Raw genomic sequence first — 144,179 nt, forward strand, 5'->3', positions numbered from 1 at the left:
TCCTCCAGAGGAGGTCCCTATCAAAATCGAGCGCCAGGTGGCACTACGCACCTGCAGGAAAAACCTGTTTTTTCCTTGAAAAATTGAAAATTGCCAAAAAGTTTTCCAAATTTCTTGAAATTTGGCATGATTTATCTGCATCAAGTACTATGCTAGGCTAACGAAGCTTCAACCAAGATATTTAACTTATCTTTCTCTTTCTTGCTCCTCAAATTTTTCCTTAACTTGGCTTTTAGGCTCCTTATCCTTGCTTTGCAAATCTTATTTCGTGCCAAATAGTGATATGCCATGTGCCGCAACATCTTTTTCTCCTGATTGTCTTTCTCAAGCAGCTTCTCCAAGTGCATATTTTCCCTCTCTAGCCAAGATTCCTGATCAACATCAATCTCTTGCTCAAGCGGTGTCAATTTGAATTTTCTCCTTTTTGCTGCTTGCTTGTTTTCCCTTATGGTTTGTAGCTCCATGATTGTCTACTTATCCTCCAACTGCTTGTTCCAATGCTCAAGGTAATTAATGATCCACTTAGCTCTTTCAAGGTTAAGAGATAAGGCATGGATGTTAGCTTCTTTTTCTTTGATGATCTCCTTGAGTTTTGAGCTTTGGGAGCCCAAATCAGTATCCTCATCCTGAATCAAAATCGAATCTCTTTCCTAACCTTTAGAAGGCCCTTCATCATGCAATGGTTGTTTTCCTTTATCATATACCTTCTTTGTTGAAGAAGAAGGAAAATCCCCTTTCAACCCACGTGAAGATAGCATTTTATTATGGTCTAATGAAGGAAACGAGACCCCTTCCACCCCAGGTGGAGATAGTACTCGTTTGGCAGCTGCAAATAATCTCCTTGTGCCTTTTTCATAAGTGAAAAATACTGGCACACCTATAGTTTGAGTATCATGAACCTCTTACTGATTTGAATGCCCTCCTTCCTCTTGAAGTACTGATGGTGTCACTTGAGGGCTTTTGAAAACCTCATGTGAAATGAAAGCATCCCATGAAACATTCAATAAGCTAAGCTAATGCAAAACAACAATCTTGATCAATGAAAAGTGATAAATGTTGTTGAACTGTTGATGAAGAGGTTTTCATTGGACCAATGTGGCCATTTTCTCAATATTTCTGCATATGAAATAGGGGAGGTTCATCATCCTCACTCTAGTGAAATGCATCAATAATCTAACATGATAAATGTACAAGTGAGAAAATATCCCTTCACAACTGAAGTATTTGATAATGAGCTTCATGAGTGGAGCATAAGTGTCCTGTAGGTATCTGAAAGGAAAGACCCTACTGATTTGCTTTTGATAACTAGCCTTGATATAAGGCTCATAATGCTCTTTACCCACATGTTGTCCCTTGTTCCACTATTCACCTACATTTGGAATACCTATTGCTTCAGCTATAGTTTCAGGTGTCAAAGTGGAGGAAACACCTGCTAAGTTGACCTAGCCATTGTGAAGATGAAGAAAAAATAGTCTAGCAAGTTCATGGTGATATTTCACCCTTTCCACCATCTCACAAAACTGGTAGTAAGACTGATGTTTAAAGCATGTTACTGCAAGAGGGCAAGCTAGTAACTCTATGAGTGTAGTGGGCTCCTCCCGGATGTGTTTTCCTCCCTTATCTGGTTTTCTTGGTGCATGAATCTCTTTGGAGGAATCACTCACAGTTTCCTCATCCCTTTCATAAGCTAAATCTATTTCCATATTTGCTACTGTATGGTGTAAAATGATGAGTATGAAGAGATTTTATTTCAAGAATAGGTGACTGTTGTTTGATGAGTGTGATTGATGAGTGGAGGATCTTGATGCTGGTTGTAGGGTTATTAGGGAGTGATAGGGTTTTGGGAATCAGAATTAGGGTTTGGGGAATAGTGAGAATTAGGTGTTAGGGTTTGGGGATAGAGAGTTGGATGAGTGTAAATGAGAGAGGGAAAGGGAAATAAAAATTAGGGAAATTTCAGTGGAGAGGGATGGGATATGGGAGAATTATGTAGGGGAGTAAAAACAACAAGAATGACAAATTACAAAATCCTAGACAGTTTTGTAATGCAACTGTGAAGCAAACTAGGGTTTGATTTTTCACCCATCAAAACACCATCAAGGATGATAAAATTTCTTGCAATGGAAAAATGGGAGGTTTTACTTACTTGAGGAATGATATTTGCAAGATTTTGGAGCTTAAGAAGGTCGTTTGAATGAAATTTTGGCTTGGCAAACTGGTACACCGTGCCAACACCCAGGTGCGCCGCGCTTAGCAGGTGCACCGTGCCTATGCCCAGGTGCGTTGCACCAAGAAAAATTTCAAAACTTTGCTGCGATTTCCCTTTATTCACCTCAAATCATGATTTTCTCCTTGTTTTCTCACTTTAGCACAAAAAATGAAGTCTTCAATACAAGGAGCACTTTATATACAAGTGAATTTAATTTTTCATTTAAAAAACCCACTTTCTAAAGTTTTCTTTTTCACTTTGTTCTTTAAAAACTCTGTTTGCAATTTGGCTCTCTATTTTGTCATTTGATGGACTAATGCTTGGATTTTCTTGTCTCTTTGTAGTAGCTGGAGTGCTGGAGTTTGGCAAGGTGACCCAGGGCTGCAGATGATGCTTTATTACATATGAAAACAATAAAATTACATAAAATTTGTACATGAAATGGAAAAACCCTGTTTTCACCTCAAAACAGAGTTTTGAGGTAAAAACCCTTTATGGAGCAAATCATGAGTAGAATTTGTGATTTTATGAATTTATTAAACATCCTCATGTGCCTGTTGACCTCTTATTGAGCTTTTTGAAGATCATGGTGGCAAACCCTAGACCTAATAAGACTTGAAAACCCTAAAATGACTTCTGCAAATGAAATGAAATAAAAATGACAGCAGATGACCTGTACATGTGAAAATAGGCTAGCAGATGAAAGTCATGAGGGAAATTGACAAAGAACCACTACCATCAGATGATCCATGACCTAATGGAGTGCAGCTGATCGGATGAGACACCTAATATGCATGCAAAAAGAGAAATTTTGATCACTGATGGAGGGATGAAGATACCGACACTAACATTGGCTCCAATGGGGATGGTAGCTCTTGGGAGGTGCCAAGAACCATAGATCTCTGGAAAGCAGATCAATGCCTTCTTCCATTGGGAAATGGAGTCAATAACTTCCGCAAACTAAAACCAATATGCTGACTCAAAACTAAATCAACTATAAAGACTGAAAACTGACTCGAAACAGACCCAAACTGACTTGAAATTGACTCAATACTAAAACACAACTGACAATCTGGAAAATATGCTCAAAATGGAGCTTATTCAATACAACCTACTCTAGTTGTTCCATTCATCACCTGATCAAGTGAAGTGAAACAACCAATCCCACCAAGTAAGTATTCTGGTTGCTGTTTGAATTCTTCGCAAGTGCTTGCTTATGAACAACAAGAGAGAACTATTGAAAGGAAACTCCCATGAAAACTTGTAAACATATATGTTGAATAATATGGATTCTCTATCCGCCTCCAAAAATACTGCATAAGAATCTTGAAATTCATGCACACTAAGATTGAGCTCATCCAATGGATTACTTTTCTTCTCCTCATACCATGAATGAAAAATTTCATCTGAGCATTGTGACGAGACTCCTGCTGAAAATGACAAAGAAACTGGTTGCCAGATCAAGTTTGTATCAGTGCACACTTCAAGCTCACAGGTAGCTAATGGAGAAGGACTTCGACTGCAGACATCATCCAACACATCAGCTATTGGATCATGAAAAACTTGAAAAGACTGTTGCAACCCATTTTCTATTGGTTCTGATGAGATTGCATGATTTTCTACAGTCTGCTCATTTGAAGATATACGATGTAGTTTTCCCTTCAGAAACTGAAATGATTCAAAACAAAAAGGCACGGAATCATCTTGCATCATTTGATCATATGGTCCAACTTCCAAGTCTTCATCTGCAACTTGAAAATCAATGGGATTTGGGGGCTACAACTCTGGATATGAAAAGTCTTGAACAAGGTTTTCATTGCTCTCAAGATGGTCTAGATCAAGACTTGTCGACGATTGACTTTTGATTGCATGAAAGTTGTCTTTTATGAACTAAAAAAAGCAAAACAAAAAGGCAAATATCCTTCACTTACTTCAAAATTTGTTGCACTTTCCTCATCATTTCCATAGATGATATGTGATGGCTGAACATTGTATTCGAGCTACTGAAAATGAACTTCCTCCTTACACAAACTAGTTGCTGATTTGTATGCAAGATTAACTTCTGTTTGGAGAACATAATCATCATCATACTGATCAAACTGAGGCAAATCGTCGGTAAAAAATACATCATCAAGCATACATGTCATATCAACAGATCTCTCTTCACCAAGATGATTTATTAAATAATCATTATCAGATCTATGACAACTGGGATAAGAAAGAAGATGTTTTGGATCAGCAACTTGTTCTTCTTCAATCAACAAGCCATGGTCTTGAACATAATACTCATTCCTTGTAGTGATCTTCTACATCATCTCTTCCACTGCACTTACCAAAATGTCAAGCTTTACCTCTAAAGATGTCAATTCCTCTGGATATATGTTCTTCATCTCTTCTTCCTTCAGCTTTGCCCTTCTGATCAGCAGATTAGCCTCTACATCTACTGCACTATTTTGCATCTTTTCAAGTGTTGCAAGGTTCCTTTCTCTCAGCTGAAACTCCATTTCCAGATCAAAGGCTTCCTGGTAGTGCAAGAAAGCGGATCCAGGAGGAGGTCTTATATTAACCGACATCAAAAAATAGACTTTGTTAAATCTAGTAGAAAACTGTTGTAATGTCTCCCTTGGCAGTCTTTTCAGTTGTTTATACTCTTCTACAATCAAGAAAGGGTTATGTCTAATCATCCACTTGTCGAGGAAAACTTTGATGAACTGTTGGAAATATAAGATGCTCGCATCAGGTAAGGTCTTGAACCAACTCTTGACTTTGCCTTGCAAAGAAATAGCAAAAAGCCTAATACTGACATCCTCTTCATTAACTTCAAAAAGGTCAAGAAAGGATTCAAAATTCAATACATGTCTTTTAGTAGTGATGTTGTTGCATTCACCATCAAATCTTGGTAGATATGGGTCATGATTTTTAGGGAAAGCATGGGATATAGGAGGTAAAATCAGAGGCTTGTATCGATCTGGAATTTTACAAGGTATAGGGGTATGTACAGAAGGCATAGAATCAGTCTTGGTCTCTTGAGGCTCATCAGTTTGAAGACAGTCATCACAAGCTTCAAAAAAAGGGTCTTGATCAAGCTCAAAGGCATGCAAAGTTTTGGTATTCACAATCTTCAAAGGGAAATAATCAAATGCAGGCCGAGGATCTTTTCTCAAATACAATATATTTTGCAAATCCTTCTTGACATTCTCGGGAAAAGAGAAGAAATAATTTATAACAAAGAACAAAATGTCTTGGATGAAATTCCAACTTGAATACCTGATCTTTCCATATTGTCCTTTCATGTTTCTGTTGGTCAGGTTCATCCTCCAATGGAGTCCTTGGATCTGATCTCGAAACTAATTTGAAGTCGCTAGGTGAATGATTTCAGCCTCGTTGTTTCTGCTCATTGTTCACCATCAACAATCAAATCTGAACTTGATTACATTTTGCTAAGGAACATAAAACTACGTTTGGAAACCAGATGTTCAGTTCATAAACTAAACTGGAGATTTACTGAAGCAACGTTCATCTACTATGCACTTTCAGAGCAAGAGTAGTTCGAAGGCTACCTAGCTAACTTCAAGTTCCATCTATAGTTTATAAAGCAAACAATAATAACAAACAAACAAAATTTTCTTCCCCAATTGAGTTTCTAATATGTTATGGCCTAGATCTACCTCAGGCTGAGAAAGGAAGGTCTAGGGTAACATCAAACCACGCTTAACCTGGTAGCTAGCCCTACCAGGTCAGGAGAGGGTTCTCTCCTTATCAATCTCAGGAAAATATGGCCAATAAAGCTTGAGATGACTGATATAAAGACTAATTTTAGGCTAGGTATGTGCTCAGAGGAGTTTGATTTAGTTTTATGATGGTTTGCTGGATCAGATGTGAACGACAATTTTGGGTCTGGGGAAAGAGCTCAGTTTTGCAGAGGTTTTTGTGGGGCGAGGTAGGCAAGTGCTTTAGTACCTTGAATTAAGTGAAATGGAGGGTCTTAATACTAATGAGAAGTTTTAGAGGGCATGTAAGTGCTATGAGTCCTCTTCAAATAGTAGAAAATATGTAAAGTTAAACAAACCCTAAGGTAGAGCACTACAACATCAATGATTTCCACCTTTTATACTTCATTTAGTTAAGCTGAAAAAGAGAGAGATAATGGCACACATAAACACATGATAACTTGAATTACAAAAGGTGAAACAATACTAAGTCACCTTGCCACAAGAATCCCACAAAATGTTGCAAACCCTAGTCTATTTCCTTGCCAAACTGCAGAGATGATGTACAATAGTGCTTAAAGCATTCACAAGAGTCCAACCTTTACAAATGACTGAAAAAACACATGATAAAGACCTCCAAACCACATGTTCTATCCATCAAGGGTCTAATCCATGAGAAGAGGGGTGGTTTCAACCATATCTAAACTAGGAACAAAAAAATAGGCAGTGGAACAACTTGCCTCTAAAACCTAGGAAACTGATTCATTCAACTTTAAACCACGTACAACTAATGTATCTACCTTATCAAGTCTATTTTTATCATTTTTACATCATATTACATCAATTTACATCATGTAAGATCATGAATTTTACCATAAGAGAGAAAAATTCAAACTAGAAGAAAACTAGGCGAAAAACTAAGCAAACAGGCAAAATTGGCACTTTTTCATCCTGTGCGTAGTGCCACTTATTTTGTGCGTAGCGCTTTTTCCCATATGAATTTGGAGGCCTTCCCCTTCACCAAATTTTCTCCAAGTTGGCTTGTTGTAAATTTCTATCTATCTACCTTCTAGGACAAGTGGAATTTTTGAATTTGGTGTCCATTTGTCCCTCCAAAAATCAGTCCTCCCAACACTGCTTCCTGTGTGGCCAAAAAGTGGCAGAGAGGGCATTTTTAAGGTGTTTTTTACCCTTTTGGAGGCCCAAAACTTGTCAAAGTTTCCTAGTAATTTCTGGGCATGCATAATTTTTCACAAGGAATTCAAAAAATCAAAGTTTTCCTCTAGATGAGGTCCCTATCAAAAGTGAGCACCAGGTGGCGCTACGCACCTACTGGAAAAACCTGTTTTTTCCTTGAAAATTTGAAAATTGCCAAAAAGTTTGCCAAATTTCTTGAAATTTGGCATGAGTGATCTGCATCAAGTACTATGCTGGGAAAATGAAGCTTTATCCAAGATCTTGAGCTTATCTTGCTCTTTCTTTCTCCTCAAAGTTTTCCTTAACTTGGCGTTTAGGCTCCTTATCCTTGCTTTTCAAATCTTGCTTCATGCCAAATAGTGATAAGCCATGTGCCACAACATATTTTTCTCCTTATTGGCTTTCTCAAGCAGCTTCTCCAAGTGCATATTTTCCCTCTCTAGCCAATATTCCCGGTCAGCATCAATCTCTTGCTCAAACGGTGTCAATTTGACTTTCCTCCTTTTTGTTGCTTGCTTGTTTTCCCTTATGGTTTGTAGCTCCATGATTGTCTTCTTATCCTCCAACTGCTTGTTCCACTGCTCAAGGTAATTTGATCCACTTAGCTCTTTCAAGGTTAAGAGATAAGGCATGGGTTTCAACTTCTTTTTCTTTGATGATCTCCTTGAGTTTTGAGCTTTGGGAACCCAAATCAGTATCCTCATCTGAATCAAAATGAAATCTCTTTCCTGACCTTCAGAAGGCCCTTCATCATGCAATGGTTGTTTCAATTTATTCTGTACCTGCTTTGTTGAAGAAGAAGACAAAGCCCCTTTCACCCCAGGTGAAGATAGCATTTTCCTATGGTCTAATGAAGGAAATGAGACCCCTTCCACCCTAGGTGGAGATAGTACTCATTTGGTAGTTGCAAATAATCTCCTTGTGCCTTTTTCATAAGTGAAAAATACTGGCACATCTGTAGTTTAAGTCTCATGAACCTCTTGCTGATTTGAAGACCCTCCTTCCTCTTGAAATACTGATGGGGTCACTTTAGGGCTTTTGAAAACCTCATGTGAAATGAAAGCATCCCATGAAACATTCAACAAGCTCAGCTGATGCAAAAAAACAATCTTGATCAATGAAAAGTGATAAATGCTGTTGAATTGTTGATGAAGAGGTTTTCTTTGCACCAATGTGGCCATTTTCTCAATATTCTACATATGAAATAGGGAAATTTCATCATCCTCACTCTAGTGAAATGCATCAATAATCTAACATGATAAGTGTACAAGCGAGAAAATCTCCCTTCACAGCTGATGTATTCAATAATGAGCTTCATGAGTGGAGCATAAGTTTCTTGTAGGTATCTGAAAGGAAAGACCCTACTGATTTGCTTTTGATAACTAGCCTTGATATAAGGTTCATAATGCTCTTTTCCCACAAGTTGTCCTTTGTTCCACTATTCACCTACATTTGGAATACCTATTTCTTTAGCTATATTTTCAGGTGTCGAAGTGAAGGAAACACCTGCTAAGTTGATATAGCCATTGTGAAGATGAAGAACAAATAACCTAGCAAGTTCATGGTGATATTTCACTCTTTCCACCATCTCACAAAACTGGTAGCATGATTGATGCTTAAAGCATGTTATTGCAAGAGGGCAAGCTAGTAACTCTGTGAGTGTAGTGGGCTCCTCTCGGATGTGTTTTCCTCCCTTATGTCGTTTTCTTGGTGCATGAATCTCTTGGGAGGAATCACTCACAATTTCCTCATCCCTTTCCTAAGCTAAATCTGTTTCCATATTTGCTACTGTATGGTGTAAAATGATGAGTATGAAGAGACTTTATTTCAAGAATAGGCGATTGTTGTTTGATGAGTGGAGGATTTTGATGCTAATTGTAGGGTTAATAGGGAGTGATAGGGTTTTGGGAATGAGGATTAGGGTTTGGGGAATAATGAGAATTAGGTGTTAGGGTTTTAGGGTTTGGGGATAGAGAGTTGGATGAGTGTAAATGAGAGAGGGAAAGGGAAATAAAAATTAGGGAAATTTCAGTGGAGAGGGATGGGATATGGGAGAATTATGTACGGGAGTAAAAACAACAAGAATGACAAATTACAAAACCCTAGATAGTTTTGCAATGCAACTGTGAAGCAATCTAGGGTTTGATTTTTCACCTATCAAAACACCATCAAGGATGATAAAATGTCTTGCAATGGAAAAATGGGAGGTTTTACTTAGTTGAGGAATGATATTTGCAAGATTTTGGAGCTTGAGAAGGTCATTTGAATGAAATTTTGGCTTGGTAGACTGGTGCGCCATGCTTGGCAGGTGCTCCACGCCAGTTCAAAACTGTATGTAAATTCTATGCCCGGTGCACTGCGCCTATGCCCAGGTGCATTGTGCCAAGAAGAATTTCAAAACTTTGCTGCAATTTCCCTTTCTTCACCTCAAATCTCGATTTTCTCCTTGTTCTCTCACTTTAGCACAAAAAATGAAGTCTTCAATACAAGGATCACTTTATATATAAGTGAGTTTAATTTTTCATTTAGAAAACCCTCTTTCTAAAGTTTTCTTTTTCACTTTGTTTTTTAAAAACTTTGTTTTGCAATTTGGCTCTCTATTTTGTCATTTGTTGGACTAATGCTAGGATTTTCTTGTCTCTTTGTAGTAGCTGGAGCGCTGGAGTTTGGCAAGGTGACCCAGGGCTGTAGATGATGCTTTATTACATATGAAAACAATAAAATTACATAAAATTTGTACATGAAATGGAAAAACCCTGTTTTCACCTCAAAACAGGGTTTTGAGGTAAAAACCCTTTATGGAGCAAATCATCAGTAGAATTTGTGATTTTATGAATTTATTAAACATCCTCATGTGCCTGCTAACCTCTTATTAAGATTTTTGAAGACCATGGTGGCAAACCCTAGACCTAATGAGACCTGAAAACCCTAAAATGACTTCTGCAAATGAAATGAAATAAAAATGATAGTAGATGACCTGTACATGTGAAAATAGGCCAGCAGATGAAAGGCATGAGGGAAATTGACAAAGAACCACTACCATCAGATGATCCATGACCTAATGGAGTGTAGCTGATCGGACGAGACACCTAATAAGCATGCAAAAATAGATATTTTGATCACTAATGGAGGGATGAAGATACTGACACTAACAAAGGGGATAGCATGTGCTCACACTATAAGTTCATCCTTTGGACGAATCCGATGTAGTAATTTTAACAAGCCCTAGGAAGGGGAAGCTCACGTTCGTCATGGTGATGAATCCAATGCCACTTGATGTTTCAACGAGTCTAACAAAGGGGTAACTTGGTATATTTTTCATGTTTAAAGAGTTTGAAAAAGATACGGAAAAGAAAACTCCACATGGTACCTTTTCGTAAATTTGTGTCTCTCAAGCCCGAAGAGGTAGAAAATGATACTCGAGAGAACTGCTTGACCATTTCAGTCAAGGAGTACCTTTTTTGTAAATAGTGCATCCCAGCCCGAAAAAGGGGTAAATGTATACTAGGCGCATGACATTTCGCAGCCTTTAACAAGTTCAAAATGATAAGAGCTCAACAATCTTTTCGTGTTTAAAGAGTCGGAAAAGAGCTTGAAAGTAGACCCCCCATTTTATTCTCTTTTACGAGTCAAAAAGGGAAAATACTCGATGATCTTCTCATTGGATATTTAGGAGTTGAGAAAAGTTGAAACATGACTCCAATACCATCGTCGACAATACATCACCCATCGCTACACAAGAAAAGGTAAAGGAATTATCCAATTTTGAGGCAAAATAGGTTCTAAAATACTCAAAAACCCTAAATATTTCATGAAAAAATGAATAAAATGGAGCAAAAGTAATTATTTTTTACCATTTACCATTTTACCTTTATGTGAAGAGTTTTTACACACTTGTGCCCTAATTATTTCGGGGGAGATTGCAGGATACCTGGGAGGTCATTTGCTGAGCTGTCAATTGCAGGTAAGAGCCAAGACCTTAAGCTCCATTTTCATATTGTTTTTCCTTATTTTAAGCCATTTTTCTGGTTTCATGGGGAGATTTTGGCAAAAAAGAAAATCCCTCAGTTAGCGCGATTTTCGGGCACGGAATCATGGCAATCGAGGGTGGTTAACACTGCCAACTGCACTGTTAGTGCCACTATTTTTAAAATAGTCACGTCGGCGCCGTGAGCAAAAAATTTACATGTTTCTTGCTCAATTCAGTCGTTTAAACCCAAATGTTTCCAACCAAGGATGATCATTGACTTGATTACATGGTTTTTGTAGGAAGAAATCATGAAAAAATGGTAGATTGTAAAGAACGTGAGCATGAGGATATCGATACTCAAGCAATAGTTGATCCAAATTGTTTGGAGGCTTTGAGGAACTATGGGCTCCTCAAATTCTTTCTTACACCAGGTATATGGGCCCAACCTGAGCTGTTACGGTACCTCATTAGTCTTTAGGACATAAATCAAAAAAAATTCATCATCGGTGACCAAGAGCTAGTGTTGGAGACTTCAGACATTTATTTCATCATAGGACTATCTCGGAGAGGGGAACTAGCCAACCTATATGGGTCGAGGCCAATTCGGGAAAGCATGACTATGCTTCTTGCCGAACATTTCCTAGAAGCTCTCAAATCCAAAAGTGGTAAGATCAAGATCATGAAGGTTCGAGATCTTGTGTTGAGAGTGCTACTATTGACCATCAATAGAGTGGTTGGATCCCAAGCGTCGCATGATACCAACAAGTCAAAGTTATAGTATGCTATTGACTGCACGACGCTCACCATATTTAATTAGGTGGAAGCAATGAAAATCAACATGAAGCACCAACTTTCAAAAGTTAATGCGGGACACCTAAAGCAGTTTTGCTTTGGATCTGTGCTAGTGACCTTCTTCCTAGAACGGGTTCTGTTGTTCCAATACCAGCTGACTAAGGTAGATCCATCAATGCCTCGAGACCCGCAGATGGTCCATTGGAGTGAGTTGATGCCCAGGGTCATGGGGGGCCAACAGATGTCCTACAAGCCTACCTTTTTCTCGTGGCTACAATGACAGCTGATCATAGTGGAGGATTGGTCTTACAATGGTACTGACTTCCACAGAGATCCAGATATTCCACTCCCAGAAGGGGGGGATTTTGATGATGGAGGTAAAAACAAACAATTTTAGTTTTTTTTTTTATGTTTTTTATTGCTTTTTAAAATATATTTGTTCTTGACACTTCGATTTTATGAATGCAAATGTTGGACCAAAACACCCTGTCAGGATGTCCCCGCTTGCTCGGCGTGTTTCTCAACAGTTTGATGTCACTCCTTGTCAAGAGGGAAGCTACAACGATGAGGATATTGTGCAGAAACTCGAGGGTTTGACCCATGGGATCCCAGAGTATGCTCAAATGGGTGGTGTCTCGAGCCAGTACCAGAGGCATATGGTGGGGGTGTCAAATCAGATCCGCTGACTGCTGACTTGCGTAGTACGAGTAGTTACATGCTATCATGGGCATCATGTTGTTTAGTGCATAGGTCTAGTATTCCATATTTTTGAGGCCTGTGAGCCACGAATGTATAAGGCCTGCGAGCCACCAATGTATTTCGAACACACATATTATTTTTTTAGATTTTGATGTATGAAAAACATAACCAGCACACATATATATATGTTGTACTTATTTTCTTACTATGGTACAAATGTTTTTGTTTTTGAGTTGTTACATGTTTCGCAAATGTCTATCCAGCACATAATTAGCTATTGCATATGTTAATGTATTCATGTGTCAAGGAATATGATGATATGTAATGTAATCAAAATTTCTCTCTAGTAGACGAATACGTAGATACATTCTCAATATTTGAGGGTTTCTAACAGAATATTGCCCATTGAGTTAAAGAACAACGAGTTGTGAATCAAGGTTGACAACCAATTCTTGGATGCAAAGAGCAATAGCTTCTGACAATAATTCTATAACGACGCTATAATCAATGATGTTATTAGTTTTTCAAACTATATAGATACCTTGAAGATCAATTAACACACCATGAGGTTCATAGATGGTCCATGCCTCGGAATTACCATAAGCACCATCAACAAAACTGACATTTGCAAAGCAGGCAAAAACATAATAAGCAGAGAAGCTTCTTGCAAAATAACACACCAAACCACACTGTACAAAAATGAATGACACACTAGTGTACAAAAGTAACCATGAAAGATGACCTAAGCATAGAACTTTGTGAGAGAGTCCATTCTCGGACACGGGTAATCAATCAACCCAGATGAACACCAGAGTTTTACCATTTACATGATGAGTAAGCATCAACTTGACCAAATAATAGAGTAGAACTCATATAAGGATTTTCCCCCATGCCCTCTAGGTGAGGGAGGGTTACGAGTCAGATGAAAACCCCATTGCAATAATGGGAAAATGGTAAAAACTCGGGGAGGGAGAAAAAACATGAATCCATGAGTGGATAAAGGCGCCCTCAATTGAAAGAACTTGACAATGGCAGGCAAAACTAACATGTCAATAGACAGTGGAGAAGAGAACTTCTCAAGACACATAGACATGACTCTCGACCCAGTACTAAGCCATGGGGATTGAGAAAACACGTCAAGAGATGAACTCGAAATAGGATGATCAGAGGATACAGAATTTGAGGCAAAAACAATTTCCACATAATTCATTTCGGTCAGACTTAGCGGCATAACCTCGCCCCATGTATCAACAAGATCCGGTGAAGGTATGAACCAAGGATCAAATTTGACCGAGATCATGTTGATAGAGGCAACATGAGGAGGTGGGAGTGGAAAAATTCCCATCAAGGAAAGATATTTAAAAATCCCTGCCCCCACACTCTCATAAGGAGCACTAGTGTGGTTGACATACAGAACATTGCCATCTGAGGAGGAAGAGGCAAAGAAGGATAATTGGTCGACTGTGACTATCTTCCCTTGATGGGGAAAACGAATCACACGAAACATGGAGGAGGCTACATCATGCATGGCATGGGTCCAACTCTATCTGAGTAGAAGATTATAATTGAGTGTTGGCTTGTATGGGCTTGACCCAGGTTCAGAGGTGATTTCGCCAAGCAAATCCTGGTACCACTGGCCCTTTCGGCAACAGTCCACGGAGCGTGGATTGAGGTATCACCCTAAGTAGTATGGGAGGGTGCTAGAACCAGGTTTCCACACCCTTTGGATGTCTGATGGGCTTCTGGAGGTCCGCAGTTCGACCTGTCGCTACACGCACATACGATCCCTTTGAAACCTGCGGTGTGGCTTCCACGCAGCCCTACTCGGGGTGTGACCCGTATAATACCCAATATCCTTGCTAATTAACCGATTAATTAACTGGTGTGTGTAAGATTTATGGTTATTTTAACATATTCAAAAATCATATCAGTGCGTGCAATACATAAACAAATACAAACATAAAGAATATAATGCACATCAAATACACAGAATTAGGAATCAACTTCTCTTTTATTAATCCTCAAGCTTGCTTACAAACTTAACACCTCCCTGCGCACTTAGCTGCAGGGGTACGTGCACTCAGCTGTGGACTCTACTAGGCCTCTACGCACTTATCTGCAAAGCCTCTTCCTACTACTACAACCCAAGACACTTAGAATCCTACTCTAAGCTTGAACCATTCATGCGCTACTCACTCTATCTTCTACCCCCTTTACAACTTAGAGCCTCACTCTATTTATATAATCCCATGGTCCGCGGACCATGGGTAGGCTGACATGACTTTACATTACATTTCATTATGGCAGACAACCCTACGACTTAACCTCTACTCCACGCTCCATGCCCGCAATTCGTGGAGTCTTACAAAATCCTTGACCAAAACTTGGGCTTTGAGCCCAAAAACTTGCTATGGGGGGATTCCATGCCCAATAGGCCCCCAACACAATGATCGTGACTCATCTTGAGTCACTCTATTGGTGTGGCGATCTTGGCACAAAGCCCCTCCAACTGATCTTGTGTTGCGCAGAGGTCCGCAGCGCACTATTCTGCAGTCTACTAGATCTACTCCACTCTTTCGGTCGAAGTCTCATTGTCAGGGGAAAATCCCTGTCTTAAAGCATGCATCACCTTCATCTGCGCAAACTTTCCTTCGATGTCTATAGTGATGAGGAAGGCCTCATCAATGCAAGGCTAGACGTGTGCATTAAGGACTGCCTCTTTCTGTCGCGTGACATCCACCTGTTCCTTCAACGCATTTTCCTGTTGTAGCTTCGCAAGTCACTGGGTTAGGACAACTATCTATGCCATTCCACACACACTGTCATACTGTACTTGAAGCTCCCACGCCTCCATTTCCAGGCACTCTATGTTGGGATCCTCCTGTAATGAAGTGAGGACCGCAAAGGATTCTTCCAACATAGTGGTGTAGTTCTGTACTGCTTGGCTTATTTCCTCCAGCCCTTTTGAATAGCACCGATGCATTGTTCCCTAACTTCTGAGGGTGTAGAGGAATATGCCTTTAATTGCAGCTCGACAATCTAAAGGTTGAGGTCCAGCTGTACCCTTGTTGCTTCCTCCTTTGCCTCGTGGAATCCACTGGCTATTTGTGGATTCGCACTCCAACTAGTAGGCCTGTTGCGATTTCTTGCTCTGGAATGCGGCAACATGCTTCCTCTACCATTTGCTCCAACTGCTGATTCTATGCAAGCACTTCATCATGCTATAGAATAAGCTGCTCAATGTTGATTCTCTGTTCGCTGAGCATCTGTACTATGCATCCTTCCCTAGTGTGGAGTTCTGTTATCATTCCATCCTACAGCTGATATATGTATCCTGTGGGAGGGTAGCCAAGTTTAGGCCAAAGCCATTGATCCTACCTACCGTGGCTCTGTCCTCCTCACTTTCTACTATTAGCACTCCTTCCGGCAACACTATGGTGTTGGCCATCTTTATGCATAGTAGCTGCTCTGCTACTGATGTACTTACAGCACTGTAGGCAGCTATTGTTAGTTCCTGTGGGGGCTACACCTGAAGTTCCTATAGCTGTGCCTTGAGGGCCCCCAACACATTCTGTTGCTCCGTCATTGCTTCCTGGAGCGCTTCCTAGGTGACCTCACGAACTGTGTTGCCGATGTCATAGAGGTCACCCTCTGTCAATGTAATTGGCTCGATGTCTAATTTAGAAGCCTTGGCCTTCTTTTGTGGTCCTGATTGCTTCATGACATGCGACCGTTTCAGTTGGGTGGACGTCATGCTTGGGTTTGTGCCTTTTGCTATATTTGGTTCCTATCTTGTGGACACGTTCTGGTCCCCTTCCTCCTACGTCATGGTGGCCCCTATTGCTTGTGCTATTGCTTCTCTTTCGGCGGCCTTTGCCTATTCTGCACTGCTTTTGCTGCTTCATGGGTGGCCCTTACCTCCGTGGCCACTTGTTCATTGTACCTCTGCTGGGCCAACTTCGTGATACACAACTTGGTTGCCTCCTTATGCTTCTATGCTACTGTTCTATCCCTTTCTGCTAGATCCGAGGTGTGCCACTTGGGAGGCCATGATTCAAGCATGGAGAATATGACATCATCAATTGCAATGAAAGGAAGTTTGGTCCAGTTCTACGCCGGATCCTTACGCGCCTTGATATACACATTGTGCATATTCACCTTGAAATCTACAAAGCTCCGCAGACTATTGTACACTGTGGGGGATAGGCGCAACCTCCTATTAATCCACATCTAGATGCTCGCCTCCATGAGCACCCAGAAGATTTTAGTCTCGTGGATCCACATGGCATCCTTCGTAGCCCAGAGCGATGCATATTTTGCCGCCTTTGGCAAGTCCTATTCAATATGAGGGAACTGACTATCCTCAAGCAATTTCCCTATCACCAATAAAATGGACAAGATCAACCATGCATAGTGGAAGGTCTTTCCCTTCTCTTGAGCTTCCTTACAGTTGGTTAGGAATCCTTCACTGAGGAATTTGACCCAGTTGAATTGGACCCCCTCCGTGCATTGTTCTGCTAGCGCAATGACCGATGCTGGTACGTCGTCTCCTTAGCATTTTCTCATCACCTTCCCGGCCAGAAATTGGGTGGCAACGTGCACCAGTTTGTCTTTAATGCTACTGATTGTGTAGCCTCTCTTCTTTTTTTCCAATTTATACTTCTTCTTCATGGCCTCTACGAGCGCTAAATCTGCGCTTTTCCAGCTATCTCCACGGGGTCCTGTCCCTTATAGGGAAGCGGGGAAATCCTATGGATAAGCTCCGCCATGATGGGAATAGGCTCCTCTAGCCATAAGTACCCATCATGCACCATGAAAAGTAGCTCCTGATGACAAAGATCGTGATCAATGCACGGTGAAAGTGGGGAATCCATAATAGGTGGAGTAGCCCGACCTTCTCCACACCACGCAACTATTTCTACGGCTCTAGTGCTGTAACTAACCCCTCCTTTCTCTGTTTTATGAGGTTCTTAGTCTCCAAATGTGGGAACTTTTCGCTATCCACGAGGTCCTAGTCTTCAAATTTCATCATGGGCATGCGGCCTAGGACTGAGCCTTCAAATAGAATTCCAACTGGGAGGAGCGGGGTTTGGAGCGTGCTCTTACCAACCTCCAAATACTTGGGTACTTTAGCTTTCCCTTTCTATGGAGGAACATACTCGGGTAGTTTTGCTACAGAGTGCACCAACTGGATGTCTTCTTCCATTTCTTCATCTGCCTTTATCTTGTCTACAAGAGTCTAGAGGTCCTCCTCCTCATCATTTGTCTCAAGGTTGACATCCTTGCCCTTTTCTTCCATGGAAATTTTACCAAACCATGGATTTCGCAGGGACATGTGGACTAGTCCAACTGCCTGTTTATCATTCTTAGGCCTCGGTGTCTGAGGTGATTTCAAAATTTTCGGTGCATCCCCCACCTACACCGTAGGGCTCTGCGCAGCTTCCTCGGCAGTACTCTCTACAAAACCGACACCTCTCCTAGTAGTTGTCATCTTGTTTGAATTGTCTGTGGTGGTTCGCAAACTTGGGGGCTCAAATATTGCTTGGCGCTCAACACTCTGTGCTATTTGTAATAGCTCAAATCTCAAACGAAAAATTGTTGTCTCATGGCTAGCCTTGGGAGTTTTATAGTGTCTTTTGAATTTGAATTTGACGGTTCCCCCCATTTCTGAGTCATTAATGCATTCTTGGCAGCAGATCATCCCAAATCTAGCCCTTAATTCGTGTCTTAATTGCTCACCTTCTCCCTTTTGCCTTAAATTGGAAATCTTGTCATGAACAATGATGCCAATGGTTACTTCCCAGTTTACCTGCGCGGCTGCACAACCTCCCATGCACGGGTGTGAACCTTGTACCATGCTGATTCTACGCACACCTCCTTCACTATGCAGTTCCCAAACAAACTCATTTAGAGTCCTGCGCTCTCTTTCAACTGTCTGGAGCGCTGAGACTGTGCTCCCTATGGCTAGTCAAGTGGTCGCATCATCTGTGCGAGACTTCAATTCGCCTTCCAGGATAGTTCATGGACACTCTTTAATTGCCCTCGCCACAGCCGGTGCCGTGTGTTTTATCTTATGTGGTTTGCTCCCCTTGTTATTGCGTTTGGTAAGGTGCAGTCTTAGCCATGGTAGTAGAGTCATAAATTCTCAGTGACAATATTCTAATGTAGTGGTATGACCATCCGTATCCTGCCTTGTCATCCTTGGTTTATCGATGATACATGCTTATGTGACCTCGTTTTCCATTCTTTTGATCTCAGCATCCATCAACATGCTTTTCTTCCTCAACCGTGCCCGATCTTCTTTGAGTTTAGGAAGTCTAAGGTTCCCTCGTCGAATGGCTTTTAGAATCCTTATATGGTCATCCTCGCGTAGCTGTGTGATTCCATCGTTTTGGTCTTTGTGCGTTGCCATAACTGTAGGGGCTATTACGTGTGGAGTCCTTTTGGTATTCCCTTCAGAACTTTCGGTCTCTACTCTGTTTCGCAGCTTTGGAATCATCTCCGCACTCAGGTTTTTGCACATGGTCCTATAGGCCCATCGAACCGCTAGCACACGTAGGTCCCAATCAGTTCGTCTCTTCTAGTGAACCTTGTTCAGTACTCTGCACACCCTATCGAAGGCCTCGTCATGGAGAATTAGTAACGCATGTTACCCTTCCTGCTGTTGTGGTTTGTTCTGATTCTCTAGGCTGGGGGTGGTGTGCATTTGTGCGGACTGTACAACATATGTTTGTACCCATCGAGAAAGGTGGGTGCATAAATTGTTCCACCCCATCTAATTGGATTTCATTCGAAGCTAGGGTTTTCCAGGATGTAGGCGCATCATCCTTCTGCATCCATGCCAGTCTTCAAAAGTTTCTTGATGCGTACCCCACCATTGTGTGAGTGTTGCGCTCAGTGCCCACTTCAACGCATCGAACAGTTGCTGCTTTGGTACTACACTTTCGAATTTTCTCATAAATTCATCCACCATTGACAATCCATCATATGTCGGCAGCTCCCTTTCCTCTGTTGTTACGCAACACAATGACCTAATCATCATGTTGCATTTTAGTGTTGTTACTTCGTGCAGCCGATTCCTCCATCACTCCATCTCTTCATCTGAATCTGAAGTGCAGGAGCGTTCACACTCCCATGAAATCCTTCCATCTGCATTTGGATTCACCCAATCTTCTCCTTGCGCAGTTATCTTGTAAATACAGTCGAGATCGTCATCACTCTCATCGTCGCGTACTGGCTCAGTGTATCACGCTCCTTCGGCCAAGTCTAGCGGTACTACTATGTGTAGTGACTTTTTCTCAAAGATCATTTTGCTCTTCTTCAGATTTATGACTCTGTTCATATCGGTAGCCTAGTTTATTCCTAGTAGTGTGAGATAAGGATTGTGTCATCAAAAATCTCTATCACTTCAAAATCCTCCTACATGCTCATGCCTTCAATATCCACTGTTACCCCTTGTAATCTTCCCATGGGTTGGTTCGCCATTCGTAACTGAATAGGGGACCACTATAACGTAGGTCTACCCATGCATTCCGATGTTTGCTTTGGTAGTACATTCGCGTCCAAACTCAGATCCAGGATTACTTGATCCACCTCGTACTCACCTATTTGCGTAGTCAACCTCATCTCCCTTCCTGTGTGCAATGCATGCTTTCCAAGTTTTCAAACCACGCACATCTCTTCTGACCCCGTGCACCTAGTGATAAGTTCCTATCGCCCTTTGACTGCCTTGTTGTCATGAAACAGTTTCATGCATGTCTCTAGAAAGGTAGTGAGCATTGAAGGATCCATCTCTGGTTCTAGTTGATCCTTACTACCTAAAGTGGAGGCCTCTATGAAGCTCTTCTTAGCTTCCATGAATGTCTCCTTTGCGTGTTCTAAGTCAAACATGGGTTCCTTTGTAGGAGCCTTGTGAACCCACGCATTGTCTTCTACCTGCTTCCCTTTATCATCTCCCGTGGCTGTACCGCTCCTAAGCATCATGTTTACATTTGGGTCTTCTTCGCGCAGTTTATATCTCACCATTTGTAAATTCTGGGTTGGAAGGGGCTGGAGTACCCCCTTTTCACGCATCTTCGCTATCAGCGAAGGGTTGTCTTCTGCCTCATGATCAAACTGATTATAGCACCAACATGATATCCTATTCGGATTTGTATAATGGCAGGCATAATGCCCTGTCCCTCCGCAATTGTAACAAATTATCTATTTGTGACCCCTTCATGGTCCCATTCCACCTCGACCTTAACCGTGCCCCTGAAACCCCATGCACACCATCCCTGCATTTGGGTCGATGGCTTGTGTTTCGTTCTGCACCCTATAGGAAGGATTCCAATCCATCATTATTTCATAGCTTCGGTAGGTGCGTTCTTCATGGCCTACTGACCTTTAGAAATTACAAAACATTTCCTGGGACATCTGCATATACTTCTGCAATAGATGTTTTCCTCCTATCTGGTAGATTGTGCACCATAATGTAGACGTCGCGCTCGGCCCTGCCTGTGCCTCTGGTCTTAATGGCATTAGCCCTCCCGCTGCCAAGTAGTTCACGAACACTGGATAGTGGTCCTTGTTGTGCCCTTGGCCTTTGCATTTTATGCACCATACTTCCTCTCGCACCTCCAACCGAGTTTTCCTGTCCTATTTAAAACTTTTCATCTCTAGACACAGATTCTGCAATTGCGCGTGGATTTCTTGGACTCCCAACCCAAGGTCTTGTATAGGGGTCTCATATAACCTCATTTCCATTTCCAACGCTTCGGCATGGGTGGAAAGTTTTTGCTATGACAACGCCATCCTTAAGTGTGGCGTGATTGAGGCCACAAACCATGCACAACGTTGTGCATCTATTAATGTCATATTGGTTTCGTGGATCATACTCTTTCGCCTTTGGTCTAGATCCCAGGGGGTCTCACCTGGGAGCATCACGATCTCATTAAACCCGATGATTGATTGTGTCTCTGATTTTAGCCTGCTAAATTCCCTATTTAGCGTGGTCTACATCTCTGCAACTCCTGCGTTTGGGTGGTCATTCGAATGCTTGATATACCACATTAATGTCTGATCCTACAGCACACTCACCAACATAGCGTTTTTAATATTATCATCCACGATGCCCTGTGCTTCCCATACTACTCTTACCACGAACCAGAATTGGTTCGGATCTTCATTTCCTACTCCTCTGAACATTGGCAGTTTGATCACACTTTCAATACTAAACTGCGGTGGTGGAAGAGGTGGAGTGGGTGGAGATGGAGGTGAGGGGGGTGAAATGGGTGGTAGTGTGGGTGGAGGTGGTAAACATGGAATTCCTTGTCTTATCAAATTGACCGTGATTCTCGAAGAAACTTTTGCGAGCTCCTCCTCGCTTTCCCACGAAGGTGAAATTAACGGACTATTTTCCAACTCCTCACTACTTCCGCTTCTGTAGATCTTTCCACTTCGTATGGTCCCAAACATTAATTTATTCGCATAACCCGCTTTTCACACAATAGCATCTTAATCCAAGTGTTCAAAGATTTAATATACTTACCTTGCAGTCCGTGGAGAAAATGTCACTCTGCCTCATTGTAGCTTATGGTCGTGTCTACTGTGAACTCAATAATAAATCCTCATATTACTCGGTCGAGCCAGTTGTCCACAACTCACGCTATCTTATATTCTGAGGCTTCTAGTTTGCGCACTAGTTCCAGAGTCCACACTATTGGTTTGTCGAGCCTACACCTTCCCTGATTTTTTGCTAACTTTGTGATCCACTCATATAGTTCAGATGGAAAAGATACAAAGAAAATTTCATGGATTTTTGTGTACAAGTGGCGATCCAACCACTGTTCCTTAGATACTCATAGATTTTTGTTTTCCTATGTTGCAAACTCGTGAATATTTTCATCCAACCACTCTTCAATTTCTTTCTTTCTAGGGTTCTAGTGGCACGACATCAGACATCCTTTATGCAGATCTCGGTGATGAGCCCCGAATTGGGTAACTTATTGGGCTCATTTTGCCTAATTGTCCTTGTTCAATCCTCCATTTTTCATAGATTATGCATGTTTTTTAGTATGTTTATGTTATTTGAACGAATAAGGGTGGTCACTCTACCAAGGAGGCTAATACCTAGTTATTTCAGGTTTTTTGGACAAATTTTGGAGCAAAACCAAGAAATTATGGGACAGGTGACAGCCAAGATTGAGATGAGGATTTGTAGGGGGTTTGTCTCTTTCATTTAATGATCCTTCCTCGAAATCTCCACCCTCAACTCTGAGCTCAACAGGCCACCAAAACGAATTCTAAAGGCAGCCGAGCAACTTTGGGAAGAGTGACTGTTTACTAGCAGTTGGAACAACTAAGTCCCTTGAATTTAGGAGGGCTGCTAGGCCCCTCGTAGTGTACAAATAGGAAGGCCTCAGCCTTCGTAGTGGACTTTTGGAACTATTGATATTTGCACTATAGTGTTGCCCTTTTCTTAGCTTTTTTTCTTGTAGCTACTGTTGTATAACTTTCTTGTGATGATTATTTTTGAGTAATGAGAAGCAGCTTTACTTGGCATCAGATCTGAGTCCTTTATAGGAGCCTACAACTCTTGGGGTTGGGCCCAACCCGAGTGCTAAGACCTCCTTTATGTATTGTTATTTGTTCTTTATGTATTTTCAAAAACATTTATGTTAAGTAGATTAAATCTTGATGATTAACTAGGTCACTGTTGATGATTAGAAAGACTTTTGATGTTCATATTGAGTTGATAGGTTTTTAACAGGGAAAAGCTTCAGAAAAGGGCCATCAAACACCTCTGATTTCACCTCTCCCTCAGTGGGATCAAGAGTTGGGATCAAGGCGACCTTGCTGCCCACAAAAACATTGACTTTGCTTTGCCATGCAATCACTAGTGTTTGATTTTCATTTGCAGACGTTGGTTACATGTTCAGATTCTTGATTGCTTAGTTGCATAGTTAGTATACATGGTTTCATTGCAATTAAAACTTCTGTTCATTCTCTTTACTGTCAGCTAGATCATATTAGTTAAACGTAACTAGGTCTCTGATTTTACAAGTCTTCGTTGGTTCAGTTGGAAAAACAACTTGCAGGGCACCTGTATCATTTCTCTATCTGTCCATACTCCATCAAACCCATCTGCTCCATCCCTCAACTCAGATTCTTGACTCACGTTTTCCATTTGCTCACATAACCCTAATTTTTGTGAAACATTGCTTCAGTCCTCGTTGAACAAATCCAGCCATATACATCTTTCCTCAACTCCATCCACCAAGTCCTGGACCACCTCCAACCCTGATCCTACCTCCATACTCACTCCTTCACCTTTCTCTCTCCATCCATCCTCCAAAATCTCATTTATGAACATCCTCTATAAAATTACAGACATCCTGTAGAAAATCACAGACATCTTGTAGAACCCCTGCAGACTTCCTGTAGAGGCTCACGAATGAGGTTTCTTGATAGCCAAACTTTGTGAGACTCTTTGGAATGGTGTTAGGGACCCCTTAGGCCCTCTCTGAACCTTCCCGACCTCCTCCAAGCATCTCCTCTCGCCAAACCACCTATGCACAGTAAAAAATAGTCAAATTGCATGCATGATAACTCTGGAAACTTATTCAAAAATACAAAAAGATGTTTTTTTCCAGATGTTACTGTAGAAGTAGCTTAGATGCATGTATTTACCTTCCTAGAAGTCACTGCCATCTCGTTCAGTAGCTTGCATCCTCTTTCTTGTATCAGTAGGGATATCTAGTAAAACTAGGGTTTGCTAGGGTTTACATTTCCTTTCAGCTTTCAGTTTCTTTCTGCAAGTAGATCAACCTTCTTTGAGTTAGCTTTCATCCATCAGTTAAAAAGCTTCTTCTCAGAGCTCATAGAAGTTGGCTTAAGCTCCTAGCGGACTTGTGCCAGCTGACCAAGTGACAGCTGTGGAAAGAGCTAGTACTTGTGCATACAACACCGTTGCTTCCAAGTTTGTTACGAACTACCAGGTTGATAAAAGTAAAGAAGGGAGTCCTAGGAGTTTCAGCATTATTGTTGCAATACTGGAGCTCACCACTCGTTTTGGCGCCGTTGCCAGGGAAGCATCAGAGTATTTGTGATTGCTGCTTTTCTTCTATTTTCCTACTCTAAACTTCTGCTAAGTAGTTTATTTCAGTTCCATTTTGCAATTTCATTCCTGCAAAAGTAAATTAGACATTTCCTTCTTTCATAGATTAGCCTTTCAATTCCGCAATTTCCATTCTACAAGCGTAGAATAGAATTTCAATTTTGCAAGCGTAGTCTAGTATTTCATTCTCGCAATTTGATTTCAACAAAATAGATTAGTCCTTTCCTGCTTTTATTTCAATTCTGCATTTTCATTTCCGCAAGATAGATTTTAGTTAGTTGCAATTCCATCTGTTTCAGTTTTGCAGGTACAAGCAGAAAAAAACAAAAGCAACCAAAAATATTTTCATGCCTCGTAGGAACAAAGATAATTTCGGAAAATTCCTACCCAACACCCCCACCACTTCACTGAGTCACCCTTCTCTCTTCTTTGGTGGCAGTGACCCAGAAGAACCTATAGGTGAACCTCCTGAGATATACGAAGATCCTATAATAGAAGAAGAGCAATAAAACATTCCTTCTGAGACCATGGCTGAAAACAGAAATGGTAGAAACGATGATGAGAGAATAGAAGGTACCTTCTCTATCCGAGAGACCAACGGGGACATGAAGATGAAGAACATAAGTCCCTCAACCTTACCTCATTTCCATGGATTGGCCACTGAAGACCCTGATACCTTCCTGTTTGAGTTTGTTGTCCTCTGTCGAACTTATGACTATGCATAAGACGAGAAAAAATTGAAACTTTTTCCCTCTACCCTCAAGGATGCAACATTACGCTGGTTCATGGGGTTACCTGGAAACAACATCACCACTTGGGCTTAGATGCAGTAAGCCTTTAACAAGAAATGTCGAGATTACTGTAGGTCAAAGGAAACAAAGGGAGAAATATTTTGGATGACCATGGGAAATGATGAGTCTTTAGAAGACTACGAGGAAAGGTTCCAACTTAGCTATAAATGGGCCAGGTTCACACTTGACCCTGAATCTATAAAGATGGTTCTTCTTCGAGGAGTCCTTGAAGACCTTCTAGATACCCTTCACATGCTAGCTGGAGGATACATCTACCAACTACCTTATGAGGACATAAAGACTGTGTTTAGAAACCACTCTAGGGCAACCCGGAAAAGAGGTAGGGGGAATCCACTTTCAGCTAGTACTACCTTCTCCAAGCATGAGTTTGCTAATCAAATGGAAGACCTCAAAAGTGAGATGAGACAGACCATTGCCATGCAACTTGATGCTTTCCGAATCCAACAAAAGAAAGAGGAAGCTGAGAGGGCTTTGGCCATTTTTTGTCCCAGATGTACGAGGAAGCACCCTAAGAACGAGTGTCCATTGCACTTAGTAGAGGCATGTTTCATTTGTGAGGAGAACCACCCCACGAACCAATGCCCAACATTGCCTAGATTTAAATCCATGTACCAAGGGATTGAGGCAACCACTAAACCTCTCTACTTCCTCAACCAAAGGAGGTCGCATGGGTCGAGACTTTACTAGCAGGGGATGCAAGGGACATCCCAATCTTATTATAGCCCCAACCAATCTACTCACATGCCTTCTTGGGGTCCCCCTGCTCATCCTTCCTGGTCTGCACCTCCTCCATGGTCTTATCCACCTCAATACCATACTCAACCCACTTCTCATTCGTTTCACTCACATGTCTAGCCGCAACCTCAGTGGAATGCACCTCAACCGGGGTGGAGGCCCCAATACAACTCTCCTCCTGCCATTATGACTCCACCACCGACTCAGCCACAACCATTACCTCCTGCTCCTCCAAGACAACCCCAGATGCTTGCTCAACCGAACCCGAACCCCAACAATCGACAAGCCCAACGGGTATACACTGGGAAGACAACATGCCCTACCTATGCTGTGGAGATCCAGGAGATCAACCTGCGATCCGGGAAGACCCTTCCAGATCGCCAACCTCCTCCCCTAGAGGACGAGGAAGAGAAACAGGAAATTGAACCCAAAGCCATTCCACCCTTTCCTGAGCGACTAACAGTAACCACACAACCAAACCCAGAGGAGACTGAACTTGTGGGAGAACTTAAACAATTGTGTGTGAAAATACCACTTCTCCAGGCCATAAAAGATGTACCAATATACAACAAATTGATTAAGGAGAAGTGTTTCAGGCACCCAGGTTGGCGAAAGAGAGATGCCTCGACTATCAATGTCATCAGACAATTGTCCAATCTAATGTTGGGGCAAGTAATCTGCCCAAATTATTTGGACCCTCGGAGTCCTGTAGTTGATGTCCACATCAATGGCACCATTATCCCCCATACCTTGATTGATCTAGGGGCTGCCATTAATGTGATGACCAGGGACACCATGCTTAAACTCAACCTTCAAAGTTCCTTAAGGAAGACCTCGACAGTCCTGCAGTTGGTAGATCGCTCCACCGTGACTCCCGAAGGGATTGTGGAAGATGTCTTGGTCTCTGTTGACTCTTGGGAGTACCCTGCGGACTTCTTGGTCCTTCAGCCAAAGGCAAAGTTCACTGGATACCCCCTCATTTTGGGAAGGCCTTGGTTAGCCACTGCGGATGCTTACATCATTTGCCGAGCTAGAAGCATGACCATCAAGAATGGGCCTATGTTCAAGCAGCTAGTCCTATATCCTCCTGCCCAACCTCTGCTAGAACATGACTTACCACTCTAGTTGGAAGAAGGAGATGAGGATGAGGTCTACTCTGCACCATTGTGCACAGTAGAAACCACTAGGGGAGGCCCTCAAACCGAGGATGATCTGATTGAGACTTTGATTCAAAATCCACCTCCCAGTGCACTGTCCTTAGAGGAATTGGTGGAAGATACCCAAGCCAACACCTTAGTGGACCTCTATGTGACTGATTTGACCTCTCCCAGAGTGAAGAATGTGGAGTTTGGTCCCAAAAGAACCTTAAAGATCAGCTTCTCCCTATCTCCCTCCCAGGAGAAGGAGTTGTGTAGCTTACTGAACAATCATTTAGATGCTTTCGCTTGGAGCTATAAGGAGATGAAAGGAGTCCATCCTTTGGTCTGTACCCATCACATTTACATTAAAGAAGATTGTAAACCAATCAGGAAACCTCAGAGGAGAATGAATCTAGCCCTTAAAGACATTGTCAAAGAATAATTGCAAAAATTGTTGGATGCAGGATTCATCTACCCTATCTCCGATAGTGAGTGGGTCTCACATCTAGTGCTTGTGCCTAAGAAGAACGGGAAGTGGAGAATCTGTGTAGATTACTGAGAACTTAACAAAGCCACCAAGAAAGACCATTTTTTTTTGCCTTTCATAGACCAAGTGTTGGATGGACTGGCAGGGAAGAAGTTCGTCTCTTTTCTAGACGGGTTCAGTGGGTATAACCAGATCCAAATAAGCCCGAAGGACCAAGATAAAACCACCTTCACTTGTCCATGGGGTACATTTGCCTACCGAGTCCTTCCCTTTGGGCTATGCAACGCTCTTGCCACTTTCCAGAGAGTAGTATTGAGCATCTTTTCTGAGTTGGTCCATGATTCGGTAGAAATATATATGGATGACTTTACTCCTTATGGGTCTAACTTCCAAGAAGCATTGACTAATCTGGGAAAATTCCTAACCAAGTGCATTGAGATGAACCTGTCCCTCAGTCCCGAAAAATGTGAATTCCTGATGACTGAAGGGACTGTGCTAGGTCATACCATTTCTCGGCAAGGATTACAGGTGGATCCTAATAAGATTGCTATCATCCAAAAGGTCCCACCTCCTCAAAAGGTGAGAGATGTTCAAATTTTCCTAGGCTTAGCAAGATATTATAAAAAATTCATTAAAGATTTCAGTAAGCTAGCCTCGCCATTGTTTGGCGTCTTAGGGTAAGATGTTGAGTTCAAATGGACTGACGACTGTCAAGGGGCTCTGGATGAGTTGAAAGATAAGCTGGTGTCCGCCCCGATCTTGAGAGGTCCAAACTGGGCCCTACCTTTCCACATCCACACTGATGCCTCGAACAAAGCCACAGGGGTAGCCTTAGGACAAGTTGAGGAGAAACTGCCATATGCCATATACTTCGTCAGCAAAAACCTGCCCAAGGCAAAAATGAACTATACTGTAACTGAGAAAGAGTTCCTAGCTGTAGTCCATTCCCTAAACAAGTTCAGACACTACATCATTGGTTATCAAACATTTGTACACACTGATCATGCCGCGATTAGATATTTAATGAATAAACCTGATGTCAATGCTCGTATCATTAGATGGTTACTTTTGTTGCAGCAATTTGATTTTACTATTGTCGACAATCCAGGTAAGGAAAATGTTGTTGCTGACTTCTTGTCTAGATTGGATTTGCCTGCAGGTGAGGAAGGAACAGTGGATGACCAGATGCCAGATGAACATCTGTTTGCTATCTCAGTACTCTCTCCATGGTTTGCTGATATAGCAAATTACTTGGTCCCAGCACAGCTCCCTCTGCATCTATCCTCAAAGGAGAAGAGCAGAATTGTAAGGAAGAGTGCCCTGTTCACTTGGATCGGGGGCAACCTGTTTAAACTTGGTCCAGATCAGATCTTGAGGCATTGTGTTAGGGAGGAGGAATTATTTGACACCTCCTAACCTGTCATGACGGACCTTGTGGAGGCCACTTTGCAGCAAAAAGCACTGCCTTCAAAATTCTATAGGCAGGCTACTATTGGCCTACTCTTCATCAAGATGTCAGAAGATACATCAGCCAGTGTGACCGATGTCAGAGGATGGGGAAACCGACTCCAAGGGATGAAATGCCTCTCCAACCTCAAGTGACCTTCGAGCCATTTGAGAAGTGGGACATGGATTTTGTGGGTCCTATCAACCCTCCTTCAAAGAAAAGGTCTTACATGATTGTGTGCAACGACTATCTGACGAAGTGGGCAGAAACAAAGGCAATCAAAGCAGCAACAGAAGAAAAGGTGGCTGAGTTTTAAAGGGAAAATATCTTCTACAAGTTTGGCTACCCAAGAGAGTTAGTCACCGATCAAGGAAGCCAATTCACCTCCAACCTGATTAAATATTTTCTCGCTCATCACAAGATCAAGCACAAGACTTCCACCCCATATCATCCTCAAGAAAATGGGCAGGTGGAAGTCACTAATAGAGCATTGGAAGAGATTTTGACCAAGGTGGTGAGTAGCAGCAGAAAGGATTGGGTAGATCGCCTGGTTGAGGCCACCTAGGCTTACAACACCACGTGGAAGACTACAACAGGTTTCACACCATATCAGCTAGTCTACGGGAAGAAAGCTTTGATGTCGATAGAGTTCGAGTACAACACAATGAGGGTGGCAGCTCAGCTGGACCTAGATCCTAGCCATGCTCAACGTGAAAAATTATTGCAGATGAATGGATTAGATGAACACAGAATGCAGGCCCTCCTCCACTCAGAAGTAGTTCAACTCTAGAGGAAGATATGGCATGACCAGAACCTTAATGAAAAGCAATTCCAGCTGGGAGATTGGGCATTGCTGTACGACTCAAGATACAAGGATTTCAAAGAAAAGCTGAGGACAAGATGGTTAGGACCATATATAGTGGAGAAATGCAATGAAAATGGTTCAGTCCTTATCAGGACCATTGATGAGGAAGCCATCCCCATGCTTGTCAATGGGCATCGATTGAAAATCTACAAGAAACCCCTTTCGAGGCAGGAGTTCATTGAAACTGTGGAGAAATCAGTGCTGGTAGTAGAGCAGGGTCCTGCCTCTATTCCAGCCACACCTTGATCATCAAAAAAAAAAAGAGGGAATAAAAATATCCCTGGGTGAAAACCTCTCTGAGGCACCCAGGGCAGACAGTGAGGGTGAAAACCTCATGGAGGCTCCCCAGCTGTCTCTCAGAAAATAAAGAAATGGAATAAAAAAGATCCTTGGGTGAAAACCTCTCTGAGGGGCCCAGGGCAGATAGTGGGGGTGAAAACCTCATGGAGGTGCCTCTGTTGTCTCTCAAAAAGAAAAAAAAAAGAAAAAGAAAAAGAGAAGAAGAAAAAGAAACAGGTCTAATCTCTGGAATTATTGCAGGTTGTAGGGAATACAATGCGGATAAAGAAGGTCGTGCAAAACGAGGACAGGGGTCCGTACCAAGCTACCAGACATCCTCACAAGCACCCCCTCCATGGCCACTCACTTTTTCCAGGATTTGAACACATTCGGGTCGAGATTCAACCTCCTACAGGAAGTTCTGAGCTTTCTACAGGAAGTTTTGGGACTTTCTACGGGAAGTTCTACATTTCTACAGGAAACATCCTGTAGAGCCTTCGGGTAGGCCAAAATCGATTCTGGAAAGGGATTTAAATCTTAGAGTCTGTTGATGAGGTCTGTAGCCACCCCTCTCTTCCATCCATCACCGGTTTCATCTCTTTCCACCGCCATTACAACAATCTGGTCCTGTATTCCTGCACAGTCATACAAAGAGTCTTGTTTTCCTCATATTGATTTTTTTTTCCAAAGGACAAATCAAGCACATAGAGGCTCACACACTTTACCTGTCAAAGCTCCATCAGGACCCTTCATCCGTGATTTCCACCTTGCTCGTTTCAGTATGCATCCCAGAAGGAGAAGCAACTATGGGATGTCCTACAGGAATCCTGTAGCAGCTGATCCGTCTGGAGCACATACTATGGAGTCAATAGCAGCTGAAATCAACATAGGGGTCATGTAACTAGCTCCGCTTGAATGTGAACACCTCCTCGACAACTCTACAAAAGACAGAGTTGTGCATGCAGCGTTCACAACCAGAGGATCAAGTCTCGAAGCCTTGCATACAACATCGGCCAATGAAAGAATGAGTTCCAGCACCTGTGCATGAAACAGCAGTGAGAAAAGCCATCATTCCATGTCCCGAAACCTGCAGAACATGTCCACGGCCACACAGGTAAGTGTCTAACCTTATTCGTCAAATTGCATAGAATATACTCTGAAAACTGCATGTCTGTGAATGGTGTGGATTGAATGAATTCAGTGGCCAGTCAACTGGCCACCCACAGTCAGTCGAATGGCCTCATGGGATCCGAACAAGCTCAGTTACACTCGAATCCGCCAAAGGGACGAAGATCCGACACATGGGAAGTGTCCAGTTAGGGAAAATCGGTGGATTGGCAGTGATGGAGGGGGTGAATGGTAGAGAAAGGAAACGGTGGTCAGAGACACGCCGAAGAATGATGGTCGTGACGTTGGCTAACGGATCGGCCTGGACACCTCACCCCCTCACCATGAATTGCGCCGTAATTCAAAATCGTTCGGCCAGAGAACTCACATTAACCACTGTCATTTACACTTGCAACAGTTTTCCAGCATCGTACGCGTCCTCCTCCTCTGCAGTTTGTTAGCCCGAGCTTCTCAGCCCATTTCAAAATCCTCCCACGTCCCAGGCTTGTTCAGAAGTGCCATGACGTCCTCCAGAAGTCAGCAAAGCTCTCTACAGGAAATGCGGCACATCCTCCCGGAGCAGGAAAACCTGGACTTTCTGCGTCGAAGTTGGAATTTCGAAGAGAGGTAGGCTCGAAAACACCATTCCCATGCATGATATTTTGAAAGGTAGTGAATTAAACTGTCTGGAGTAAGAGAATTAAAAACAAGTTTGTCTATGGGTCAAGAATGGTAGTTTGCCTATGTGACACACGGAATTTTTTTCAGTTGGTTTTGTGTCACATTCTCCTCCACGGTTCCTGTTAGCAAATTCCTCCTGTAGAAATGATAAACCACTATAAGGGCTAACCTGTGCGTGAAGAATGTGACCTGTATGTGGTTGTTGTGAAAATTAAGCTCTGCACTCTGTCTGTGAGAGCCTAATTCCCTGTTGACAGTCGAGTTTTCGGCAGCAACAACATTATAACTAGGGAATTGGAGCAAACTGAGATACAAACATCTGAGAAACCCTGTCCTGAGAATAAAAGGAGGAAACCATACACATAATTCCCCTTTTGATTAGAACACAAGCCAAAACAGAGCATTCTCACCATGTCAGGAGGGTTTATCAGAAAGGAACCCTCGGATTCTAGGAAATTGCGAGAAACTCCTGAGGTGGTAGACCTATTTACCCATGCCAATTGGATGACCTTCTGTGACAGAATTCAAGGTCATGATGATGAGGTAACAGAGGAGTTCTTAATGTCTCTACAGCGTAAATCCAAGATACTGGCCATTGTAAATTTTAGAGGGTTGACCTTAAAGCTTACCCCACAACTCATGAGTCGAGTCATTGATCTGCCATTGGGGATACCCTAGAGCAAAGAGGAGAGGGCATTGGGCCAAAAAGCCAAAAAGGAATTCTTCCTATCAAAGGAAAAGTTTTTAGAGGATAAAAATGGGGTCTGGAGAGCCAGCCTACATCCATTTTGGAGTGAGGTCAGCCTTCAGATCATGAAATACATTACCTGTGAGGGGCGTTTTAGTATTGTATATGGTTATCACTTCCGATTGCTAATTGAACTCAGACATAAGATGGATTTACCCACAGAACAAAAGTTAAGCATCCCATATTTCCTCCTACAATCATTAATGGAGTGTGGCACAAAATTGAAGGAAGGGACACTAGACCAGCTGGCCCATCATGGGCTTATCAAGCTTCTAGTAGAAGATGCCCTCCATAACTATACTGTCCCTCTCTCCTAGGATATTTTCCGCAATATGTCAAGGATGATGATATCCGAATTCTGGCCGAGGAACTCACTTCATCCAGTAGTGAGGAAAGGGAGCATATTGAGGCAGAAGAGAAAGCCAAGGGGAAGGAAACCCAGGACAGACCACCACAGAAAGAGCAAGAAGAGAAACAAGAGAGAGGCCAAGCTGCTGAGCCCAAAACTGTGGGTGGAATCAAGGCACAAATGTCAAGGTAGACACGGTTGCAAATTAGGGCAGAGAGGACTGAAAAATTCCAAGAAAGTGAGGGCACACCCAAGGCAACCACAACAAAATTAAAAGAGAAGGCACCCCCAGCCAAGCAAGCCAAAACAGTGAAAACCGTTTCTACAGGAAGACAAGAAACAGTCAGCACAGGACTTTCTACAGGAAGTCTGGAAAAAGGGCAAGAGAAGGAAAAATCGCCGAAGAATTTAGCCAGGGTGGCAGCAGTTGTGCTGGCCACCCTAAGCACATTCCCAAGGCAGAAGGGGAAGCAAAATAGGGAGCCTTCCATGTATTTTAAGGCAAGAAGGAGCATGAGGATTAAGACTGGCAGACCCCAGCCACCGTCAAAAGAACCAATCACAATTGTAGACACCCTTGCCACACAAAAGGAGAGGTCTCCCTCCAAGGTATCCATCACTTATGAACGGGGAAGCTCGAAGACATCCACCTGGAAAAAAAGAATGAAAATGTTGGACACAAAGGCCTCTCTACATGATGCTGAGACTATTCTACAGGAAACATTGGCTAGGCTAAAGGAGACGAAGAAATGGAAGGTGAAGGAGCTAAATCACCACAGGAGGAAGACAAGGTAGAGAAAATTGTGGAACCTAGCCCCTAGCCCAACTTGGGCTCCTACTATAACTTCTTAGAGGCCGGAAATATCATTCCTCAGAAATTCACAGTGCCACTTTTCCTTGCACTAGAAGAAGAGAGAGTGAGGACCCACACTTGGATGCAAATCGCTAAGTCCAAGGGTGTGGCAGATATAGGTCTTCTGGAGGAACAAGTCAAAGAGGCATGAAGGGAATTGGCTATGGTACAACATTGGAGAGCAGCCAGCGGGTCAAGCTACAGGAAGAAAATGAGCTGCTTAGACAACAGCTATAGTTACAGGGACAGAGGAAGGAAGACAGGCCCCACATCTTGGAAGAACAACAACAACAGGAGGAGCCCACAACAGCCAAAGATACCACTGATGAGCAGTAGAGAGGGGAAGGGATGCAGGCTGAAATTGAGACACTGAATCGACAGCTACAGGAAAAAGAATTGCAAGAAGGCCTGGAGATACAGTCTCTGAAACAACAGGTACAAGAAAAGGAGGCCCAACTGGCCTGCATGGCCAGCTTGGCAATGGAAGCTCTGCAGTGTAGGAAGCCTGCCAAATCCTATGCCCTATACCTCAAGGATCAGTGGTTGCAGTTTCAGATCAATACCTTGGCCCAAAGGGGCATCACACCATTCCAAAATTATCATCAGTTTACAGCTCTATGTGGCAGTAGTTCATCAGAGGATAGGGCCAAATTATCAGTGTTCTACTTGCACAACTTCGCCCTTCCGGACATGAATGCATGGGATCCCAACACTGTGATAGGAGATGTCCAACTTATGGCCATGGCCTCTTGGATGAGTCATGAGGAGAAGAGAGCAACAGAAGTCTATAGCATCATAGGCAGAGAACTCAGTGAGCCACTGATGATTAGAGCAGAGCTAGATGACCCCTCGGCAGTGATAAGCACCCACCAGCACTTGGCCAACAGTCCTCGAGATCTACCGGAATACATTGAGCAACAGGCTCAAGCTATTGCCCACTTTGAGGACATGGAGATACTATTGGGAGAAAATTGCTTGCATGCCTGTACAAAGGCGGTGGAACACACTTCCTCATAGCTTGAAGATAAAGGAATACCACTCTCCCACCAGGATGAGGAAAGCCTTGGCAAGGGTACCTCTTTACAAACAGTTGATGCAGAATCTGCAGGCCAATTGGATTGGCCTGAAATTTAGTCCTCCTTTGCTTTTGGGATTGCTAGGAGTGAAGTAAGAGGAGGAAGGTAGACAATGGGAGGAAGTGGAAATGAAGGCAGGATTCCATGACCGGGAAGAGGATATCACCGCAGAGGCCTAAGACGCGAGGGAGGCGATCAAAGTAATAAATAATGATGAGCTGGACTAGTTGCTCAGAGGATGAGCAACCCATTTAGCAGGGGGGTGATGATGAGCCCCAAATTGGGTAACTTCTTAGGCTCATTTTGCCTAATTGTCCTTGTTCAATCCTCCATTTTTCATAGATTATGCATGTTTTTTTAGTATGTTTATGTTATTTGAATGAATAAGGGTGGTCACTCTACCAAGGAGGCTAATACATGGTTATTTCAGGTTTTTTGGACAACTTTTGGAGCAAAACCAAGAAATTATGGGACAGGTGACAACTAAGCTTGAGGTGAGGATTCGTAGGGGGGTTGTCTCTTGCATTTAATGACCCTTCCTCGAAATCTCCACCCTCAACTCCGAGCTCAACAGGCCACCAAAACGAATTCTAAAGGCAGCCGAGCAACTTTGGGAAGAGTGACTGTTTACTAGCAGTTGGAACAGCCGAGTCCCTTGAATTTAGGAGGGTTGTGAGGACCCTCATAGTGTACAAATATGAAGGCCTCAGCCTTCGTAGTGGACTTTTGGAACTGTTGGTATTTGCACTATAGTGCTGTCCTTTTCTCAGCTTGTTTTCTTGTAGCTACTGCTGTATAACTTTCTTGTGATGATTATTTTTGAGTAATGAGAAGCAGCTTTACTTGGCATCAGATCTGAGTCCTTTATAGAAGCCTACAGCTCTTGGCGTTGGGCCCAACCCGAGTGCTAAGGCCTCCTTTATGTACTGTTATTCGTTCTTTATGTATTTGCAAAAACATTTCTATTAAGTAGTGTTACACTAAAATTTGTCACCATGACTATCTACAGTTAGTATGGCTCCATCAACTGTCATACTATCCTCCTTGGCAAGTCTTATACCTCTGCTCCTCATGTCAAACTCCAAGAAAGAGAGAAAGTGCCTAAAAAGTCAATTAACTCTGGTTACGCAGTTTCTCTTAACCTTACCTGCGTGTACGCACCCCAAGTTCACATTACCTGCGTACTTGTATGCTCTGTCTGTAAAGGGGAGGGTGCGTACTCCTGTAAAGGTCAAAAGGCGCGGGTTTTACTTCAAAAAAGTTACTTGTGGTTGATTCTAGAGCATTCTAGAAGTTTGTTTGACGTGTATTGAGCGCCTCCAGATGGTTCATGTATCCCTATGAAAGAGGAACGTATCCCATCAAGAGGGGAGTTATCCCATTGAAAGAGGGGCTTATCCCATTCATGGTGGACCTGATTAACTTCCTCCAAAGCACTATAAATACAGGCATTGGGCCAGAGGGAGGGGAGGTTGAAAGCTGAACATTCCTAAGGGTAGATGCTGCTGAAATTAGGACTCCCTTATAGAGCTTGAGAGGAGAGATTCCCATCCTTTCTTAGCTTCATTTGGAAGTGGGTGAGCTGATCAAAGTAAAGGAGAACTCTTGCTGGACCCTGGGAGGGACCTGCACAACACCAAGGCACTGGTTGTAATTGTTTCTTTTGTTTCCACTTAATACAATTAAGCTCATTTTTCTCAACAAGTTGTTATACATAATTTGTTTCATATACTCCTTGGTCTTTATGATGAATATGTTTTATTTTATGAGTTATTCAGGTGCTATGTAATCGTTTGTTTGTTAGTGAATGCAGGTTTCGAAGAGAAGGAGGAGCTTATCTGGATCGGAGAGACTGGACTACTACAAAGCGTTGGACTAAAGGTATGTTATAAACACCTGATTGCTTGTATTCTAAATGCATATTTAGGGAAAGATAGTGTTTAATTGTCTTGTTTGTCACTAGAAAGCCTTAGCTTCTAGGGAGGTTGGTTTTGTCCGCAAAATTGACTCTTTCCGCATGACAAAATGGTGACTCCATTGGGGAATCCATGGATTTGATTGATTTCTCTTTTGTTTGATACTTTGATTTGAGAAAAGTCGATTTCTTTCTGGTTTTTGGCTGATTGACTGTGAATTTGGGTGGAATAGCTTAGGGTTAAGTTAGATTTTACTTTTCTTGGTTTTGCTAGAAGTACGCATCCTCTGCGTTAAGCACAGTGCATACCTGTACACACTACAGCTTTGTACACAGAGCGTACACGCACCTGTGCAAACAGGCTGCCTGCGTACCCTGTCAAAAGTTGAGAAAATTTCAATTTTTTCCTTTTTGCCTCTTAGATTTTGTTTATAATTTGTTTTTGTTGCCCAGATCCACTGGTTACCTGTCAGAAGTCTTCATCCAAGCTTGTTTCATTAGTATCAAGGGTTTTAGTGAAATTCATAGAAGTTCTAGCCCTAGGGTTTGATTTTTGCATTGGTCCTGTAGTGACTTTGGCTTTAGAAGTATATCCCTGGTCTTTTCAGTCTTCTTAGGAGTCGGACCTTTCATAAAATCCACCTGTGTGAGAAACCTACCTTTGTGTTGTCTCTTTGCGGAATTTCGACAAAGCTTGTTTGTTAAAGCTGTGAATTTCATTCTTAAGAAAAAGAACAAAAGATTTTGATTTTTGCTTTTGATTGGTTTATGATTCTGCATGAACTAGTCCTTGGTTGAATTGTAACTGAGTAAAACATTCTGGAATTATACTTTGTAGGATTTTGCCTCGTTAGCTTTGCTTTTAGGTAAATTTCTCATTAGGTTTGCTTTTAGGTGAAATTGCTTTGCTTGTCATAGATTTTTTAAATTTGATTTTTGTTAAGTAGTTTTACATGCTTTATTAAAATAGAAAAAAGACAAAAATCTCTTTTGAAGAAAAGTTTGTTTTGGTAGCATTTGAAGTCTTTGAAAAGAAAAAGGAGTTTTCGTGAAATAATTAGTGGTCATGTGTTGTATGCTTTGGAAACGATAAAGAGATTGTTTCTTTGATTTTCATTGCCAAGAAAGTTGTCTTTATATCGATTTTGCATTCTCCAACTCTCTTAGCTAGGGAATTCATTGAAAAAGAAAAATAGTTTAAATCATTCTAGGTGCATCTTTTTAGTGGATTTGAGTCGAGTCTACACACCATCAGTTTCATCTCCACTACCTTTTGTCCTAAAGAAAAGCCATAAAAATTAACGCTTAAAGTAAAATTAACTTAGTAACTTTTTATTTACTAGGGCTCTAAAACACAAATATAGATCAGGCTAGTGTCTTGGAGTAGGAGAGTAATTAACTCTCCAAGACAGCAAAACCAAACAAGCAACTCATCTTGTGGTAGGATAAATCCAACTGTTACATTTATGCTCTGGGAAAGCTCCTCTTAAAGGAGAAGCACGAGACCCTGTCCGAACCAGTGAGGGGATCAATCCTCCTTCATTGGGAAAGACGCCCGATACGCACGTACTACAAACGGTAAACCTCGGATTATTGTCGAGGAGCCTGGGGTCACTTGTCGGTAAACCTTGGATTATTGTCAAGGAACCGGCAAGGGGATTGAGCTTGTTACTCTTCCCTTGCGTGCTATCGGGTCGTAGACTGTTCCCCCAGGTATATTTGTTGTTGTTGGTGACCTTAGTGACCATTATCTTTAGGATTCTACCCAAGGTGATGGTGGAGGGAAGATCCCACTGTACCTGGAGTAGACGTCGGCTAGACTCACTTGGATTTTCCGGGGGTTCACTTCACTCGAGACAGTTAAAGTGGAGGAACTTGTGCCGGTCTATTCATTAAGCAGGTTGCCGGGGTAACTGTTCCACCCACCACTTCTGTACTGAATTCGGCGATGTTGGGCTTCATCACCAACTAGTGTTTTCGGTCCGGAAGGCTACTGTTTGTGTATGGTTTGACGCCCTAGATTCTTTAGGCGTGTGATTCGAATTTGTTTAGTTATTTAGAGACTTTAGGCGGTTTTCTTTGAGATTTTACTTTGTTTTCGTGTGCAGTAGTTAAAAGTTTTTAACTGTGGCTGAATTACCGAGACAGTCCCGTAGACTTCGGGGCCAGTCTCCTGAGATTGTAACCGTGGCCGATTTGTTGAGGAAGTCCCGTAGACTTCGAGGCCAACCTCCTGAAGACGTCCCGGGTCATTATGAAGGTTTGAAAGTCCTTGTAACTCCTAGTGGCAGTAAAGTAGGTTCACCTGAAGAAGGAGAGTCTTCGTTGGTAGTCCATCCAGATTACCAAGGTCTAGAAACAAGTTATAATCCCGAAGCTATTGCAGTTTCCGAGCTTGCTGGTAGTTTTTCATCTACTAGTGATATAGGCGAAGAACCTGAGATATCTGAACCTGTTACTCCAACTTCTAGTGCTCCTGATTCACCTAGGGTAGAAAGAGTCATCACTGAAAATCTTCCTTCTGGTTTGATAGCTATTGAAGAACTTGCTCCAGAAGAAGAAATAGGCGTCCCTATCCCTGAAGAACAACCTGCTATTGATCTAAGGGAGCGTGAATCCATTTTTTACAGTCCTCCTAGAAGTACTACTTGGTATCTTTCATTAACCAATTATTTGGACAACTCAGGGTCAAGTTTTTCTCCACCTCGTACTCCTTATCCACCCGGAGGTATTTATACTCTTGTAAATATGTCTAGTCAGTCGTCTATGTTTACTCAATCGCCTGAATCTTTTTTGTACGACGGTCCTTCTGTTCCCTCTAAGTATCAGTCACTTTTTGGCACTTTTGCGGGAGCATCTCCTCAACCCATTGAACATGGGTTATTAACTGGAAACAATGGTAATAAACCATTGGGTGTAGGAGACATTTACATGATGTTAGGTTCAATTCCCAGTTCTCAACCTCAAGGTGGCCAGTTACCGCCTGGGGGGCAGCCTCAATTAATGCCTGGGGGGCAACCTCAAAGTACACAAATTGCGTCTGGGGGGCAACCTCAAGGACAGTATGTACCCGTGGTGCAATACATTCCTCAAGGTCAACCCCAGCCTCAATATGTACCCCAAGGTCAACCTCAGTATCAATTTATCCATCAAGGTCAACCCCAGTATCAGTACTTACCTCAAGGGTATCTACCCCAAGGTCAGTACTCGAGTCAAGGTTATCAACCACCCAAAGGTCAATCTTATATTCAAGGTACGGGAAATGTACCTTTCAATTATCAATCCTACCCTCAATCCGGTTATGGATCTCAATATCCTCAACCTGTCATGGGTCAATACCCCAGAATGAACATAGTGTGGGATCCATCACAAGTTCAACAGGTATTGCAGCCAAGTGTACAGTTGTCATCTCAAGCTGGACAACCCTTAGTTTCTGGTTCACCCCAGCAACTAGTCCAGTCTAATGTTCAAACTTCTGTACCTTCGGTAGTTTCTCAGTCTGGGCTTATTGCCCCTAGTACCCCATCTCAAACGACTGCTGCAACTACCGCAACATCTGTTCAGTCTACCACACTTACTTCTGGAGTATCGACAGCTCCGGTTTCTACTGTCTCTGCAACTACTCCTCAGACATCTTTACCATTGTCTGGATCTACGATTCAAACTACGGTTCAGATGCCTGTAGGACAACCTGGTTTAAGTACGGTTGTCACTAGTCAACCACAATTCACTTATCAACCGTACCAGGGACAGTACCAATACGAGCCTGCTGTCCAGCAGCCAGTTTACCAGTATCAACCGTATCCTGGGTATACTTATCAACAACCTCAACAACCCCAGTACGGTCCGGTTAATCCTAGTTTTCCGGGAGGATGTAATATCCCGAACGCGATTCCTATTCCAAGTTATCATGGATATCCTCCTCCTGGGACTGGTCTCGTGACCCAAAGTTTTAGGGATTCTAATCAGTAGTTACCGTTTATCGCAACTTTGGATTTACTAGACTTGTCGCGCCTAACGAACGATCCAATAAATTATCTTCCGTTTTGGCCGCCAATGCCAAATAAGTTGCCCAGTGACATACCCAAGTTCGAAGGTAAGTCTGGAGAGGACCCGTCGAATCATGTGATGACTTACCACCTCTGGTGTGCCTCTAATTCCATCTCGGATGATTCGATCCGCTTACGTCTTTTCCAGCGTACTCTCATTGGTCTCACGACCAAGTGGTACATTGAGTTACCACGGGCCTCTTTTTATAATTTTATCCAGTTAGCTACCTCGTTCTTAACTCATTTTCAGTTGCCGGTCAGATATGATAATGGCACGGAGTTACTAACTTCATTAAAACAATCGACGTCCACTTATATTTCCGATCATATTCATGAATGGAGACGTCGAAGACGATTAGTGAAAGTTTTTATCCCGGACCAAATCTTAGCTGAATGGTTTGTTAAATCATTGTTACCGAAGATTACTGAAGACGTAGCTAAGTCCGGAGTAGTTACTGAGGAGCAAGTGATTGCTCAAGCGCAATACCTTGACTTGGTTTACACTCAGTCAGGTACGTTACACGAAAAGATCCCAGATCTTCTTAAGTCGAATCAAATTGCTGCTGCTCCTTCGGGGTCTCATGCCGCTGATGGCATGATTGGTACGGTGAATATTAAAAGCAAGAAGAAATCCTCAAAGAATTCTTCGCCTATTATAACCTTACCAGACTCCCCGACAGGAGAATCTTCTGCTGAAGTTTCCGTTGATATTCATGTTGTAGAGTCATCTATGGCTAAATCAAAATCCGGTGGGAAAAAGAAAGGAAAGAAGAAGAATAAAGCAGACAAAACTCCAAAGGAGTAAACAAAAAAGTCGGAAACCAATGACGAAAAGCGCAAACCTCGATATCCTTGTCTTATTTGTGAAGAGGATCATTTTACAAGAGATTGCCCTCATCGGGCCGAGGTTGTGAAAATCGTTAAAGGTTCCCCAACTCCTGCTGTTTTGAAAGATCCATTTCCAAAGCAGGAGAGTAAGATGATAGGTTCTTCCTTGAGTGCCAGTGAAGAACCCATATTGATGATGTCTCATGTAAGGATTGTGACTCGATCGCAAGATTATGGTAGTAAGAGTCTTGTTGATGGCAAAGAAGCAAAATCTTCTCATTCTAATCCATCAACCTCAGCTCCCGGTTCTGATCCACTACAGATCGAGAAACCTAACCCGGACTTAGTAATCAAACCGCCCACCAAGGGTGTACTTCGAAGGTCTGCTTTCAATCCACATGTGAGAGCGGCCAGAATTACAACATTGTTGAGGATTTAGTTGTTTCACCCTCAGCAATGTCGGCTTTGGAAGTGATGCAATCATGCCCAACACAACGCAAATTACTTTTGTCGGCTATAGGAGCTATTGATGTTCAGGACCCGAACCTAATAATCTTTGATCTAGAAAATAGTACACCACGTTTACCTCATCAAATGGCTTTCCAGATCCCAGTGATAGTCAAAAACAGGCCTATTCATCGGACTGTAATTGATGAGGGAGCTTCCACGTGTATTATGTCGATACAGTGCTGGAGATCGCTTGGTTCTCCTTCACTAAATCAATCCCCGCCAATTCTTAAGGCCTTTGATGGCCGTGGGTTCCATCCGTTCGGCATTCTACAGGATTTGCCTATAGGGATTGAAGGAAAAACCGTTAGTCTAGATGTGGAGGTGGTTGATGCCCCTCTAGACTACAACCTTCTTTTGGGTCGAAGTTGGTCTTATGCTATGACAGCGGTCGTTTCATCGGTCTTCAGAGTAATAAAGTTTCCACATAATGGCAAGATCGTAATCATAGACCAGCTGGCTTACTTTTCATCCGACCCAGCCTCTTCAGAGAGTATCCAGCATGTCGGTAAAATGACTATCCCTTATAAGGATGTTGGAGTAGGATTAGTTAAAGATGTCGGTTTACTGGGAACTTTTCCTTTTCCTCCAATCAACGTCACGTCTTAATTTGCATCTATTCATATGATTACTTCAGATACCATTGTTTATGAAGATCCTTGGATCGTTCCTTCTGAATCTGAGCTAGACTCATTTGGTGATGCAATGCCTTTGATTCCATATGAAATTTCCTATGAAGCCGTGCAGTCTTTTACCGACCCGAGTTCAACCAAAATCGACCAAATGAATGTGGTCCGTGAGGAATCACTTTTCACCTCAACCTCGGAGTTAATAACGTTTCCCGAAGTTGTGTCCTCTGACGAACAACTTTGTGAAGTCCTGTGTGTAGACGATTTACCATGGGAAGATCTCCATCACAGATCTTCGTTTTTACCGGAGGATGATCATTTTGAAAATTATTTCTCATCAATATTTACAGCTGAATATGTCAAGGAAGCTCAGAGTCCAATGAAACATCCTGATTCAGAGCTGAATTTGGGAAACATTTCTCGTACTATTCCCATTGACATTCCAGTCAAGCCCGGAATTGTTGAGCACATTCATATATGTGCCTCGTGTTCAGATGACGAAATTCAGACATACAAGGCCCTATTTCAAGAATTCCGCGACGTGTTTGCCTAGTCCTATGAGGAAATTCCAGGAATTGATCCCGCGATTGTTGTCCATGAGATCAAGACTTACCCGGACGCTAAACCCGTCCGGCAACGTTTTCGTCAGATTCACCCATGAAAAGCGGCTGCAATTAAAGAAGAAGTTGAGAAGCTGTGAAAGCAGGTTTCATTTATCCGATCCCGTTAACGGATTGGGTATCGAATATTGTTCCGGTTAACAAAAAACAGGGAACAATAAGAATATGTATCAACTATAGGGATATCAATCGAGCTTGTCCCAAGGACAACTACCCAACACCCTATATCGATCAAATAATTGACGATTGTGCCGGCAGTGAAATATTTTCCTTTATGGACGGTTTTTCCGGTTACAATCAGATCAATATTCTACCTGCCGATCAACCAAAAATGGCTTTCATTTGTCCATGGGGGACATTTGCTTATTGCAAATTACCTTTTGGACTTAAGAATGCTGGAGCCACTTTTCAAAGGGCGATGTCTTATGCGTTTCATGACATCAAACACATTGTGCAACCGTATCTCGATGATTTGCCCGCTCACTCCTTACATCGAGTTCATCACCTTGTCCATTTACGAGCAATTTTCATGAGGTGTAGGCGTTATCGTATACGGTTGAACCCACACAAATGTGTCTTCTGTATAGAAGTGGGATGATTGCTGGGGTTTGTAGTTTCAAAAGTCAGCATTCGCGTCGATCCATCGAAGGTAGAAGCTATCATCAAATTGCCTCCTCCTTCGAGTCTTCGCCAACTCCAAAGTTTGCAGGGGAAAGCAAACTTTTTGCGCTGATTCATTCCTAACTACGCCGAGATTACAAAGGGTTTTACCCAGTTTTTGAAACAGAACGCTCAATTCTCTTGGGATGCGATAGCTCAGAAATCTTTTGATGCGCTTAAGCACGCGGTGACCCATGCACCGTTGCTGCATCCTCCCAATTATAACCAGGATTACTTTTTGTACCTCGCCGCCGCCCATTCCACCATCAGGATGGTCTTAGTTCAGAAAGATGAATTCGGAGCGGAACATGTGGTATATTACCTTAGTCAGACGTTAAACCCAACTGAGCTAAAATACTCACATGTGGAGAAATTGGCATTGGCAGCCGTTCAAGCTGTCCAACATTTTCGTCACTACATTCTTCTCCGTAAAACTACAGTTATTTCAGTTGCAACCCTATGATCTACATTCTGACTAAACAATTGCTAGGGGGCAAGAACTCCAAATGGATTGTTATCCTGCAGGAGTTCGACTCGGAGTTTGAAAAATCTAAGTCTAAGAAATCTTTAGTTTTTGCAGAGTTGATGTGTGATTTCCCACGTGCTGACACAGAAACTGTGGCAGAGGAACCCATTGTGGACGAATATTTGTTTCTCATCAGCACTTTAGATCCGTGGTATGGGGATATAATCATCTATCTCCAGACCCAATCCTTTCGGCCCGAAGCTTCAAAGTCGGAACGTCGGAAAATTCGATTCCAGTCCCAACAGTACAAAATTATTGGAGATACTCTTTATCGCCGTGGGGCAGACTTGGTTTTTCGCTGTTGCTTAACTCACGAGGAAGCTGAAAGGGTTCTGAATGACTATCACTCTGGAGCGTGTGGCGGTCATATGTCTGGGTATGCCACAGCCCAAAAGATATTGCGCGCTGGCTACTTCTGGCCGTCCTTGTTTAAAGACTGTATTATTGCGGTCCGGAAATGCCACAACTGTCAAGTGTTTGATCGCAAGATGCGTGCACCACCTGCTCCTCTCCACCCTATAATTGTCGTTGGTCCTTTTGCCAAATGGGGTATCGATTTTATTACATGTAACCCTCACTCGGCCGGGGGGCATGCGTATATCATCCTTGCGGTTGATTATTTTACTAAGTGGGCCGAGGCAATGCCTACATTCAAGGCAGATGGCAAGACAGCTGCAATTTTCGTATTCAATCACATTATTGCTAAGTTTGGTGTCCCACAAGCGATAATCACTGACCATGGGCGCCATTTTCGAAACGTTATGATGACAGAACTTATAGGCCAGCTTGGTTTGCATCACGATAGCTCAACTCCTTATTATCCACAAGCGAATGGTCTAGTTGAGTCCATCAACAAAGTTTTAGTTATCATGATCCGATGAATCATTGGTATTCATCGGTCGAATTGGCACAACATGTTATTTTCCGCGCTTTGGGCGTATCGAACCTCAGTGAAAACATCAACAGGGTTCACTCCTTTCCAACTAGTTTATGGTTTGGAAGCTGTGCTGCCCATTGAATGTGAAATCTCGTCACTTCAAATGGCTGTCGAATTACTTCCAGCTACTTCCGAAGAGGAGAAGCGTTTATTATACTTAGCTCAATTAGATGAGACTCGACGTGATGTTGCATTGGCAATCGAGACTCACGCAAAACGTATGAAAGCTCAGTATGATCAAAATGTGACCCCTCGAATTTTTTCGGAAGGAGACCTAATGCTATTATATGATCAAGCTAACGATAAATTAGGTGCTGGAAAATTCGTTCCTATGTGGCATGGGCCCTATATTGTCAAGCGAAAGCTAGCAAAAGGGGCCTATGAGCTGGTTGACTTTGACGGGGACTCTTTGGGTAAACCCAGAAATGGACTTTACCTAAAGAGGTATTATGCTTAAATGATGGGTATGGAGATTTTAGTTAGGTTAGGTTTTTCTTTCTAGCTGGTGTGTTTGTTAGTTTAGACAGTGTGCTTAGCTTAGAAAGTGTGTTTTTCGTCGTTATTCTACTTATCTTGGTTTTACGCTTGATATTTGCAGATGTCGATGCCTCTCCAAACATACATTGGATTTGCTGATGGTGCTTGTCGTAGTACATGGAATATCTCTTCCGTAGCTTGGGTTATCTATTCGCCCTCTGATGAGTTAGCTTCTATGCATGGGGTGAGCCTCGGTCAAACAACAAACAACATTGCAGAATACAGTGCAGTGATTGAGTTATTGTCTGAATCTATTTCATTTGGGATTCAGAGTTTGATAGTGAGGGTAGATTCTGAACTCGTTGTATTACAGCTTAATAGAGTCTATGCCATTAGAAATCCAGTGTTATTAAGGTTATTTTTGAGAGTGCGTCCCTTGGAACGTGAATTTGATTATATTGAATATCAGCATATTCCAAGGTCTTTAAATACATTAGTAGATGCAGTTTCTTCTCGAATGTTAGACAGACATTTGCGATAATCATACATGTAAATTTAAAAACATTTAATCACACATGTTTAACAAGATAAGCCAGTAATAATGATATATATAGATAGGAGTGTGTCAAAAAATACATCGTCTTCGATCATAGGTTGAAAAACACCTTATGATCGGCAAAAATGATAAGTACAAAAAACCAAAATGTCACATGTGTCTACAAAACCGACCATCCAATCACTGGTGATGCTCTCTATACGACACCACTGCACGGGCTACCCTACACAAGAACCTTCTAAAAGGTCCTGGGACTCCGACTACATAGCGCTGAAGCCTGATAGGAATATCATCTATAGTAGTCTCTGGTATATCTGCCGTCAGACGCTCTAGGTCTTGTTCCAACTCAGCTAAGGTCTCTATAGCCTCGTCCTGTGGGAGCGGTGCCGGTGCAACTGGTTGTCTCCTCTCAAAAGGCCGGAGATTGGCTGGACGTCGTGGGCCTACATCTGCATTTTGAAAATTATTACTGTCAGTTTTGAGACGATATAAAAACAAAAAAAATAGATAATTTAAAAACTTGTGAAAAATGAATTACATGTGTTGTCCCATTGCTCTCCTGGTGGAAGAACCATGTCCAGATCTCTGCGAAAATCAACTCCGGCATAAGGAAAATCATGTATAGAGAAGACCTGGTCCTCTAACCAGTGAAAGTACTCCGGTCTAAATCAGACAACCTCCATGCCCTCGTCAGGATGACGGGCCATCACCGCAACCCATCGCATCAACTTAGGCTCTCGAGGAAGCCCAACCTCAACAGTGAGATGCTGCGGGATCAGCATCGGAACCCTCTCTAGAGAAAAACTCACAACTAAAGGCCCATAACCAAAAGTCTTTAGTTGCCTGTTTTTTGCCCTAGTCAGTTGGCCCTTTAAATTGGCCAACACAGCATCACACCAGTTGAAAATGGTGCCTCAATAGCAATCAATCGCCATCCGCATCTGGGATCCAGTGGCAATGTGCAAAGCGGCAGCCCCGAAAAGTCTGGTAACTGTAAAGGAAATTACCATAAGTTCAGGTCGGGATATAGTTTTGATCTCTATCCCCTTCTCCTGGTTCTGATTATTAAACCACTCTAGACGGAGACTAGTGATGGACTGGCCACTTGGCCTAGTCCCTTACAGATTCAATTGTTCGCCCCTCTTGGGCAAACCAGTGAGAAAATAAATGTCTGAGGGCTCTATCTCGAGTTGGTGCCCTCCAATGTAAAATCACTGATCCTGAACATTCCACCTTTCAACCAGCCACTCTAGAAAGCGCACCTGGGCCCTCATGCCAGGTATGGCCCAATATTTGTAAAGACCGCATGCCTTCAAAGCATCAATGGAAGGTTGGTGATTAATGGCGGCCAAATCAACATCTTCGTGTTCTCTCTCACGCCAATCAAGCATGGTGGGCAATCTACACACCATAAAACATCTGTTAGAGTCCATAAAATTAAAAAAAAATTAGTCCATTTTGGAGAAATTGGGGTTTGAAAATCCTCTCCGCGGTGTACGTAGCCCGCCTTTAGAGACAAAGTGTATGTACGCAGGTTCTCTTAAGGCAAGATGCGTACGCCTGGCATTTTCCCAACTGAGAAAATGTCGGGGTACGCAGGTCACCAGTGGAGCACTTGCGTACAACGAAAAGCAGACCTTGAAACCCCAAAGCCTCCAAAAAATGAAACTAGGGCCTAAAAACAAATTTTAAATGGATGGAAATGAAGAGGAGGATGTTGTAGAATACCTGATGAGACGGCGTTTGATTTCGACGATCGGATTCTCCGCAATGTCCACGGGAAGTTTCTTGCCAAAAGACCTTTTTCTCTCCTCAACAGTAAAATGGTAAAAATGAAATGGTAAAAACCCTTTTATAGGTTTTTTGAGTAAATAAATGTTAAATTTGTTTATTTTCCACCATGAAAAGTTATTTTTCAAAGTATTTTTATCTATCTTTAAACAGGTATGAGTAATGTGTTGGTTTTTGTGCAGGATAAAGGATTTTCAGGGAAAATTTCATTTTTCACAAACAAAAACATCAGAGTCATCTTTTAAGCCCTTTTCTAACTCCTAAAACATGAAAAGATTGCCGAGCGTTTCTTTTACACTCATTAAAACGGAATTAAAAGACGGTCCCCTTATAGCCCTTTTTCTGACCGTAAAAACAGGAAAAGATTGCCGGATTTTTGTCGTTTCAAATTCAATATTGGAAATAAAACGACGTGTCATTGATCGCTTTTTACTTTTCAGGTCAAAGGCACTAATCATGAAAGTACTCCTTGGTCGCAAGATCAAGCGGTTCTCTCAAGTATTATTTTTTACTTTTTCGGGCTTGGGAGACACAAATTTACGAAAAAGTTCAACCCTGGAGTCTTCTTAAGTTTTTCAGACTCTCTAAAATTGAAAAACGCCGAGTTTCTCCTATACTGGACTCATTAAAATTTCACAGTAAAGGACCTGTTTGATTACAAACAGGAACGGACCACTCCTTCTTAGGGTTCGAATCTAAACTAAGTTGGAATCATCCAAAGGATGAGCTTATAATCAAGCATATGTTATCCTCCTCAAGCTTGTAAAAAATAAAGAGGTACTTGCCAGAAATGGTGGGGGAAAAGAGAGAAAAATGAGCCTACTTGTTATCCTTCATCTCAGAAGAAACCTTGTCACCGCTCTTGAACACGACACTTTTCATTCACCTGGGTTGGGAAATCCTTTGCCTCACAAGTTGATCAAACCACATTGAAAGTCTTCAGCCAGGTATTAACTTTGGGTCAATCGTCACCAAGCCATCTGTCGTGTCGTTATGTGTTCAAGAGGTCACTGCAAATAAACCATTCATCTGCAAAATACCCGTCATACATCTCGACCATCCCTGAGTCAGTCCTTACAGCTACATTTCTTCAACTTGATCTATGATTTCGTGTTGTGGGCTTGCCTGCAACGGGTCATTTTCTATCGACATCAGCACATTATCTAGAAAGATGACCTAGAAATCGTCAATACCTTGAAATCTGCATGCATCAATGGCAGGTTTCTCGCCTTTGACGACGGTTTACATCATTGACTTTCGATCGAAGGATTCCGTGAAATGTTCGACATCAACTCATTCATTCACATCTCATGGATTGTACTGGGTACTTTGAGAACCATTGACATCACTGGTGGTCTCTCTCACACTTGTTAACGGTTTACATCATCGACTGGTGATCAAGTGGTTTCTACCATGTTCAACATCAACTCATTTATCTGCATGGATAGAATCGTACCATTTCAGGAAATAGAAATGAAGACCCTGGATCTAGTTTCCACCATCCAGGCTGCGAGGAGTTTTGTATTCATTATACAGTAGACTAATCATAAGCAGATGGTTGCATCCATACTGTGTCTACAAGAGTCTATGATTATGATGTACTGCGAAATCATTCCTATATCAGAGCAGTAGTTTGTTAGTTAAAGTTTTCAATCTGAGTATGGGAATGCCTACCTCAGCGATGATATGATCTTATATATGTATTTTGTGTTGAATATTTGCAGGTTCCGACTGGGCTCTCCACAAGATAATCCTTGAAATGATAAAGTACTTCACCCTTCCTAGATGATATGAAACCCTAATCTACTACAGGCTTCGCACTTTAGGGGGAAATCTGTTACACTAAAATTTGTCACCATGACTATCTACAGTTAGTATGGCTCCATCAACTATCATACTATCCTCCTTGGCAATTCTTATACCTCTGCTCCTCATGTCAAACGCCAAGAAAGAGAGAAAGTCCCTAAAAAGTCAATTAACTCTGGTTACGCAGTTTCTCTTAACCTTACTTGCGTGTACGCACCCCAAGTTCACATTACCTGTGTACTTGTATGCTCTGTCTGTAAAGGGGAGGGTGCGTACTCCTGTAAAGGTCAAAAGGCATGGGTTTTACTTCAAAAAAGTTACTTGTGGTCGATTCTAGAACATTCTAGAAGTTTGTTTGACGTGTATTGAGTGCCTCCAGATGGTTCATGTATCCCTATGAAAGAGGAACTTATCCCATCAAGAGGGGAGCTATCCCATTGAAAGAGGGGCTTATCCCATTCTTGGTGGACCTGATTAACTTCCTCCAAAGCACTATAAATATAGGCATTGGGCCAGAGGGAGGGGAGGTTGAAAGCTGAACATTCCTAAGGGTAGATGCTGCTGAAATTAGGACTCCCTTATAGAGCTTGAGAGGAGAGATTCCCATCCTTTCTTAGCTTCATTTGGAAGTGGGTGAGCTGATCAAAGTAAAGGAGAACTCTTGCTAGACCCCTGGGAGGGACCTGCACAACACCAAGGCACTGGTTGTAATGGTTTCTTTCGTTTCCACTTAATACAATTAAGCTCATTTTTCTCAACAAGTTGTTATACATAATTTGTTTCATATACTCCTTGGTCTTTATGATGAATATGTTTTATTTTATGAGTTATTCAGGTGCTATGTAATCGTTTGCTTGTTAGTGAATGCAGGTTTCGAAGAGAAGGAGGAGCTCATCCGGATCGGAGAGACTGGACTACTACAAAGCGTTGGACTAAAGGTATGTTATAAACACCTAATTTCTTGTATTCTAAATGCATATTTAGGGAAAGATAGTGTTTAATTGTCTTGTTTGTCACTAGAAAGCCTTAGCTTCTAGGGAGGTTGGTTTTGTCTGCAAAATTGACTCTTTCCACATGACAAGTAGATTAAATCTTGCTGATTAACTAGGTCACTGTTGATGATTAAAAAGACTTTTGATGTTCAAATTGAGTTGATAGGTTGTTAACAGGGAAAAGCTTCAGAAAAGGGCCATCAAACGCCTCTGATTTCACCTCTCCCTCAGTGGGATCAAGAGTTGGGATCAAGGAGACCTTGCCGCCCACAAAAACACTAACTTTACTTTGCCATGCAATCACTAGTGTTTGATTTTCATTTGCAGAAGTTGGTTACATGTTCAGATTCTTGATTGCTTAGTTGCATAGTTAGTATACATGGTTTCATTGTAGTTGAAAATTATGTTCATTCTCTTTACTGTCAGCTAGATCAGATTAGGTCAACGTAACTAGGTCTCTGATTTTACAAGTCTTCATTGGTTTAGTTGGAAAAAAAACTTGCAGAGCACCTGTACCACTTCTCTATCTTTCCATACTCCATCAAACCCATCTGCTCCATCCCTCAACTTAGATTCTTGCCTCACGTTTCCCATTTGCTCACATAACCTTACTTTTTGTGCAACATTGCTTCAGCCTTCCTTGAACAAATCCATCCATCTACATCTTTCCTCAACTCCATCCACCAAGTCCTGGACCACCTCCAACCCTTATCCTACCTCCATACTCACTCCTTCACCTTTCTCTCTCCATCCATCCTCCAAAATCTCATTTCTGAACATCCTGTAGAAAATTACAGACATCCTGTAGAAAATCATAGACATCCTGTAGAACCCCTGCAAACTTCCTGTAGAGGCTCACGAATGAGGTTTCTTGATAGCCAAATTCTGTGAGACTCTCTGGAATGGTGTTAGGGACCCCTTAGGCCCTCTCTAAACCTTCCCGACCTACTCCAAGCATCTCCTCTTGCCAAACCACCTCTGCACAGTAAAAAACAGTGAAATTGCATGCATGATAACTCTGGCAACTTATTCAAAAATACAAAAAGATGTTTTTTTCCAAATGTTACTGTAGAAGTAGCTTAGATGCATGTATTTACCTTCCTAGAAGTCATTGGCATCTCTTTCAGTAGCTTGCATCCTCTTTCTTGTATCAGTAGGGATAGCTGGTAAAACTAGGGTTTGCTAGGGTTTACGTTTCCTTTCAGCTTTCCAGTTTCTTTCTGCAAGTAATCAACCTTCTTTGAGTTATCTTTCGTCCATCAGTTAAAAAGCTTATTCTTATAGCTCATAGAAGTTGGCTTAAGCTCCTAGCGGACTTGTGCCAGCTGACCAAGTGACAGCTGCAGCAAGAGCTAGTACTTGTGCATACAGCACCGTCACTTCCAAGTTTTTTATGAACTACCGAGTTGATAAAAGTAAAGAAGGGAGTCCCAAGAGTTGCAGCATTATTGCTGCAATACTGGAGCTCACCACCCAGTCCTGACAACAGAAACATTTGTTGGCTTGTATGGGCATGACCCAGGTTCAGAGGTGATTCAGCGAAGCAAATCTCGGTACTACTGGACCTTTCGGCAACAGTCCGTGGAGCACGAACTGACGTCTCACCCAAAGTAGTATGGGAGGGTGCTAGAACTAGGTTTCCGCACCCTTGGGATGTCTAATGGGCTTCTGGAGGTCCGCGGTCCAACCTGTTGCTATGTGCACTTACGATCCCTTCGTAATCTGTAGTGCAGCTTCTGCGCAACCCTACTCGAGGCGTGACTCGTATAATACCCAAGATCCTTGCTAATTAACTAATTACTTAACTGGTGTGTGTAATATTTATGGTTATTACAGCATATTCAACAATCATATCAGTGCACGCAATACACAAATGAATAAAAACATAAAGAAGATAATGCACAACAAATACATAGATTTAGGAATCAACTTCTCTTTTATTAATCTTCAACCTTGCTTACAAACTCAACACCCGCTTGCGCACTCAACTACAGGGGTACACGCACTCAGATGCGGACTCTACTAGGCCTCTATGCACTCAGCTATAGAGCCTCTTCCTACTACTACAACCCAAGACACTTAGAGTCCTGTTGTAAGCTTGAACCATTCATGCACTACTCACTCTATCTTCTACCCCCTTTACAACTTAGAGCCTTGCTCTATTTATACAATCCCATGGTCCACGAACCATGGGTAAGCCAACATTACTTTTCATTACATTACATTACATTAGGGTGGACAACCCTATGACTTAACCTCTACTCTGCGCTATGTGCCTGTAATTCACGGAGTCTTACAAAATCCTTGACCAAAACTTGGGCTTTGAGCCCCAAAACTTGTTGTGGGGGGGTTCCATGCCTAAAATTGAGATTAATGTCAACAATATCTACTTCAACATGTACTGTCTTGCCCTCTAAAGTAATGACAAGGTTGGGTAAGACACCGAATGGTCGCAAATCATGCCCATCAAAAGCTTCCAAAGTGTTAGGGGATTGGTTCAGAGTAGGAGAACCAATTGTCTTCCAACAAGAAACTGACATGATGCAGGTAGAAACACCTTCATTGATGACAGTCCTATGAATGGTTTTCTCATTGATGATGACCTAAATGAGAAATTAAATTTGATGAGGAAGACATGGAATGTGGTTTTCTAGATCAAAACATATAAGACTGGAATCAGTAGGATCAATACCCCCAATAACTGACAGTAATAATTTCCATTGAGATGGACAACTTTGAAGTACCTCGAGGGCTGACATAGCCAATGGTGCCTAAGCCAAATCCTCAACAATATTATAGTGTTGAGCGGCGCGAGCATTGGGATTGTATGAGGACTTTTGCAACACACCTCGAGAGGGTGCTCGAACGACAAAATCAGGGTTAGGTTGCTCTATATGAAGAAGACCAGAACCTGATGGGGTAGAAGAAGAAGGGGTATCTTATTTTCTTTCCCTACTATTAGGGTACGAGTTTGATAATCTTTTGATCTAGTAGCCACATTGATGGGCGTACTCATCATGAACATTTGTGAACTTGAGGAAGCAAACGATTGAGGCCGGTCTACCATCTGGGTTTGTTGGGACAGAAATGGCTCTTTTAGGACAACTGGGGTCCCTTTGAGCAAACGAGTAACTTCAGATCATCTAGGACAATCCTTAGTATAATGATCCTCCTCACAAATGTGGCATGGATACTAAGGCTTCTGTTGAGAGGAATCACCAACAGACAACATAGGAGGACCTTGTTTTGGGGCATCAGCTTTACCCTTGCCTTTTCCTTTCTTCTTACCTTTCGAGGATTTTTCCGTTGTGGTAGACTGAATAGTGTGGACCTCTGAGATTTTACCAAGGCCAGGTGGTTTACGAGAAGACTCATTGGAAGTATTGTTGGAGACCAACTTCTGTTTGGAAGAATATTTTGCAGGGGTCTGTGTCACTGAACCAATTAATCCATCGATAGGAGGTGTAGCAGGAGACTTAGATGATGTCAGATCAGATGATGGTCTGGGTGCATTAGGTAACACATCATATAACGTGCCAAACTATGTATAGACACTAGGCATGCATGATAACTTATTCCTCTGTGACACATCCTCCCATAGCTATGTCCTTAGCAATTTTGTTGATGAAGGATTTGGTGAACCATTCGGTCAACAATTGATCAAAAATCTCAAACTTAATCAGGCGATGTCGATGCCTCCGTTCATGGATATGATCAGAGATGTGGGTCGCAATGTCTTGCTTGAGTGACGCTAGCAGGTGGGTATTGGTTTCACAGCGAACTGGAAATTGGAAATGTGTGAGAAAGGCCATGGCGAGAGTGTTAAAGTCATGATAGGTATTTCAAGCTAGCTTGATATACCACTTAGCTACAACATCTGTAAGAGTTTTTTGGAAAAGATGAGATGAATGGAACATCAATTTAAGAATTCGAGGAGCACCATAGGTGATATGTAATCACATGGGATTGTGGATCCTCTTTAGCTTTTCCTTCAAACTTCGGACAATCACTCAAAATCTTGGAAGGGACTGGAGGCTAGTATGGTGAATGAAGAATTGGATCATTCTTGATTTGAGACACATATGGCAACTCTAGTGTAGCCAAGAATGACAATTGGGCATTAAAAGGCATTGGAGGTCAATAAGTGGGTCCAATCAGAGGAGCCCATCCTTGCTAGTAAGGATTTTGTCCCCATAATGGAGGGTTTTGTCCATAGGGCATTTGATTGTGCCCCCACTGTGGGTTACCTTGCCCATAGGGTGGATTTCGACCTTGAAAGCCTCGCAAGTTGTTGGTAAGCAAAATACGGGTTAAAACACTGTTGAGCCTATTGACCTTGGACATATGGATGTTGAAGCTGCTATCCTTGGACATACGGGTTCTGAACCTGTTTCCCCTGGACATAAGGATTTAAGACCTGCTGCCCTTGGACAAAAGGATTCTAAACCTGCTGCCCTTGGACAAAAGGATTCTAAACCTGTTGCCCTTGGACATTAGGATTTTGGGCCTGCTACTGCAGGACTTGACCTTGACCTTGGCCTTGCAAGGGTTGCCTCTATTGATATGAGTACAAGGGTTACAACTGCCTAAGTTGGCCTTGCTACTGCAAGGGTTAACCTTGTGGCTACAAATATTGTCCCTGTGGTTGTAGAGGTTGGCCTTATGAATACATTGGCTGGGAGATTTGCTGAACATACTGCATCTGTGGCTGCAAGGTTTGTTGGAACCGCTGCAAGGGTTGTCCCTATGGCTATTGCAGTTGTCCTTGCTTTGGAAGCCCTTGTTGCTGCATGGATGGCCCTTTCTACAACAAAGGTTGCCCTTGTTACTGTTGGCTTAGTGGGGCTTGACCCAAGTTCGAAAGTGATTTAGCCAAGAAAATCCCGGTACTACTGGCCCTTTCGGCAACAGTTTGCGGAGCACGGATTGAGGTCTCAATTGAAGTAGTATGGGAGCGTGTTGGAACCAGGTTTCTGCACCCTAGGGATGTCTTAATGAAGTTTCTGGAGGTTTGTGGTTCGAACCTGCATGCTTGTGCTACTCCATGCAGTTGTCTTTCCTTCAAGACCTGTGCCACTACCTCCACACACCTCTGTAAGGGCACGAAGAAAGTACTACCCTGATCTTTTTTCTTACTACGCTATTATTTTAGTACTTGACTTAACTTGTGAGAGCCCAATATTCTTAGTACTTCATTCAACATTCTGGTAAGTGCGCATAATCATAAACAATATAAATGCATAAAGATAAATAGAAACATAGATGCACAATATTCTGAATCAACTTATCTTTATTAGTATTCCTTTTCAAGTACAATCCCACTTACAGACCCGACTCTACCCTGTGCACTCAATTGTAGGGGTCTGCGCACTCAACTGCAGATTTTACTAGGCCTCTGCGCACTCAGCTGCAGAGCCTCTTCCTACTACTATGACCCAATACACTTCAATTTCCCCCTATGCTCTAACCATGCCTTCGCATCTATCTCATTACTTGCTTTCTTTCCCCAAAAAAATCATCTTTCACTTAGAGCCTCGCTCTATTTATACAATCCCATGGTCTGCGGACCATGGGTAGGTCGACACAACTTTACATTATTTTACAATTCTTAGGGCGAACAACCCTATGACTCATCCTAGACTCTCGTGCTCTGTGCCCATACTTCGTGGAGTCTTACAATACAATTGACCAAAACTCGGGCTTTAAACCCCAAAACCTGTTGCAAGGGATCCCATGCCCAACAGGCCACAAACACAATCATCATGAATCATCCTGAGTCACTCTGCTGGTGCGACGATCTTGGCATGGAGCCCCTCCAACTGTGCCTGGGCTACGCGAAGGTCTGTAGCACATTGCTCTGCCGTCTGTTGGATCTGCTCTACTCTTTCTATCGAATGCTTGTTGTCAGGGGCAGATCCCTATATTAAGGCATGCATCACCTTAATTTGTGTGAGGTTTCCTTTAATATCGGCAATGATGCAGAAGGCCTCATTAATCCATGATTGGGCATGCACTTTAAGTACTGCCACTTTCTATTGCGCAACATCCACCTGTTCCTTCAACACCTTTTCTTGTTTTAGCTTCGCTAACTACTGGGTCAGGACAACTGTCTGCACCATTCCGCGCACACTTTTATACTACACTTGGAGCTCTCATGCTTCTGTTTCTAGGCATTGTATGGTGGGGTCATTTTGTAAGGAAGTGAGGACCGCGAGGGATTCTTCCAACATTATACTAAAGTCTTGCACTGCCTATCCTATTTCCAACCCCTTTTGGATAGCACCAATGCGGTGTTCCCTAACTTCCGGGGGCATGGATGACTCCGCCTTTAACCGCAGTTCAACAATCTGAAGGTTGAGGTCCAGCTATATGCTCATTGCTTCCTCATTTTCCTTGCGGAATCAATAGCCAATCTTTGAATTCGAACTCCTACTGGTAGGTCTGTCGCAATTTCTAGCTCCAGGGCGCGACGACATGCTTCCTCTACTATCTGTTCCAGCTACTGATTCTGCGCCAGCACTTCATCGCATTGTAGACTAAGCTACTCAATGTTGATTCATTGTTTGCTGAGCATTTGTATGGTGCATCCTTCCCTAGCACGGAGTTCTGCCATCGCTTCGTCCTATAGCTGGTATAATATATCCCGTGGAAGGGCAGCCAAGTTTAGGCCAAGTCCTTTGAGCTGGCCCACCGCTGCTCTATCCTCCATGTTGTCCGTTGTCAGTGCTCCTTCCAGCAGTGTGATGGTGTTAGCCATTTTGTCCTGCAGCAACTACTCCATTGCTGATGTACCTGCGGCACCGTAGACGGCTACCATTCCCTCCTATGGGGGTCGCACCTAAAGTTGCTGCAGCTGTGCCCTGAGGGCCCCAAACACATTTTTTTGCTCCATCATTGCTTCCTGGAGTGCTTCCCTGGTGACCTCGCAAATTATGTTGCTGATGTCGTATAGGTTACCCTCTATTAGTGTAATGGGTTCACCATCTAGTTTGGAAGCCTTGGTCTTCTTCCGTGGCCCTATTTGTTCCATACCATGTGGCCGTTTTAGTTGTGTAGATGTCGTGCTTGGGTCCCTGCCTTCTTCCATGTCTTTTGTCCCCTATCCTATGGTCCGGGCTTCTTTCCTAGGGAAAATTTTAAGAACCCCCCCTAAATTTATAAATATAATAAATGGGCGAAACTCCATGGTATATAGGAAAAATGGAAGGCCATTTTATCAATAATATAATATGTATACATAATTTTTTGGCGAATCTCTCACCAGGGATGGCGAATATTTTACTCAATTATAAAATCTTGTAAGATATTGGCGAGTCTTTCACTAAATAATAAAACTTTGTAAAGTCCTAGTGAATCTTAGCATAGGCTACATGCTGGTTTAATTCCCCCATTTAAATAGGCTACATTCCAGGTGAATACCATGGGTCAATACCATGTGCCATTTTGGTGAATACCATGGGTCAATACCATGTGCCATTTTTATTTTTATTGGAATATTTTACTCAATTATAAAATCTTGTAAGATCTTGGCGAATCTTTCACTAAATAATAAAGCTTTGTAAAGTCCTAGTGAATCTTAGCATAGGCTACATGCTGGTTTAATTCCCCCATTTAAATAGGCTACATTCCAGGTGAATACCATGGGTCAATACCATGTTCCATTTTGGTGAATACCATGGGTCAATACCATGTTCCATTTTGGTGAATACCATGGGTCAATACCATGTGTCATTTTTATTTTTATTAATTCTAATATTAGGGTTAATAATGGTTTTTTGCATGGTATTAATAACAATCTAGTCCATGGTATTTGTCCCATAGTATTTTGGCCATAGGTTTCACCTAAATATAACCCATTTTTTGAGTGTCCTTAAATATAAGGTGACTTATGGAGTAAATACAAAAAAATGTTTTATGTTTACCATACCTCTCGTTTATTTATATTTTTATTAATTTACCATACCTCTTTTACAAATATGGTATTTGGCCCATAGGATTCACTTAAATAAAACCTCTTTCTTGAGCCTTCATAAATAGAACGAGGGTTATGGACTAAATATAAAAATAGGTTTTATTTATTTACGATACGTCTAGTTTATTTATATTTTTATTTATTTACCATACCTTTTGAGTAAGTATAAAAAGACGTTTTATTTATTTACCATACCTCCACTTTACTTATATTTTTATTTGTTTACACCCTTACAGTATATAAGGTGACTTATGGAGTAAATATAAAAAATGTTTTATTTATTTACCATACCTCTCATTTATTTATATTTTTATTAATTTACCATACCTCTTTTATAAATATGGTATTTGGCCCATAGGATTCACTTAAATAAAACCTATTCTTGAAAATGGGCGAATGGATTCACTTAAATAAAACCTATTCTTGAAAATGGGCGAATAGAAGGTTGTAAGTCCTAATTTCAAGGGCTAAATTTACCTTTTTTACCCTCTCCCTTAAAATAAGGTGGGCTATTTGAGGTGATTTGTAAAAATGTACTATGATACAAAATATTCGCCCACTAAAAATTTAAAACCCCTTAATGTCGCCAAAGGACGAACATTCGCCCCTAAAATTATCCTTGTTCTTTCCTCCTGTGTTGTGGTGGCCTTGGTTGCTGGTGCTGCTACTACGTTTTTGGTGGCCTTCGCTACCTCATGGGAAGCCCTTACCTCCTCGACCAACTACTCATTGTGCTTCTACTGTGCCAACAGCTTGGTGGCATCCTTATGTTTTTGTATCACTGTCTGTGCGCCGCCAGATTCGAGGCGTGCCACTGGGGTGGCCATGAGTCAAGCACAATAAAAACAACATCATCAATCACGATGAAAGGAAGTTTTGTCCAAGTCAGCACTGGATCCATTGTGCATATCCACCTTGAAGTCTGCAAAGTTACATAGACTATTGTACACTCTGGGGGATAGGCACGACCTTTTGTTGATCCACATCCGGACGCTTGCCTCCATGAGCACCCAGAAAATCTTGGTCTCATGGATTTGCGTGGCATTCTTCATCGCCCAAAGCGACGTGTATTTTGCTGCCTCTGGCAAGTCTTGTTTAAGGGGAGGGAACTAACTATCCTCAGGCAGTTCCCCTGTCACTAATAAGATAGACAAGAGAAACCATGTGTAGTGGAAGGTCTTGCCCTGCTTCTGAGCTTCTTTGTAGTTGATTAGGAATTCCTCACGGAGGAATTCAGCCCAGTTGAATTGGACCCCCTTCGCACATTGTTCAGCCAGCACGACAGCTGTCATTCATACCTCGTTGCCATGACATTTTCTCATCACCTTCCCGGCCAGTAGTTGGGTGGCTACGCACACCCCTTTGTCTTGAATGCTACTAATTATGTAGCCTCTCTGCTTCTTTTCCAACTTGTATTTCTTCTTCATGGCCTCTGCGAGCACCAAATCTCCACTTTTGCCAACTATTTCTGCAGGGTCCCTTCCCATATAGGGAAGTTGAGAAATCCTGTGATTAAGATCCGTCGTGATGGGAATAGGCTCTTCCAGCCACAAGTACCCATCGTCCACTAGGCAAAGTAGTTGCCTGATGACAAAGAACATGATCGATGCCCGGTGAAAGTGTGGAATCCATAGTAGGTGGAGTATCCCAGCCTCCTCCACACCACGCAACCATTTCCATGGATCTAGTGCTGTAACTGACCCCTCCTTGCTCTGTTTCATGAGTTTTCTAGTCTCCAAATGTGGGAACTTTTCACTGTCTGCGAGGTCCCAATCTTCAAATTTCATCATGGGCACATGGCCCAGAACCAAACCTTCAAACAAAATTCCATCTGGGAGGAGCGAGGTTTGGAGTGCGCTCTTAATGACATCCAAATCCTTGGGTACTTTTTCTTTCCCTCTCCACGGAGGGACATACTTGTGTAGTTTTGCTACAATGCACATTGGCTGAATGTCTCCCTCCATTTATTCATCCACCTTGATCTCTTATACGAAATCCTAGAGATCCTCCTCCTCATCATCTATCTCAAGATTAACAGTCTTTCCCTTGTCTTCCATAGACAATTTACTGAACCGCAGATTTCACAGAGACATGCAGACTGGTCCTGCTGCTCGTGGATCCTTTTTGGGCCTCAGCATCTGGGGCAACTTTGGAATTTCTAGTGCATCCCCCACCAGTAGCGTAGGGTTCTGCAGAGCTTCCTTGGTTTTCAACATCATTCTATTCAAGAAGTCCTGTGTCTCCTTTGGCAATGTCTCAAACACTGAACTTGCTCTCAAAGCCTCCAAATTCATAAGGTCCATACCCACTTGACAACACAACAACTGAATTCTCAAAATGCCAAGGGTTGTTCGCTGGATAGCCACCTGTGATTTATAGGCCTTTTTGAATTCAAATTCGACCGTTCCCCCCTCATTTGGCCCATTAATGTTAGATTGGCGGCAGATCGTCCCAAAAATAGTTCTGACGTCATGTCTTAATTGCCCGCCGCCTGCTTCTCGTTGTCTTAAATTGGACATCTTGTCTTGAAAAGTGACACCAACAGTCACTTCCGAGCCTACCTGCGTGGCAGTGCAACCCCATATGTGCAGGCACGACCCTTGTGACATACTGATCCTGCGCATACCCTCCTGATCACGCAGCTCCCTCATAGACTCTTTTATAGTCCTGCGCTCTCTTTCAACTGCTTAGAGCGCTAAGACTGTGCTCCCTACAGATAGTTAGGTGGTTGCACCACCTGTGCAAGGTTTCAATTCACCTTCCATCCTAGTCCACAGGCACTCCTCCATTACCCTCGTGACAGTCAGTGCCGCATGTTCTTCCTTATGTGGTGCACTCCCCTAGTTACTCTGTTTGGTAAAGTGTGGTCGTAGCCATGGTAGCAGAGTCACAAATACCTGGTGACAACCTTCTAATACAGTGGTATGGCTACCCATATCTTTTCCTGTCATTTTATCGATGTGACATGCTTGCGCGATTTCAGTTTCCTGTTTTTTGATTTCTGCGTCCATTAACATGCTCTTCTGCCTTAGTCGTACCTGATCTTCTTCGAGTTCGCGAAGCTTAAGGTTCCCTCGCCGAATGGCTTTCTGAATCTGTATATGTTCTTCCTTGTGTGGCTGCATAATTCCTTTGTCCTGGTCCTCATGTACTATCCCAACTGTGTGAGGATTCCTTTCCTCCAAAATTATGGTCTCAACTTTGATCTTCAACTTCGAAATCATCTCCGCGCTCAGGATTTTGCACATGGCCCTATAGGCCCATCAAACTGCTGGTACGCGTAGGTCCCAATCAGTTTGTCTCGCCTGGTGAAACTTATTTAGGACTCCACATACCTTCTTGAATGCTTCTACATGGAAATTTTGTGGTGCATGTTGCCTTTCCTGCTGCTGTGTGCTGTTTCGATTTTCGATCCTTCGTTTGGTGTGTGCTTGAGTAGGCTGCACAGCACATGTCTGTACCCATCTACACAGGTGGGTGCACAAGTTTCTCCATCCTTGCCACCTGATTCTCATTCAAAGCTGGGGGTTTCCAAGCCGTAGGCGCATCATCCTTCTACATCCATGTCAGTCCTCAAAATTTCCTTGATGTGTACCCCACCATCGTGCAGGTGTTGCGTGCAGTGCCCACTTCAACGCATCAAACCATTGTTGTTCTGGTACTGCACTTTCGAATTTGCTCAGGAATTCATCCACTGCTATCAACCCATCATATGTCGGTAGCTCTCTTGCTTTTGTTGTCACACAGCACAACAATCTAATCATCATGTTGCAATTCCGCATTGTCACTTTGTGCAACCGATTCTGCCATCGTTCTACTTCTTTCTCTGAATCCGAAGTGTAGGAGATTTCGCACTCCCACGAGATCCTCCCATCTGCAGTCGGATTCACCCAATATTGGTCTCTCGTAGTTATCTTGTAAATACAATCAAGATCATTGTCACTTTCATTGTCACACATTGGTTCAGTGTAGCACACTCCTTCGGCTAGGTCCAGTGGGACTACTACGTGTAGCAACTTTTTCTTGAAGATCATTTTGTGCTTCTTTAGATTGATGACTCCATTCATATCAGTGGCCCAGTCTATTCCTAACAACATGGGATAGGGATTTTTGTCATCGACAATCTCTATTACTTTGAAATCCATGCATGTGCTTGCACCTTCAATATCATCTGTTACCCCTAGCAACCTTCCCATGGGCAAAATATTTTGTTGGTTCTCCATTCGTAATTGAATAGGGGACCATTGTAACGCGAGCCTACCCATATGTTCCCATGTTTTCTTTGGTAACACATTCACGTCCAAACCCAGATCTAAGATTACCTATTCCATTTCATACTCACCAATCTGTGTAGTCAACCTCATCTCCCTTCCAGTGCGCAATGCATGCTTCCCCAATTTTCGGACAACGTACGATTCCCCTGACCCCGCGCACCTGGTGATCAGTTCCTGTAGTCCTTTAACTGCCTTGTTGTCGCACAACAGTTTCATTCATGTCTCCAAGAAGGTAGTAAGCATCGAAGGATCCATTCCTGGCTTTGGTTGATCCTTACTACTTGAAGTGGAGGCCTTCGCGAAGCTCTTCTTAGCTTCCATGAATGTCTCCTTTGTGCATTCTACATCAAACTCGAGTTCCTTTGCAGGATCCTTGCGAACCCACGTACTTTCCTCTGGCTGTTTTCCCTTATCCTCTCCCATGGTCGCACTACTTATGAGCATCTTGTTTACGTTCAGGTCCTCTTTGTGCAGTTCAGACCTCATCATTTGTATATTCTGAGTCGGAGGAGGATGGAATACCCCTTTTTCGCACATCTTTGTGATCAACATAGGACAATTTATTGTTTCATGATCAAAATGAGCACAATACGTATAGGATATCTTCGTCAGGTTGGTAGAGTCGCGGGCATAGTACCCTGGTCCTCCGCAATTGTAACAAATTAACTGTCCACAGTCCCTTCCTGGTCCCATTCCTCCTCGTCCTCGACCTCACCCCTGAAATCCAGCACACACCATCCCCGCATTTGGGTCGAGGGCTCATGTTTCAGTTTGCATCCTATAGGCTGGGGTCCGATACATCATTAGCTCGTAACTGTGGCAAGTGCACTCATCATGGCCTACCAATATAAAGAAATTACAAAACAATTGTTGTGGTGTCTGTGTATATTTCTGCAGCAAATGACAATTGTCCTTCATGTGTTTCCATCCTATCTGACAGATTGCGCACCATAAAGTGGGTGTTGCGCTTGGCCCTTCCTATGCCTCCGGTCTCAACAGCATTGGCCCTCCTCCTGCCAAGTAGTTCGCGAACACTGGACAGTGATCCTTGTCATGACCCTGGCCTTTACATTTTATGCACCATACCTCCTCGTGTGCCTTTGGCCACAATGCCCTATCCTACTTCAAACTTTTCATTTCTAAACACAGATTCTGTAGTTATGCTTGGATTTGCTGAACTCCTAACCCATGGTCCTGTATCAGGGTCTCATGTAATCTCATTGCCATCTCCAATGCTTCGACCTAGGTAGAAAGTTTCTACTGTGACATCGCCGTCCTCAAGTGTAGTGTTAGAGATGCTACAAACCATGTGTGATGTTGTGCATCTATTAGTGTCATATTGGCCTTGCGGATCGTACTCTTTAGCCTTTGGTCTAGATCCCTAGGAGTCTCGCCTGGAAGCATCGCAATCTTTTTAAACCCAATGATTGACTATGTCTTTGATTTTGGCCTGCTAAATTTTATGTTCAATGGATTTTGGCTCTCTGCTATCCCTGCGTTTAGGTGGTTGTTAGAGTGCTTGATGTACCACGTTAATGTGCGATCCTGTAGCGCACTCGCCAATGTAGCCTTCTTAATATTGTCGTCCATGACACCTTGTGCTTCCCATACTACTCTTACCACAAATCAGAATTGGTCTGGATCCTCATTCCCTACTCCTCTGAACACTAGTAGTTTGATCGCGCTCGCCATACCGAACTGTGGAGGTGGTGGAGGTGGAGTGGGTGGAGATGGAGGTGAGGGAGGTGAAGCGGGTGGTGGGGTGGGTGGAGGTAACCACAGAATCCACTGCCTTATCAAACTGACCACGCTTCTCAGAGAAACCTTCGCAAGCTCATCCTTGCTTTCCCGCGAGGGTGAAATTAAGGAACTGTTTTCTAATTCTTCACTACTTCCGCTTCTGTAGATTTTTCCACTCTGCATAGTCCCAAACACTAATTTATTCGTATAACCCACTTTTCACATAACAACATCTTAATCCAAGTGTTCAAATATTTAATATACTTACCTCATGGTCCCTTGAGAAAACATCGCTCTACCTCGCTGTAACTGACAGTTGTGTCCACGGAGAACTCAGTGATTAATCCTCCTATTATTCAATCGAGCAAGTGGTCCACAGCTCACGCTATCTTATCCTCTGAGGCTTCTAGTCTGTGCACTAGCTCCGGAGTCCACACTATCGGTTGGTCGAGCCTACACCTTCCCTAGCTGTCAGCTAACCTCGCAATCCAATCATACAACACAGACGAAAATGATGCAAAGAAAATATCATGGATTTCTGTATACACGTAGCGATCCAGCCACCTTTTCTCAAATACTTGCAAATTCCTGTGTTGCAAACTCGTGAATCTTCTTATCCAACCACTCTTCAATTTCTTTCTTTGTTGGGTTCCATTGGCACGACATTAGACATCCCTTATGCAAATCCTAGTCCCAGCAATGGAACCATTTGTTGGCTTAGTGGGGCCTGACCTAGGTTCGGAAGTGATTTAGCCAAGCAAATCCTGGTACTTCTGGCCCTTTCGGCAATAGTGTGCGGAGCACAGACTAAGGTCTCACCAAAATTAGTATGGGAGGGTGCTGGAACCAGGTTTCCACACCCTAGGGATGTCTTGATGAAGTTTCTAGAGGTTCGCGGTTCGAACCTATGTGCTTGCGCTACTCCGCGTAGCTGTCTATCCTTCGCAACCTATGCTACTAGCTCTGCGCACCTTTGTAAGGGCATGAAGAAAGTACTACCCTGATCTCTATTCTTATTGAGCTATTATATTAGTACTTGACTTAACTTGTGAGAGCCCAATATTCTTAGTACTTCATTCAACATTCAGGTAAGTGCGCGTAATCATAAACAATATAAATGCATAAAGATAAACAAAAACATAGATGCACAATATTCCAAATAAAACTTATCCTTATTAGTATTCCTTTTCAAGTACAATCCCACTTACAGACCCAACTCCACCCTGCGCACTTAGCTACAAGGGCCCGCGCACTCAACTGCGGAGTCTACTAGGCCTCTACGCACTCAGCTGCATAGCCTCTTCCTACTACTATGACCCAATACACTTCAATATTCCTCCTATGATCGAACCATGCCTTCGCATCTATCTCATTACTTGCTTTCTTTCCCCAAAAAAATTGTCATTACACTTAGAGCCTTGCTCTATATATACAATCCCATGGTCCCTGGACCATGGGTAGACCAACACAACTTTACATTATTTTACAACTCTTAGGGCAGAAAACCCTATGACTCATCCTAGACTCTTGCGTTCTGTGCCCATATTTCGCGGAGTCTTACAATACAATTGACCAAAACTCAGGCTTTAAGCCGCAAAACCTGTTGTGAGGGATCCCATGCCCAACAGTTACTGCAAAGGTTGTCCTTGTTATTGCAAGGGTACTTGAATAGTTCCCAGATTGATACCTTGAAAATTTCCAAACTGTATTTGGTCATAGCCACTGGGAATGGTGGATGGACCAAGCTGAACATACTGTCCAGGGTGAAGGATGTAAGGTGGATTGACCATTCCTTGAGAACCATTTGGAGCATAAGGATTTTGGTACTGAACCTGAGCCTCATAAGGCTACTGATACTGGAAATTGCTTGACCCAAATAGACCAACAGGATTTTGGACCTGTTGGTACTAGACATCGCTTTATCCAACCGAACCAACAGGGTGTTGAATAGCACCAGAGGAAGGCTGGTTCATCCCAACTATGTGAGCTTGGGAGCCACTCGCGTTGGTTGTGCCTGACACCATAGAAACATTCAGATGTTGCCCCCCAGGCAACACAACCTATCCACTTACTTAAGGGATTGACGGACTAAGAGAGACATGACTCAAGACCATCAGTTCAACCGAATGGGTTATTTGAACTGATGAGACAAAAGGATTCATAACAGTGGGTCGCATCAGAACTGAAGTGACTGCAGAAATCACCGACTATTAGGAGGTTGGGTTCTAAATGAACAGACCTGTGGTAGGCATGGTGCCAGATTCCAAAACAGGGTTATGATAAAGTGATGAGGCACTAGGTGTACCTGAGACCAATTGTGCTAAAGTCACATAATTAGGTCGCAAATCTCAATAAACATTGATAGGAATGCTTCCTGTGTAGGGGAAACCTTTAGGTGGAAAAGGATATTCTTCCTCTTCGACAGTGTGTGGACTGGAGACCTCTGATTGACCTGGAGAGGAGACTAGAATTTCGCCTTCGGATTCCATAGGTGGAAACAAGCAATGACGAACGATCAAAGATGTTCGAGGGGATAATTCCAAAGGAATACCCGGTTGATCATACGGACTGTACAGACACTATGGTGATATCAAAACAGGATCGAAAAAAGGATTTGGAGGAAAAATGACTAGTCCAAGCTAACCTTCAAGAGTCAGCAAACTCTTAGGAGTCTGGACAGGATTGTCTAGAGATTCTAGGCCAATATCAGAAAGTGACCCAGTATCTGAGGGAGGTGGAGGATGAGATGAAAAAGGTTGAATTCTTAGAAAAATTCTGAGTTCAATGCCTTGGTCCTCAAGTGACTACAGTAATCTAGGAAATGGCTCCTTAGACGATCTTTAAAACAGAGGAGAGGAAGAGGAACTAGGTGAACTGGATGGTTCAGCCACGATGACTTCATATCAAATATCAAGAAAAGAGAGATAAATTTCAAGGCTTTAAAACATGCTTTAAGGAATACTCATGATTTAGTCTAGAAAATACTAACAAGGATGTTATGAGATTGTGAGCAACAATTTTTTAAGACGCATAAACAAACTGGTGCTCTTTCATGTTTTAAGCATCGAGAAAGAAACAAGGATGACCTTATCACTTTCGATTTGAAATGAGCTCAAAAGGAAAAGTGCTCGGACGATATTTTAAATTTAATGAGTCAAAAAGATCAAATGACTACTCAGGATGATCTAGGTAAAAAGGATCACCAGGTAACTGTGAACTGCAGAATACCTCTCGGCGAACCGAGAAGTACGGGCAGGAAATATCACTGAATGCTATGTCTGGTGTATCATGTTTACAAGGTGGTAGACTCAACTTCATATGGATAAAGGATTGTAACCTAATGGGGTCTCCCTTTATATACGCGATGGTACGGGGAGCACAAGTCCATACTAGCGTTGTCTAGTGCAGAATCTAATGACAACTTCTAGGTTTAAAGATGTCGGAACTCATCTCTAGCCTAGACCCTCTAGATGTGATCATTAGGTTTCAAATGTGCCTTAGGTTAATTGAGTTCATTTTAAAGTTTATCTTGAATTATGTCTTAATTTTTCAGGCCTTAGCGATGTGACTCGAAAGATCCTATATGCAGCTAAATGAGACAAGACTTCTTTAAATGCGATGAATTGTTTACACTAGTTGAGGGATAGAGAGCACAATCAAATGAAAACAATCAAGCAACTGAAAGAAAAATGATTTTTTACTACTTTACTTTTTGAAAATAAACTAATGAAAAACTCTTTCCAATTCCTATTTTCCTAATAAGTGCACCTCAAGCAATCCTTTCACAAGTAAATAGAATTCTTTTTCCTTTTCAAATGCAAATACAACTCTAGTTGTCAATGATGCTAACTAACGTAACACATTGATGCAACAAAATAGAATTATGTACTTTTCATGAAATGACAAAATAAATGTTTCATAAAACACTTCAATGAAAAAGTTTTTGAGACAATCAATCCTCAAGCAAATGAAAAATCACAAAAGAGATTTTCTTCTAAACCAATGATGTAATGACTCTATCAAAAACAAGACAAGCAATGTAATCTATGATGGGAAAGAGACGCTTCTACAAACGAAACCTTTCAAACTTGTGTGATGGAGATCAAAGCAACAAGAGGACTACAAATGAAATGTGAGTAAATTCACCAATCACTTGACTCACTAAGTTCACAATCAGTTGAATGGATGAGAACTAGATGCCCTAGGGCCACTGTTACACAAAAATATCGTCACCATGATTATTTGCAGTCAGTATGGGTCTATCATCACTTGTACTATCCTCCTAAGCAAGTCTAGAACCTCAGCTCTTCAAATCAAGCTTTGGAAGTGGGAGAAAGACATTAAAAATCAATGTAACTCTGGTTCCGCACTTTCTCTCATGGTCACCTGCGGTCCCGCACCTTTTGTGTACAAAAGCTGCGTACCTACCTGCTCTGTTCCTAACGGTGCAGGTGCGGACCCCTGTGAAAGTCAAAAGGCGCAATTTTTATCTTAAAAAACTCACTTTGGGTTAATTCTAGAGTTTTCTAGAAGGAATTTTGACGTGGATTGTTCACTCTGAGGTGGTTCATGCATCCCAAAAGAGAAGGAGCTAATACCTTGACTAAAGGAGCTATCCCTTTGAAGGAGGGCTTTATCCCTTTGAAGGAGGACCTAGTAACTTCCCTCCATTGCACTATAAATACAGGCATTGGGGTGAGGACTAGGGAGGTTAGAAGCTGAACATTTTGAGGGTAAATGCTGGTGAAATCAAGACTCTTTGGTTGAGCTTGAGAGGAAAGATCACATACCTCTTGGTTCTATTGGAGAGTGAGTGAAGCTTGTCAAAGTAGAGGAGACATCTTGTTGGACCCTGGGAGGAGCTTGTACGACGTCAAGGCAAAGGTTGTAAAGTTCTTATTCTTTTGAATTAATACAATCAAACTCATTTTTCTCAACAAGTATCTTATGTTATTTGTTTCATGGACTCCTTGACTTTCATGTTAAATATGTTTCATGCAATTAGTTTTTCAATTGGTTTTTCAGGTGCTATTTAATTTGTTTGCCTTGTTTGTGTTTACAGATTCGCGAAGAGGAGCTCATTTGGATAAAAAGAGCGAGGGCATCCACAAGCTTGCGTTGGACCAAAGGTAGGCCCTAGAAACCTTTGTCTGCTATTGTTTATTGAAGCATATCTAGAGAAAGATAGTGTCTGGTTGGTTTGCTTGTCGTTAGGTCTTCTTTAGATTCTAGGAAGGTCTATCTTGTCCGCAAGATCGACCCATTCCGCGCGACAGAATGGCGACTCCACTGGGGAACTTGATTGTTTTCCTTGTCTATACTTTGGCCTGAGAAACTGTATTTTCTGTTTCTGTTTTTGACTTGATGACTGTGGGATTGGGTGTATTTAGTTAATTTTGAGTTAGTTTTCATTTTTCATAGTTTTGGGAGAGGTACGCACCCTCTGAGTTAAGCCCAGTGCGTACTTGTACGCACTTTCGCTTTGTGCACAGAGCGTAGACGCACCTGTGTAAACAGGTTGCCTGCGTACCCTATCAAAAATTTGAAGAATTTTAAATTTTCCTCTTTTTTATCAGTTTAGAATTTGTTTATAAGTTTTAGCCATTGCCCAGACCTGCTTGTTCCCTGTCAAAAACTTTCCTTGGTTTAATTTCATTAGCATTAGGGTTTTAGGTGGAATTCCTAGGAATTTTGCTTGTTGGGTTTATTTTTCGTTTTGGTTGTGTAGTGGCTCTAAGCTTAGAAGCCCTAGAGACCTCAGATTACCTTGGTGTCTACTGGTCTTCTTGTGAGTCTGATCATTTATGAAATCTCCCCTTGTTGAGGAATTTGCTTTGAGTTTTCTCATTTCAAAATTTCGAAAAGCTTGTAGTTGAAAGTTTGGAATTTTCATTTTTATAAAAAGAAAACGAAAGATTGGTTGTTTTTTGACTAATTGTGATTCTGCATACATTAGTCCTTAGCTCACATTTAGCTAAGTAAAACATCCTCAAAAAGACTTTTAGTAGGCTTTACTTCAAGTAGCTTTTTATAGTTTGTAGCTCTCAAAGTTAGTCATTTTCATTAGTTTTGGGTGTCTTTTTTACAAAATATAAAAAAACAAAATCTCTTTTGGAAAAGTTTGTCTTTTGTAGTGATTGTTTGCTTTGAAAAGAAAAGGGAAATTTGTGTGAAATAGATAGTTGTCTCGTTTTGAGTGCTTTGGAAAGGAAAAGCTCTTCTTTTAATTTGTTTAATTGAGAAAGATTTGTGTTTACAAAGTAGTTGCATTTCTCAAACTCTTTCTTAAGTTTAGAAGTTCATCGAAGAGAAAAGATTGTTTAAATCATCCTAGGTGCATCTTTTAGTGATTTCGAGTCGAGTCTTTACACCACGAGTTTCATCTCCGCCACCTCTTGACTAAAACAACAACCACTAAAATTAACGCTTAAAGTAAAATTCACCTAGTAACATTTTATTTCTAGGGCTCTAATACACCAACTTAGCTTAGGCTAGTGTCTTGGAGTAGGAGAGTAATTAACTCTCCAAGACAGTAAAAACAAACAAGTAGCTATATCTTGTGGTAGGAAGAAATCCAATTGTTGCATTTATGCTCTGGGAAAGCTCCTCTTAAATGAGAAGCACGAGATCGTGTCTGAACCAGTGTGGGAATCAATCCTTCCTCATTGGGAACGACGCCAGATATTCACGTATTAAAAATGGTAAACCTTGAATTAACCATTGTCGAGGAGCCTGGGGTCACTTGTTGGTAAACCTTAGATTATGTCAAGGAGCCTTCAAGGGGATTGAGCTTGCTACTCTGCCCTTGCGTGCGTATCGGATCGTAGACTGTTCCGCCAGGTGTATTTGTCTCAATTGGTAACCTTAGTGGCCATATTCTTTAGGATTCTTCCTAAGGTGACAGTGGTGGGAAGATCCCACTGTACCTGGAGCAGACATCGGCTAGACTCACTTGGATTTTCTGGGGGGTTCACTTCACTCGAGACGGTTAAGTGGAGGAACTTGGTCCAGTCTATTCATTAAGTAGGTTGTCGGGGTAATTGTTCCAACCGCCATTTCTGTACTGAATTCTGCGACGTTGGATTTCATCACCAACTAGTGTTTTCGGTCCGGAAAGTTATTGTTTGTGTGTGTTTTGATCTCTAGATTCTTTAGGCGTGTGATTCAAATTTGTTTGGTTCTTTAGAGGCTTTAGGTGTTTTTCATTGAGATTTTACTTTGTTTGCGTGTGAAGTAGTTAAAAGTTTTTAACTGTGGCTGAATTACCAAGACAGTCCCATAGACTTCGGGGCCAGTCTCCTGAGTTTGTAACCGTGGCTGATTTACTGAGGAAGTCCCGTAGACTTCGGGGCCAACCTCCTGAAGAAGTCCCGAGCCATCTTGAAGGCTTGAAAGTCCTCGTAACTCCTAGTGGCAGTAAAGTTGGTTCACCTGAAGAAGGAGAGTCTTCATTGGTTGTACATCCTGATTACCAAACTCTAGAAACAGGTTATAATCCTGAATCTATTTCGGTTTCCGAACTTGCTGGTAGCTTTTCATCTACTAGTGATATAGGTGAAGAACCTGAGATATCTGAACCTGTTACTCCAACATCGGGGTTTGTCTCTCCAACTTCTAGTGGTCCTAATTCACCTAGGGTAGAAAGAGTAATCACCGAAAATCTTCCTTCTGGTTTGATAGCTATTGAAGAACTTGCTCTGGAAGAAGAAGTTGGCATCCCTATCCCTGAAAATCAACCTGTTATTGATCTAAGGGAGCGTGAATAAATTTTTTACAGTCCACCTAGAAGTACTACTTGGTATCTTTCTTTGACTAATTATTTGGAAAATTCAATGTTAAGTTTTTCACCACCTCATACTCCTTATCATCCTAGAGGTTTTTATACTCTCGTAAATATGTCAGGTCAGTCATCCATGTTTACTCAATCGCCTGAATCTTTTTTGTACGGCGGTCCTTCTGTTCCCGCTGGGTATCAGTCACTTTCTGGTACTTTTTCGGGAGCATCTCCTCAACCCATTGAACAAGGGTTATTCACTGGAAGCAATGGTGCAAAGCCGTTGAGCGTAGAAGACATTCTTATGATGTCAGGTTCTATTCCCAATTCTCAACCTCAAGGTGGCCAGTTACCGCCTGGGGGGCAGCCTCATTTAACACCTGGGGGACAACCTCAAGGTACACAATTTGCATCTAGGGCGCAACCTCAAGGACAGTACGTGTCTACGGTACAATACGTTCCTCAAGGTCAACCCCAGACTCAATATGTACTCCAAGGTCAACCCCAGTATCAATTTATACCTCAAGGTCAACCCCAGTATCAGTACGTGCCTAGGGATATCTACCCCAAGGTCAGTACTCGAACCAAGGCTTCCAACCACCCCAAGGTCAATCTTATGTTCAAGGGACGGGAAATGTACCTTTCAACTATCCAACCTATCCTCAACCCGGTTATGGTCCTCAATATTCTCAACCTATTATGGGTCAATACCCCGGAACAAACATAGTGTGGATCCATCACAAATTCAACAGGTGTTGCAGCCAGGTGTACAGTTGTCATCTCAAACTGGACAACCCTTAGTTTCTGGTTCACCCCAGCAACCAGTCGAGTCTAACATTCAAACTTTTGTACCTTCGGTAGTTTCACAGTCTGGGCCTACTGCGCCTCGTACTCCATCTCAAACGACTGCTGCAACTACCGCAACATCTGTTCCATCTACCCCACCTACTTCTGGAGTATCGACGGCTCCGGTTTCTACTGTTTCTGTATCTACTCCTTAGACATCTTTACCACCGTCTGGATCCACCATTCAAACTACGGTTCAGATGCTTGTAGGACAACCTGGTTTAAGTACGGTTGTCACCAGTCAACCTCAATTCACATATCAACCGTACCAGGGATAGTACCAATTCGGTCCTGCTGTCCAGCAGCCAGTTTATCAGTATCAACCGTATCCTGGGTACACTTATCAACAACCTCAACAACCCCAGTACGGTACAGTTAATCCTGGTTTTCCGGGAGGATACAATATCCTGAACGCGATTCCTATTCCTAGTTATCCTGGATATCCTCCTCCTGGGGCTGGTCTCATGACCCAGAGTTTTAGGGATCCTAATCGGCAGTTACCATTTATCGCAACTTTGGACTTACCATACTTGTCGCGCCTAACAAACGATCCGATTAATTATCTTCCGTTTTGGCCGCCAATGCCGAATAAGTTGCCCAGTGACATTCCCAAGTTCGAAGGTAAATCTGGAGAGGACCCGTCGAACCATGTGATGACTTACCACCTATGGTGTGCGTCTAACTCCATCACAGATGATTCGATCTGTCTTAGACTTTTCCAGCGCACTCTGATTGGTCTCGCGGCCAAGTGGTACATTGAGTTACCGCGAGGCACTTTTTATAATTTTAGTCAGTTAGCTACCTCGTTTTTAACTCATTTCCAGTTGCCAGTTCGATATGACAATGGCACGGAATTGTTAACTTCGCTAAAACAATCGACATCCACGTATATTTCAGATCATATTCATGAGTGGAGACGTCGACGACGTTTAGTGAAGGTATTCATTCCGGATCAAATCTTGGCTGAGTGGTTTGTAAAATCTTTGTTGCCAAGGATCACTAAAGATGTTGCTAAAGCTGGAGTTGTTACTGAGGAGCAAGTGATTGCTCAAGCACAGTACCTTGACTTGGTCTATACTCAGTCAGGTATGTTACACGAAAAGATCCCCGATCTTCCCAAGTCGAATCAAATCACTGCAGCTCCTTCGGGATCTCATGCCGCTGACGGTATGATTGGTACAGTTAACACTAAAAGTAAGAAGAAGTCTTCCAAGAATTCTTCTCCTATCATAACCTTGCCTGATTCCCCGACAGGAGATTCTTCTGCAGAGTTTTTCGCCGATGTTCACGTTGTAGAATCATCTACAGCTAAATCAAAATCCGGCGGGAAGAAGAAAGGAAAGAAGAAGAATAAAACGAACAAAAGTTCAAAGGAGAAACCTGAAAAGGCGGAATCCAATGATGAAAAGTGCAAACCTCGTTATCCGTGTCTCATTTGTGACGAAGAACATTTCACAAGAGACTGCCCTCATCGAGCAGAGGTTGCGAAAATCGTCAAAGGTTCCCAAACTCCTGCTGTTTTGAAGGATCCATTTCCAAATCAAGATAGCAAGATGATAGGTTTTTCCTCGAGTGCCAATGAAGAACCCATATTGATGATGTCCCATGTAAGGATTGCGACTCGATCGCAAGATTATGGCAGTAAAAGTCCTGTTGATGGCAAAGAAGCAGAATCTTCTCATTCTAATCCATCAACCTTAGCTCCCGGTTCCGATTCACTACAGATCGAGAAACCTAATCCAGAATTAGTAATCAAACCACCCGCCAAGGGTGTACTTCGAAGGTCAGCTTTCAATCCACATGCGAGAGTGGCTCAGAATTATAACATTGTTGAGGATTTAGCTGTTTCACCTTCAGCAATGTCGGCTTTGGAAGTGCTGCAATCATGCCCAGCACAACGCAAATTACTTTTGTCGGCTATAGGAGCTATTGATGTTCAGGACCCGAACCTAATAATCTTTGATCTAGAAAATAGTACATCGCGTTTTCCTCATCAAATGGCTTTCCAGATTCCAGTGATAGTAAAAAACAGGCCTATTCATCGGACTGTAATTGATGAGGGAGCCTCAACGTGTATTATGTCAATACAGTGTTGGAGATCGCTTGGTTCTCCTTCACTAAATCAATCCCCGACGATTCTTAAGGCCTTTGATGGCCGTGGGTTTCATCCTTTTGGCATTCTACAGGATTTGCCTATAGGGGTTGAAGGAAAAACCGTTAGTCTAGATGTGGAGGTGGTTGATGCCCCTCTAGACTACAACCTTCTCTTGGGTCGAAGTTGGTCTTACGCTATGACAGTGGTCGTTTCATCGGTCTTTAGAGTCATAAAATTTCCACATAATAGAAAGATCGTAACAATAGACCAGCTGGCTTACTTTTCCTCCGACCCAGCCTCTTCGGAGAGTATTCAGCACATCGGTAACACGACTATCCCATATAAGGATGTTGGAGTAGGATTAGTTAAAGATGCTGGTTTACTGGGAACTTTTCCTTTTCCTCCAATCAACGCATCATCTTCATTTGCAACTATTCATATGATTACATCAGACACTATTTTTTATGACGATCCTTGGATCGTTACTTCTGAATCTGAAATAGACTCATTTGGTAATTCCATGCCTTTGAGTCCATATGAAATGGCCTATGAAGTTGTGCAGTCTTTTGCCGACCCGTGTTCAATCGAAAAATACTTAATGAATGTGGTCCGTGAGGAATCACTTTTCACATCAACCTCGGATTTAACTACGTTTTCTGAACTTGTTCACTCTGATGAGCGAATTCGTGAAATCCTATGTGTAGATGATTTACCATGGGAAGATCTCCATCACAGATCTTCGTTTTTACCTGAGGATGATCGTTTTGAAAATAATTTCTCATCAATATTTACAACTGAATATGTCAAGGAACCTCAGAATCCAATGAAACATCCTGATTCAGAGTTAAATTCGAGAAACATCTCTCGAACTATTCCCATTGACATTTCGGTTAAGCCTGGAATTGTTGAGAACATTCATATAGGTGCCTCGTGTACAGATGACGAAATTCAATTATATAAGGCCCTATTTCAAGAATTTCGTGATGTGTTTGCCTGGTCCTATGAGGAAATGCCAGGAATTGATCCCGCAATTGTTGTTCATGAGATCAAAACTTACCGAACGCTAAACCCGTCCGGCAACGTTTGTGTCAGATTCACCCACGAAAAGTTGTTACAATTAAAGCAGAAGTTGAAAAACTGTTGAAAGCAGGTTTCATTTATCCGATCCCACTAACGGATTAGGTATCGAATATTGTTCCAGTTAACAAAAAACAGGGAACAATAAGAATATGCATCGATTATAGGGACATTAATTGAGCTTGTCCAAAGGACAATTACCCAGCTCCCTATATCGATCAAATCATTGATGATTGTGCCGGCAGCGAGATGTTTTCGTTTATGGACAGTTTTTTCTGGATACAATCAAATCAACATTCTACCTGCCGATCAACCAAAAATGGCTTTTATTTGTCCATGGGGGACATTTGCTTATTGCAAATTACCTTTTGGGCTTAAGAATGTTGGAGCAACTTTTTAGAGGGCGATGTCTTATGCGTTTCATGACATCAAGCACATTGTGCAACCCTATCTCGATGACTTGCCTGCTCATTCACTACATCGATCTGATCACCTCGTCCACTTACGAGCAATCTTTATGAGGTGTAGGCATTATCGTATTCGGTTGAACCCACACAAATATGTCTTCTGTATAAAAACGGGTCGATTGCTGGGATTTGTAGTTTCAAAAGCCGGCATTCACGTTGATCCCTCGAAGGTCGAAGCTATTATCAATTTGCCTCCTCCTTCGAGTCATCGCCAACTCCAAAGTTTGCAGGGGAAAACAAACTTTTTACAACGATTAATTCCTAACTACACCGAGGTTACAAAGGGTTTTACATGGTTGTTGAAACAAAATACTCAATTTTCTTGGGATGAGATATCTCAGAAGTCTTTTGATGCACTCAAACACGCGTTAACCCATGCACCGTTGTTGCATCCTCCCAACTACAACCAGGATTACTTTTTGTACCTCGTCGTCTCCCATTCCACCATTGGAATGGTCTTAGTTCAGGAAGATGAATTGGCAACGGAACATGTGATATATTACCTTAGTCGCACGTTAAATCCAACTGAGCTAAAATACTCACATGTGGAGAAATTGGCATTGGCAGCTGTTCAAGCTGTCCAACGTTTTTGTCACTACATTTTACTACATAAAACTACGGTAATTTCGGATTGCAACCCTATGATCTACATTTTGACCAAACAATTGCTAGGGGGCAAGTACTCTAAATGGATCGTTATCCTGCAAGAGTTCAACTTGGAGTTTGAGAAATCTAAGTCTAAGAAATCTTTAGTTTTTGCAGAGTTAATGTGTGACTTCCCGCGTGCTGACACAGAAACTGTGGCAAAGGAGCCCATTGCGGACGAATCTTTGTTTCTAATCAGCACTTTAGATCTATGGTATGGGGATATCATCGTTTATCTCTAGACCCAATCCTTTCGGCCAGAAATTTCAAGGTCGGAACGTCGAAAAATTCGATTCCAGTCCCAACAATTCAAAATTATTGGAGATACTCTTTATCGCCGTGGGGCGGACTCTATTTTTCGACGTTGCTTAACTCACGAAGAGGCTGAAAGGGTTCTAAATGACTGTCACTTTGGAGCATGTGGTGGTCATATGTCTGGGTATGCCACAGCCCAAAAGATATTATGCGCTGGCTATTTCTGGCCATCCTTGTTTAAAGATTGTATTACGGCAGTCCGAAAATGCCACAACTACCAGATTTTTGATCGTAAGATGCGCGCTCCACCTGCTCCTCTCCACCCTATAATTGTCGTTGGTCCTTTTTCCAAATGGGGTATCGATTTTATTACATGTAACCCTCACTCGGCCGGGGGGCATGCGTATATCATCCTAGCGGTAGATTATTTTACTAAGTGGGCCGAGGCGATGCCTACATTCGAAGCAGACGACAAGACAGCAGCAATTTTCATGTTCAATCATATAATTGCTACGTTTGGTGTCCCACAAGTGATAATCACTGATCATGGGCGTTATTTTCGAAATGTTATGATGACCGAACTTACAGGCCAGCTTGGTTTACGTCACGATAGTTTAACCCCTTATTATCCACAAGCAAATGGTCTGGTTGAATCCATCAACAAAGTTTTAGTTATCATGATCCGACGAATCATTGGCATTCATCGGTCGAATTGGCACAACATGCTATTTTCAGCACTTTGGGCGTATCGAACTTCAGTAAAAACATCAACAGGGTTCACTCCTTTCCAACTAGTATATGGTTTAGAAGCTGTGTTACCCATTGAGTGCGAAATCCCGTCACTGCAAATGGCCATCGAGTTACTTCCAGCTACTTCCGAAGAGGAGAAGCGTTTGTTATACTTAGCCCAATTAGATGAGAATCAACGTGATGCTGCATTGGCGATCGAGACTCACGCAGAACGTATGAAAGCTCAGTATGATCAAAATGTGACCCCTCGAAATTTTTCGAAAGGAGACCTAGTGTTATTGTATGATCAAGCTAATGATAAAATAGGCGCTGGGAAATTCGTTCCTATGTGGCATGGTCCTTATATTGTTAAGCGAAAGCTAGAAAAAGGGGCCTATGAGTTGGTAGACTTTGATGGGGACTCTTTGGGTAAACCCAGAAATGGCCTTTACTTGAAGAGGTACTATGCTTAAAAGAATGGGGTATGGAGATTTTTAGTTAGGATAGTTTTCTTTCTAGCTGTTGTGTTTTAGTTTAAAAAACAAAAGTGTGCTTAGCTTAGAGAGTGTTTTTCATCATTATTCCTGCTTATCTTGGTTTTACTCTTGATATTGCAGATGTCGATGCCTCTCCAAACATACATTGGATTTGCTGATGGTGCTTGTCGTAATACACGGAACATTTCTTCCGCAGCTTGGGTTATCTATTCGCCCTCTGACGAGTTAATTTCTATGCATGGGGTAAGTCTCGGTCAAACAACAAACAACATTGCAGAGTATAGTGCAGTGATTGAGTTATTATCTGAATCTATTTCATTTGGGATTCGGAGTTTGATAGTGAGGTTGGATTCTGAACTCGTTGTATTACATCTTAATAGAGTGTATGCCATTAGAAATCCAGTGTTATTAAGATTATTTTTGAGAGTTCGTCTCTTGGAACGTGAGTTTGATTACATTGAATATCAGCATATTCCAAGGTCTTTAAATACATTAGCAGATGCAATTGCTTCTCGAATGTTAAATAGACATTTGCAATAATCATACATGTAAATTTAAAACCATTCCATGACATGATTTACAAGATAAGCTGGTAATAGTGATATATATAGGAGTGTGTCAAAAAATACATCGTCTTCAATCATAGGTTGAAAAACACCTTATGATCGGCAAAAATGACAAGTACAAAAAACAAAAATGTCACATGTGCCCACAAAAGGCGATCATCCTATCACTGGTGATGATCTCTATACGAAACCATTGCCCGAGCCACCTTGCAAAGGAACCTCCTAAAAGGTCCCGGGACTCCAATCACATAGCGCTGAAGTCGACGAGGAATGTCGTCGATAGTAGTCTCAGGAATATCTCCTGTCAAGCGCTCAGGATGACTCTCCAACTCGGCCAAAACCTCTGTTGATTCGTCCTGTGGGGCTGGCACGGGTGCAACTGGTTACCTCCTCTCGAAAGGCCGGAGAGCGGCTGGTCACTGTGGACCCACATCTGCATTTGAAATTTTTACTATCAGTTTTGAGACGATGAAAAATATAAAAAAAAAAAAAAATTTAAATAGGGAAAGTTGAAAAGGATTTTACCTGACTCGTCCCACTGCTCTCCTGGTGGAAGAGCCATGTCTGGGTCACCACGGAAATCTATCCCAGCGTATGGGAAATCCTGAATGCAAAAGACCTGGTTTTCCAACCATTGGAAATACTCAGGTTTGAACCGAGCAACCTCTGTCCTCTCGTCCAGGTGACGGGCCATGACTGCGACCCATCGCATCAGTTTGGGCTCTCGAGGAAGCCCAGCTCCAACAGTAAGATGTTGTGGGATCAGCATAGGAACCCTCTCCAGGCCAAAACTCACGACCAAAGCCCCATAACCAAAGGTCTTTAGTCGTCCGCTCTTGGCCCTGGTCAGTTGGCCTTTCACATTGGCCAGCACAGCATTGCACCAGTTGAAGATGGTGCCTTGAAAGCAATCAACTGCCATAAGCATCTGGGATCCGGTGGTAACATGTAATGCGGCAGCTCCGCAAAGTCTGGTGACAGTAAACGCAATCACCATGAGCTGAGGACGGGATATGGTCTTTATGTCTATCCCTTTGTCTTTAGCCTGGCTGTTGCAGTACTCTAGCCGGAGGCTATCGACAGACTGGCCACCTGGCCTAGTCCCGAATAGAGTCAAGTCCTTGCCTCTCTTAGGCAAACCAGTCGAGAAATAAATGTCCTCCAGCTCGATTTCGAGCCGGTGTTCGCCAATGAAAAAGCACTGGTCCTGTACGCTCCACCCGTCAACCAACCACTGTAAGAAATCTACCTGAGCCCTCATGCCAGGAATGGTCCAGAATTTGTACAGTCCGCATGCCCTCAAAGCATCAAGTGAAGGTTGATGATTCCATGCGGCAGTATCCACGTCCTCATGCTCCCGTTCTCGCCAATCTAGCATGATATATTCTCTGCATCAAGTATAAAGATTAATTAGATTGCTAGAAAACATTTTGATTGGTCCATTTTTTGAGGAATTTTAGGTTCAAAACCCTTGTTGCGGGGTACGCACCCTCCACGTTAGACACAATGCGTGGGTCCGCACTATGTCTACACGGAAGGTGCGAACCCCGAGCTTTTTCCCAATGGAGAAAAAGTCGGGGTCCGCGGATCCGCAATGGTAAACCTGCGGACCCTCGCGTGCGGGTTTTGCGCCTAAAAACTCTCCCAAAAAACAAAATGAGGGGCTAAATAAAAAAACTAAATGGTTGAAAATGAAGAGTAAGGTGATGCGGATTACCTGGAGAAGACGACGCTCGATTCCGACGGTTGGATTTTCCACAATCTTCACGGGAAGTTTTCTAAGCAAAAGCACTATTTTCTCACCCCAACTCGAATGGTAAAAATGAATTGACAAAGGCCCTTTTTATAAGTTTTTTGAGTAAATAAATCGCAAATTTGTTTATGTTTCACTTTGAAAAGGTATTTTGCAACACTTTTATCCATTTCAAACAGGTATGAGTAATGTTTGTGTCCTTGTGTAGAATACAGGATTATTCAGGCGAAATCTATCATTTTCAACGAAAAAACAAGTAGAGTCATCTTTAAACCCTTTTCTGACTCCTAAAAAATGAAAAGATTGCCGAGAGTTTCTTTACACTCATTAAAACGGAATTAAAAGATGGTCCACTTACAGCTCTTTTCCGACCGTAAAAACATGAAAATATTGCCGGATTTTTGTCGTTTCAAATTCGATATTGGTTATAAAACGACGTGTCATTGATCGCTTTTTTACCTTTTCGGGTCAGTGACACTAATAACGAAAAGTACTTCTTGGTCATAAAAGATCAAGCGGTTCTCTCAAGTATTATTTTATACTTTTTCGGGCTTGGGAGACACAAATTTACGAAAAAGGTCAACCCTAGAGTTTTCTTAAGTTTTTTCAGACTCTCTAAAATTGAAAAACGCCGAGTTTCTCCTATACTGGACTCGTTAAAATTTCACAGTAAAGGACCTGTTCAATTACAAACAGGAACGAACCACTCCTTCTTAGGGTTCGAATTTAAACTAAGTTGGACTCATCCAAAGGATGAGCTTATAATCAAGAAAATGTTATCCTCCCCAAGCTTGTCAAAAATAAAGAGGTACTTGCCAGAAATGGTGGGGGAAAAGAGAGAAAAATGAGTCTGTTTGTCATACTTTGTAACCCCTCTTGAACATGACATTTTTATTCACCTGGGTTGGGAAATCCTTTGCCTAACAATTGATCAAACCACATTGAAAGTCTTCAGCCGGTTTCTGGGTATTAACTTTGGGTCAGTTTTCACCAAGCCATCTGTTGTGTCGTTATGTGTTCAAGAGATCACTGCCAATAAGCCATTCATCTGCAAAATATCTGTCATCCATCTTGACCATCCCTGAGTCAGTCCTTGCAACAAAATTTCTTCAACTTGATCTATGATTTCGTGTTGTGGGCTTGCCTGCAATGGATCGCTTTCTATCGACTTCAGCTCATTATCTAGAAAGATGATCTAGAGATTGTTAGTACCTTGGGATCTGCATGCCTCAATGGCAGGTTTCTCGCCTTTGACGACAATTTACATCATTGACTTTCGATCAAAGGATTCCATGATATGTTCAACATTAACACATTTACTCACATCTCATGGATTGTACTGGGTACTTTGAGAGCCATTGACATCACTGGTGGTTTCTCTCACACTTGTTAACAGTTTACATCATTGACTGGTAATCAAGTGGTTTCTACCATGTTCGACATCAACACATTTATTCGCATGGATAGAATCGTACTATTTCGGAAGGTAGAAATGAAGACCCTGGATCTAGTTTCCACCATCCAGGCTGCGAGGAATTTTGTACTCATTATGTTGTGGACTATTCATAAAAGATGGATGCGTCCATACTGTGTTCACACGAGTCTATACTTATGATGTTTTACAAGATCATTCCTATATCAAAGCATTAGATAGGTTTCTAGTTAGTTTTGATCTGAGTATGGGAATGCCTACCTCAGCGATGATATGATCTCATATATATATCTTGCATTGAATGTTTTTACAGGTTCCGACCGGGCTCTCCACAAGATAATCCTCGAAATGATAAAGTACTTCACTCTTCCTATATGATAAATGAAATCCTCATCTACTACAGACTTTGCACTTTAGGGGGCAATCTGTTACACAAAAATATCGTCACCATGATTATTTGCAGTCAGTATGGGTCTATCATCACTTGTACTGTCCTCCTAAGCAAGTCTAGAACCTCAGCTCTTCAAATCAAGCTTTGGAAGTGGGAGAAAGACATTAAAAATCAATGTAACTTTGGTTCTGCACTTTCTCTCATGGTCACCTGTGGTCCCGCACCTTCTGTGTACAAAAGCTGCGTACCTACCCGCTCTGTTCCTAACGGTGCAGGTGCGGACCCCTGTGAAAGTCAAAAGGCGCAATTTTTATCTTAAAAAACTCACTTTGGGTTAATTCTAGAGTTTTCTAGAAGGAATTTTGACGTGGATTGTTCGCTCTGAGGTGGTTCATGCATCCCAAAAGAGAAGGAGCTAATCCCTTGACTAAAGGAGTTATCCCTTTGAAGGAGGGCTTTATCCCTTTGAAGGAGGACCTAGTAACTTCCCTCCATTGCACTATAAATACAGGCATTGGGGTGAGGACTAGGGAGGTTAGAAGATGAACATTTTGAGGGTAAATGCTGGTGAAATCAAGACTCTTTGGTTGAGCTTGAGAGGAAAGATCACATACCTCTTGGTTCTATTGGAGAGTGAGTGAAGCTTGTCAAAGTAGAGGAGACATCTTGTTGGACCCTGGGAGGAGCTTGTACAGCGTCAAGGCAAAGGTTGTAAAGTTCTTCTTCTTTTGAATTAATACAATCAAACTCATTTTTCTCAACAAGTATCTTATGTTATTTGTTTCATGGACTCCTTGACTTTCATGTTAAATATGTTTCATGCAATTAGTTTTTCAATTGGTTTTTCAGGTGCTATTTAATTTTTTTGCCTTGTTTGTGTTTGCAGATTCGTGAAGAGGAGCTCATTTGGATCAAAAGAGCGAGGGAATCCACAAGCTTGCGTTGGACCAAAGGTAGGCCATAGAAACCTTTGTTTGCTATTGTTTATTGAAGCATATCTAGAGAAAGATAGTGTCTGGTTGGTTTGCTTGTCGTTAGGTCTTCTTTAGATTCTAGGAAGGTCTATCTTGTCCGCAAGATTGACCCATTCCGCGCGACAGCCACCAACCATCCAAGGAATCAAGAAATCAAGTAAAAGGAAGGCAAATCAATAAGCACATAAACCAAAACAAATGAAGCTTTCCAGTCAGGGAGAAGACAACCTAAACAAGTTTAGAGGAAGAAATAAAGAGAGCAAGATACATTGGTCGAGATCTAGGGAAAACCCTAATATTTACCTATAGGCATCAACATGACTACCAAACTTACAACAAGCGCCAGAAGGGGGTTGGCGCGACTGTTAAGAAAATAAGTGCGCTGACCGAGGATGCAAGGAAAAAAAAAATTAAAGGCTGAGACCAGACTTGCTACTATATATTTTAGACCTAGAGCAGTTAACCAAGAAAAGAAGATAGGACTAAAGGGAAATGGTGATACTAATAAATTTCACACAAAACCATGAAATTACAAACAAGAAAATAGAAGGATTGGTTCCCCAGTGGAGTCACCAATTTGTGGTGCAGGTAAATTCTAAGTGTGGACACAAACAATTCCTCTAGCCCAGGAGAGCATGTCTAGCCACAAACAAACAATCTATGGAAAACGTCCTTAGGCTAGAATAAAATAAGAGGGCCTACCTCTTAGTATGTTATTCTTCTTAGTGATGATCTTGCTTCCTCACTCCAGCTATCTTCCGTTTCCTTCCTTCGAACACCTAAAACAAGTAAACAAAAACAAATAGCAAACGTGATACATACGAATTGCATTCAGCCTACTTAACAGGTCAAGAAACATTAAGCCATAAATATGTGAGATGACATTTCATGTAGGAAATCAATCGATAGTTGCATCTATATTAGTTCAAGAAGAGATTACAACCAATGTCTTGACGTTGCTATTCTCCTCTGACATATCCGGGTTCCCACACACTTCTGCTAGCATCTCATGGATAGCCTCAACAATGGTAGTCTCAAGGCTCTTCCCTTTAGTCTTCACACCAAACCAAACTCACAATTCTCCCTTAAACACAAACTAGAAAGCTACAAAATATGGGTAGCTTGCTGACTACTCCAAAATCAAAACTTCAGCCATAACTTAATTAGGACTAAAAACTAACTTGTGCTTGGGGAAAAGAGAGGTTTATATAGATTGGATGGAGGGGATATCGTTCCTCTTCTCATTTGAGAAGGCCTTATCTCTTGGATTAGTTCCATCCTAATAGGGGAAAGGAGCCCAAACTGATCTCCTCGACTCCATCTGACCTAACCATTTAGTAGACTTCTGTTACAAAGCTTCTATAATTGGAAGCTTCGGTTCCATTTTTAAAAAACTTTCCAAAAGAGGATTAGTGCGACTGAGAAAGGGCTTAGTTGATCCGATTGACGCTAGGGACAGTTGTAATCTGGGATAAACAGAATATTTTTAGGAAATGATGCAAAATGGAATTGTTCTGCTCATGAAGAGGGACACAATGGGAATTTCTTCGTGATAGGAAATCATGTCGGGTACACTATAGAGGTCCTCCAGGATCATGGAGGGGGAGTACATGGATAGTGACAAAATGCTTTGTAATAGGACACAACCACCCAATATAGAAGGAGCATCATCGTCATAAATATAAATTCCCATAGTATGGTCACATCCTTCCATATAGAAGGAACATGTATACACCCATGAAAAATACATAACTCCCCGCAGCTTGAGTTATAACAAACAAAACTTAGGGTCTTGTGCTCCATCCCACCCCGATCAAATTACGAATTCTAACATGTGAATGAATGTGTCGAAGTCAAACATGCTAGAAAACTACCTGATTACCAGCCAATGATGTGGACCATTAACAGGCACGAGAGAAACCACCAATAATGACAATGGTCCTCAAGGTACACCAGTAGAATCTATGAATGTGAAAATGAAGCTAAAGTTGAACACTCATGGAATCATCCAATCAAAGGCCAATGATGAAAACCTATCATCAGATGTGAAGAACTTTCCATTAAGGCATGCAAGCCCTAAGGTACTGAAAGGGGGTATCGAAGTCATCTTCTGGGATAATGAGCTAAAGTCAACAGGAAGTGACCCATCGAAGGAGGGCCATAATGATTCCCTCATCATCAACATGAAGCAAGGAATAAAGTGGAATAAATGAGTATGAACCAAGACTTTAGCAAAATATCGGACAATTTATAGGCAATAAATTGCAGATAGGACTTCTCTTGAACATCAGAGACACAACTCCGGAGTGTGGCAACATTCGACTCAACATAAGACCAAGGGTCATGATGATGAAATGGAGTAGTAAGATGAAAGTCAAAATGGATCACCCAAACTCGACATGAGAAATAAATGAGTGTCATGTTCAAGAGCAACATGATACCTATACAAGAGATGTTTCACTTTCATTTTCCCCACTATTTCTAGCTTAGACTTGGACATTCACTCAAGAAGATATTATTGACATCAAGGCGTGGTTTTATGCTTCCTCTCTTATTCATTAATATATAAAATAGTTGGTTCAATTTCCATAAATGATTGTGTTAAGGGTTCATTTGTATTAATGCTTGTTGATCTGTTAAGTGGATTACATTCGATTATGCTTATTGTACTTGTATGATTTTTTGTGTCTTTGGCCTCTTGTGCAGGTATTCAAATGCTATGAGAAGTAGAGCTGAGCCTGAGGAGAAAGCAATTAAGATCTTCAATAAACGAGTGTGTTATAGCATCATAACGAGGTAGGTCTCCTTCCTCTTCTCTCATTTCAATTGTAATTTAGGAAAGTGTCTCGTAGATTTCCACATTGGTTGCTAGTCCCACTCATTGGGCTAAAGGGATCGTCTATGTCCATAGAGAGGATTTTCCTAGAGTAAAAAATGGTGACTCCGCTGGGCATGACACGGGGAAGTGCAAGATGCATGACAAAATATTATGTAACACACATCTCCCAAAAATATATAATGTCAAGGGTATATTTCTTTCTTAGACTCCATCAAAGTATACATATCTTTCATGGAGATATCCTAGTCAGATATCTTGTTCTTTGGATGTTGATTACATTTTCCATGGTTGCATATCGACGATCTCTTCCTTTCTTCGCACATTTCATTCCTAGGAATTTCCAATCATAATTAATTCAATTATTTTTAACCACCTCATATTACATATGATGACATATTATGTTGATTTCATCTAGTGAATGTGTGACCCATGCACTCCTGCATCCCTTCGAAGGAGGAGATCCTTTATTTTGATTATGCTCTCAAGATAGAGCATTGATCCATGTTATCTGCAACCATATGAAATGGCTTCTACAATATCAAATGTAAGCATACATACCTAATTTCCTTTATGTCATCCAGACTTCCTTTAGCATCTTCCTTGATTGAAAAGATATTCAATCCATTGATCTGCTTCACCTTATACCATTATCCCATGAATTCCACAGGTTTGGAATTCTTGATGAGACACTTGCTTCCCCTCTTAATTGATGAACCTTTCGATGAAGATTCCATCAGAGAATATTGAGGATATAGAGTATACCCATCCAACAGATGTTTCCTTTTGACATATGTATGATGAGGCTTGTACTAGATGACATTTTTCTTTCTTTTCCATAAGTGGCACCTATGTTATAGATGAGGTTTCCAATAGTTATATCCTTCCATAGTTGACTTCCATGCTTCAACCATCATTCATGCTTCTCTATGATAATGTCACGAGCTAATGCTTCTATGATGCCATGATGCATCCCATCATTTTTCTTAGTGAATCATGATGTCCATATCTTACAACAGAAGACTTAGGAACATGAAAACAACTTAGGTGAGGAAGACTATCTTATTCATAGTAGAGATCTATTACTTCCTCTTTCTTAGACTTCTTCGTTTCATCTTCCTCCACTTATTCGGTGATATGGGATTCTTCTCTTCCTCTTTTGTTATTGTCCTTCGTGAGCTTAGGAAAATCTCTCCTATGCAGTCCATATTCTTAACATGGATAGCATTGAATCTTGGCCATGTCCCTTTTCTTTTTTTTTCCCAAGAACCAAAGTTTCTAAATTTTCCTTTTCATCTTGTCATTGTAGCATAAGCTTGATTTGCTCCCCTTATCCTACATAAGATTTGGCCTTTAGCCTAGATTCTTCAATCTTGCACGATGACCATATATCCTGGAATGGAGTATCTTCTTTCTTCCCATAAATACTTGAAGTAAATCTACCCCACTCCTTCGATAGTGCATTTAGTACAACTGTCATCATTTCTCTATTAGACATGAATTTTCCCAAATCTTGAAGTTTATCCTTGATTTCATATATCCTCATAAAGTAAGAGGCTATTCCTTCTTCCCTTTACATCTTTAGCTTTTAGAGTTCTTGCCTTAATGAGATGACTTCTCCAGCAGTTATTATAAAATACAAATCTACCAATTTGTCATATATTTCTTTTGAAGTTTCAAGTTTTGATACATATGGGATGAGGGGATCCTTGATGGATTCTATGAGTATCCCCTTTCATATACTTTGCAAGTGCTTGATCATATTCCATTTCTAGTTTGGTGATTGGTCCTTTGACATGTTCCATAATGTAGCACCCTCCTCCCACATCTACCCAAGTAACCATCCAACTAGGGTAAACATGTGACGAGAAGTTACTATGATACAATTCAACCTGCTCAGTCATATTAAGGAAGTGGAACCGATGGAAACACACCATACAGACCTTCAAAATTAGCAATAGGACTCCTAGGAACCATCTCAACCTTTCTTATAACCAGCCCCTGATTCCTACTGATTTTTTAAGCTATTAAACCTCTGGAAGCTCCCATGACATGGGCATGATAGCGTACAGAGAGCTCTAGACTCTCCCACAAGCCCTCATGCCTGCATCAAGGGACTATTTCAAGCAAACTTAAGCCAGAGTCTATGAGATTTAAGGCACTTTTCAAACCCATAATTTCGGCCACTACCCAGAAATTGTTGTAGCTTCTAGAATCCATTAAACACATGATGCTAACACTAATAAACCAAAAATGAATTTCAGGACTAGGCCTAACCATCCCCAACTGAGACTGAAATTATGTCAAACACTTGACATAATGCTATCTATAGGTGTAAATGATAAATCTAAGCATAGGGGTATCATATTTATTTGAGATTCGTTATGAGGCATTGTTTCCTTATCACTTTAGTTTCATTTTCATCCATTAGGCCATAGATACATTGTTCATTCATATACAAGTAAAAACATGATGAGATCCATAAAAAGATACTGTCATAAAACATATACATAATCAACATAATAGCAACAGAAATACCAAGGAAATCACAACCATTTGATCCACATATAAACCAATATAATACTCATAGAAATACAAGGATAAATAACCTCATATTGATGATGAAAAATCCAAACCTGGGATGGGACTATCATGTTCCACCAAACCATAGAATGGTTGAGCAAAATCTCTCTTCAAACATTCACCCTCGTGCCATATTCCAAGCATGAATGTGGGATCTCATAAAACACATGAATCCAAAACCAGTCAGGGCTTCCAGAGGCCAACCACCTCAACTAATCAAACAATGATTCCACCTCATGATTGGACATCACAAAACCATCATCATATTGGTCTCTATGCAAGCCTTCCAGGGCTCCAGAGCATTTTTTCCAACCAAGGCTTCCAAGACTAGTAACTCAACCCACAATTGTCATAAGGCTTCCAGAGCATCTTTCCAGCCAAGGGTTCCAGGACTAGTAACTCAACCCAGGCTATTACAGGGCTCTAGAGCATTTTTCCAACCAGGGCTTCCAGGAACTAATAACTCAACCCAAGCTAAAGGAAACATGAGAACCAACCAAAACAAAACAAGGAAGTAAATCCATAATCTCCATGGCTATCTAGGAAATGGAAAGGATAGGCAATCCACTGTTAGTCTAGGCAATCCTCCATGCTAGTGACATATCATGACCAATAATCCACATTCATATACCATGCATGCCAAACTAGTGAGGAAAACATACATGCAAGTTAGTACATTCAAGAAAAACTCGTTGTAGCTACTAATCCCGATGTCCTCTTGCACTTTCCTTCTCTTCCTTTTCCTTCTTGCTCCAAAACTTCAAGTACGCCACTCTCTCCAAGAGTGATCCAAGAAAACTCTAAGTGTCTAGGAGTATGAGAGGGAGATAATAATGAGAGAGCTCCAAAATTGAACTAACCAAGCTTGCCAACTAATCCTCAAAATCCTTTTTATAAATGAGGTCTCTATTTTATTCAATTTCCATTATTTTCGTCCATTTTCCTCCTCCTATGCAACTTGTGACCTTTCACCTTCATTTTTTCCTAATTTCCATTATTTTCAATAATAAAATTCCAAAATTCCATTTTTCCTTTCCAAAACCTTTTCCAATTTCCTTAGCCATAATAACTGAATGAACACGCACTAGGATGTTTTGCCCACCATTCAGCTTAGAATACATTTGCCATCAATCATGTTCTTATATATTTTTACATGGAGTTTTAACCAAAGCTATTACAGAACCACCCCCACCTTGGGGGAACACTATCCTCGGTGTTCAATGACACCTATAATAAAAAACACTGCTAGCAAAAAAAAAAAATTGCCCATGGAGCTTTATAACACAACTCGTTGCAATATTTAAAATTACAACTGTTGAAATATGACAATCATATGGTTTATTGCAGCTTTATAATACAACTCATTACGGTATTTACAATAATAACCACATATACACACATACACATTTGCTTCACCCATAAAATAATCATACTGTGTATGGAGTGTTATAAATCTAGCTCAATACAGTATTCACATTAATACACACATATAAACATTTGCACATTTTCTTAACCAACAAATAAAAGGATACGATTTCTACATCTGCAACAATGGAATCCAGAGGCTCACACTTCCACCCTCAAAGTAATACCAGGATTCACCTCCTTCCCAGGAAGTCCAGAATCTATTGTCAAAGTCAAATCTGCATCCAATTTCCAACGCTATAATATTACGCCACGTGTCCTCTCAGTGAATGTTTACCGGCTCATTGTTCTAGGGCACACTCCCAATGTGCATCTGATTCCATTTGGCAATTCTAATGACCAAAAAAATTCCATCCCAAACTTTCCCTTCTCTGGTACATAGTCCCTAAGGAAATTTAGACACCCCCTTCCATGCAATCACTCACCTTCCAAGTTCCACTGGAACCCCCATTCCAGGCAGTCCATCCCTTGGAAAACCTTCCTCGCATCCAAAGATACAAAAACCAAGGCATATTCCTGCCTTAAAGCCATCATACCGTTCATAGCATGCTCATGGCAATCAATGGACACTATTGGGTATCAGTGTCCCATAATGGTCCTGCTCCTGAAGTGCTTTACCAACATACTACAACCTCTTCTCATTTATTTTTACTATTGTTACTAATTCTTGTAGTAAGTTTCAACCACCCAACCGAGCATTTCATGCTTTCATATGCCAAGAACATAATTTCCATTAGATTCAAAATAAATCAAAATAACTTCAAATCACACCTCATTGGTGGTCCATCAATAAGGTACACTTGCAATTCTCTTCACTTCCTGTCACAACAGGTCAAACTAACATCTTTGACCAAATCATCATGTATAAACATATCACATCAAGTTAGCTCAAAACATAATCATCATAGTTAAAAATCATAAATCACATGTAACCATCATAAACTAGAATCATAAATCACATGTAATCATCATAGACCATAATCATAAATCTCATACATAATAAAACTAAAATAAAATATTGATAATTATCCTTTAATCAATCCTTATCTTCTACCTTTGTCCTTATTCTATACACACACCAGATCGATTGCTACACCCGAAAAACACCCATTTCCTTCTCCTCAACCATGTGCACATAGACATAGTGTGCATCACACACATACAACCACACATGACATACACCACCATGCATCTACACCTGACACACAACACATACACCTACACCTAGGGTACATCACAACACATCCATCTATACTCGATGTACAATGCCACACAATACATGTACCTACACCTTTCATACAATATACAACACAATACATCTATACCCGATGTACAACACCACACAATACATGTACCTACACATGGTATGCAACACAACATAATACATGTACTACACTAGGTACAATACAACAAGTACACATGTCACAATAATATGAATACACAATGCACATACATAGTACTGCATGTACACAACACAACATGTACGACATGCACATAATACCACATGTACAACACATACACAATACCTCCTGTACAAAGCACCACCTACACAACATGTGCACAACCTCACATGTACATGGCACCACCTGCATAATGTGTACACAATGCTACATGTACATCATACCACCTATACAAATGTACACAACACCACATGCATGACATGTACATGACACCACATGTAAATAATACCATATGCACGACATGTACGTGACACCACCTGCACACAACACCATATGTACAACATGTGCAAAACACCACATGCACACCGCACCACATGTACAAGCATGCATACAACAACATATGTACACAGTACTGAATTTAAAACATGTAGATAAAACCATATGTAAATAAAACTGCATATACAACATGTACATAACACCCTATGTACACAACACTACATATCCAACATGCACACAACATCGTATATCCATCATATGCACATTACAATATCTACATAGCTCCACATATCCAACATGTACATAGCACCATCTATACCCAACAATGCATATGCAATATTCATACAACACTATATGTACCTCCTTGTACATAACAGGCATAAAAAACATGAAAACACACTATATAGACACAACACCACATGTGCACAACAACATATGCAATATGTACCACATATATACAACATATGCACAACAATAGTAATGCACATCCAAACCACAATGTCTCTACCAGCAACCTTGCTTCCAGTGTCTGATCCATGCTTGTCCCAGCTTGCCACAGACCACACTACTTTCATTTTGATGATGTATCCCTCGGTATAGCCTATCCATAACATAGAGATACTATAATAACATAATATAAATCCATATCCACATGATATTGACCTCATATATTGTCAGGGCTACTTCTCCCAATTGATTCCTCGTAAGACTAGGAACCTCTTCATGCCATTCACCTACATAATCAATCGTCTTTCCATAAGAATTATCCCTGATGACCTTGTCATATAGTGACATAGATACATGGATACATACATACATATACATAAACATTAGCATAAACAATCATGATCATGTCATACAACGCTATGTATACATACACATACATACATATAAACATCAACATAAAATAATAATGATTTAGTCATTCAATGACATACATACATACATATGTACATATAAACATTAGTAATAAATAATCATGATCCATGATGACCTTGTCAGACACGACACAAATACATACATGTATACACATATAGACATCAACATAATCATGATCACGATGTAATTACTAGATATCATAAGGTCAAGGTTAATAGAACTCCATTTATGCATGCAACACATGCACAACATCGAGAACAACAGTTCCCATCATAGCCAAGGCATATGACGCCTCAAATCCATTCACCTTTCGTGATTACCTTTCCCATGACTATCCTTCCATCATCCATTTGTACCAATGGACCCAACCAGTCCAACTGGTTGTCATACTCTTGCCTTCAATTTCCCTTATACATTCACCCACTTCATCTGAGCATTACATTTCTTGCTGGATTTCATTCAGCTCTCCCTGATCTCCACTAACTTTCCTCTTTCCCAACCAATTCCCAAGACTCAAAACTTAAAAGGAAAGAACAAGAAACAAACAAGAAGAATACCATGAAAACCAATAACAATAAAACACCACAAACAAAGTGGCATAGTTATGCACCACACATAAACAAGTCATAATCAAACAAAACAAATCACAAAAGACCAAAAGAAAAATACTAACAACATACACCATGACTCAATACCCATGGTTCCTAGTTCCTCCAAGGGAAATATCAACCTGAGCCTTCTTCAAGATTCCATCGATTTTTTTTTTCCATGAAATCCCTTGCATCATACAAGCATCAGCGTATAATTGTCAGTTCTTAAATAAATATAATAATACATTGGTTACCTTACCTTGTTGTGCCAAGCATGTTTCTTGAAAATTAACACATCCACACCATCTCTTAATGGACTTCAATTCACTTGACAGATCCACCTATAACTAGAGACTAGCTAATATACCTGTCAAATACAATTTCATGAATCTAGCACATATCCACATAATTTCTAACAATATTAAGGTTAATATGACTTCTTGTATGCAAAGCACTCATTCATTTGGAATTAGGTTTTCCAAACATAGCCAAAAAAAATATTTCCCAAATCCTTTCTTTGACCTTTTTGCAATTGAGTGTTATTATGCAATGTCACATCACCCAACTGTTAGTTATATAAACACATCAACTATTACCTTGTCATGCTAATACCAAGCATGTTTCTTGCATTGTTTACACATGTCAAACACATGTTCCAAATATCAAGACAATCATATCTATCAATTTGAAATCAACCTTTACCAAGACTGGCAATCATGTCATAATCCATAGTCAACTCATAGTCATTATACATAATGCTACAACTGTCACCTATTACACTCAAGTAAATATCAACTATCTCAACATGTATGTGTTAGTATGACCATCTTAAAACAATATCATTTCTTCATGCAATCTTACAGACACATACTCATATCATGCAATTAATCAAACATTCAAGGAACTATAAACACACCATGTTAGATAAATCAACTAGACAACATAATGGACACCAAACACTCGAACACCAAATAGACAACATAATCAAATAGTTAACCACCAAATATATGACATAAGAAAACTCATACCTTAATGTATCTCAGGGGAAGATATCTTGTCTACACAATCAAGCTAGATTAGCAAGATTTAACTTCACAACATATCATCTCAAACATAAATAAGGTCATGAAATCCATAACAGTCACTAGCTAATATGTTCACATCATAAACTCATAAACAATTATCATTCACACATAATAATCACATATGCACTGTCAGTCTAGATTAGTACGACATAATGTCACATCATATTAACTCATACATGAATGTCATAACCCTAACCATTTTCATAGACCAATCCAACTTAGTATGATACATCAAGTTACTAGCATATAACAACAACGAGTTATATATCATGCTCATCAACAACATATAACCAAATCATCAAGCTAACTATCATATAACAACAACAAGTTAGCCTATAACATACTCATCAACAATATATAACACAATCATCAATATAACTATCATATAACAACAAGAATTTAACCTATAACATACTCACCAACAACATATAACACAATCATCAAGCTATCTAACATAACGCAACAATAGCAATACATCCAACCATAGGCTACTATCATTCATGGCTATCTGACACATGTGCATATGACTACGCTAATCAACTAGAATTTATCATGTATGTACCCATAATCATCAATAGAATGAAAGGCATACACATAACCATAATGCATATAACAATATTCAACCTACATACCTGCATGCCCAACATACAAGCTTGTATGATGACATTCCCTTGCCTCGAGGTCCAATGTTGCAAATTCACCTCAATAATCTTCGTCTCTTGCTCTATGTCAGCCAACACATTATCATCATAACATACCAATAGCATCATGATGACCTAATTCATACAATGACTTCATGCAAAACAACCTTCACCATGACAATGCATGCATAGCAACATATAGACACTGACACACATGACAAATGCATATACAACCATACATTCATGACAACACTTTCCACAACAAAACCTTCAACCTTCACATGGAAACATCACTATAACCATGATCAACACCATGAAAATGAAACAATTACATGGACTACAAGCATAAGCAACACATATGCAACCAAGATGAATGCATGACTAACACACCGCCCATCCAGTTTGAGGGGAGAGCCATGCTCTGATACCACTCTGTAACACCCTCATCCCACATCTAACTAGGTAGCCATCCAACTGGGGTAAAAATGTGACGAGAAGTTACTATGATATGATTCGACCTCTTAAATCATGTTAAGGAAGTGGAACCAATGGAAACACACCATACATACCTTCAACCTCAACAATAAGACTCCTAGGAACCATCCCAACCTTTATGATAACTAGCCCCTAAGTCCCACTGAGTTTTTAAGCTATTAAACCTCTAGATGCTCCCATGCTATGGGTATGCCAGTGTCTAGAGAGCTCTGGACGCTCCCATAATCTTGCATGCCTACGTCCAGGGACTGTTTCCAGCAGACCTATACCAAGGTCCATGGGATTTAAGGCACTTTTCAAGCCCATAATTCCAGCCACTACCTAGAACTTGTTGTAACTTCCAAAATTGATTAAGCATATGATGACAAGACTAATAAACCAAAATGAACGTCAGTACTATTCCTAACCATCCCAAACTGGGACTAACATTCTGTCAAACACTTGGCATCAATGCAATCTACAGGTGTAAATGACATATCTAAGCATAGGGGTATCATACTTATCTGGGATTCGCTATGAGGCATTGTTTCCTTATCACTTTAGTTGCAGTTCCATCCATTATTCCTTAGATACATTGTTCATTCTTATACAAGTAAAAACATGATGAGAGCCATACATAGCTATTGTCATAAAACATATACATAACCAACATAATATTAATAGAAATACCAAGGAAATGAAGGCCATATAATCCACATATAAACCAGTATAATACTCATAGAAATACAAGGATAAATAATCTCATATTGATGATGAAAAATCAAAACCCTGGATGGGACTGCCACATTCCACCCGATCATAGAATGGTTGAGCCAAATCTCTCTTTAGCCATTCACCCCTGTGCCATATATCAAGAATGAATGTGGGATCTCATAAAACACGTCAATCCAAAACCATCCAAAGATTACAGAGGCCAACCACCTCAACCCATCAAACAATGATTCCACCTCACATTCAGACATCAAAAAACTATCATCAAATTGGTCTCTACTCAAGCCTTCCACGGCTCTAGAGAATTTGTTCCAACCAAGGCTTCTAGGACTAGTAACTTAACCCACAACTATCGTTGGGCTTCCAGTGTATTTTTCCAACTAGGGCTTCCAGGACTAGTAACTCAACCCACCAAGGACTTCTAGAGCATTTTTCTAACCAAGGCTTCCAAGATTAGTAACTCAACCCAAGCTATTATAGGGCTCCAGACCATTTTTCCAACCAAGGCTTCTAGGAACTAATAACTCAACCCAAGCTATTATAGGGCTCTAGAGCATTTGTCCAACTAGGGCTTCTAGGAACTAATAACTCAACCCAAGCTAAAGGAAACATGAGAACCAACCAAAAAAAAACAAGGAAGTAAACTCAAAATCTCCATGGCTATCAAGAAAATGGAAAGGCTAGGCAATCCATTGTCAATCCAGGAAATCCTCCATTCTAGTTACAGATCATGACCAATAATCCACATGCATATGCCATGCATTCCAAAACTACTGAGGAAAATATACATGCAAGTCAGTACTTGCAAGAAAAACTCGTTGTAGCTTTTGATCTCGATGTCCTCTTGCGCTTTCCTGCTCTTTCTTTGCCTTCTTGATCCAAAATTCCAAGTATGCCACAATCTCCAAAAGTGTTTGGTGTTGTTATATTCTTTCCACGACTAGCCTAGTAGTTAAGTTGGGGGGTCAGAGGGGGGGTGGAGACCCCCCCTTTGTTGCATCGAGTGTAGCGAGGGGGTGTGAGTGAGGCGATGGTTAAGGGAACTATGGTTATGTTCTAATCCGGGGTTAATGGAATGGGGTTTATGGATGCTTCAGCATGTATATATATATATATATATATATATGTAACATTGAAAGGAACATAATGAAAAATCAATTTGGTAGTCCCAGTTTTGGGATCTAGGGGAAATCTCTGTGTATATTTATTTTATGTGTTATGCTCTCGCCATTGTTTATTTTCTGTTATTGGAATTCGTATGCATGTAATTTATGTACGTGGTTAAAACCTACAAATAGTGCTCCAAGAATACTCTAAATGTCCAAGAATATGAGAGAGAGAGAATAATGAGAGAGCTCCAAAATTGAACTAACCAAGCTTGCCAATCGATCCATAGAATCCTTTTTGTCAATGAAGCTTCTATTTTCTTCAATTCCCATTATTTTCCTCCATTTTCCTCCTCACATGAAACCTGTCACCTTTCACCTTCCTTTTCTCCAAATTTCCATTATTTTCATAAATAAAATGCCAAAATGCCATTTTTCCTTTCCAAATCCTTTGTCATTGCCTTTTCCAATTTCCTTAGCCATAATAATCAAATGAACACCCACTAGGATGTTTTTCCCACCATTCAACTTGGAATACGTGTCCCATCAACCATGGTCTTATATATTTTTACATGGAGTTTTATCCAAGGTTATTACACATAACCTCATTTTCAATGAGGTTCAAATCTGCCTTTTTCTTCCATGCAAGATAGGTTGAAGCCCCAACCAATTTGTTGGTTTCCTTACAAAAATACATTTTGACATATTCAGATGTGGAAATAAATATACTTACTTGATAGGATTCTCTTTCTTATTGTTTCTTCCTTGTTGTTGACAATGATATAGAGAATAGAAAAATTTTCCTTGGTGAAGATAGTTTTCTTCAAGAATGATCCTTGATCCCATAGAGAGGGATATCCCTTTGGATCCTTTAATGGTGGAGTATTTGTTGATGAATATCAATGATGACTTCTTGATGATGTCTTCAATGCTAGGGATCTTGCTTCAACGAGAAAGAGATCACCTTAGAATCTTGATGACAACATTCTTGGTCTTGCTTGATGTATAAGTCCTTTAAATTAAGTAGGGTCTTTGAGGTCTCTTGAGATGACTTGCGGATTTCAATACTTCTTGTTGGTGTAGACTTTCTTTGATTTATGGTTATGATGCTTCCTTTGTAGATATTTAATTCAAGATGATCTTCACTTTGATGCCTTCCTTGATATTTGATCCTTAAGTGTCCCTTGCTAATATTCCCTTCCTTGAATTAGTATCCTTAGCTCTGATACTATGTTGAGAAATCTAGGGCATCGAGATTAAGTGATTTCTCTTATATTGATAACTACTTGTGAATGTCTTTTTTTTACTTCTTAGATTAGGACCTTCTTTTACTTATGTTATTATAGTGTTATTCTTCATCAAACAACTACCAATGCATAAACCATAAAGAGACAAGAGACACAGAATATAGGCTATCAGGTATGGCCAAAACCTCTCCCACTTGAGAGGAAAACCCGAACAAAATTATTCTTCTTATAGAGACTTCAATTGACGAATACCTAGACCATGACCTATACCCTTGACAAAATGACCTATCCAAGGCCAATTCACAAGATCCTTCTTCGTTGCTTCTCCTTCTTGCACAAGTCAATGCAACTCAAACTTATTCTTTCACTACACTTCTCAGATGCCATGAAACTTTGGCTTATTCCCACTGATCTGCAGTTCGTACTACTGCAATTTCACACATGTGAGGAGTAGGAACAATTTGGCAGGTGTTTCCTTTCTTTTCTATATTTGGAGGCTTCTCTATATGAAATCGACTAGCAATAGAGCTGATTTGGATACCATTAAATGACCTTCTCTTGGACTGTTATGTTAGCACTACAAAAACCCTAGATTTTCAACCACAAGTGTGAGGTTATGAGCCCAAAAACAATGGAAAATACTTTGATATTTCCTTTATTCAAGTAGATGTTTATATGGATATATTCCTTCACATTACTCGAACTTCTTCTTTCTTCAAATTGCCCAAAAATTATGTGTCTCCAAATGAAGGCCGAGCTACTTATATATAGTAGACAACGCATCCAAAATAGGCCTTCTTGAATAAGTGCCTAGGCCGACATGCCTTTCTGGAAATGTCCTGAGGCCAACTTTAAGGTGAATTTGTGACAAGGTCTTGGAGGGTTTGTGACACAAATAAATTTCCTTTTGCAAATGTTTGGCATGCCCAAATGGGTCTTCACACTTTGTCATTCACTCAAATAGTCTTTATGACTTGAGCACAAAAACCTAAAAGCTCACAATGGGAGCCATAACTAAAAATAAAATTACTTGCTCATGAAACCCATGAGACAAGCATTACAATAATAATTTTATTTTTCTTCTTTACATCAATTAAACATGTCATTATGAAGAGCAAACCTGGTTACACTTTTCAACACGAAGGAAGAAATAAAATCAACTCATTTTAATTCTAGTGTTTGAAGATTAGGATCTACTTCAGTATTAGAAGGTTCAGAATGGAAAGAAGGAAATTGAAAGATCTCAAACTAATGAACTAGAAGTGTTGATTGGAGATATACTCCTTTAGAAAGGAGCTCTACTACATTAGGTGGCAGATCTGATAGCTTAACACGTATTGGAATTGATTGAAAAGGATAAGTTTGTGAGGGTATTTCAGGTGGTAGGGAAGCAAGAACAGAAGTGTGTAACAACATGTTGATGATGTTGGACCCGCCAACATGTCATGGGATCTCCTCAGTAAGAAGTCCCAACTAGACCTCAGACTGTTTGGTGTAGGAGTCCCAACAGTGGGTCATACAGTATCGCCTTGACTGCTGTTACGCAACGGCAAGTAAGATGTCCCTGTTGGTAGCGAGGGTGTGACATGCACAATAAGCCAAGGAAGTTGTATGAATGGTTCTAACACACGGAAAGTGAGGTAAGTGCACCCATTGGAAACCTGTGAAAGAACATGGTTAAGAAGAGAACAAACGAGCAATGATGCATCACAAACTAGAAGGCAAGTAAGTTGACAATCCAAAGTGATGGTTAAACCAACAACACATTCCAGTAAGATTCATACATACATATACCGAAAGAGTCTATATACACATGTGTAAGCAAAAAAATACATATTTCATTTAGAGTAAACAAGATAGCTAAAATACAATAACAACATATGCATGAAACCTGTTGGCTTTGTTATATTGAGAAGTGAAAGTTCCAATCATACAGTACAACCATGACCGACCACTAGTCCCGATAGCGGAACATTATAGTCATTACCGCCGACTCTTCCAAAGAGAGGTACTAGCTCTGCACTGTGGAGAAGTGAAGGCTCACAATACTCTCTAAGTTTTCTCTAAGATACTCCTGTCAAAATCTTGGCTAACCAAGAGCCTCTACAATGAGTTATGAGGGACTATATATAACAAGGGGTGGGATGACTCTTGACATTCCCATTTGTGATTTTTCACTTACCTTCATGACTCTTCAACTACTTTATGACTGATACATTCATCTATTGACACTTTGATCTGGATTTAAATAGGAACGCAACAAATTACAGAAATAACCATAAATACAGAGATGCATCGGAAATAATACTTCATTTCATTAATGTAAAATACTGAAATATGCTTACAAACAGAAATGGAAATAAACCAGCTAGGGCGATTGTAGCTTTATCTCTAAGAAGAGATGTGGCAGCTACATGCCTCTAAACTATATTACAATGAGGCTCAAAGGCCTATTTATTGTTGAGAAACAATGGAAAAGCATAAACATCCAAAAACCTAACCCTAGGAGATGAAACGCCAAACTGTGGGCCCCGTTTCGGGTAAATTGGTACATCAACTTCTCGGGGTTGTAACTTTGGCATATGATCTCTATTTGACGTGCACAATAGCTCGTTAGAAATATCTATCTGAGGAATACAACTTTGGGAAGAGAAACATTGGTCCATGAACCCATGTTGCTCCCATATTTCCCAAAAAACGTCATTTAGGGCCTCAAAATGGCTCTGAAAGTTCAAGACTTGAAAAACTGTGAAAAAGAGTAAAATGTGCTACAATCAAGGAAACTAAGAAAATGAAAGAGACAGTTGTGGGGGTCCAAGTGGGATAGGTGGGTGGCCACCAACATCCACTTGGATCATTCCTCTCCCCTTAGGAAGTAATGGTCTACATTTCGTTGAGTTCCCCCTTGAGATGAGGAAACTTCTGCTGAGTTGGGTCCCTGGTGAGCTGTTCTGCAACCTTTGATGTGTCTAGTAATGGTGGTAAGCTTGGTCAAGGGCGATCCACATTGAAAACTCGGTGCAAGCAAAGGAATGGGGGAATTTTGTGCTCCAAATCATTGTTTCCCACAACCTTGGTACTGGTGTAAGGACCATGTCAGAGTGGTATGAGATTTTGATGGGATTTTGTAAGGCGTTCTTTCTGCAGGTGAAACCAAACTTTGTTGCCCAATTGAAACTTGTGTGGTAGCCTTGTGGGTGAGGAGAAGTTGTTCTTGTTTTCTTTCATGATTGTATCCCTCTATTGTTGTTGCTGCATGGAGGAACCCTTCACAGGGGGTCATGGATGTGGTGAGGATCTTCCCCTTACTTTGGGAGTGAACCAGACAGAAAATAAATTTCCTAGTCTGGGAGATGATCTTATTGCCTTTCTTAGCAGAGATCAAAGAGGTGGCAGTAGGTGGGGTTACCTCTGGTATCCTGTATAATGAATTACACAAGGAAATAATAACAGAGCGAGGCCTTGACTCATACACAGCATGTCGCCTTGACAAGTATGGTTGGCCTAATAATACATCACAAACATCCAGAGGTGCAACATCACACAATACCTCGTCTGTGAAGGACTAGATGTTTTAGGGAAGGCAGCATTGCTGGCAAACTCAGAGATCTCGTCCTTGGTGAAGCCACCTGATACTGTATGGTTGTGGGTGTGGTGTAGTCGGTAGGCCCAACCGCTTCATGACCTCTGCTGAAATGAGGTTCTTTTGGCTGACACTATCGACAATGAATTGCAGTGGCACCCTTCACCCACATCTGTGAGTGGAAAAGATGCTCCCCCTCCACTGGATATTCGAGCTCATTCTTTTGGATCTTGGCGGTGACAACAATGACGCTGGGCTCCGCATCAATGATCTGCTTCCCTTTGCCATTCCCCTTGTTGGATTCTGACTCAGGGTCGGAACATGCATCTGATTCTGAAGCCTTCAACTCAGCCACCAACGACTGCTTGGTCCGACACTCACTTGTGTTGTGAGTGGGGCTCTTATGGAACTCACACCACTTTCCTGTGTTCTTCTTTGACTTCGTGGTGTTGTTATTTTCCTACGGCTCCAACAGGTTGTCTTGGGTCACCCCGCCTTGGCTTTGTCCTTTGGTCTTTGGATTCGCAGATCCAAAGTCTCACTTCTTCTATTTAAACTTCTGCTCAATTTTGACAGCGTATCGATACGCCATGCCAAGCGAGGATATGTTCAGGAAATCCATCTCATCCTGGATGTATCTATGTAAGAAACTACGGTATTTAAGTACCAAATGCAGCTCAGAATCCTTGATACCCAGCTGTGTACGAAGGGTATGAAAATTTTTTGTGAACTTTGGCACATCTTGGTCCCTTCCCTACCCAGCGTGGTCCACTTTATGTATTTTTCCTCATAGCTTTTGACAGGGTAGTACTTCTCCTTGATGCATCCCGAAAGGAATTCCAAGTGGGTGGAGCTAAAAATAGTGAGCCCATACTTTAATCCTTCTACTCACAATAGGTTTCCCACCAGTCCTTAACGTGGGGGGCTACTTTGAGAAGAGCCAAAATAATCTTTTCCCTACTGGAAAATTCATGAACAAAAAAATACACATCTAGCAGATTTAACCATTTATCTATGGCATCTACGTCTATCTGACCCTTGAAGATGGGGATTTCCAAATTAACTTGTACCTTAAAGGGTGTGGCATTTCTAGAGTAGTTGTTGGAAGTCGGTGTGTCACCTCTGGGTAGCCGCTGAAGGATCTAGGCAAAGTTGTCCATCATCGCGTTCCTTTGCCGCTCGAGGGCCTCTTCGAGCAAGATTTTGATAAGATCTCCTGCCCCCTCATCTTTCTTTTCATCCGCCATGGGAGGCCATTGGGATTTGTGAAGCTGGTCTTGCAAAGGTTTGACCAGTTCAAGCCCTAACTCCTTATATCCCGACCTCATTGGGGACATGCAAATAAAAACAGAGAAAAAGCAGACCGCCTTAATACCATTGATCCGAATTTAAACAGGAGCAAAACAAATTAAAAAAAGAACCATAAATATAGAGATGCAGTGGAAATAATACTTGATTTCATTAATGTAAAATACTGAAATATGCTTACAAATAGAAATGGAAATAAACCAGCTAGGGTGATGGTAGCTTTATATTTGAGAAGAGATGTGGCGGCTACATGCCTCTGAACTATGTTACAATGAGGCTCAAAGGCCTATTTATTGTTGAGAGACAGTGGAAAACCATAAACATCCAAAACCTAACCCTAGGAGATGAAACGCCAAATTGTGGGCCCTGTTTTGGGTAAATTAATACATCAACTTCCCGGGGTCATAACTTTGGCATACGATCTCTGTTTGACACGCACAATAGCTCGTTAGAAGATCTATTTGAGGAATACAACTTTGGGGAGAGTTTCTCCCAGATTTCCCAAAAAACGTCATTTAGGGCCTCAAAACATCTCCGGAAGTTCAGGACCCGAAAAACTTCTAAAAATAGTAAATTGTGCTACAATTAAGGAAACTGAAAAAACTGAAAGAGATAGTTGTGGGGGTCCAAGTGGGATAGCTGGGTGGCCACTAAAATCCACCTGGATCACACTTGAACTTCCACTTGACAAGATGTTACATACAATCTGCACATGTACCCATGTGAGACAAAATAGCCTTGAGCAAGCCATGCAAGACATCACTAACACTCGAACAGTTGTGTTAAGACCAACTCTTTGACATCCTTGCGATGATCGATGGTGGCGAACTGATGCCAAGATTGGTCATCCGTGATGGTGCCCGTGCGCTTCAATGGTGACATCTTGCTCAAAGTGAACTCTTGCCTCCATTTCATCTGGGTACACTGATATGGCTCCTCCGTCCAACTCGTCTGATAACATGCACATCATCGTCTTGTGTACAGTTGGACCAGCAATAAATTGATGCATAGTTTCTGTGCTAATCTCTGAGTGTGCTCCAGTCAGACTTGCTTCTTGTGTTCACCTCAATGAGTATGCCAAATGGGTGGGATCGTATGTGTGTGCACAATGACATCCATGCTCCTGAATACCCTTGCATGCGATCGACAACACTACTCACCTTGTCTACTCCATGGAAGCTATTGAATGGATTTATAGCCCGTATGGGCACAGTTTCATTAGCATGTGGATGTTGCACCTTCTATTGTACCTCTTCCTGCTACAACTCCTTCTATCGTCCATGAAGCTCTTGTTCTTCCTTGAGTTTCTACTTCAGCACCTACAACTCCTTCTCTATTTCTCTCTCTGCCGTCACGCTGTCACCTCATAGCCTCAATCTCCAAAGCTGCTTTAATCACAAGTGGATCTGCTTGAGCTTGCAACTTTATTCCACCTTTGCACTGTCAACAACTTTACTCTTGCATTTGTCGCATGCAGGTGTGCTACCTTCTGCTGTTGTTGATGGTGTTGCTCACTGTGATGCTGCTACCATTTCATCTTGATATCCTTGTCCATGAACAACTTGATGTCTTCATAGATAGGAAAGTTCATAGACACTTTATCGACTGCATCCCCAGTTGTGCTTTGAATGGTGTCTTTGACTCTGATCTCCTGGAAGCCATTGTACCTATGATGTTGAGAGGCAGATGAACAACTGTGATACCTTGAGACATAGCAACACTCATGACAAGCAATCTGTCAGTCGAAAACCAAAAAAAACTAGAGGACAGAGTGATTGCCAATGAATATTGCGCAATTTTCACCGCGCAGGGAGACTGACTGCCAAAACTACGCAAGGTACAGTTCAGGTTGTCAGGAGGCTTACTGATAGTTGGAAATGTGTAATGCATAGTCCAACCTAGCCTGGTGAGGGTCGAAACTGCGCAATGCACAATTTCAGTCAGCAGTGACATGCAAACTAGAAAACTACATTGCGTAGTTTCTGGGGCCTGAAAGGCACTTCCTTCCAGAATCGTGAAATGCAAGCTTGGAGGTCAGTGTTGGGCCATACTTGTACAATTTCTGGAGGGAAGGAAAATCCTTCACTTCCAGAAATGTGCAATGCTGGCCAGGAAAGGAAAGGTCTGGGTTAAGGCAGCCCAGACCTGCCGACAGGAAACTGAAAACATGAGAAGTCTGAATACATGGTGATATTGAGTGTAAACAAGATTGAATGATCATGCATGAAAATAGTAAGTGCAAGATTCAGAAAATGGGAAAGCATGCATGTGTGTGAAGCGAGTTTCCTCAACAACAACTCTCAGTTGCAAAAACAGTGTCATGCATGTGACATCAGTGAGATGCAAATGAAAACTGAAACGATGCTTCTACAAGCTAACATACATTAAAAAGACAACAAGCACTCATTGAAATCAAGAAGACAACACTCACACAAAGAGAGACATGAAAAGCGACAGAAACTCAACGCAAGACATGAAAAGTATACTTACCCTGAAACAGCTAAGCTCAAAGTGACAAAGACTCATGGATGCAATGTGGGATGTCAGATTTGGAAGATCGATGTGAGGAATGAGCTCTACAACGCCTAGTTCATAATTTTTTATAAGATCGATGTTATGATGCGCATGCCACAAATCTAAGAAAAAGAGACACTTGGCTAGAGGTTTCTAAAATTAGCTTTTCATGTAACCTACAGCTATTAAGAATAGATCCCTAGACCTAGGGATGCATTTTTCATGCTGCCTTTTGCTATTTCAAGAAGAGCATATCATGCATGCAAATCAGTTTTACTTAGTCCTAGAGGGAACCGATCAACTTGAAGGCAGATGCAACAACCTGCTTGACTAAGAGAGGGATTTGCGCAATTTATGAGAGGAACTGGGTTGGCTGTCCCAGAGGGATTACGTAATTTTTGGGAGGAGTAGGTGACTACTACCCAGAATTGCACAATTTCTAGGATGAGATGGGTTGGCTATCCCAGAGGGATTGCACAATTTTTGGGAGGAGTAGGTGTCTGCTGCCCAGAATTGCGCAATTTCTAGGTTGAGCTGTAGTGTTGACTAGATTGTGCAATTTTTCGAAGGAAGCATGTCTGACTGCTTTGTGCAATTTTGGAGCTTAGCAGTCTGCCCAACTAATTTTTTTTGGGCTGAGCTGCAATGCTAAGCCAGATTGTGCAATTTTCCCAAGGAAGACTGTGTACTGCATTGTGCAATTTCTAAGCCCAACAGGCTACCCAACAGATTTGTACAATTTTTGGAGGGAAGGCTAGTTCCCCTCTAGGATTGCGCAATTTTCTGAGGGATTTTCTTACGCAGAAACTAGCCCAAGTCTGGAGTGGCAGCATGTGAGGGGAGTGAAACAAACTAACATGCACAAGCTGGCAAGCTGCTGAAAAATCAATGAAGCCTATGTACTTGACAGTGCAAGACATGATGCGAATATGGTTGGTAGGGAGGCTCCAAAACGAAGCTAAGGAAAAATTTTGGAAGGTGGTTGTAGCCACTACAACACTTGTCGACACACTGGTAGAATTCTAACTCCTTGAATGGCCTTTGTTCTTGAAAAGAAATTCTAACACCTCCGGAAGTATTGTTCAATTCTCTGTTCATCTTAGTTTACACACTTGCTTGATTGTAAGATGTAGCATTTTCCAAGCTCTTGGTCAGTCGACACACATTCCAAGCCAAGCCAACAGAGTTGTTTCGAATGGGGATGAGGGGTATATTGGTGCACAAGATTTATGGTCGTCAGAGTTTTATTTTCATCTCCGGTGTTGCTCTGTTGCCAGCGGACCTGGACATTACCCCGATAGAGTCATGCAGGAACAGAATCATTGATCCACTACCAGTGAGCCTATTCACTACCCTGTCAAAGTTACTTGCATCACCTATATACACAGGAATCATTTCTCTTCTTTCGCCTTATTCATTTTTTATTTTTATCTTTTCACATTTTCATTTTTTCATTTTCATTTTTCGTAACTGTGCATAACACTTATTCATTTCAGAGTTGGAAAAGGGATCCCGACTTATTGAGAGTAGAAGAGGTTGTTCCTTCATAGAAGTAGTTTGTATATATCTCTGACGTGATTTTTAAGGTTTTCCCCCTCACCTTACTCTACTTGACTGAGCTAACAAGGATTAACCCAAAAGCAACTGACTAGAGTAGGCAATACTAGTTAGTGCACAAGCGTTGTGTTTTCACCAAGGTTTAGTTTGAACAATACATATTTTCCATTGATGTATCATGGACTGAAGAGAACAAGTTTTTCATACAGAGGGAGGACAATAGATAACCAAGTATTGATAACTGCACAAGTCCTCTTGTACTTTACCCATCTTGTTCAAGAGTCGCACACGCTTTCATGCGAAACTAACCTACAAATGGAAAAAAGCATACAAAAAAAAAACAAAAGCAGAAGTAAATGCATAAGAAAAGTAAATAAGCAAACAAGCATGAAAGGTAAGAAGCAAACATACATGCAAGCAAACAAACCAAATGCAAACACTACTCCTACTCCTAAGCTAATGGTGCATGGGTCTGCTCATGTGAAGTGATACTTCCAATGTAGCCATTGGTGCATTGGTCAACCCATGTTGGTGAAGGCAAGGTTCGCGAACAACGCAGTTGCGCAAACCAACAAGCATGAAAGATATAAAGATGAAGACAAACACACCCTGGGATTAAGTGCATCCATAGAAAATAAACGAGTGAAAGCGCATGACATGCACTCTGTGGACTTGCCATGGTGTTGTGCTACACTGCGTGCAGATATTAAGTGTTTACATTCTCTTGACTGTGACATGCAAGAAAACATGAGAAAGGTATACCACTTACATTGCACAAGTGTGCTTGCTGTGTAAGATTCCTCCAATCCAAGAGTGATGGGGTCATGTAGTTTGAGTGGAGGAAGAAAAATCTGGGTGTTTGGTTGATATTCAATGAAAAGCAGAGAGTGATGAGGAGCCTTGTGTACTTCAAAAATTTCTTGATCAGAAGTGAAACCAACCTTAGGACAGCGAGGACCTAAAATAACCATTAGATCGGACTGAAGTTCCTCAACAGTCTATGGGGTTTCGACTTCTTCAACAGATAGATCATTGTATACTAGTGTCTTAGATAGATTAACAACAATTGAATCAACATCCCGATCGTATGAATAAGTAGAGGGATCACAACAACCAAGATCATAAAATTTAGGATGTTTGTCAACATCCTCATGATTTGATGAATCATGCAGAGGGGTAGATGAGAAGCAAGGATGTTCACCCTCTCTTCTTTTAGAAATGAAAATGAAAAATTGGATGGATTTTCAAAGAAATATGTGACCTCTCCACAATGTAATGACAGACTAACATATGACATGTCATGTGAACGATCGGAAGTAGAAAAAATCATAAATGAGTTTTTACAGGGGAAATCAACACTGGCAGAATCACAAGGTATGTCAGGATAGAGCAGGTGAGGTGCGGATGGAAGGGAGTCATCATTTCACTGCGGGTTCTTCTTTAGATTCCTGCACACACTCATCATTAATGATGGTGCGGGTTGGCTGCATAACACCAACTCCATCGACAACTTGATCCTCGTTCACAACAGGTAAGGAGTCTAGAACGAAAGATCACAAGACAATACAATCTGGAGAATCAACAAAACATGGGGACGAAGGTTGAGGGAACAAATCCACTTGAAAACCAATAGGCTTGAAAGTCAAATCTGTGCAAATATCAAGAGCAGGTGGGGTGGGAGGATGTGACAGTTCAACAAATGTGTGTGCTTGTTCTCCCACATCAATTTGCGATGGTGGAGCCATTCGATGAGGTGAAGGCAAGCAATCACTTGTGATAGCAATTGTGCCTTCCTGTGATTATGTAACTCCATCACTAAAGTGTGCTGAGCGGGTTTGGATGTTTTCAAGAATTTCAGATTTTTGGATATGTAAAGAAGATGCTCAAATCTTCCATCGAGAAATTCCCAATCAATTTCATTTTCGGGGAATCGGTATGCAAGATTAGAAAAGCGTGTGTGAAATTGTTCAACAGATTCATCGGGTGCTTTTCGTAATCCTATAATTTCTTTGTTGAATTCTTTACAGTTAAATTGATTGAAAGCACGGTCTATCTTTGTGACCAAATGAGAAATAGAATGAATATATTTTTCAAGCCACGTGGCACACCAATGCATGGGGTGCCCTCGAAGCGTGTAGATAAAAAATGCACAGGTCATGTATTCTTCAAGGATTCCATGTCTTTTGCATGAGCCTACAATGTTGACTGCATGCCTAACCAAGGCTACGTAGCCTCCACCATCGTATGTTTTATGTGATAGGTTATCCCATAGCTCTTCCAAGATTTCAAATTTGTTTCCATAAGACATACACTCTAGAAGAGAAACTCTATAGTTAGTCATGATAGATATGTAGAGATTTAAAAGAGATTCTGAGGACTCAGCTTGTCATCTGACCCTCCTTCTAGCGCCAAAATGTTGATGGTGCTAGACCCACCAACATGTCAAGGGATCTCCCCGGTAATAAGTCCCAACTAGACCTCAAACGATTTGGTGTAGGAGTTTGTTACACAACATTTTTTCATTGTCCCTATACTCCCCGTCTATGATCCTAGAGGAACTCTACAGTGTACTCGATATGCTTTCCCATCATGAAGAAACTCCCAGTATGTCCCTCTTCATGAGTATAATAATTCCCCTTTGCATCATTTCCTAAGAATATTCCTTCTATCCAAGTTTACAAGACCAGCGCTACTAACCAGTTTCCTCCTCGCGCCACTTTTCAGAGGTTAAAACTTTCCCTTGCACCGTACAAAGTGACTGAGCCATTTTCCAGTCGCGTCGATCCTCTTTTGGAAGGTTTTTTAAATAAGGATCCAAAGCTCCCATGTATAAAAGCTTCGTAATGAAATTATGATAGATGGTTGGGTCAGATGGAGCCGACGAAGTCATTTTGGGCTCCTTTCGCCTATTAGGATGGAACAACCTCAAGAGATAAGACCTTATCCCATGATGAGAGGAACCATCTCCCATCCATCCAAGCTATATATACCTCTCTTTTTCCCAAGAAAAAGCTAGTTGGAGTTTTTTGAGTAAGTTTGAATAATCACCAAGTCATCTATAGCTTGTAGCTTTCTAGTGTATGTTTGAGGGAGAATAGTGTGTTTTTGGTTTGGTTTGAGACTAGAAGGAAAGAGGCCTTAACTTTCATTGTTGAGGCTATCCATGAAGTGCTAGCATAAGTGTGGGAACCCGGATACGTCGGAGGAGACCAGCATTGTCAAGGCACTAGTTGTAATATAAATGCAACTATTGATTGATTTGCTACATGAAGTGTCATTTTACATCTTTATGGCTTAATGTTCCTTGACCTATTAAGTAGGTTGAATGCAATATTGTATGCTATCATGTTTTTTGTTGTTGTTGTTTGCTTGTTTCAAGTATTCGAAGGAAGGAAACGGAAGATAGCTAGAGTGAGGAAGAAGGATCATCACCAAGCAGAATAGCGTTCTAAGAGGTAGGACCTCTTAATTGATTCTAGCTTAAGGATATTTTCCATAGATTTTTTGTTTGTGGCTAGACCCGCTCTCTCGGGCTAGAGGAATTGTTTGTGTTTGCACTGAGAATTTACTTGCACCACAAATTGGCAACTCCGCTAGGAAGCCAATCCTTCTATTTGATTGATTATCATTTTATGGTTTTGTGTGAACTTTTCTAGTATTGCCATTTCCCTTTAGTGTTCTCTGCTTTGTCTGGTTTACTGCTCTAAGTCTAAAATTTACATTGGCAAGTCTAGTCTTAGCCTTTGAAAATTTTTATTTTTTTCCTTGAATCCTTGGTCAGCATGTTTATTTTTCTAATAGTTGTGCCGATCAGCACAAGTTTCTCAAAAACAATCATGCCAACCCCCTTTCAGTGTGTGTTGAAAGTTAGGCAGTCACGTCGATTCCTATAGGTGAAGATCAGGGTTTACCCTAGATCATAGCCAATGTGTCTTTCTCTTTTGATTTTTGTCTCTCAGCTTGTTTTGAATGTGTTCTCCCTGGCTGAAAAGCTCTTTTAGCTTGGTTTGTATGCTTGGTTGATTTGCATATTCTTCACTTGGTTTCTTGAGTTCTTGGACGGTGTATAACCCTAGGGCATCTAGATTGTCACTCATTCACTTTTTTGTATTCTCATAAAGTCAAGTCGATAGTCAAATTTTCTCCTTTCATTTTGTTTGATTAGTCCTTTTGTTGCTTTGATTTCCATTTAACAAGTTTGAAAAGTTTTGTTTGATGTTTGAGCGTCTCTTTTCGGGCATATATCACATTTCCCATCTTGTTTTTGGTTCAGTCTTTGCTTCATTAGTTTGAAAGGAATTCTCTTTTGTGCTTTGTGTTTGCTTGTGATTGATTGTATTGGAAATATTTCATTGAAGTGTTTGTGAAAGATTCATTCTATCATTTCATTGAAAAATACATAATTCTAGTTTGTTGAATCAATATGTTACGTCAGTTACCATCATTGAAGGCTAGAGTTGCATCGTCACTTTCATTGGAAAAGAAATGAATTCTCTTTACTATAGAAAGGGCTACTTGAAGTGCGTTTGATAGGAAAGTTAGGATTAGAAAGAGTTTTTTCATTGTTTTGTTTTCAAAAGCGAAATAGTGAAAAAGTTATTTTTCTTTCAATTGCTTGTTTGTTGCATTTGAGTGTGTTTTCTACTCTCATTAGTGTATACAATTCATCGAATTGAAAGGGCCTTGTCTCATTTAGCTGCATATAGGTGTTTTTCGAGTCACATCAAAAGGCCTGAAAACCGAGACATAATTTCAAGATCAACTCTAAAATGTACTCAATTAACCTAAGGTGCATTTGAAATCTAACGATCACATTTTAGAAGGTTTAGACTAGAGACATGTTCCGGTGTCTTAAAACCTAGCAGCTGTCATTCACTTCGGAACTAGACAGTGCTAGTACAGACTTGTTCTCCCCATACCGTTGAGTATATAAAGGGAGACCCCACTAGGTTGCAATCCTTTATCCATAGGAAGCCAATTCTACCGCCTTGTAAACATGATACACTGAACGCAGCATTTGGGGAGATTGCCTACCCATATTTCGTGGTTCGCCAGGAGGTATTATGCAGTTCACGATTACTGGGTAATCCCTTTTTACCTAGATCATCCTGAGTATTCATTTTGATCTTTTTGACTCCCTAAATATAAAATATCACTCAAGCACTTGCCCTTTTGAGTTTGTTTCAAACCAAAAGTGATAGAGTCACCTTTGATTCTTTCTGGACTCTTAAATTTGTTTTTGCATCTTAAAAAATTGTTGTTGATGATCTTATAACATTCATGTTAGTCATTTAGACCACATCGTGAGTATACCTTTAAATAAATTTTAAAGCCCTTGAAATCAATCTCTTTTCTGGTTATTTGAGACAAAATCATCATGGTTGAACCAGCTGGTTTGCCTAGTTCCTCTCCCTCTCCTCCGTCTGAAAGATTGTTTGAGGAGCCTTTTCCTGAATTGCCATAGTTGCTTGAGGACCAAGGTGTTGAGCTTGGAATTTTTCTGAGTATTCAACCTTTTTCATCTCGCCCTCCCCCTTCATATACTGGGTCACTTTCTGACAGTGGCCCATAATCTATGGATAACCCTATCCAAACTCCCGAGAGTCCGCTAACTTCTGAAGGTCAGCTTGGACAAGTTTTTTATCCTTTGAATCCTTTGTTCAATCCTGTTGTAATATCAGTGTAGTGTCTGTACAGTCCGCACGATCAACCAGGTATTCCTTTGGAATTATCCCCTCAAACATCTTCGGTAGTCCATCGTCGCCTATTTTGGCCCATGGAATCAAAAGGAGAAATCCTAGTCTCCTCTTTGAGTCACTCGAAGGTTTCCACTCCACGCACAGTTGAGGAGCAAGAATATCCTTTTCCTCTTGAAGGTTTATGTTACACGGGAAGCATTCTGACTAGTGTTCATCCTGAGTTACCACATAATTACGTGACTTTAGCTTAGTTGGTTTCAGGCATGCCTACTGCCTCATCACTATATCATAACCCTATTTTGGCATCTGGTGTTATGCCTACCACAGGTTCGTTCATTCAGAACCAGACCTCCCAACAAACGGTGATTTCTGCAGTTACTTCAGTCCCGGTGCAACCCACCACTCCAAATCCTCTTGTTTCATCGATTACAGTAACCTATCTAGTTCAACCGATGATCTCGAGTCATGTTGCAATCAGTTCTTCAATCCCTCTAGTAAGTGGGTAGGCTATCCCACTGCCTGAGGGGTAGAGTTTGAATGTTTCTATGATGTCTAGCACAACCAGTGTGAGTGGATCACAACCTCACATGTTTGGGATCAACCAACCCTTTTCAGGTGCCATTTCAAATCCAGTTGGTCCTACTAGATCAAGTAATGTCCAGTACCAACAACCCAATGTTGGTCTGTTTGGGTCAAGTCCCATCTAGTACCAGTAGCCCAATATGGCTCAAGGTCAGTACCAACCTCCTTATGTTCCATATGGTTCACAAGTGATGGCTAATCCATCATACATCCCTTAGCTTGGACCTTATTGATGAGCATGAGTATTGCAGCAAGAATGTTGTAAATCTTGGAGCTACCAGCTTTACTTTATCAACATGAGGTTTGTACAAACTTGAAGGTGACAGTTTTGTATACACAAATACAAGTGATGGTTCTTCCTTTTGTCACTATTCATCTAGTGAGAGACCACTAGGGTTTTCAAGCCAGACTTCTATGGATTCAGAAGAAGCTTGATTGTTGATGAAATAAAGAGAGATCTACTCTAGGAGAAAGCTTATCTACTGCAAATAAGGAAAATGATTGAAATCCTATGCTAAAAATACACCCTCCTCTAACTAACTGCTGAGAAACTATGTTTTACACAAATGCCAAACCAACATGTATGAAATGCTCCTATATAAAGCATGGAAGTTCAAGACATAAAACATCACTACTATGTAGGTAAAGGACTGAAATAAATTTGTTTTGTTCTTTTTATTTTTTTTCTAGAAAGTCAAGTGCAAACCCTAATCTCTTTTGGTGATGTGGCAGGTGGTTTAGTGATGATGGTGGATGGTTGGGAGGTTTAGGAGTGATTAGAAGGTTTAGGAGACCCTTGGGTGACTTGGTGTGGCTTCCTAGAGGTTTTCCCTCAATTCGGCCTCAAAACAGGCCACTACAGGAAAACCTACAGGATGTACTAGAAACCTTCAGGATACAGCCGAGAGAAAAATGATGGTTGTTGGAAGTGATGGAAGGCTTAGGGAAGGTGGTGTATGGGTGGAATGGAATGAGAAAATGCCCAGGATCACTCAGAACTCAATACCAAGGTTAGTATATGGTTGGATTCACTCAACATGCTTGGAGGAATTTCTATGTAAAATGATGAGATTGGTGAAGATCTTGGTGAAAGCAAGGATGATTATGAATGGATGAAGTTGGGAGGTGGTTGTCTGATATGATATCCCTTTATATTTATGAAGCCCTTGTTCTACATCAAACATTTATAATTGCCACAAAGTCATGTAAACAAGAAGAATTCTAACAAGCTAGAAAAGCAGAATTTATTGAACTACTTGTCTACTTCATGCATGAAGAAAATTGTTGAACAAAATGGAATCATGGATGAGATCTATTGAAAGACTGAAGATGGAAGAATTGGAAACTAAATCCTACACTTGCAAAAATGATCAAATGCTAGTTTAAGTACAGTAAACTCTAAATCTTATGAAGAACTGGAAATCTGTCTTTTTGGGTTGATTAAGGGTCTTTTCCTCAAATCATGATCCCAAAGGGAAGAGGTGATACCAAGACACCCACGAATAGCTTTGTGGTGCTCCTTTTATCTCTTCTACCCTGCTACTAAAGTAAAGCACATATGGAAGCAAACTAATAAACAACTAATCAAATCCACAATACTTGCAACAAAATACTTCTAGAGACAATTTAACCATGAATCTATGAAACCAAACTAAAAATACAGATACAAGAAGAGGAGCCTTTGCTACTAGGGTTGGGCCCTAAACCAAGAGCTTCAGACCTCTATGTCAACTTAGTGCTGGATCATGAAAAAACTCATTTTCATTATCAAAACAAAAAATTACATCAGTGTCTTCCACAAGTCTGGAGCTCAAAAATAACTAGTGTTTTTGCAACAAAAATTTGAATCCTAATGAGGCTCTAGGCCTCTATACTTATACAATTAAAGTTTCCAATGACTTCCTTAAATTTAGGAAGGCTCGGCTCCCAAAATCGAGATGAAGTAACTCTTTATCTATCACTTTCTTGCCTACATTTTGATCTTCATGACTTGGCTTCTTGCACTTCGAGCTGGTGTGATTAATGTAGGAATATTCGAGTGGGGGAGAAGTAAATGAGGAAGATTTACCTCCTACAATCTCTCTCCCTTGTCCCATTCGAGTTTCAAACCTTAGTATTGCCAAAATTCCTTGATTTTCTCTTCCGAACCTGCATTCAATTCATATTAATCCACTAGGCATAATATCTCACTTTAACTCATCTCATTAAACAAAATATAATCAAAACATGTAATAAGTTGTGGGAAGAGTTGATTTGAATAAGCTAGGAGGTGAGTTAAGGCCCATATAATTACCTAATGATGAGGCTCATCATCGGCCCCCTACTGAAAGTGTTGCTCATCCTCTAAGCAACTCAATCAATATCCATGTCTTTCATAGCTCTAGTGGCTTTCCTGACATCCCATGCCTCTGCTATGGTTTATTCTTCTTGTGCATAGAATCCTGCCTTCTTTTCTACCTCCTCCCAAGCCAATCCATTTGACCTTGATCCTTTGGATGGATTGCTTGTACATGGGTGTCTTGTTTAGTGCTTCTCTCATACTTTAAGGAGAGTGGTACTCTCTGATATTCAAGCTTTATAGCAATGTATTCCATCTCCTTAGGCAAGCTTGGAAGCTATCATCCCCTAATAATCTGAACATGTCCTCAAAATGTGTAATTTCTTGCTCTTGGGCATAAAGATACCTGGGTGCAAGTTGAGGATCATTTGCAATTAAATTATGTATACTGATGAGTGCCATTGGATTGGATTGCTCAGCTCTTATCATAAGAGGCTCTGTTTATTCTCTTGCCAATACCTTCTTCATTTCTGCATCCCTTGCTTCCTCATGGTTCATCCATGATGCCAAAGCCATCAACTATGAATCCCATAGATTTGCATTAGGGTCCCATACATTAATGTATGTGAAGGCCATGTTATGCAAATAAAACTCAGACATCTTGGCCCTGTCTTCCAATGTGATTTGATCACAAAGATCAATGAAATGTCTATAATCCTGGAATGGAATTGTGCCTCTTTATGCTAGGATCTTCATTTAGAACTGTTGCCACTATTCCTTAAGGTATAGTGCATAGGACTTAGCTAGCATCTTGCACTGAATTGCTTCTAAAGAGATACTGGCCATGGATGCCAATTGATTCTCTCATTCTTGCAGTTGTCCTTTCAACCATGTATTTTTTGCCTCTAACTGATTTTTCATGATGGACTCTCTGTCCCTCAAGCTACTTAGCTCTTTTCCCATATCTTTGAGCTTCTCTTCCATGTGACCAATGTCCGCCACTCCCTTGTACTTGGAAATATGCATCCATCTATGAGTTCTGGCTCTCTCTTTCTCAAGTTCAAAGAATAATGGAATGGCGATTTTTTATGGAATGAACCTGTCCCCCTCAATAAATCTATAGTAGGAGTCAAGGTTAGGTTGAGGACTAGGCTCCTCTAGCTTTGGGTCCTCTCTATTTTTTTTTGGTTGCTCACTTCTTTCCTCATCCAATTTTTGAGTTTCCTATAGGTTTAGCAAAGTTTCCTGTAGGACTGCCTTTGCTTCTTGTAGGTCCTGTTGTGTATCTTGTAGGATGTCTTTTCCTTTGGACGAGGTAGACCTAGTTACAAGCCTTCTCACATAGGTGATATGAGACTTAGGGGAGGTTTGGGTTGAGGATCCTTCTTCTTGATTTTTTATAGGATGAGCCATCTTCTCCTATTGTTTAGGTGAGTCCTCAATAACAATGGGAACCTTTGTTGGAGTTTGGGGTTTTCCCTACCTTATCCTTGTGCTTTTCCTTGTTCTAAAGTATAAGGGGGTCTTCCTCTGTCTTTTGCCTCTCTTTTTTTGATAGGGGTGCTAAGGGCAGTGAGGGTAGTTGTTGCCTCTCTCTCAGTTGGTTCTGGAGACACCCTAGGTGACTCCTTCTTTTCTTTTGCGTCCTCTTTTTCATTTCCCTTTTCCTCTATGTTTTTCCCCTCTTCTTCTCCTTCTAGATCCTCATCTTGTTTATCAGTCTCCTCCTTGACATCTTCCTCTGTTTCCCCATCACCTTCCTTCTCTTTCTCCTCTTCTTCCTCATCATCTATCTCATCTTCATCCCTCTCTGCTTCTTCTCCATCTGTTTTAGTTTCTTCCTCGTCTTTTTCACTGACCATAGGACTAATGTCATATGTGAGGACTTTGATATCCTCTTCTATCTGCATGTCTCTGAAAGTTTCCCATCGGATAGGAATTCTGAGGTTGTGGAGGGCATCTTCTATGATGATTCTAATTAACCCATGGTGGGATAACTGTTGGTGGTTTCCCTCCCGCACCTTTATGGTTGTATCTATCAGTGATTGCAGAATGAAGTATGGTATGCTGAGCCTGTGGTGAGGAGGTGTTTCTGCTCCAAACCTCAACTCTTCAATAAGCCTAAAGTGATACCCATAAACCACACTATACCTACCTTCACATGATATTTATTTAATAAGGTGGTATATTAAATCATTCCAGGGATATGATAGGCTTGTTCTCCTTACTCCATTTTTGTCCTCAATGGGCTCTTCTCCCTCTAAAAAGAACTTCTTCTTGGAAATTTGGCTATCTCCCTTGTCTTCCTTTTTGCAAGGCACTCCCAGGGGAAGTGTGGTAATCCTGCTTATGAGTTCGGGGGTGAACTCTATGGAGAGGCCTCTCACCACGATAGTGGCATGGGCTCTAATCAATAGAATGAGGGAGAGAGCAAATTCTTGAGCCATTCCATCATCATATCCCCTTAATTTCTCAAAATATCCCATCCAATTATGCCTCGTGAAGATTTATAACAAAGGAGGGTGTTGGTGGATTCTCATAGTGTTAATGGGATCCCTTCTATTAAACCCCCCTGTCATTTTGGTTGGTGAATTATGAGGAGCAGAGATGTTTGACAGAGATTTTAATGCAGAAGTAAATGGGACTGAAATAATTGTGGAGTCAATTCCCTACACAGCTGCAAAATTCATTCAAACTAGGAGATTTTCCTGAGAAATTCATTAGGAAAAATGGAAGTAAATACAAAGCCTACCTCCTCGTGGTGTTTGTTGCAGCCAAACCCTATGTATCTCCTTCTGAAACTGCTCTCAACCAATCCTGTAGACTGGCTCTATATCCTGTAGGATTCCTGTGCGATCTTGTAAAATTTCCTGTGTAATCCTGTAGGAAGTCCTGTGCAGGAGAAAGGTGGAATTTTCTCTTCTGTATGTTTCCTGGGTACGAGAGCAACTTTGCTAGAGTGAGCCTCAAGGAGATGAATGCATGAGTGCATGGGGATCAATGAATATTTCCTCTTATGGTCGATTTGAGTGAGGTGGTGTGCTGGCAGCGGAGGTACATTTTCTTTTTTTGGATTGTTATTCCCCACTACCACCTCATCATTCCCCTCTCCTTGTAATCAACTCCTAATTCATGCCTTTGTAGAATTAACTGCTTTTGTCCTTCTCCTCTCATTTTTGACTTAACTGCTGCCATGTGTGGGATGACCAACTATTTTTACTTCGTCGACTGAACGAAGGTGGCCAAGTTAATTAGACACCTTTCGCTTATAAACCAACTCGCTCACAACCTTTGCATTTTTTTACTACATAATGCAAATGAGAGAGTGAAGCGAGATACTTACCTATGGTGCTAATACCTTGCTGCAGTTTGTTGAATACATGAGGTGCTTGTTGTGTGTTGGCTGCATGTTATTTTTCCTTCCTTTCTTATTTCTCTATAATGATTCCTTTGATGTGCAGGTGCCTGGTGTTGAAGATGATGGTGCTACTGCTACTTTGGAGCTCCTTCTGCCCTTGGATCTTCATGTTGGAAGCTTGCTGCTACTCATGATTTTTATTCTATGGGATAGGCTACTACAGGATTTCCTACATGATGTTTTCTAGCTGCTTCTCCCTCAGAACTTTTAATCATACACTCTGCTGGGATTTTGAAGATGATGACATGGATAGAGAGGAGGTCTAGGAGTGTGAATAATGAGGAATACACTTAGGTGTTGTTCCCTTCTGCCCTCTTGTTTCATTTTTCTTGTGTTTTCTCTTGAGGACTGTGAATTTTTTTTATTTTTTTTAGAACTGATCTTTTTATCAATGTAGGGGCAATCAAGGTGGAGAGAGGTATGGTAATGAAGTGGTGATGTAGGGATATTATTTTTTGACATGGAAGGTCATTTTCTCACCCTGGGGTCTCTTCCTGTAGGATTCCTGAGCCACTGTAATTCTTACAGGATCATCCTATAGGTTTTCAGGGGATCCTATAGAAAACACATTTGCCTTGTAAACTGAAGCAAAGGAATGAAAAAATGAAAGAAATGGTGGAGTGGTGAATGATGATGGGTGGAAAAATAAAAGTGTGAGTGAAATAGGTCCCTTTTTTACTTTCCTTTGTTCTCTAATTGTCCTCCTACTGACCTGCAAACATAATTTTTTCATGATTTTTCTCTCTTTTTTTTTTTCTTTCTCATTTATTTATATTTTATTTATTTATTTTTAAGACAAATAGTCTGCCTCTAAGAGGTTTTCATTCTAGCTATTTTACATGGGCGCCTCAAGAGAGGTTTTCACCCAGGGATATTTTTACTTCCTTTTTCTTTTTTCTTTTTGACACCATTGGGCCGCCCCAAGAGGTTTCCATCCAACTGGTGAGACTTCGACGCCTCATGGAGGTTTTCACATGAGTCCTTATTTTTCTTTTTTCTCTCATTGATTTGATGAGGCGGGAGCTGAAACTTGCTCCACCACCATCATTGTTTTATTGATACCATCAATGAACTCTTGCTTTGACAATGGTCTCTTGTAAACTTTCATCTTGTGCCCATTAACAAGTAAAGGAATGGCCTTCACATCTATGGTCCTGATCTACACTGAACCATTATCGTGACATTTATATATAACATAAGGTCCCAACCATCTTGTCCTTAACTTTCCCTTATAGTCTTTATATCTAGAATCATATAACAAGGCCCAATCACCTTCTTGAAATTGCTTATCCTTGATGTTCTTATCGTGCCATATATTCTCTGAAGTTGAGTTACCTCTGTGTGTAGGAGGGTCTACATTCTGAATTCATCTAAACCATTCAACTGAAGCAATCTCTCTTGTTGTGCACTGTTGAGATCTATATCTATTTGGGCTTCCATCCTCAATGTGTGATACTCAAACTCAATGGACAGCAGGGCCTTTTTCCCATAGACCAACTCATAGGGTGTGAATCTAGTGGTGGTCTTCCAAGTGGTATTATAGGCCCAGGTGGCCTTAACTAGTCTATCTACCCAATATTTCCTACTACTATTAACCACTTTGGTCAAGATGCTCTCCAGCGCTCTATTGGTCACCTCCTTTTGCCCATTAGCTTATGGGTGATAGGGAGTGGAGGTCCTATGCTTGATCTTGTGTTGTCTAAGCAGGTCTTCAATCATGTTGGAGGTGAACTGGCTACATTGATCAGTGGCCAATTCTCTAGGGTATCCAAATTTGTAAAATACATTCTCCCTTAAGAAATCAGCCACCTTCTCCTCTTTTGCTGCCTTAATTGCCTTGGTTTCAGCCCACTTAGTCAGATAGTCAGTGCACACAATGATATATTGATTTTTCTTGGAAGGAGGGTCAATAGGTCCAATGAAGTCCATGCCCCACTTGTCAAATGGCTCAAAAGTTACTTGAGGTTGTAGAGGAATTTCATCTCTTGAAGTGGGATTTCCCATCCTTTGGCAGCGATCACACTGACTAGTATATCTTTTCACATCCTGATGAAGAGTGGACCAATAATACCCAGCTTGTAACACTTTAAATGTTGTCCTCTTTGCTACAAAGAGACGTCCACAAGACCCATCATGATAGGTTAGAAGGAGGTCAAAGACTTCCTCCTCCCTGACATATCTTCTCAGAATTTTATCTAGGCCAAGTTTGAAGAGGTTGCCTCCAATCCAAGTGAAGGGGGCACTCTTCCTCACAATATTTCTTTTCTCTTTGGAGGACAGGTTCAGTGGGAACTATGCAGATACCAAATAGTTTTCTATGTTAGTAAACCATGGAGAGAGAACTAAAATCGTGAATAAGTGCTCATCCAGAACTGATTATAAACCATTCCCTCTTCACCTGCAGGCAAAGTTAATGTGGACAAAAAGTCTGCAACAACATTTTCCTTGCCAGGCTTATCAACAATAGTTAGATCAAACTACTGTAATAAAAGTAACCATCTAATAATCTGGGCATTCACATCAGGTTTATTCATTAAATATTTGATTGCAGCATGGCTAGTATGTACAAATGTTTGATATCCTATAATATAATGCCTAAATTTGTTCAATGAATGCACAATAGCCATGAGCTCCTTTTCGGTCACTGTGTCATTCAGTTTGGCCTTTAACAGATTCTTACTGATAAATTAAATGGCATAATGCAATTTATCATCTATCTGGCCTAGGGATGCTCCTATGGCTTTGTGTGAGGCATCAACATGAATGTGAAAAGGAAGGGCCCAATTTGGGCCTTGCAGAATCGGTGTAGTGGTTAACTTGTCCTTTAGGGTGTCCAGGGCCTCTTGAAAACTTTTTGACCATACAAACTCAGAGTCCTTGGCCAATAACCCAAATAAAGGATAAGTCAAGTTGCTGAAGTCTTTTATAAACCTTCGGTAGTATCCAACTAATCCTAGGAAACTTCTGACATCTCTCTGATTTTGTGGAGGTGGGACCCTTTGGATGATAGCTATTTTGTTTGGGTCCACCTGCAGTCCTTGTTGAGATATTGAATGACCTAGCACGGTCCCTGCAATTATTAAGAATTCACATTTCTCGAGACTGAGAGATAGGTTCATCTCAATACATTTGTGTAGAACCTTAACCTAGGTTGGACAAAGCATCCTCGAAATCACCCCCATAAGGTGTGAAATCATCCATATAGATTTCTACCACATCATGGACTAACTCAACAAAGATATTGAGGACTGCTCTCTGAAAAGTGGCGAGACCATTGCGTAGGCCAAAAGGAAGGATCCTATAGGTGAAATTACCCCAAGGAAAATGGAAGGTGGTTTTATCTTGGCCTTCCAGGCTGATCTGGATTTGATTGTACCTACTGAATCCATCTAGGAAAGAGAAAAAAAAATTCCCTTCCAGGCCATCTAGCACTTGGTTGATGAAAGGTAGAGGGAAATGGTACTTCTTTGTGGCTTTGTTTAACTCCCTGTAATCGACACAAATCCTCCACTTACCATTTTTCTTTAGAACCAACACCAAAGGAGAGACCCAATCACTATCTAAGATAGGGTAAATGAATCATGCATCTATTAGTTTTTGCAGTTCTTCTTTGACTATATATTTAAGAGCTAGATTCATCCTCCTTTGGGGTTGTCGAACTGGCTTGCAACCTTCCTTGATATAAATATGGTGATTACACACCACGGGGTGCACTCCATTCATTTCTCAGTAACAACAAGTGAAGGCATCCAAGTGTTCCTTTAGCATGTTGCACAAATTTTATTCTTGGAGAACAAAAAGAGATGGATTAATTTTCAAAGTTCTCTCGGGACTGAATTCTATGGTTTTGACATAGATAGGGTTGGAATTAGCTAAGCATAGATCCACTTGATGGTTTTTTTGGGTTTCCTTTACCACTTGATTTAAGGACAATATACTGGGGGTTGGACTTTGGAGTATGTGCAAATCATATTCATCCTGTTGTCCCCCTCCCATGGTTGCTTCTAAGGTATAGAGTTGGGTGGAATAAACTTCATCTTCCTCCTCCTCTTCCAGCCACAAACGTAAGTCATGTTCTAGAGATAGCCGAGTAGGAGGGTATAGGACTAACTGCTTGGACATATGCCCATTCTTGATTGTCATGTTTCCAACTTTGCAGCTAATGTAAGCATCAGTAGTGGCTAACTAAGGCCTCCCAAGGATGAGAGGGTAACTAGTAAGCTTAGCCTTAGGCTGGAGAACTAGGAAATCTGCATGGTATTCCCAAGAATAAATGGAGACCATCACATCCTCCACGATCCCCTCAGGGGTCACTGTGGAGCAGTCTGCAAGTTGCAGAACAGTTGTGGTATTCCTCAATGAACCTTGGAGGTTGATTTTGAGAATGGTTTCCTTGGTCATCACATTAATGGTAGCCCCAAGATCGATCAAAGTGTGTGGGACAATGGTTCCATTGATGTGCACATCTATTACAGGGCTTCCAGGGTCCAAATACTTTGGACAAATTACCTGCCCCAACATTAAGTCAGACAGTTGTCCAATGAAATTAATGGTAGGGGCATATCTTTTTCACCTCCCTAGATGCTTAAAGCACTTATCCTTAATCAACTTATTGTAAATAGGTACATCCTTGATAGCTTGGAGAAGTGGAATTTTGACACGTAGGTTTTTTAATTCTCCCAGAGATTTAGTTTCTTCTGGGGTAGTGTGGGGTGGTTGGGTTAATCTCTCAGGAAAGGGTGGTGGATTTACTTTAAGCACGCTTTCCTCTCTTTCTTCCTCAACCTCCCTGGGTGGAGGTGGAGGTTGGTTGTCCGGGAGTACTCTCCCAGATCTCAGGTTGATTTCCTGAATATCCATAACATAAGATGGATATGATGTCTCTCCACTGTATACTTGTTGTGCCTGTCTATTGTTCGAGTTTGAATTTGGCTGGGCAGACATCTGGGGTTGTTTAGGTGGAGCAGAGTGTAAAAGTTGTGGTTGGGCAGGTGGTGAAGGAAATAAAGTTGGGACATTGTTGTATTGGGGCCTCCACCCCTAGGGCGGTGCATTCCACTAAGGTTGTAGCGGAGCATATTGTTGAAATGACTGGTTGGCTAGATGGGAATGATACTGAGGTGCAAAGGACCAAGGAGGAGGCATAGACTAGGAAGGATGAGAAGGGGGTCCCTAAGAAGGTATGGATGTGGTCTGGTTGGGGTTGTAATATGAATGGAATGACCCTTGCATGCCCTGCCGGTATGGCCTAAGTCCATGAGGTATCCTTTGTTTTATATAGCAGAGATGCTCATTGACCCTTTCAGCACCTTGATATATAGCTTTGAGTCTAGGTAAAGAGGGCCACTTGTCTGTGGAGTGGTTTTATTCACAAACTGAGCAAATTTCAGTAGAATTCAATGGACGTTTGTTCCTAGGATGCCTCCCACTACATCTAGGACAAAAAACGGCGAAGGCTCTCTCTGATTCCTCTTGTTTGTCTTAATGTGCATAATGTCCATCTACAAGCAAGGGTTTTCAACATCTCACTTTTGAAATCCTCTAGCATATTTCCAATTGCACGCTTGATGGATGAATTGGAAGAGGATGGACTGACCATAGGTTGACTATGCCTACCCTTTTTCCTGGCTACCCTAGAATGGTTTCTAAAGATAGTCTTGATATCCTCATAGGGTAACTAGTAGATATCCCCTTTTGCTAACAAGTGTAGGGTATCCAAGAGGTCTTCCCTTACTCCTCTAAGTAGGACCAACTTCAGTGACTCAGGGTTAAGTGTGCACATGGCCCTTTTGTAGCTAAGCTGGAATCTTTCTTCATAATCCTCTAGGGATTCATCATTGCCTAAGGTCATCCTAAAAATTTCCTCTTTAGTGTCTTTAGACCTAAAATAATCCCGATACTTGTTGTTGAAGGCTTGTTGCATCTGATCCCAAGTTGTAATGCTATCTCGAGGTAAACCCATGAACCAGTGCAAAGTTGCATCGTGGATGGAAATAGTTTCAACTTCTGCTCATCATTTGTATAGTCATAGGTTTGGCATATGACAGGAAACTCAAATAAGAAAGTGTCTGGGTCTTCTGTTGTCAGGTCATGGAAATGAGGAAGGAAAGAATGGCTTATATTTTTCATCTTAGTGTCCCAATTAGTCTCCCTAATGGGGAAGGAACCCTCAACTCTTTCTCTATTTCCCCTATGATTTTTATTTTCAACCATAGGTTCAATAGGAATGGGTTCTCCTTCTTCTTCTTCCCTTGTAGGTTCTTCAAATATGTCTGGTTGCTCACCTAAGGGTTCCTCCAGTTCATAGCCACCGAAGAAGATGGAACGTTGGTTGTTGGATGAAGTGGAGGTATTTGGAAAAAAAATTCCCTAAGTTATCCCTATTCCTACGAGGCATGAAAAGAAATGTTCTTGTTTAGTTTTGTGATTTTTTCAAACTTTGAAAGTGGTTGCAGAATTGAAATGGTAGGCTAAATGAGAACTACTGACTGAATGACAAGATTAACTACTTGATTGAAATCTAACTTGCAGAATGGAAAGGAAAGAAAAGAATGCAAAATGAAAAGGAATCAAACTAAATTACTTTTTCAGAAATGAAACTGAGCAGAATATTAGAAACAAGAAATAAAAGAAAGAAAGCATTAATCACATAGTACTCAGAAACCTCCCCAGCAATCATGCCAAAAAGTGATGAGCACCAGTATTGCAGCAATAATGTTGCAACTCCTAGAGCTACCAGCTTTACTTTATCATCCCAGGGTTCATACAAACTTGGAGGTGACAATGTTGTATACACAAGTACAAGTGATGGTTCTCCCTTTTGTCATTATTCATCTAGCGAGAGACCACTAGGATTTTCAAGCCAAACTTTTATGGATTCATAAGAAGCTTGATTGTTGATGAAAGAAAGAGAGATATACTCTAGGAGAAATCTTATCTACTGCAAATAAGGAAAATGATTGAAATCCTATGCTAAAAACACACCCTTCTCTAGCTAACTTTTCAAAAACGATGCTTTACAGAAATGCCAAACCAACATGTATGAAATGATACTACCTAAAGTATGGAAGTTCAAGACATCAAACATCACTACTATGCAAGTAAAGGACTGAAATGAATCTATTTTGTTCTTTTTATTCTTTTTCTAGAAAGTCAAGTGTAAACCCTAATCTCTTTCGGTGATGTGGCATGTGGTTTAGCAATGATGGTGGATGGTTGGGAGGTTTAGGAGATGATTGGAAGGTTTGGGAGACCCTTGGGTGACCTGGTGTGGCTTCCTAGAGGTTTTCCCTCAATTCGGCCTCAAAAAAATCACTATAGAAAAACCTACAAGATGTACTAAAAACCTACAAGATTCCCTGTATTTCTACAAGATACATCCGAGAGAAAAACGATGGTTGATGGAGGTGATGGAAGGCTTAGGGAAGGTGGTGGATGGGTGGAATGGAGTGAGAAAATTCCCAGGATCACTCAAAACTCAATACCAAGGTTAGGAGATGGTTGGATTCACTCAACATGCTTGGAGGAATTTCTATGTAAAATGATGAGATTGGTGAAGATCTTGGTGAAAGAAAGGGATGATTATGAATGGATGAAGTTGGGAGGTGGTTGCCTGCTATGAGATCCCTTTAGATTTTTGAAGCACCTGTTTTGCATCAAACATTTATAATTGCCACAAATTCATGTAAACAAGAAGAATTCTAACAAGCTAGAAAAGCATAATTTAATGAACTAGCTGTCTACTTCATGTATGAAGAAAATTGTTGAACAAAATGGAATCATGGATGAGATCTATTGAAAGACTGAAGATGGAAGAGATGGAAACTAAATCCTACACTTGCAAAAATGATCAAATGTTATTTTAAGTACAGTGAACTCTAAATCTTATGAAGAAATGGAAATCTGTCTTTTTGGGGCTGCTTATGGGCCTTTTCCTCAAATCATGACCCCTGAGGGAAGAGGTGAGGCCAAGACACCCATTGACAGCTTTGTAGTGCTCCTTTTATCTCTTCTACCCTACTACTTAAGTAAAGCACAAATGTAAGCAAACTAATAAACAACTAATCAAATCCACAATACTTGCAATGAAATACTTCTAGAGACAATTTAACCATGAATCTATGAAACCAAACTAAGCATACAGATACAAGAAGAGGAGCCTTTGCTGCTAGGCTTGGGCCCTATCCCAAGAGCTTTAATGCTCTAAGTCAACTCAGTGTTGGATCAAGAAAATCTCATTTTCATTATGAAAACTGAAATTTACATCAATGTCTTCCACAAGTCTCGAGCTCGAAAATAACTAGTGTTTTTCAACAAAAATCGAATTCTAATGAGGCTCTAGACCTCTCTACTTATACAACTAAAGTCTCCAATGACTTCCTTAAATTATGGAGGCTCGGCCCCCAAACTCAAGATGAACTAACTCTTTGTCTATCACTTGCTCGACTACCTTTTGATCTTCATGACTTGGTTGCTTGCACTCTGAGTTGGTGTGATTAATGGAGGAATATTCGAATGGGGGAGAAGTAAATGACAAGAATTTACCTCCTACAATCTCTCTCCCTTGTCCCATTTGAGTTTCAAAACTTAGTCCTACAAAAATTCCTTGATTTTCTCTTTCAAACCTGTATTCAATGCATATTAGTCCACTAGAATATCTCACTTTAACTCATCTCTTTAAATAAAATATAATCAAAACATGTAATAAATTGTGAGAAGAGTTGATTTGACTAATCTAGGAGGTGAGTTAAGGCCCATATAGTTACCCAATGATGAGGCTCATCACTTATGTCTAGCCTGGTCCATCCACCGCGCCCAATGGGTATGGCCAGATACAGTTCGGAAACTTTCAAGTTGCCATTCCGCGAACTGTTCAAGTACCTTTACAACAACAAGGACAACCCCTGTAGTAGCAAGGCCAACCTTTGTTGTAGCAAGGGCCATCCATGCAATAGCAAGGCTAACCTTCATTGCAGCAAGGTCCATCCATGCAGAAGCAAGGCCAACCTTCATTGCAGTAAGGGCCATCCATGCAGCAGGAAGGCCACATGATGCCGCAACAGGGACAACTGCAACAACTGCATGGGAAACCCTTGCAACAGTTGTAGCAAACCATGCAGCCACAAATTCAGTATGCACCACAATCCTCCCATCCTATGTCTTCGCAAGGTCAACCTCTATAGCCGCAAGGACAACCTTTACAGCTGCAAGGTCAGCCCTTGTAGCAACAAGGTCAACCCAAGCAACGACAACCCTTATACTCATATCAACAGGGTCAATCCTTGCAAAGGAAAGGCCAGGGTCAAGTCCTGCAGTAGCAGGCACAGAATCCTTATGTCCAACGACAGAAAGTGAAGAATCCTTACGTCCAAGGGGAGCAAGTCCAAAACCCTTTCATCCAAGGGTAGCAGGTCCAAAACCCTTATGCTCGGGGTCATCAGGTGCAAAATCCATATGTCCAAGGCCAGTAGGATCAATAGCCTTTTAACCAGTATGTTTCTTATCAATAGCCTCTGGCCGGACAATTTCAAGGTTTTCAAGTTCAGAATCCTCCCTACGGGCATGGTAACCTACAGTGGGGGCAAAATCAAATTCCTTATGGACAAAATCCTTACCAGCAGGGATGGGCCCCGCCAGTTGGGTCCCCTTATCAACCTCAAATTCCTTTCAATACCCAATTCCCATTCTTGGCTACGCTGGAATTGCCAGATGTGTCTAGACTCACGAATGGCCCAATTCTTCATTCGCCATACTGGCCTCCAGTTTCGTCCAAGATTTTGAGTGATTATCCAAATTTTGAAGGAAAAGTGAAAGAGGATTCTCAAGCCCACGTGATGACATATCACCTCTGGTGCTCCTCAAATTCCTACGTCGATGACTCCATTCGTCTTCTTCTTTTCCAACGAACTCTTATAGGGGCTACAACCAATTGGTATATTGAGCTACCTCGGAATACCTATCATGACTTTAACACTCTCTCCATGGCCTTTCTCACGTATTTCCAGCTGTCGGTTCATTATGAAACTGGCACCCATATGTTAATGTCGCTCAAGCAAGACATTGTGACTCACATCTTTGATCACATTTGTTAGTGTCAGTACTTGCATCCAGCCACCAGTGATCAAAAATCATCTTTTCATATCATTTTAAGGGTCTGATTTAGAAATTTTTTATCATTCCACTAGGTCATGCAAAAAATTAGTCATTGATGGTAGTCCTAGTCCAAAAACATCACTCTTCCCTAAATGTGATTACTTTTTGGCATAGTTTCATATCTTGTTGACCTTACATCATCCATAAAGTTATTTTTATCATGCCATTTGTATCAGTCATCAGGTCATTATGTCATCTTGAAATTCAATCCTTCAAGGTCTCATTAGGTTTTTAGAGTTTTTCAAGGTTTCATTAGGTCATTAGGGCTACCAAGGCTAAATTCCATTGCATAAGACCAGCAAGTAAAGGGTGATCAAATAACATCCCTTCACCATGTCGAGATGATTTGTAAAGAGAAATGCTTATTTCATTATGTAATTTTATGTCTTTCAAATGTAATAATTTCACCATCCCAAGATGTTAACTCAGTGTTCCAAAGATGCCAGACCATCAAAAGATCAATTTTTCAAAGGAAATAGTCAAGTGAAAGGGTAAAGTTTCAAATGGTTAAGTGCATGCCAAAGGGAGTTGTTTTTTCCCAAGGGTGTCGAAATCATCATTTTCCATAAGCACTAAACCCTAATTTCTCTCACCCATTGAGCTATGGTTGGCTATGAAATAAAAGAAATCTCAATATATGAGGCATAAGGGAGGTCATTTCAGAGAGTATGAGACCATTCCAACTCATACACATCATGTCTCCATCATTTTTCAATAAGTCATTCCAAGGGACAAATCATTTTCCACACATAGGGCCGATTTTTCTTAAATCTATGTTTTAGACCAAATAGGGAAGAATTTGGAAAATGTGAGAGAGGTTTTTTTCCATAATAGGCCAAGGAAGAAAAACCTCCTTCACTTTTTACATAGGTGTCATTTGTTTATAGAAATGTCAAAAATACAATTGCCTTAGGATAGTTTATGCACTTCTGGAGTGACTTTGGGAAAATCGGGATTTATCCTAGTTGGATTAACCAAATGACTTGTTTGATGAGTCAAATGATAACTAGACACAGAGAGATTTCCAATGAGCTATCATGAGCTCAATTTTGAGTTGCGGAATACCTTAAAAAGTTTACTGCAACATCACTCTGCATTTTGGCAGCCTCATTCTCCACATTTTGACCAGTCTTGGGAGATTGAGCTTTTGACAGGGAAAAGGAACTCCAAATTGAAAAATTCAAGATGTTCTGGAAGATATACTCGACAATATTTCCAAAGATATATCCCACGGCCAATTTGTACATTGGTAAGGAAGTCAAAAATGGACTTGAAGTTGCGTTGCGCTTTTAGCAGGAGAGCCCAAAAACCTCCAAATCCTCAAGAAAACTTCAAAATTTCCCTTGTTCTCCATTGCCAAAAGTATGTAAACATTCTTCACCTTGGTTTTTATTTTCTAATCTAAGTCAAAATAATTGTTTTCCATGTTTAATCTCAAACCTTAAAATCTCCCTAATGATGCTTAAACCCTAACTCTTTCCTATTCATCCTAGCACCCAGCTCTACAGTCCTAAAATTCCCCTATCCTTATTTCCCTATCACCCTATCCATTTTTCCTCTTTACCACTATTCCTTCACATTCCCCTTTGTCCCTCAAGATAAAAAACCCTTCTTCTCATTCCCTACTCCTCCATTCATTTCCTAGCCACAAGTTCATCTTCCATCCCCTCATTCCTCATTTCCATACACCTCAACCTTGCAAACATGGACCTGGAAGACTGAGACTATGAGGAGGAGACCACAGGCAGTGACACTTCAGTAGATAGAGCCATGCAACTGAGAAAACCACACAAGGGAGACTTGGCTTGAGAGAGTCAACCTACACCTTGAGAAGCTACTATTGAAGGCCAACAGAGACAATCAGATGATCAGACACATGGTTTATCATTACAGGACCTGAAACAAGATTTGCAATATGAGGTCAAGAAAATGAAAGCTAGGTTAAGGCAGGCCTTGAAAGGCAAGAAAGAGGAGGATAGAATTATAATTTTGGCTGAAGCCTCCTTGGCTTATCAAAGCACATGATGGTGGTGCTTCACACCAATTTTGGGCAAGTTTTAAACAAATTTTGTCATTTGCAATTTTGAATTTCATTACACAGAAAAACTGCCTCGATTTTCCTAGGGGCACCCATTGAAGAAATGGCTTGCATTTTTAGATTCAAAGTGATGAGGACATGCACCCTAGCAAGTTTCAAAATTTTTGGGGCAGAACTGGTCCACCAAAAGGTCAAAAACACCCTAAAAATGACCTTTCTGCCACTTTTTGGACACACAGAAGCAACCTTGGGAGAATCAAGTTTTGAGGGGTCAAATGAGCTCCAAATGCAGAAATTCTAGGTTTTCTGGAAAGTAGACTTGTAGATATTTCCAATGAGCTATCTGGGAAGGCCTCCAAAAGGGACCTAAAAGTGGTGCTGCGCTTTTGGCCAGTGGCACTATGCTTTTCACAATTTTTGCTCAAGGTTGCTATTTTTCCAGTTTTTCACTGTAATCATGGATTCTCTCTCATGGTGGATGATTTAACATTGTAAATTATAGCTTGGCATGTAATTATGATAGATAAATAGTGATAGAGGGTAGATTCATTGCTTTAGAAGTTAGTTTGAGCTCAAATGAATCAGTTTTTCACTTTTAGAGGCAAGTTGTTAATGATGCCTATATTCTTGTTTCTTGTTTAGTATTAGTTAGATTAGCTCTTCATCTTAGGGATTCGACCCCTAAGGATGGGAGGAGGTTGAAATCGTGTCTATATCTTCTTCTTCTTTCTCATTGTAAAGGGTTGGACCCAGTTGGATGCTCAGAGATTGATTGTACATCATTGTAAGCAGTTTGGCAAGGAGATTAATAAGATTTGCAGCTATTTTTATGGGATCCATGTGATATAGAGTTTTAGTACAGTTTCTTCTTTTGTGATCATTTGTTTACATGTTTATATATTCCATCATTAATTTCATTTCTTCTAGTTGAATGTTTTCAAGTTTTATAGGTAGAATCCATTGTATCAGTGCTCTGCCTTGGGAAATCATTCAACATTTCATTGTTTTATATTGTTTAAGAAGGATTCATGACTGTCACATGCCCTTCTTAGCTCCTCATCAGTCTCAAACACTTCACACCATCAAGCCTAAAGTGCTAAAGCCTATGCCTACCTTTCCCCATAGAACACCCTACATTTTTGACCTAATTTCCCAAACCTAAACTACCCAGCTCCTCCTGATCTGGAAAGACACCAACAAAATTCAATCAAAACCTTCGAGCTACTATACCTAGCCTAAAATCCTTTACCTGATCTAGTAATCTTAACTGAGATCCTTACGGAGAGATTCCTCTCCCAGCCTAGGAGGGCTAGCTACTTGGCTAAGCGTGGTTTGTGGTTACCCTGGCTTGCCTTCCTTCAGCCTCAGGTTCAATCCAGGTGATAAAAACATCCATGAATGGAGACGTAGGCACCGTCTAATTAAGTTTGAGATTGATGATCAGTTGTTGACCGAGTGGTTCAACAAATCATTTGTCAACAAAATTACTAAGGACATTTCTATGGGTGGATGTGTCACTGAGGAACAAGCCATCGCGCACGCACGGTATCTAGAACTTGTCTATTCATAGTCTAGCACATTATATGATGTGTTACCTGATGCGCCCAGACCATGGTCTAATTTGACACCATCTAAGTCTTTGACTACCCCTCTTTTTGATGGAGTAATTGGTTCATTGACTCAGACCCCTACAAAATCTTCTTCCAAATAGAAGTCGGTCTCCAACACTGCTCCCAATGACTCCTCTCGCAGTTCATCCAGCCCTGGTAAAACCTCGAAGGTTCATGCTATCTAGTCTATCACAAGGGATAAATCCTCTAAAGGTAAGAATAAATGCAAAGGAAAGGGTAAAGACGATGCCCCAAAATAGGGTCCTCGTAAGTCATCTTCTGTTGATGCTTCCCAACGGAAACCCAAGTATCCATGCCTCATCTGTGAGGAGGATCATTATACTAAGGATTGTCCCAGATGGTCTAAAGTTAGTCATTTTATCAAAGGGACCCTAGTTGTCCTAAAAGAGCCCTTTCTATCCCAGCAGACTCAAATGATAGACCAGCCTCAGTCATCCGCTTCCCCGGGTTCACAAGAGTTCATGATGAGTACCCCGTTTAACGTGGCTACCAGGTCAAAATATTATCAAACTCCTACCCCGTCAGTAGGGAAAGAGAAAGAAGTTACCCCTTCTTCTTCTACCCCATCTAGTTCTGGTCCTCTCCATATAGAGTGACCTAATATTGGTTCCACCATTCAACCACCTTCTCGAGGTGTGCTTCAAAAGTCCTTGTACAATTCCAACACTCGAGCCACTCATTATTATAACATTGTTGAAGATTTGGCTCAAGCACCATCAGCTATGTCTGCTCTCGAGGTCCTTCAAAACTGTCATTCTCAGCGGAAATCGTTAGTTTCAGCTATTGGGGGTATTGATCCAGCTGACTCTAATCTCATTTATTTTGACCTGGAAAACCATGTTACGCATTTACGTCATCAAATTGCCTTTCTCATTTAGGTAATCATAAATGATAAAACCATTCATAGGACCATCATCAATGAAGGTTATTTTACCTGCATCATGTTTGTTTCTTGTTGGAAGGAAATGGGTTCTCCTACTTTGAGCCAATCCCCTAACACTCTAGAAGCCTTTGACAGGCGTGATTCGTGACCATTTAGTGTCCTTCCCAACCTTGCCATTACTTTGGAGGGAAAGACGGTACATTTCAAAGTAGAGATCATTGACGCTAATATTAACTACAATATTCTACTGGGACAGAGTTAGACCCATGCCATACATGCTGTAGCCTCCTCCCTTTTCTATGTGATTCATTTTCCCCATCAAGGGAAGATAGTCGTAGTAAATCAACTGTCCTTCTTTGCCTCTTCCTCCTTGGATGGAAATGTTCCGTATGTTAAGCACACCAGTGCTCTTTATGAGAGTGTGGGGGTAGGACTCTTTAAATATCTTGCCTTGATGGGCATATTTCCACTCCCACCTCCTCATGTTGCCTCTGTCAACATGATTTCGGTCAAGTCTGATCCATGGGTCATTCCTTTTCCAGATCTTGTTGATAAATGGGGCGAGGTTATACTGTTAAGTCCTACCGAAATTTATCACGTGGAAATTGTTTCGGCTTCACCTTCAGTATCCTCTGATCATCATATTTTGAGAACATATCTTGATGCGCATTCTCAATCCCTGTGGCTTGGTTCTTTGGAATCTCCCGACCCCTTAGCCGATACATGTATTTCTAACGAGAGTATCATGGAAGTAAGGTCTCTGGAGAAAGTACCTTGGAACGACACTCATAATTGTTCCTCATTTTTCCCTGGCTCGGCAGTCATGTCTATGTGTCTTGAGAAGTTCTCTTCTCCACTCCTTATTGACATGTCAATTTCTCTTGACATTGTTAAGATATTTCAACTAAGGGCACCCTTATCTCTTCATAGATTCAGGTTTTTTCTCCCTCCACGAGTTTTTACCAATTTCCCATTATTGCAATGGGGTTGTCATCTTCTGACTTGTAACGCTCCCTCACCCAAGGGGCATGGGGGCACAACCTTATATGAGTTCTCCTCCATTATTTGGCCAAGTCGATGCTTACTCATCATGTCAATGGTAAAACTCTAAATTTCATCTATGTTAATCGATTACCCGAATATGAGCGTGGACTCTCTCAAAAAGTACTATGCTTAGGTCATCTTGCATGGTTACTTTTGTACAATAGTGTGTTATTTAGTTTTGCAAGCAGCTTTCCTGCTTATTATGTTCTTGCATACTTTGCAGATGTTGGTATCTCCTCACATCGGTTTCGTTGATGGTGCTTACCATAGTACCCAGAATCTATCATCTGTGACATGGGCCATTTATGACCCCTATGGTGAGTTGATTGATCTTCAAGGTATATGTCTAGGTAGAACAACTAATAACATTGTTGAGTATAGCACAGTGATCGAATTGTTGTCAAAACCATTGCTCTTGGCATCCAGGAATTGGTTGTCAACCTTGATTCACAGCTTGTCATCCTTCAACTCAATGGGCAATATTCCGTCAGAAACCCTCAGATATTGAGAATGTATCTACATATTTGTCTACTAGAAAGAAATTTTGATTACATTATGTATCATCATATTCATAGACACATGAATACTTTGACATATGCATTAGCTAATTATGTGTTGGATAGACATTTGTGAAACATGTTGTTTAGTCAATTTAATGTCTTAAATTGCTCTACATAAATTATCAATCCGGGTATCGTAAACTGATGAAGTGTGGTGCACTATATGTGCTTAGTTAACCTTTCTCTTACTTCGTTGTTTTATAGTTTATGTTCAACTCTTCCTAAAACTCTGCTTCAAACACATGTGCTGTGTAAAGCACGATTAAGAAGTAGTCAGAAATAAGTCCAAAAAGTAGTCAAGCTCTAAGGTGACAAGTAAGAAAACCCACTTTAAAGACCAGTTATAATGTTCAACTCTTCCTAAAACTCTGCTTCAAACACATGTGCTGTGTAAAGCACGATTAGGAAGTAGTTAGAAATAAGTCTAGAAAGTAATCAAACTTTAAACTTGCAAAGAAAGAGCTTGAAAGAAATAACTTGAAATGAAACTGAAAGCAAAGAACTTGAAATGACTTGAAAGTAAATGACCACTTCCAATGGCACTAGACACCATTCATGCTGCTGCAAATAAAAGAAAAGAAAGTCACTTTTAAAACCAAAGATAATGATTATCTCTCCCTAATTCTCTACTTCTGCCATATGTACTATGCAAAGTATGATTAGGAAGTAGCTCAAGTTGAATTAGAAAAGTGATTAAAAATGAGAAAAATCTACTTTAAAGACTAGTGATAACGTTTTGCTCTTTCTAACTCTCTACTTCAGCCATATGTACTATGCAAAGTATGATTAGAAAGTAGTGAAAGATTAGTCTAAAAAGCACTCAAAGCCAACTGCAAGTTAGTGGTATTCTGATCCTTAAAAGATAACAGTTTATGATAAAAGATCATTCATGTGTTAGCAGAACTTTAAGAAATAAGACTAAAAATCAGCTATAAAAACAAAGGCAACAGCTTGAACTTGTCAACTTCAAATACCATTAGTTTGTAAAGCAAATACATAAACATAAAAACAAATCCCGGGAGAAAATAAAATGCAATAATTCAAACTGTACAAGGCAGGGGCCCCCTTCTACCTATGAAATCAAAGCATACTTAAAATTGCATGAATGAAAATCTAATCTACTTTACATTCTACAAAGCAATATTTACAAAATGAAATCTAATCTACTTACATCCTAATATGCTCCATGACATCTACTTCACATCTCCTTCCATGTTGAGAACATCAAAGCTTTATTCAATTTCTTCAAAAGTGCAAAGTACAACAAAGCTCTCCAAAGAGAGACTAAAAAGAGACTAAAGAGACTAAAAGATACTAAAAAGACTAACTAATGAAGGAGAGAGACCTCCTATTTATACAAAAAGATGAGAGCCATCTCATTGATGATAATCCATGAATCTCTCCCTCTACCTCTAGAGTCCTAATCAAAATAGGAACTGATAAGACACATGTCTTTTAGAGTTACAATACAATTAGGAGATGTGACACATATCCTCATGATCCCATGATTCTTTCCAACCAAATTCGAATTTGGCCTTAGAGTACCACATAAGGGTCTTCTAGAAGTCTCCTTTCAACCTACACATGTCAACAAACTCAACCCATTTGTTAGGTATAAGCATATGCACATTATTTTCTAATGTTTAACCACAAATTCACTTAAAAGGCTTAGAAATAATAAATATTGGAAAAACATAAAGGTAGCCCAATGATAATGAAAGTGGGATGAATGTGGTGACATAGTAGTGAAATGGAGGTGAAATGGAGGTGATATAATGGACATAATAGCGAAAGTGTAATGCAAATGAATGACATTTTCAAGACTCGACATACCCCCCAACTGAAGCTATTGCATGTCCTCATGCAACATATATTACATTGACTCTTTTGATCCTTGAGCTTTGGCTTAACTTTGCATGATATCATTTGATAACTTCATATTTCTGCAAAGTGTTTTATTTGAATTGCAACATGGTTGGTTCTTGTGTTACAACCATTTTTTTTTTTTGTTGCCTTCTATTTTGATCTTTGAACTTTGCATAATGATATTTTGATTATTGTTGCAAAGTATATCTTTATTGGATTGCATGATGGTTGGTTCTTGTGTGACAACCATGATTTTGTTTGTATCCAATTTATCCTTTAAGCACTTTTTCAAAAGCCATTGTATGCTCATAATATCAATGTAATAATTAATATATGTTGGAAGTATGTGAGCTCTTGAATATGTTATGGACATGGAAAGATATGAATATGAATGTATTCCCCCCCCAACTGATAGTATTGGCAATTTTATGAAATGAGGAAGAGAAATGTTTTTCCAACAAGTATCATTCTAGCTTTTTATGGAATTCTATGGTTAAAAGTTAGAAAATGTCGTACCTTCACTTACCCTTTTGAATGGATGAGTTGTATGTGTGTGGTGGCTGAAAACTTCTGATCACATTCTTCTTCAAGTGGCTGAACAAGAGGAGTCATGGATAGAGAGATAAGATGGCTTTTTATTGCTTCTACTAAAACTTGCTGAATCTGCTCCAAAATGCTGAAAATAATAGTCTTCATGTCTTCAAAACTCATTGGCACAATTCCTACTATGTGAAAAGATGTTCTGATGTCGAACATAGTAGGAAATTGTTGGCTTAGTGGCCATTAATGGATGCCACTAGTCAACACGAGAACTCTCACCATTGATGACAATGAGAGTCAAGATGCACAAACACATCTTGCTAGGTACGAATGAATTTGCTGATGTCGAGTCACCTAGAAGATCTAACGAACAAGGGACATTAATGTATTCCCATTGTTTGTCAGCATGAGGACTTGCCATTAAGGCATGCAAGTCTCAAGGTGTTTTTACAAAGAACTTAGACTCAAAGGACTATGGACTCAATAATTTGCATTGAAGTAGGGCTTATTTGCGGAATGAAAATGACAAGGAATGGAAAATGAAAATGGAAAATGGCAATGGAGAACAGAAATGACAATGGGCAATAAGCATGTGAATGAGCCTTTTGCTTTTATTGGTGGGTTATGAATGGACAAAAAGAGATGGAAAGTGTATGTGAATGAAAATGGAAAATATGGAGTGGAATGAGGTGAATGGTTTATTATGAAGTATGGATGTGATGGAGACAATAGTATCTGAAAGTTTTTTTTTTTCAAGTGTTTGGATCTGATTTTGCATCAGCATATTTCCTCTTTGCTGCTTAATCATCCTCTTATGAAACAAATTGGTCTCTTAGAGAGACATCATTCCCTTGTAGTCATTTGTCCTTCCTCCTGGAACCTGCAAAAAAAACTAATACTTCTTCTGCAATGGAATGTAAGATTATCAAAGGAGAGAGGTGGCCAATCTCTCTAGTTATGATATTTACACACAAAACTAATAATTTGTATTAATGAAACAAGTTCTCAAAGGAAAAATCAAAGGAATTTATACCTGCTTTGGAATTAGTGCCTCAATTTGATGTTGCTTCTTTTCAGAAATTTATTTCATTATTTGCCATTTCAAACTCTAATGATATATTTCTCATTGTATAGATCTTGTTGAGATCTTTCCAATGGTACTTAAATCATCAAAATCTGATTTTGTATGAGAAAGATAGGCTGATTTGAACAATGAGGTTTTTCTGGCTGCGGAATTGAGGAACAGCTCTGTAGCTAAAAATCTTGAATAAAAAGTTAGCCATTCATCCTTCATTATCAGTCCAAAATTAATCAATACCTTCAGAAAAGTGAGAAAATAACTTGTTCATTTCATTGATTCAAAATTATTATTTTTTCTTGACATGCAGCGACTTAGTGTGGCGACTCAGTGTGGCGACTTTGTTATAACACCCAATTTGACTTCCCTTTGACCGGGGTCTTTTTCAGCAAATTTGACCGAATGAATAGGACACCATCCATGTACTGACATTTCCCTAGCTACCCATGTGACCTGTTTTGCCTGATGACACCTACAACCTAGAGTTTAACAAAACAGCTGCGGGATCACTAAATGGCTGCGGGATCGCTAAATGGCTGCGGGATTGCAGAGTGTAAAAAAATACTGTGAAATGGAGTGGCTGTGTGCGAACAAACTAAGCAATTTCTCCATCTCAAACTTCGGCTGAAAAATGGAACTGTGGAGTTTGAAACAGAGCTGCGGAGTTTAAAACATTATGGTCATCAAAGGGGAAGCAAGCAACTATCATATCCTTTGTCCTCGGATGCTTTTTTTGTTGAAAAGAGAACTCCATTATGATCAGATACTGTAATAGATGGTCGAACCCAGTAAGGCATTTATGAAGACGGAATCCCCGAAGTATACATCTCCTACCAGGTTGAACTTCATCATTGGAATATGTGAGAACTCGTTCAAAATATTTTACATAGTGAATTTGGCTTGGAAGAACAAGACCCTTGCCATCTATACACCGTTTCTGGTTGTAATAAGCAATGGATTCTTCAGCAGTGGGGTAGAATTTGAGGTAAAGAAGACTCGATATCATGAGCCCTGTTCTATCCATGCCAGCTTTACAATGAACAACTACTACATTCTCTATATCTTCCTTCAGCCCTGAGTACGCACTTTGACTATGAGTTGAATTGGAGGGCAAGAGACGTGTTACAGGTGACGTGGTGGAGAACGGAAATGTGGTGAAGGTGAAAGAGCCGTATCCAACCAAATCAAACAGAGCCGTCTTCGATTCGGACTGTTCAACACATGTATTAATGATTTGCAAGGGCAGAAGACGTACTATTTCAAACAATCAAAGCGCACCGTGTATGACTTGGCTGCCAAGAAAACCGGATATGAGCAGATTTCTCAGGAAAAACGAAATGTAGTCACAATTGTTAAACAAACACTGATTTTTTTACGCGCGGCAGCCAAAAAGGGACTCCAAAGAACCGAACATTTCTCCCAGACCACCACAAATTTTCCCAAACGGTTTCTGGGTTATCTAATTAACCCACCTGGCAAAAAAACCCATGTTTTATTTTTTTGAAATTCGCTACCATTTGTGCAAATCGAGCATGTAAAGTTTGACGTTTTTCTGCTGTTTGCGTTTTTTTTCTCTGAGTTAATTTTTTCTGTTCTGCACTTTTTGCATTCGTTTTTCTTATCTGATCTATTGTTTTGCAGGTGTTTGTCATCTGGCAGGTCACTATCTCTTTCTTGGTCGTTTCTGAGGTTATATGCTGCACTTTTATGGAGAGCATCATTAAATGAAGTCGTGCTGAGAACTGATTTTCCATCTCCAACCACTTCTTGCTCAACTTCTTTCCACATTGTGGATGCAACCTCCAATGTTTTATCAGGGGTCTTAGCACCTGCACAATTCTCCACAACTATCAATTGATCATCTGCACTATTATCTTTAATATCTCTGTCCATTCCAATATCACCAGCCAACTTACCATCTTCAAAAGTACAGGTTTTCACATGTGTTTGAACTTGTTCCTCATCATCATCTTTACTCATCTTGGATGCATTTAGTCCATCTTCTGTGCTCTTTCATGAAACACAAACCATTTCTGTTGGTGCATCAAAAACCATCTCTTTGACCACTTCACCCAATTTCCGAACTGGATCAGAGCTATTTTCTGTACAGTGTTCCACCTCTTGATTGGAGGGTAGACCTTTCCTCTTTCCAACAATTTTTTTTTTTTTTTGTTCAGAGGGCGTGCGTGGACAAACAGGACCCTTGCCAGTGACATCTAGAGAAGAGTTTAAATCCTCTGAATCCTCACTAGATGGGTGCTCTAAACACTTAGGGGGATCAGCCATGTCTTTCTGAGCAAGAGACCTTCCAATTTTCTGAATCTTATTCAACAAGTCATTGCTGGAAACATCTGGTTTTTCCCTGGCAACAGTAAGGTCCTTCACTTCCTTTATGCAAATGGTGCTTCCATCATTAGTAAGTTCAATTCTCTGCTTCTAATTGATAAGGTAGCTATCCAAAGGTGAAATCAACTCAGAAATCTGCCACTAAATGATGAATGCCTCCTACAGGAATCAACAGGTCAAAGCTTGAACAGGGAGGCATATTTTTTTTTTTTTTTTATTGAAGCCACAGTGAAAACTAAGAATGGAGATAGCCCTAGATTGTTTTTCTCTCTCTTTTTTTTTCTCTTCTCTGAAATTGTAAAATTTTTATAAAAAGGATTAATGATTTTCAATTTCAGGCAGCAAATACTTCAAGAAAAACATGTTAAAAACAAGACTTTGACTAAGGTCCTAGGCTGGTTTTTCATCGATCTGAGCTGGGTGACTAGGATAGGATCCATGTCGGGACAATTCTGGAGATGCCCATGTGGTCGGTTTTTTTATTAGATGCCTGTAACTTGTTAAACCTTGAAACAGCTGCGGGATTGTCAGATAGCTGCGGGATCAGGGCAGTTTCTGCAACTAAGTTGCAAAACCTTATTTGAACAAGATACAGTGTTTTGAAGACCACTACAAAGCATAACCAGACAATTTTGGACAATTTGAACCTATCAAAGCACTTGAGTTTTATTTTTTCATTTTTTTTTCATTTTTTTTTTTTTTTATTGAATCAATTGAAGTGATGAAGTTTATTTTGTCTCCTATTTTTTTTTTTAACAATTCTTTTTCTGATCCTCCAGATCACACAGAGTGCAGG

The sequence above is a fragment of the Pinus tabuliformis genome, chromosome 2_2 (assembly GCF_031772625.1).
Source record: "Pinus tabuliformis cultivar Carrire ecotype Pingquan chromosome 2_2, CPIR1, whole genome shotgun sequence".
In the NCBI taxonomy this organism is placed as follows: domain Eukaryota; kingdom Viridiplantae; phylum Streptophyta; class Pinopsida; order Pinales; family Pinaceae; genus Pinus; species Pinus tabuliformis.